The sequence below is a fragment of the Brachyistius frenatus genome, unplaced genomic scaffold (genome assembly GCF_029030835.1).
Source record: "Brachyistius frenatus isolate BFR_SWC_R1_liver_20210118 unplaced genomic scaffold, ASM2903083v1 Contig_64, whole genome shotgun sequence".
NCBI classification, from domain to species: domain Eukaryota; kingdom Metazoa; phylum Chordata; class Actinopteri; family Embiotocidae; genus Brachyistius; species Brachyistius frenatus.
The window spans coordinates 1,510,241-1,617,524 of NW_027210663.1; the positions used below are offsets into that span (position 1 = coordinate 1,510,241).

Sequence of the window (107,284 nt, forward strand, 5' to 3'; positions counted from 1 at the left end):
TTTTTTTTCCAGGGTCTTTTTCCTGCTTGGAAAAAAAGGATTTGTTCTTTAAAAAAAAAAAGAAAGAAAAAAAAGCAACATTTATTCAAAGAAATACTGCATCCTCCAGATTTTGAAAAGAGTGACTTATCAATTCCCAACTCACTGTTCATTCCAGGAACAGAACTGCGTGTCCTAGAACAAAACCAGGGCACGAGTTATAAGAATTCACAGGATTTCAAAGTACTTAAAACGATTTAATGAAAGGAAAAGATGAATTTGTGTATAAAAACAAAACACTTTATTACAATTAGGCTGAAAAATCCAATGAAAACACAACTACTTTACAAGTACAAATGTTTTTTGTTGATATTTACAGTTTTTTTTTCCTTTGACATCAATAAAAAAAGACAATTTATGAGAAAACACAAAATACTAAAGTACATGTTTACAGTGTGTTTGCTGAAATAAAAAAAAAACAAATGACTAAAGGAACGTGCATTTTTCTCCATTCAGTATCTATAGACAAAGAGAATCAGACATAAAAGGGACTAATTATGAATACACTTAGTCTAATGGAGAGCTCATTACCCATAATCCTCGGCCTCAGGTATCTGTTGAGTAATATAATGGTCATGTAGAAAGCATGACTGTTGTGTTTGTCGTATGATGGGTTGGGCAGTTGTTGTGAGGGGGAGGGGGGGATTTAGAGTTGTAATTATAAGAAACATTCCACATCTCATGAGAAATTAAAAGTGAGAAAGTTATGGATCCCACCAGAATTACAGGCCGAGGCGTCACATTATTGATCTGCCAAAACATCTTAAGTGTGAGCACTGAAATGATGAGATTAGAAATGGTGTAAAGTAAAGGTCTGGCGGAGAATGCAGCAGGATGTCAGTCTGCACTCAGCTGCTGAAAGATCCATAAGAACGCACAACCTGGTCACTGTACACGTGTACTGCGGGACAACACTCGGTAAAGTTGAAGTATTGCGTGTCTCCTAGCTGCCGCCCCCGCTGGGCTTGGCAGGCGTTTTGGCCCGGATGCCCCCCTGGCGAGCTTGGACCCTTGGTGGGCTGTTGGGCCTGAGCGGGCTGCTGCACCGGGGTCTCCGCAGCGGACTGCTGGGCGGGGCTGTGCGGAGGAGGCGTCTGGATCTGAGGGGAGGCGGCGGCCGTCACCACCTGCTGCTGGATGATCTTCTGCTGGACCACCTGGGCCGCGGCCGTCCCGGCAGAAATCATCTGCACCTGAGCGGGGGCCGACGTGGCGGCCTGGGTCAGAGTCACGGTCTGGGCCTGGATCTGAGGAGAAACGACGCAAACTAAATATTGACATCCTGTTCCGAGAGGTTCTGCGGGGTCCCCTGGTACTACCACATAAAACTAACAAAATCTCAAATCTTAAAAGTAAATGTTTGTGATAGCAGATTAGAAGCTGTAAAAATAGAAAAGAACTTTGGCCAAAAGCCCGCGGCGACGTGTATTCTGAAGGATGAGGATGTGAAGGCCTACGAGGAGGTTAGTATGCAGCGGGTTCCTCAAACTCTTACCTGCTGGGGAGAAGAGACAATTTGTTGAATATTGGCCACGGTTGGTTGCTGCTGCACTATCTGCGGGAGCTTAGCCACCTGAAATGAGCAGGAAACGCATCGAGCACGTCAACGCGCAAACGCGCGCCGTTCATCTGAAAATGTGCATTTTGCCACGGCGGCCGCCGCAGATGACGTACCTGGATTTGCTGGGCTCCGGTGGGCTTCTGGGCCTGAGTGATGGACGTGAAGAACTGGGTCTTGATTCCCGGTTGGAGTTGGCCGGTGGCAGCGTAGGTCACCTTCTGCTGGGCCTGCTGGGCCGGCTGCGCCGCCTGCACCGTCACCTGCTGCGTGCCGATCGAAGGGAAATAACAAGATCGCTCTGAAGACGGGTGGCTCGAACCTCCTAATTGACTCGGCGTCCCCTCCTGAATCCATACTCATTCACACGCTTCTACTGTAACTACACGAGCATCGAAGAGAGCGCCGCGGCGGTAGATTGTGGACGGAGGCCGACAACGGACCGCTGGATTGCTGTTGTTTACCTTCTGCTGCACGGCGGCCTGTCCTTGCTGCGGCTGTCCCGCTTTCTGCTGCGCCGCGGCCGCCGCCTGAACAGCCGCCGCCTGCTGCTGTTTCTTCATCTGAATCAGCTGCTGGACCTGCATCTGGGGGAAGGGCGGCGTCAGCACTGGGCCGCCTGGCGAGACAGGACAGAGGAAAACACGGAGGAAGTTCAGGGCATGAAAGACAATTGCGATAATGACAACAGTAACACATTTCGGCTCAATAAAAGAACGTGTGTACATCGGCAACAAAAACACCTGTTAAGTTATGCAAGTGCTGTATCACGTATTAAACATATATTAAACAAGAAAAAGTATAACTTCATAACCATGGATTCATAACAACAAGACTTTGGTTGTACCCGTTTTCTGGGCCTGACCGATGGCCATGCTGATGCCCGCCACGGTGACGGGCAGTGTGGTGACGCCAGCGGATGAGACCACGGCTGGCACAGAAACTACGGGAGGCTTGGTGAGCGTCACCTGAGCTGTCTGTCCCGCCTGGGCCTGAATCTGGCCCTGCGTGGGCACTCGAGTCTGTGGAAGGAGAGACGGCATTAAAGCTGGTGAACCTCCGTCACTGATACGAGCGGAGGGAATGTACAGAGGACAATGTTGCTGTCGGACCGTGAAGTCTGGGCGGGTGACAAAAGACGTGCCAGTTACTCGTTTCCTCAGACGTTATTACAACTTCTTGATTTCTTTTGGCGGGTTGTCAGTGATAAAGTCTATTTTACTGTTTGAATCGTACGATTTTCTCCGTTATTTCGACAACTTCTTCTGAGAGTTGCATGTTCCGAATTCATGTGTACTGGAAGGATCTTTTTTTCCTAATCTTACTAGTCTGGCCACTTGCAGGTTGGCCACGGTGGTGCCGGTCAGCACGGCTCCCGGTCTCGGTGCTGCCACGGCCGCCAGCTGCGGATTAGCCTGCGCTGCCTGTGCGGACTGCACCTGAGCGGCCTGCTGGGCTCCTGCAGCCGGTTGGCCCTGAGCCGCTGCGGCCGCCACCGCTGCGGCTACCTGCTGCTGCTGCTGCTGCTGCTGCTGTAGCTGCAACTTATGCTTGTGCAGCTTTAACAACTCCTGCGAAACACACACATCACCGGGTCAAAATAAGTTAACTCTGTACATTTTTGTTTCCCCGACACAATCCAATTTATCCGACAGGGACACGCGCAGAGGAACATTTCTCAAAAGTGACCCGCGCCGTTTCAGTTTGCGCAGCTCTTTTGTGGAGTTGCCGGTGGCGTACCTGGGGTTTGCCTACAGTTTTGATCTGAGGGGAAGTAGCCTGCTGCTGTTGTTGTTGGTGCTGCAGCTGCTGCTGTCGGAGAATCTGCAGCTGGGTGGAGGTGAGTTGCTTTCCTTGTGGCAGCTGCATTCCTGTGGCTGGAAGAAAGACGGCAGAAAGGTCAGAACGGTAAAACAGCGACGGTTGCTTGAGAAAATGGGAAGAAAAGCCGTGGTTAGTTCAGCACCTGGTGTGACCAGCGGGCGGGTCTGCGACTGCACTGGGCTCAGAGTGGTAGAGACGACCGCGGATGCCGTCACCGGGGTAACGGCTCTGACGCCCTGACCTGTAGCTAATGCGACCACTTCGGCGGGGGCGGCGGCAGCTGTGACGGCTCTCTGTTGCGAATGGGCCGCCTGGGCTCCAGCTGTACCTGCAGGCTGGATCAACAACAACAACAACAACAGCAACACGGTGAACAACGGCTCTAGTGCTTGTGCCGATCCTTCTGTCTACGGGGGTTTTGCGCTTCACGCCGATCCGAAGGCTGTTTGCGTCACTGTAAATGAAGTCCTGCGAGTCAGTCGGTGGCCGAGTGAAGCCATCAGCGATAAGCGAACGTGACTCACAGAGAGGGTGCCCGGTATGACTGGAGATGCCAGGCGCTTGTTGGCCTGGAAGGTACTTGGAGAAACTCCAGCTACTGTGTTCACAATCACATTCCCCCCTACAGCGGCTGGAAGACAACAAAGAGACATGAATTAACTGCTGGAACACCACCGGCACTGTAATATGAACCATATGTGTGTCAGCATACCAGCCTGAATGGTTGTGCCCCCAGTGGCATTTTTAATGGCGCCAGCCTATAAAACATGAAACGTGTGTGTTTAAAGCTTTTACTGGGTAAAACGGTTGGCTCTGGATCTCACTGCAGGTTTTTGGTACGCCTTGACTCTCACCAGCACGGCTGCATTAGGCACAGCGGCGGCTCCGGCCACCGCGGCGGCCTGGGGGACCTGAGCCTGTCCAGCAGCGGAAGCCTGGGCCTGTCCGGGTGTCGTCTGGGCCTGAGGAGCTCCGGACTGCTGCTGGGCCAACTGCTGAGCCTTCTGCTGCTCCGCAAGGGCCTGTAAGCACGCATAAACACATATTGTACAGAAGTTTAAATGTCAGTAAAGATGAACAAAAAGGGGACGAAGACCAAGACCTTTGTGAAACTGATTTGTGTTGGTCTGGTTTTGAATTTTTCAATCTTACATTATTTTAATTTTTTTTGTACTTTATAAAGAAGCCTGCCCTGAATTTTTGGGGAGATCCTCCTCTTTTCTTGCAACTACTTCTACCTCAGGCTGACACAAGTACGGGGTTTGTCCTTCCAAGGGAAAACTACAACATTTGATTTCTCCGATTAGCTATAAAAGTAGTCACTCAAATGATCTCTTCATTTGTTGAAATAAAACTACTCCTGGTTTGACCTGAGACCTGGATATATATATATACACAAATGTATAAGCAGCATAACACTGCTGACAATCACCTTTTTCTCTTTGGCAATCCTTTCAGCACGTTGAGATGCCACCTGAATGGGAGGTAGGGGCTTGTCGTAGCTGATCCCACTGAAGAAAAGGAAAACACGTCATATATATATGTATTTTTTTTAAAATTATTTCTAGATTTGTTTAGATATGAATGTTACAAAAACGTCAACATTAAAACTCACCTTTCTGCTAAGACCGAAGCGTGTTTGGGATTCTTCTGGAATGGATTCATGCCGAGCCTGTAAGAAGTAAAAATGAATACTTCGATGGAAATATTCTCTCTAAACTCGATTTCACTATTTTCTTAAGATAGAAAAATAACTGTGGGGTTTTGGGTTTCCAATAATCAGGCTTTGGCCTGTGTCACATGCCATAACACAACAATGATTCATGCACATTTTCAAGGTAAACCAAAGATTATAGCATGTTCAATAACTCAACTGTTGTTATTCAAAACAGGGTTTTTTTTCCGGGTGTCCGTTACACGTCTTTGAGAGCTTCTTTTTTTTTCAAATTTGGTAAATTTGCAGTTTTTAACATTAGCTCCTCCACAAAACAAATACATTAATTGTAAACACATATTGGTCAGTGCTTACAGTGGTTTGATTGGTGGACTTCTCTTGCTGGCGATGATCTTCATGAGTTCGAAGCGGCTGTTGTAGAGCTGGATGTGGGTGGCATTGTCATCCTGTGTGTAGATCTGACAGGTCCTCAGAGGACGGCTGTTCTTTGACTGAATGTGTGCACAAAGTGACATAAAAACAAAAAAAAAAAAACGTGAGGCCAGGAATTCAAAAGGAAAAATGTATTTATCAATTGCAAAGAGCAGGCAGGATGGGGTACCTTGTATATGCTCTTGGTTTTCTTCTTGGGGTTTGCCTCGTACACCAACTGAATAAAGTTAGAAAAAGTGGTTGAGATCAACTATCGCACAGCGACAGAGCTAGCAGCTTCACATCAAAGCAAGGTGAGCCCGTATTCGTTACCTTGCCCTCCTCTCTGGGAATGATGACATTCTCGTAGCGGTTGCGACACTGTTTGGGTGAGCGGTAGATGCGGCTGCAGGAGTTCACAACGTCGCTCACCAGATCCCAGTTAGGTGTGTGGGCAGGAGACACGATCGTCAGGTTCAGAGGTAGCTCCAGCAGCTGCTTTACAGCCTAACAGACACACGGCGATGATAATTTGTTTCATTAAGTGGCGTGCAATTATTAATTTCCACCAACGCAGCGTAGAAAAAGAGATCATCCTGGAAGCCGGTAGTAAAGCCGATACCTGAAGCAGAGCCCAGTCCTCACTGATGAGCCACTCGGGGTTGTCCTGGCCGGCCTCCATGGCAGGTTTAACCAGCGAGGGCAGAGGCTTGGCAAACGGTGCCTGCTGCTTGAGGGAGAAGTTCTTCTTCTGGTCTTTGCCCTCCCGGCGAACTTTGAGCATGCTGGCCTTTTCGAAAAGGGAGCGGGGAGGAATGACCGTCTCCCCGTGGCCCTTCTTCTTCTTTCTGGCTGCTGCTGGAAAAATCCACTCGAGTGAGCACAGAAGTACCGATGCGATGATGCTTCGGCACGCATCTTATTATTATTCTCTTTGTGAACACTTTTTCCCTTAAAAGTCACAATTCCAACAATTTCTCATCTTAAAGCATCAATATTCTTCATACAGTAGATGCACACATATCTAAACATATCATCCCAGGCAGAGCAGAATTAAAACATTGTTATACAAATGGCAAACGAAGGCCTTAATGACAAATGTCTTACCGGAGGGGTCCATCTTGAGTCTCTTATGCTCCTTGCGGACGTAGATAGGAGGTAGCTTGGACTCTGGCATGGGTGTGGTGTCATACATCAGCATCATCACAGAATCAATGTAAATGTCGTTGTCATCCTGCGGTGGTGTCGGCGGAGTCCAAACCTGTGTTGGATAATCACAAGTCAGAACAAAGCTATGACGACAGCTACGTTTGTTCCTCAGTACAAATAAATGTGTCTGTGTAAATATTTACAGATAAAAGTAGTTACCATAGTTACTGATTCTGTTCAAAAAACACTTCTCAAATATCTATGTACAGTATGTGTAATTCTGTTTTCCACCCACAATTACATCAGATCTGGAGTCTTACCGGCATAATTTCTGTGTGACCGTCCTCTGCATCAAAAACATACTCCTGTTGACGCACAGAGAAAAGGTCAGTGTCAAAGACAGCGCAGCGCTATCCACACACCGCTTCTGCTTGCTTTGATTAGCAGAGATCAAAATAACCACCCACCATGTTGTAGGCATCCTCTCTGGTGTAGGTGAAGAGATCTTCATCTCCCTCCATTATCTGCCGCTCCTCCTCCTCCTCCTCCTTCAGCTTCTGCAGCTGCTGCTGCTCCCAGCCTCTCTTAGAGCACTCCAAGCGCTCCTGAGGAATGTAAACGCAAAACACGTCAATGGACAAACAGTCCACTGAAATGCCGACATAGAAGGAGTGATTCCACATCAATCTGTAAACATACACCTCCATTCTATAAGAACAAAATCAAATCTTTGGCTTCATTAGTTTGAGATACCTTGAGGGCAGTTTCATTGTCACTGACGTGGAGGTACTCCAGATAATGCAGGGCATATCTTTCAATAGGTGTAAGCTGTTTGTGGGATAGAGAAGTAAAATATCAAGTTAGCAGGAGAAAACGGCATTTTATTACATTATTTTATTTATTTACATGTAAAAAAGTAAAGCTACCTGTCCCATGACTGCATTCAGCTCCTCTATCTGAGCAGGCTCCTCTTTAGCTTGGCTCTCTGACTCCTGGTCACCCTCTGTTGATCCCTTGCCTGCTAACTCCTCCTCATCCTTCTGCTGCTGCTTTTGCTGCTGCTCTTCCTCCTCTGGCTGGGCATCCAGGTTGATGCTGTGAAGAGCCTGGATGTAAGGTCTAGCTACTCTAGGAGAGATGGCTTCAGAGGCCGAGGGCTCCTGGTGAAGAACCACAAACTCCTCCACCTTCTCCCCTGAGCCCACCTCCACTTCAAATAGATCCTGGATTGTCCGCTAGAAACACACAATATCAGCGAAGTTATAGAATGTCCGAGGTTAACAAAAACATATAGTAATGGGTAACTCCAGATCAAAACACTTTCACAATTTGAATGATTGTAGTTTTAAAAGAGGTGTGCAGAAAAAGGATCTTCCAGGATCAGGGACCTTACCTGTGTGAGGAAAGCCAAGGTGTAGTCAGTACCCTGAGCGGCCACCTCTCTTATGAGGTCCTTGGTGCCGTTCTTCAGAAGTTTCTCTTCAATGGAATTCCCGCTCTCCAACCTGACAATAACCAAAAGTCCTTCAGTATTACCGTTCAGGGGTTAAAGGTTAAATCTAGAGGTTTACAGAAATTAAAGAGGAGATTTCCCAGCATCAATAATATCACCTGTATATGTGTATATCCTTGGAACGTCCTATTTTGTCACACCACTCCTGGGTGCGGGCGTCCATGCTGGGGTTGAGGTCCGTGTCGTAGAAGATGATGGTGTCTGCATCAAACACGGTGCCAACTGCAGAGCAGCAGCGGTTGGTCAGGATGCTGCAGAACACCTGTCTGTTCCTGTTAAACTTCTTCATATTCTCCTGCAGGTTCAAAACACAAAGCACTTGAACAGAGAGGAACAAAGGATGAGAAAAGAACTACAGATGGCACAGTTTTTCTTTCAAATGTCACTTAATTTAAGGATTTTCTGTGCTTATCTCAAGGGTTTGTAATACATTGTTCCTCATACATTAACAGTGTGCTATCATTACATGCAACAGACATTTCATCTTTTCTCCACCATCCATTTCCCGTTACCATTTAATTGCCTGCATCTCTATCGATTTTACATTAACTACAGGTCCGATTAACTGACTGAGAAAGAGTAAGTGGGTTGGACAAAATAAAGACAGGAGCATTTGAATTTCATTTTAAGATAAGTATGCAGCAGAAAAGACAAAATACTTTAAGCCATAAGCCCAGACTGTGATCTTAACTGTTTGCATCTCTTAAGGCCCTGGCAGGAAGGTGAGTGTACTTGTCCATGTTTGAAAACAGTGACAATGTTTGCAAAAGTTGAATCCCAACTGAAGACAAAATGAGCAAACTTAAAGATGACCGAGCCCATTTATACAGCTGGTTTGGTACTGAACTATGGAAAATGTTACTCATTTGTGAGTCTCTTATGGCGACTTTGCTGTCTTATGATTACTTAAAAACACCTAACCTGTGCCTTGTATACACGCAGGTTAAGTTTACTCGGAACTTTGTTGGATCATAAGGGGGAATGGCAGTAAACCTCCATTCACTGTTGCTCTTAGCACATGTTTGTTATGGTCACACCTGGCTGCTTCACTGTCTTACACCATAGTTACAACTCAAACTATATATATTATCATTTCAAGTGTCAGAAAAGTACATATTTGATGTAGGTAATACTGACTTAAGAGGCTCTAGAGGAAGTCTATTTTAAATGAGGCTTGTCAGATCCAGTTTAAATGTTGCTGTGATTTTACCTGTCGTTCATCTAAAGTCAAGCTTTCATCAATGCGCACATAGGTGAGCTGCCTGTAATCTAGGAAGGCCTCCAGGATGTCCAGCATCTTCAACATCTGAGTAAAGATGAGGACACGGCGACTCTCTGACCTCAGCTTCTGCAGCAGAATGGCGAGAGCTTCCAGTTTACCTGTGGAAAAGAAACATATTAAACATTATCATCCTTATTATTATATTCTTCAGCAAAGTTGACCTCAGCTGCAGTGAGGTTTATTTTAGATGTATGGTAACAGTAACTGTGCTTCACAACAGTCATTCTAGATTGAAGGAACATAACGTATGCAGATTAACAGGTGCAATTTTCTCTGCCGTTTTTATAATATTTACACTGACTGAGAATACGAGCGATGAGCATGGACAATACACATTTACCCCTCTTTTGTTGTTTTGTTTTTGTGTCTGAAGAAAGATGTACTAAGCAAATTGTGGGATGAGCCATTTAAACGTAAGCAGCAGGATTACAGACGTTTTTTTTTTCTTACATGCAATACAAAGTTAATGCTTAGTTTTACTTCATTCGTTTTGCAGTCTCAGCTTACTTCCGTTTGCTTTGGAAAAAAATAAGCAAAAACAAAGATGCAACGCTAACCTGAGTCCATCTGCATTAACTGCAGGTCAGGACAATAGAGGAGACGTCTGGAAGCTAAGTGGTGGATGTCTGCACTGTGGGGGGCGGAGACCTCCAGTAGCCGACGGTGATGGGACCTCTGCTCAAGGCTGTAGGGAACTGAAGGATTGGCTGCGTACAGTTGTGGAGGTGGAGCTACAGACGGAGGTACCACACATACCAGTCTGGAAGATAACAGCAACAGTCAACATTAAAGGGTAATATGCGAACATCAGTCATTATTTGGATTAAGAAATGGACCTAAATAGGGATAAAAACCCACATGTTTCCTTTCTTTTTAAAAGTGTTTGGTTTACCCGACCAAATTAGCTCCAACAACGCAGCTACCAAGTGACATAACCAGAGGGAATGGAGTGACACCAACATGAACGATTCAACTCAACTGAGCTCACATACCTCTGTAAGAGGCTGTTGGTTCTCTCCAGGTGGTTCTCCACAGACAGCAGAGAGGACTGCAGTGCAGAGGTCGTAGCCACGCAGGTTCTCTGGGCTCTGAGGCAGCTCTCTCTGCCCACCCACCTCCAGCCTCCAGCCGTCAGGGCGGTGTGACCAGGCTCTGAGCTCAAAGTGCACGCCTGCAGCAGGTCCGACCCGTACAGCACTCTGCGGCGACAGCGCTGCTCATTTGCTTCAAACAGGCGGCTCAAACGCTCCTTCAGCTGTTGACTCTTTTCCTCTGAAGACTCCTGAAGATTACAATGAGACATGGTACATATGATCACAATTATTCTTTCTGTAAAAGGCTCAGACTAAACATTATTAAATAACTTGAAACCTGACATTATAAATGTTGCTTGAAAGTAAAGTACTGACCTGAGAACCACTATGAGCTGCAGTAGTAAGCCTGGGAGGAGCTGATGTGGCATTTGTAGTCACCCCCAAAGCTTAAAATGAAATATACAGTTTCAATAAAATAATACATTTGATCAATTTACAAAGCCAGCTCTATTGCAAGCTTACTGTGGATAAAGTTGCATTTTATGTCACACAAAAATGTCTTAACTTTCAGCCCTATAATGATAAACAATGTTTGCTGCATTATGTTACTAAAATAACTGACTAAGAGACAGAGGTAGTAATATATTCACTGTGAATGAGTCACCTTGCTGAGCTGTTGACAGGGTAGGATGAGGCGTGCCAGGCGTAGCTGAGGCATTAGAGGCAGGAGCAGCTTGAGGCATTGTTTGCATTACCATGGATCCCTGGGGCCTGATGACCTGCTGCCCCGGAGCTGAGACAATCTGCAGGATGTTGCCTAAATCCGTGAAAAATATTGAGCGGCCAATTAAGAGGTGACTTCTCAAAGCCTGACACAGGCTAGAAATGTGAAAAAAACCGGGAAAAAAAACTTGTGCTATCAGAATTAAAATTTTTATGATAAGAATGTAAAAAGGACATTAAAACAAAGAAAATACTGATAATAAACCATATTTACAGGATAACTTCAATAGAGAAAATCACAGAAGCTATCATTTAACTGTATAAGTGTAGAGGAGGATGACATGCAACAAAGATCTCCTACAACCAGACCCAGGAAAGTATCCAGAATTTTATAGGTCTACAAATTGTTAAAACCCGTCTGATCATTTTTCTTAAAAGTGCATTACATGGAAATGTCACAATAACACAAAGGAGAGAATTAAGAAAATGATGTTGAGATAAACTGTGAGGATGGGATGTACATTACCGAGTGTACCTTGAAGCTGCAAGGGCTGTCCAGTGGTGAGCTGGCGGAGCTGACTGGGGGACAAAGTGAACTTGTTGCCCTGAAACTGCAGCGTGACAGGAGTCTCTGGCTGGGAGATACGATTCTGACTGCCTGCTATGTTGGCCAGCTGGGCAATCTTCACCACATCTCCACCTTCAACGGAAAGGAACAGCAGACACTTGATTAAAATGTCCACTGGCATTTTTACAGTTACAAAACAATATACTCATAGTTAGTTGAAGGGTGGAAATAAAGAGCCAAGACATGCAGAACCAGGGTGGATTAATCAGTGTGACGAGCACAGCTCCTCTCCACAACAGAACCATAGCAGCTCCTACTTTTACAGACCCTGAAGGGAGGAGAAAATGGCTATAAGGGCAGTCCTCAAGTGAGACAGAGAGTTTGAAACATGTACATACAATAATCATGGCACTTATTTGCTTTTTCAAGGCAACAAACTGGTCCGCTCAAGTTTCAGGTCCATGGTGAAATGTACCAGTGGTCACGCTGATGCTGATCAAGGACGTAAGTGAGAATACTTATAAATGTTATATCTCCCCCTCTGTCCCGTGCTGCGCTCTATTTGTGCACAACAGGAACAGTCTTGAAACTTTTTGAATTCCCCCCTAATAATCAGATTCTGTATGTTGTTACTGATAAGGTTGCTCTGTTCACATTTGAGGCAGAAAAGGATTTAATCATCTGTGGGATCATTTACACATGCACAGTGATGCTCAAGGTCATAACGATAGCAAAGGAAAAAACCAAACAACCAAAGCTTTGGGATTTCTTCCTGCAGCTGGGCTAGTGCAAGAGAAAAAAAGAATATTAGTAAACTGGGAGAAAAAAATTATTAAAAGGAAGAGGGAGGACATAATAATCAAGTTAAATAGTGTAGTGATGTGAGGCATAACATAAGTGGGTCATTCACAGTGTACATGCAGGTTTCAAGAAAGAAATTGGGGAATGCTGAGGCCGTGGAGATGCTGCTGATATGGCTACAAATTTGATGTTTTCCCACCATATAACCACTGATACGTGATATTACGCCAGAATTGCTGCACCACCAGTGCTACAGACATTGCATGTACAAAGCTATTTCTCTGAAGGAGTAAAGACTGAATACATATCAGCAGTGCCTCAAGTAAAGGCCTCAGTGTAGAGCAGCCTGTGCCGTTGTGCCAGAGGTGGAGGGGAAATGCTGAGACAGAGGGGAAGGCAGGCCACTTACTAGGCAACCGTGCCTGGGCCTGGGATGTAAGAACCAGCCTCTGGGACAATGGATGGATGGCATGGCTGGGGGCTAGAGCGGGCCTGGGGACCTGTGTTAATCCAGGCTGGCTGATGGGAGCCATAGATCCTACAACTGTGCCAGCTAAGGTCTGGCCCATGGCAGCCCCCAACGCATGCATTCCAACCCCACTGTTCCCAGAGGAGGCTACAGTGGAGGCGGCAGTGTTGTTGCTGCTGCTGACAGGAGGGGTAGCCTGGGCTCTCTGAGAAGCTGTTCCAACCACTGTGAAGTACAAGGCAACGGGGTACGGGACTCCATGTTATGGGCAACTCAACATTTAGTCAAGTCAGAACAATCAAACAGTTTTCCCCATCAATTCACTCAGCAGTGGTGGGCCATCACAGCAAGCAGTATTAGGGTGGTTATTGATGTCACTGATACATTAATCACGGCAAACAAATAGAATGATGCAAGATATTGGAGGATGTAGCCTTATGTGTATTTGAACCAAACCATTATGATTTGGGGAACACTGGGAAATTGTAGCTTCTACTGATACGCAAGGCGTTTAGGGGACATCTGTACATTGTAACTACAGAAAATGACTTGGGTTTCATTATTCCCCTCAAACGTGCAAAAAAAGTCAAAATGTATACGTAATGTGTAATTTTCTTTTTTGTTAAAATGGATTATATAATATGGGTACTGAAAAAAGTAGACCTCGGGAATCTGTATCGAAGTCAAGTACTGGTAATGGTATAAAAAAAAAATTGTAAACGATACCCAGCGATATACCTGACAATGAACAAAGCTGATGTGATGGTAAATGTGTATCTGTAGGACATCAGTTCTGTCAAACCCACCACTGCTGCATGGAAGTATACATTTTAACACATGAATGCTCTATGAGCTTTTAAACCTGCAACCACATCTCTTTATAAAGTTGAAGGAGTAAGACCTGACCTTAGACAATTCAAACTAAAATGTGCTGTTAACAGTAATGATCACAATATAGGACTATATGGACACAGTGTTAAGATTTTAAGCATGACACAATAGATCGGATTCATTCAAATTTAAAACAGCATCTCAATAACACAGTATAACACTCTATATGCACAAGCCAAAAGATTAAAACTAGTATAAACACATTAGGTAAAAGCACTAACAAAACAATTATGGGAGGTGAAGTATGTTTTAAAAAGTTTGAGGTGTACACCATCTGGATACCTTTAGCCAATGCAAAAATAAAATAAAAAATGTCCATCCATCCCCTGAAGTGATCTTACCGTGAGAAGTGGCTGTAGTTGCTGCAGCGGTGACAGGGGACTTCCCCCTGGTCTGGACTGACTGGCTGGTGGTGGAAGGAGAGGAGCTTGCAGTTGCAGAGCTTGTTGGAGGACGCTGACCTGCTGCATTAGTGAAGGTGGCCAGGCGACCCTCTGGCTTTGTGCCATACTGTACTGGCTGGAACAATCTAATCATGTAAAAAGGTCATACTGTGTCAGTGCCACAATATACATTTAAATTACATTTGAGAGGAATTAGAAAACTTCCAAGGATCTTCTTATCAGTCAAGTTATTCAGATATATATATGCTGACCTCATGGGTTTTACCGGACATGGCTTGGGTCTCTGTGGTGGATCTGGACCAGTGTAGATCTCCTCTATGAGCTGCTGGGTGATCTTTAGTTTGGGGACCGCCTCTTCAGTCTGATACCGAGTCAGTCTGTTCTCATTATTTATCAGGTCAAATATGGACAGATTTGCAATCTAGGAGGATAAATGTTACAAGAGTGACACATCAGTATGTTTTCCCCCCCTAAAAATCACATTTTAACAACAACAACAAGATTCAACACATGAACAATGTTCAACATAAACAAGGAGGAATAATATAATAATACAAGACAAAACACAAAAACGACAACATAATAAAGAATATAAAACATTAGAAGAGACCCCAGTGTGTTCAACCAGCAATAAATCGACCAATCACAATGCCAATCGGAAGTTGCCGGAGCCCAAAATGATGTCTTCTTTTATCTGTGCAATGATACTCATAAACAAAGGTATCTATTTTGTAATGTCATTAAACCAAGAAAGACATTTTAGCACCCAAATACTGTGACAAATTACAATTATTTATTCATCAGCATGTTCATGGACTAATTTATTGTTAATCGTCTGACTGACTCATCCTGCTCACATTAATATTCAGAGCGTTTGCCAGGGCTACTAAAGCACAAGTGTTTACCTTGCTTGAGTCACTTTGAAGAGCTCCCAGCACCTGTGACGGCACGTTGTATTGCAGAGAGGAACAGAAATAAGAGCTGCTGGTCTCTCTGGGTGCCACCAGCTCAGGGTGGTTACACACTCGCTGTAACTGCATCAAGACCTGAAGCACGCTGACAAAATGACCCGTCTTCAGCGCCTCCTGAGATCTGCAGAACAACCAGAGGATATGATTATTAAAGAAAGTAAAAAAAATAAATAAAGAAACACCTTGACTTTAATCATTTTTCAAAATAGAAAAGACTATAATAAAGGCCTTTCCAGCTAAAACTTATACCTATGAGAAAAAAGGTGAATGTCACGTGGCCACAAAACATATTGAAATTCAGTTTAAAGCAGTGTCCAGAGTCTTATTTCCATATTTCCAAAAGTTTCCTGATTTAAAATACATTTTGGAGATCAAACCTTATTCATCCTCATTCATTACTTTGAAATCCTGTTCCAACTACCCATGTGGGTGAATAATCTCACCCTGGTTGAGTGAGGATATCCTCATAAAGACTCTTCTGTCTGCTGGAGAGACGGCACTTCAGGATGTGCTCGTACTTCTTGGGCAGCTGTTTCTCCACGTCCCTTTTGGAGCGCCTCAGGATGAATGGTTGGATCATCTACGGTTAAGAGTACAACAGGATTTCATATCTAATGTGCATTTAAGGACTACAAATGAATCAAACGTGTGACTCAGTTTAATGGAAAGAAGAATTGGATATACCCACCCTGTGCAGGCGGATGACCAGTTTGTGGCAGTAGTCCTGGTTCTGGTCTGTGCCTGCCTTCACGGGGAAGTCAGAGAAGGGCCTGGTGATTCCTGGTAGAAGGAAGTGGATCATGGTCCACAGCTCCTTCAGAGTGTTCTGTAGAGGAGTGTTGATGAGGAGAACCCTCTGCTCACTGGAAGATGCACAGAAACATCTCCGTTAGTGCACTGAGCCGTGTCACAAACACCCCGATGAATATTAGCTGATTTTATAAAGACAGATAAAAATCTCTAGTCACTCCCTAACGGCTCTTAGCATAGTGCTCATCATAACACAATGTTAACTATGATCCACATTACAGATTACAAATTAATTAACAAGCTGATAAGACAGGGATTAATATCCAAATTATTATGTTTTACTATAATATTTATCCACAATTATCACACCGCTCACCTTCTCAGAGCAAAGACTGTTTTCCAGTGTTTCTCCGTCATGTTTTTTAAGAGTTGCACCTCATCCAGGACCAGATGCCTCCACCTTCTCTTCAGAAAATAGCTCTGGTCTTTCATCAGCAGCTTGTAGGATGTCACACACACATGGAAGCTGTTGGCCTCCCCCCACCACTGTAGATCAATGATCAGAAGACATGTTATTAAACTTACAGCTGCTAATTGGACAAAATGCCTTTTATATTGAGTTGTAAAAGGGTGTTTAAATACTACAAAATTACCAATCTTTTAGATCTGCGCTCCTTCTTGTTGCCAAGGTACAGGAGGATCTTCAGGCCCGGACACCAACGCTTGAACTCCACCTCCCAATTTAGCAATTTGCACGTCCTTACTACAATAAGATGGGGTCCCCAGACGCCTGTGGACAAAAGCAGACCATGTCTTTATGATATTCATTTTTTAAAATAAGAGAAATAAGTTCACTCATAAAAAAAATAATGTACGGTTGAACTGGGACGTACCTTCCTGCCCAGCTAAGTGGGCCATGTAAGCCACTGTCTGTACAGTCTTGCCAAGGCCCGTCTCATCGGCTAAGATGCCATTGAGGTGTTTCTTGTAAAGGTTTACGAGCCAGTCCACACCAATTTGCTGATACTCTCGCAGCGAGCCATGTAACAGAAAAGGAGCTGGACTGCGGGTCTAGTAAAATAAGAGATCCGTTAAAACATGATCAAATGCATCTTTTCTGTTTCCATGTTTGTGAGTTTCTGTATGTGTCTTACTGATGAGGTGGTTCTGAAGGTGCCCTTTGGCAGGATGAGCTCTGTGGCTGCTGCCACTTCAGCGATGTCTCTGCCAGGCTTGCCATCAGAGTCAGAGGAAGTGGCTTTGTCAGCACCACGATACTGGTCCACACTAAGCAGGGAGTCAATCAACACTGCCTCAGGTGGACTGCCAGCAGGACACTCCATTTCTAGAAAATAAAGAGTATAAACGATTTTAGAGTCATATCATACACAACCATTAGCTGAAAAAAATATTAGGTCATTTTTCGATTACAAAAGTACCTTCAATCTCTTCCATTTCATCCTCGTCACCATGAGGACTCGGCTGAGGCCACTGAAAGCCATCAGCGTAGGCGCCAGCATACTGTTTCATCAAAGCATCCAGAGGCCTCTCAGCTAGAAGACCAATACAAAAGCATTTAGGTGAGCAATACGCAAACAAAGACAATTAATTCTGTTCAGCAAAATTATCAAAGCAGCAAAATGTGAAAAAAATATATACTGCAAAACATTATCACAGTATAAATACCTAATGTATTTGATTACTATTATGACCAACAACCGCATGTAGGGATATACACTACTCTTAGTTGTATCTAGTGTCATTACTGGCTGTGCACCAGTGAAATGTCAGGTTTTGAATAAAAATGTATTCCAGTAATAGCAATGGATCATTTGGAGCACCTCAACCTCCACAAATTTATGTTGGTACTCGTAGCCTTGGAACTTTCAATTGCTTGAATGACGACCTATCTCTAAGCCACTTTATATATAAATACATATTTTCAAATATCACAGGAGCTATTGGATAGTTATATCATTCAGTGTCACCACCCACAGTCCAACCCGTCCTTGCTTTACACATTTAAGGACCATCATGTGGTCAAATCAAAACAAATAACACCAGCCAAAAGAATCAACAAATAATCTGATTCTAGTATAATTTCCAAGAAATTGTTAAAATCTAGCTTTTCATTCAGGTCATGTGTCCACAGTATACTTAATTCATGGATCCAAAATGCTTTAAAACAAATAGATCTAAACAACTGTTGACAACAATCTCTCCTGTGTCTTATGTCTGACATCGTGGAGCTCAGAGAACACAATCCACTAATAACAATAGTGGGTTTTTTTACTCCCAGATGTCTGAAAATGTATTGCGCTGGAAAAGTCAGAATATGAAGGAAAGAACAGCAGCGAAGACAAAGGCAGCAATGAGTGACTTCCACCTGTGATGAAGGCGCACACTTAAATTATTGGGCTTTAATTCAGCATTATTCCTATCTGAATAAAGTTGTTTGTGCTTAATTTATTTATGATTTATTTGGGACCGCAAGCAGTCCTCCTCCTTCAGTTAAAGTAGCTGTTACACAACTAGATACCAGCAAAATCCTGATTTACTTGAATTATGTAGCGCACAAGAGAATGTCAAAGAAATACATTTCTCCTTCTTAATCATGCCTCTGCACATGCTTCGACAAAGGGATTAGAGTACCATCTTTGGCGAGGTCAACCAGCTCTGCTTTGTGGTCTGCATCGGCCTCCATGCCCTCCTGCTCCTCTATTGTGCTCTCTTCATCTGTGACTGAAAGAAAAGACAAGTCTTTAAACATCCAAGTCATTTGTTTCTGTCATATGAACCCTGATTGTTTGACACATACCATCTTCATCAACCAAAGACAAATTTGATTTCCTTTTTTTAGCTGAAGTGGCCACCTCCTATAAAGTAAAAAAAAAAAAAAAAAAAAATTATACATATATCCAAGATGCAATACGTGCTTTTGCATTGCTAGTTATTAGTATGTCTGTGCAACACTTACCTCTTTCTCTGCTTTCTCTCCTGATGACTGACCAGATACTGTAAAGCAAGTAAAGTCATTTCAAAATACTGGAAAAAAAATAAAAATCGGCACAGTTCAATTCTGAACCAGATCCAAAGGATACGGAAAGTACAAGATCATTATACACGGCAAACAAATTGTTCTATTTTCAATAGTTGTTAAATGACACACACCTTTGGCCGAGGCTTTTTGTAAGCTCAGTGCTTTGAGCCTCTTCGTATAAATTTCAAACTGCAGTTTAATTTCCACGACCTGGCAAAAAAATTATCTCATTTAGACTCGTAAAAACACTGTTGTTCATAAATCATAATGTTTTCATGACTTGGATAGATCAATAAATGAAAAAGCAAACAAATAAACATACCTGCTCAATGTTTGACCAGAAGAATTCCACCTCTCGGGCGATTGTGCTGGCAATGTGACGAAGATGAATCTCTCTTTCTTTGTTTGATCTCTCTTCACTTTTCTTTTGCTCTTGATGGTGACGGGCACATGTACGAACGAGCTGTAGCGGAGACACGAGACAGTTTGGCTTTCAACAAGACATCAGTTTCTGCACCGGCTCCTCATTTTGTTGTGCTAGTTTGTGATTTCATATTTCTCTCTCTCAGAATGATCACGTGTCTGTCATACCTTCTTAGCAGCCGCCTCCTTCCATCTCCTCTCTTGGGCAAAGTCAGCTGCCATCCACTGCATCTCCTCCAGGAGGTAGTCCCAGTGGGACTTTGGACGTGAGGCTTCCACAAGCTTGGGGAGCCTACTGGCTGACCACTGGCCCTCCTTCCTTAGCTCAGAAATGCGTTGGTGCACTTGACTCTCCTAGGAAACAGACAGAGCATGTCAAATCAAGATAAAAATCGAGAATAGCTTTCTTTTCTGTTGAACCACAAAAATTAAAAGCTTACTCAGGACAATGCATAAAAAGGGAGAATACATAGAGAATAAAAAGCAATAAACATAATTAAGAACTGTTAATAACTTTATGCTTATTGTTCATATGAAGCAGATGTCATTATAAGTAACTATGAGGAAATAAGTAAACTCTTTGCTTTCATTGAGAAAAAACAGCAAAAAAAATAAAGGGTAGACAGTACAGAAGATTTAAGGACAACAAATATGTGTATTGATGCCATTTAAAGGCACTGAATTTATTTACTCAATCTAATCATTTGCTGACATCTGTATGTAAACTAAGCATGCTTAAGGAACTCACCAATTTGGCCTGCTCGACTTGCTTATCTTGAGAACCCTCCTGTGAGGACTGCATGGTCGCACTTTGACCAAAACCACCCATTTTGACTGCAGATACGCCATTAGTTCCAGTCAGTTTGGACTGAGTGCTTGGGTTGATGTTAGAGCCAACAGGACGGAGAGGACATGCAGTATGGGGGGTTGGAACGGAGTTGAGAGCAGAGATGGGAGCAGGAGACACGGATGTGATTGATATTGAGTTGGTCATAATTCTCTGAACCGGCTGGTTTGGCTCTGTACCAGGACGAGCAAGAGCCACCGTCTATGAAGAAAGGACAAAGAAATATTCTTAATAAGAGATCTACAGTATCACCATCTAGTCACTAACAAGCACAAACACTATATGTTTATGGTTTCACAGAGACTGACCGCTTGTCCTGGCTGCAGGATGGCCTGGGACTGTTGCTGCTGGGGCTGCAACTGGAGATGAAGACCCGGCTGCATCTGCTGCTGTAGCTGTGCCTGGAGTTGTGTGTGGGGGTTCACTGTGGCCAGGATAGGCCCTCCTGCCTGCACTTTGACCTGTGCCTGGTGCTGACCACCAGACTGAGCTGTATTGTCCACTAACTGAACCTGCTGAGAGAGTGTCATAGGCAGGCCTGCCATAGGGAGGGCACCTTGTGGCAACCTGCTGGGCAGCTGGGGAGGAGGGGTGTGCAGGCTGGCTGCATTCTGTACTGGGGGTCCTTTGGATGGGTCGTATTGTTGCTGGTTCTGCTTCTGCCCTGCAATCTGGACCGCTTGAGGAGTAGGCGGCATCCCGCCTGTATACACAGTAACCAAAATATAGGACAAAGAGGTGGCACAGAAAGCAATACAGAGAAAAATGGTAAAACATCAAGTTTTTTTTTTATCTCGTCATCTAAAGTGAAGTGCTTAAAAATATCTTTTGTGGTCTTTCTAAAATAAAAAGGTTTTAAATGCAAGTAAGTGTTTGGTAGCGTCCCTTAATATTCATTTGAGAGACCCTGTTAAAGAAGTTATATATTTTAAATTTAATAAGAAGATAATAAATTGCACTTTTAAATGTTAAATGACAATTTGAGCTTCAGCTATTAGAGCTCCTCAGAACCTTCCCGTAATGAATGAAATAATGTACTCTAGTCATCACCAGTAGGATACTACTTCCTGATGATCAGAGCGGAAACTAATGAAACTCATACAGCAAAATGATTACAGAAGAAATGAAATCAATATGAGAATCTACATGTCTCTCAAATAAAATACTACTTTGATTAATGCAAAACCAAAACATTGCATTTCAAACGTTGAGAGAATGTGGTTAAAAACATCAAAAAGTATACATGCAATAAGAGAGGCTTTAGAGAGAAAATAGAAATGTTACGAAGGAAAATGAAAAGAAGAACTTCTGAAAGTAAAGAGACAGGGAGAATAAAGGGGAAATAAAACTACAGAGCGGACACTCACAAAAACACCATATGTTTCGCATGCATGAAGCGATGGCATTCTAGCAGTAACCAAGGCATCTGGATGCCTCACAGCGGCAAAGCACAGAAGTGAGCAAAAGGACACACATGGGGTCTTGCAGACAGCAGGCCTGAGCGGAGCTGTGCACACTAAAGCAGCACCTGCCTTACCTCCCTGTACGTCACACCACCTTTTCTAGACGCCATCAACACCTGGCCCTGACACACCCACACCACCACAATCGCAAAAACCTGTGCCGTGAACACAACTCCTCCAAATGATTCCTCTCCTACTTAGACTGAGGGAAAGAAGCCAAGTCAGAACATAATGTCATGAGATAACATGGACGAAAACCAACTAAATGTGGACATGAGATTAAATAAAGACATTCTTGAAGACTGATGGGTGATGATTTGGAATCCTTGTTGGTGGTGCAAGGGCGAACAATCGAAGAGGGAAAGACTTGAAGGAATGACAATGTGAAACCAAAAGGACGGATGACGTGGATTCGTAAAATGGGAAAGCAAGCAATACCCATTGGAAAGTGAATTCATCCCCACAGGGTTCCCACTTTCAGTGATCCACCTCCAAATTAGATGAAATTCCATCCGCACGGGAAGGTCAGTCCAAATAAAGACGACTAACAGGAACAAACTTCAGAAAAGAAGAGATGGATGACGACGTGTGACCAATAGTCAAAACAGAAAAAGAAAATCATAAGACATGGCATCTTTCCATTGAGTGGCTAATCTTCTTCAGACTTGGATTGTCTTCTTCCCCATTTATCCTGACAGACAGAGCTGGTGCTGGTACAGCTAAGCCTGAATTTCCTGTGGACTGCTGAGAAATCCAGCAGATGGATGAAGCTCTGTTTGTTGATGCTGCTTGGAGTTTGTTTGTAGAAGATGAATGTTGTGATTCACTTTTGTAAATCTCCTTAGTCTGAGGAGGGGCATAGGTCCAGCAGCATCGAACAGAACAAAGAACGGCCTGGTAGTAGCACTCCTACCTTGCGCAGTTGGCATAAGCTGCTGGAGTGGAACGCCAGGTGATCCTAAAGGATGCTGGAAAATGAGGCCATGGCGACCAACGTCAATCCGGGACCTCTTAGCCTGATCTGGGATTTAAAACACACAATACCCTCATAACGCAAAACAAAAGCACTCGGCACAGAGCAATGACCTTCTGAAGACCTTACAGGTCACCTCTCCTTCCTCGGTTTAAGACTTCAACACAGAGCGCTAGTAGAGGATGCCAAATATCTAAAAGCAGAAGCAATTAGAGGGAGAAAAGAAAACAAACAGAAAACAAAGCAAACAGGGAGGAACAAAGCAACATAAGAGAGACAGGAGTCTACGATCCTTGCCCTACCTGCTTGCACCATAGCCTGTTGCCTCTTAAAGGCATCCATGTCTCCAGGGTTTGTAATGTTGCCTGATGCAGCCCCTGGGTGTCCCTGCAGAAACAACCTCTAAATCAATTAGTGAGATATTTCCTGCTGCAAAAGAATTTGAGCATGGAACTACAGATAATTTCTGTGTAATATATGCTTAAAACAAGTGTTGCCTCTATCACCTGAAACTGCTGCTGGGTAGAGAAAGCTGCGGAAACATTGGGAGGAAGCTGCGTTGCTATGGCAACTGGTGTCACTGCTTGGCCATCCTTTCCAGTAACAACCTTTACCTGAAAGAGACACAGTATTCAATGATTAAAATGAACATACTGTTCTCTAATTGTAAAATCACTATTTGATCTCACACCAAGAGCCAAGCCAGTGTAATACCTCATCATTAATGACCTCAGACTGTTCTTCTTCTTCCTCCTCATCTTCAAGGTCCAAGTCATTCTGTCTCAAATAAGTATACAAGGGAACACAAGGCTTCTTCTTAAAAGCAAGGTAGTCCATCATGTTCCCTTGGAGGTGCTGCAGAAAGAAGAGTTCAATCAAATATTCTTTGAACACTTCTTTCAGACTCTCCATCTTCTTGGTGTGGTGCTCCAAGCACTGTTTTCTCAGCTGGGCAATCTCTGGAGTAGAAGGAGCAATTTCCTCTAACTTCTTGGCAACCTGCTTCTTCATAGTGCCCACAGTCATGCTGGTGGGTGCATGGGGATGGTTGGGGATCCCTTGAAGTGGACTGGTGAGGGATGGACTAGAAGGTGGAATGGAGGAGGGGATAGTGAATGATGCTGTGGTTCCTACTCCAGCAACACCACCTTGTGTCGTCTTCTCAAATATCATGGGGCGCGCAAGCTGTCCTTGAATGATACTGCTTATTTGTGGAGGTAGGTTGGACGTGGTGATGTGACCAGGGCTGCCCAGAGTGGGAAGAGTGGTACCAGGACTTTGAGGCCCGAGGTGGTGGATGGTGCCTCCAGTCTGTGAAAGAGGCTGAGAGAGCCTACGTTCCCTCACAGAGCCTGGTGTCCCTGCAGAGGTCAGCTGTACCTGGCCAGATGTTGCTGGGGCAATCTGAAGTCCTGTCCCCTCCTGGTAAACAAAGTGGCCACTACCCGATGGACTGCCCAAACTGATTTGCCGCACTAACATACCAGCTTCAACAAATCGCGTTGGACTCTGTCCACACATGCTCAACGCTGTTGCAGGAGCTCCTGCCCTCGTCACACCTTGCAGAGGGACTGGGCTATGCTGGGTGGGACTTTGGGGTTGGATGGGCTGGGGCACAGGTGAGGTGACCTGGATGTAGGAGGATGGCGCATGCTCAAACCTCCACTGAGGCGTAGCATGCTGAAATCCAGGGGATGCTGGGTTCTGGATGGGAAGTGGGGTTAGCGTGATCTGCTGGTTAGCAGTCACCATCTGTCCCACATTTTGTAATGTGATGTTCATGTTCTGGCCAGTGACCGGGCTCCGACTCATGATTATCTGATAATTGGGCGACTGGGGAGCTGAAGGGCTGGCAGCAGAGGAAAAAGTCGTCACAGGTGATTGAGGGTGGTTAACTGTAGCTTGCTGGTGTGGCGCTGCCATGGTCGGCTGCTGCTGCTCCTCCGCTTCTGATCCACTGGCAGACTTGGATCTCTGGAGCTGTCGTTGCATATTCTGCGATCCACTTCCATGGTGCATTGCGTGACACTGTGGCTATGTCTAAACACAAATATCTGTAAAGAGGGCACAGTAAAGTCCAAATATGAGAGACTTTTAACAACTGAATGTGACATAACAATCATCAGAGCTTCATCTGGTTGGGTCATCCACATATTGAATTCTCTCTGTGTATTTGGTTTTGACTATCTGCAGTGTTTCAACTTAAGCAGCTGCTTCATAGATGGATCTTTTTGGCAATATTGAATTTTCACATATCGTTTTTTTTTTTTTTTTTTACATTAGTGTGATTACTGTTTGTAAATAATGACTATATTGTTCCTAGAATTGTTAGTTTAGGGCTAGACGAATGGACAAAAATAAGATATCATGATATTTTTGACCAAATCCTCGATGTCAATATTGCAACAATATTGAACGGATAACTACAGGTGTTATATTTACATGAGCATTAACTGAAAACAACCCCTATCGTGATAACGTATAAACACCTTGGTATAAAACGATATATAAATTGCGATGGCGAATGTTAATCTGGTATACGCAACGATTATAAAGCCATACAAGCACAAAGGTCCAAATCCATTTACATTAAATCATTTATATCTATCAAAATACATGATAGGTTGCAAATTGCACATGTCAAAAATATAATTACTACTTACAAAGATGGTAATGAAAAAAAAAAAGACTTGTTACCTTATTTACCTAAGGCAAAAAAAACAACAACAACCCCTTTCAGCTATTTTTAACGACTTATCTTTACTGTAATACACCAGTAAAAAAAAACAACCCAAATAATCATATATTTACACGTAGATCTACATATTATCTCGTAGAGAGAGTTTACCACTGAATCGAGATGCATTTTCAAACAAAAGGTGAAACACTTTTAACGCTGCTGATCGTCCCACCGTGGTGCTTTCAAATTACAGCGGAGGAAAACGTCGCAAAATTTTGAGTTCACGCGGAAAACAACGGCGGGCGTCTTCATTTACAACCCGACGTTATGTGCGGCAATAATTTTTCTCGGGGGTAATCGGGCTTTATTTGACATCGCAAGTTACGACGTTTTTTTTTTAACGTCCCGGGGCGTAAACGTTGGGAATGACGCTAGCTTTTGTAGCATCGAGTATAAGCAGATAAGCGGGGTCGGGACGTTAAGATGCTCGTATCGAAAGCCGTATATTAAAGCTGCAAACATTTACGACGACGCTCGATAAGTTTAATCTCAGCTGTTACGACGAACCTCGCTGCAAGACGCGTGCCAGCAGCCCCCCCTTGGTAGTCGTTAGCTTGTTTTCGCTAGCAGGCCTTGGCTTGTCAATGAATAAATACATTTAATCGCTGAAACGGAGTTTACTTACAGGGAATGGGGATTTTTTTTTTAGTTTTTTTTTTGTTTGTAGTAATCTCATAAATCCTAAATCATATTTACAATTACGTTAACATTCTGCAACAAGAGCTAATTCCGCGAAAAATAAAATATTGATATTGCTAGCTGCTGCTCAATGTTTTGGAGCTAGGATAATTTCATTCAGCAACATGGCGTCCGCGGCAACCTTCTGTGTGACCCGGATGTCGTTCTGACTCCAGGAAGCCGTCAACAAAGATGACGTAAGCCAAAATGGGTTCGTCATTACACTACTGTGCCGTCGAGTCTTGTATCCTTGGCTCTGGTCTTCACCCATAGACTATTTTTTTTTTCCCCTCGTGTTTTCGTTTCCCTGTGGCCTGGACTTTGTTGTACCATTTTTTTTAAATTTAAATTTTTTTTTTTTTTTTTTTTTTTTTTTAAGTTTGTAAAGCCTTGAGCTGTGCGTTTGGGTCCTTCCTCCTGCTCAATTGTGACACATTTATTTTCCATATTCTGAAAGTGAGCCTGCAGACAGCTCCTCAGTCATAAACGAACTACAAAGAGAAACTGCCGACACTCGTTTTTGTCTTTGGTAACCGACACAGTATACAACAATACCAGAAAAAAAAAAAAAGGCCTTTTTTTTTTTATTATTTTTTTTTTTTCCCTTTCCCCCACAGCCAGACTAATCTATTGAGCACAGCAAGAAAAAGATCCATTCATTTCAGAACACATGGGCTCATCTTTTGTAGGATTGAAATAAATAATCACTTTATTTCAAGTGCTCTTCTTCCTCCTGACACGCTGAAGTTTACAGAAAGACTCCCTGCACAACCTAGTGTCAACAAAGCAGACCTACAAAGGACAACCGGACTGAAACCTGACATTTCTTAAAATGTTTTAATGTTCATAGGTGTTGACATTTTTTTATTTATTGTGTTTTTCACTTGTTAACTGTGATTTCAGGGGCAGATTAAGTGTCCATTAAGGCTTCAAAAGTGGAGCTCTGTTGACTGCTTTGAAAAATGGCCACTGATAGTGAAGTATGCACATTATTGTTTGATGGTGGGCTAAAACAGGCAGAAACTGGTTCTACTTTTATCATATGTATGTGTTCTTCTCATTCTTTCCTCTTTCTACTTTTTTTTTATTGTTCATGTCTGTGTTATAGGGGCAGTATCTGGCTCTTTCTGTCAGTAATCTTGAAGTAACACACGCATGATTTGGGAATACATAAATTAAATTTAATAATGATTTTGTATTGTTTACAACATATTTTCTGAAGTTTCTTGCGATTATTGAAGCCGGTACAGAGCTGACGGGAAGTGAGAGAGAAAGAGACACAACACAGGTAAATCTATTGCGTCCATATAATTCCATTCAAATAAATAGCTACACTTACTACATATTAAATTCAAATAAATTCAGATGAATAACTACTGTAAATTACACTTATTTCATAAATTTTAATACTATTCAAATGAATACCAACACTCACTACACATTCAATTTAAATAAATTTGGATCAATAACTACTGTGCAATAGTTTTTGATCAATTCAACACAAATATATGTGAAATCTTATTAACTCTACTTTTAACAGCTATTCAAAATGTTCGGTTCAATAAGCTCACCTACATCCATTACTACGACAAACGAGTTAACACTACACATCCTCTTCATCGCTGTCGTGCTGTAATATATAAAATAGTGTCATAGAAAGGATTTCAAGATCTTAGTTGAGGTTGCGCGCCTTCAATGTGTCATTGATTTTGGGTGATGGTTCTTCTGGAGGGGTATGGAAGGAGTGGTCGTCCTGGAGGTCATCGGGGGAACAGCCGACGCCGACAGCATGTGCATGGATCATTGGCAGGTCCACTACAATCTGGTCCTCACTGTGTGACATTTTTACATGACGTTATGATTGTTTGCAATGCTCAATGGCAATGGTAGTCTTAACTGCTCCTATTAACTTTAGCCTAGTGTTATAAGAATAACAAAACAAATAATAATGACACATTGTGGAGAGCTGGGTTAACCAGCTCCATTAACTGGCTCTGTTAGTTATCCTACTGTAGTGATACAGGTCTACTACACAACACACAGATCCTAATTCAGTGCAGTCTTTCTCTATTGAGGGAATGCAAAGATTCTTAAAGCAAAAAGACTGTGAAATTAAAAAAAACAAATTCCCATTGTGACCCTTCAGGGGCTCTGAATCAGATTTACTGGGGTTAAAATGAAAAGAAAAAAAAAACATTTTGAGGTTTACCTTATAATTGCAATGTCTTGATGCATCAGTTCTTTTTTTACCAACTCGTAAACAATTGCCACGCCAAAACAGTCTCCCAAGACATTCACAGCAGTGTTAGTACGGTCTCTGAAAGACACAACAAAATATTCTGCATTGCTTTGCTCTAATTTTGACTTCTGATTTTAAATTGTACCTCCTTCCATCTTTTAAGGAGCCGGCTGAACAAACTCTTCTCAAGTTCAAACTTTGACCAGTTACATCATCAAATATAATGAACATTCTCATCTGCTTGCTTGATGTATATACAATAAAGTCCCACTCATAAAAACACGACTGCAACCAGTGATCAAAAACTCCAGATGGAACGACTCAAACAAAACTGTCTGTTACCTGCTCAGATCGGAGTAATGGAGTTTTGACTCGCTTGCGCAAACGGATCAGGTAGCAGAAAATGCTGCTCTAGCAACTTACTCGTCAGACATTTTGTAGCACTATCGGGCTCTGAAGAATAGGTTAAACTTACAGCATCCATTCGATGACCACCAGCATGGAGACTTCCTTCGCAGGTATACCAACAGCCGTCAGAACAAAAAGAGTGGTCACTGATCCTGTAGCTGGGATCCCCGTTGCTCCGATGCTGGAGACTGCTGCTGATATACTGAAAATCAAGCGCACACACTCTTTGATGAGGCAAATATAAAAACTTACCAACTTGATTTGCGAAAGAATAGGAAGATTGACTCACGCAATGGTGAACAGCTGGCTCGCGTCTAGATCAATGTAGTTGAGCTGGGCAATGAAGATTACTGCAACCACTTCGTACAAGGCCGTTCCGGTCATGCTGATGCTGGTCGCAATGGACAGCATGAAACGACTGACCCTTTTGTCGATCTTTAATTTGTTCTCGCAGCAACTGAAAGTAACTGGTAGTGCGGCGGCGCTGCCAGAGACAATGCATTCTTTATTAGTGAACTATCCACATGAAAAAAAATGTATTGATGTAAATCCACTATAAAACATTACTTGGCTTGGGAATCACTGGTCATGAACACAAAGGTTTCTGTGGTGCTATACTGCGATATCATCTTACCTGGATGAGACGAGCAGTGCAGTCACTATGGCAGCCGAAATACCTCTAAAGATAATTAAGGGGTTACGTCTGGCACACAGGAAATAGATTAAAGGCAGAACCCCGATTGAAAAGATTCCCTGCCTGAAACAAACAAATACACAATCAATACTGATTATGTCAAAAGAAAATACTGACTGACTACAAGACTTCTCCTGAAAGAAGAAATAATGCTCTTTAACATGTTAAATTAATTCAGAAGCAAGAAAGCACACCCTTGTTCAAGTCATTGCACTTTGGTGTTTTTTGCTCCTGCAGGCCTGTTTGTTCTGGCCTGACCAGTAGCTTTTGGTAGCTGTTAGCACACATTTACCATGCAATTTGTTCAACTTATAACCCTGTTTCCAAAAAAGTTGGGACACAATGGTGAGTCACTGTCCAGGCAATCGTGACCTACAGTGTTGGTCAGGTTTAAGCGGGAGAAGTAAGGGTAAGAATATCATGGCAGGTCACAGATTTCAGTGTAACACTGGCTCACCGATTTTCGGCGTTTACATATTCTAAGTTAGCAGTTCTATTTTCTGATGATCATAAAGTGAGGCTGTCTGCATAAATTTAAAAAAATGGTGTGAAACAGTAGCAAGAAAACAGACGCATGTTGTTGCTATTTGGAAGGCATTTCAGTCCGGTTTTTATTGCTATTCTAACCAGTCTAACAGTGAATCATCAAACAGAAAAAAGGCTGGCTCAGACTATACGATGTATTTGTCTTTCAAGATCATAACTTTGTCATATTAGACAATCTAAGTGCCATAGATTCTTGCGGTGTCTTTGTCGGGTATGTAGTCTGACCCGGACCTCTCATCGTTCACGTTCATGCGTGAGCTCCTTTGTTGTTGGGGAGGAGGGTCAATAAGCTGTCAGTCACAGCTACAGAGGTACTGTGTGTTATGCACTCTGTCAGCCTATTTGTTGACGTCAAGGAACATGTAGGAAATTTGAAACATTTTTCATTGGGGTGTTGTCCAGTGTCCACACAACACTTCGCTCGTACGCCTCTGTATAAATTAAGAAGTCAGTAACTTCTGGGCTATGCAAATCAGAAAGGGTAGATATGTGAGTCAATAAATTAAACTATTAAATAAAAATACAAAACAAAACATGAACCACTTGTTGCTTAGATGCTAATAGTTGCTGTTACATGTTGATCCACTGGGCCACTTTGGCAACAGTGTTAAAACAGTAAAGGTGAACATACCCAAGAAGCACCACAGATAAGAGCTTTACGAGTTTTACGGTCGATTCCCAGTCGTGGACCTCAACAACATGGCTCGCAATCATGAAAAGAATTCCAAAGGGCAAGTAGCTGAAATGAAAAAAATGAAGGGAAATATACTCAACTGTTAAGGATGAAAATTGTCTGAAAATACTGATATACAGTGGGTACGGAAAGTATTCAGACCCCTTTAAATTTTTCACTCTTTGTTTCATTGCAGCCATTTTCTAAAATCAAAAAAGTTCATTTTATTTCTCATTAATGTACTCTCAGCACCCCATCTTGACAGAAAAAAACAGAAATGTAGAAATTTGTGCAAATTTATTAAAAAAGAAAAACTGAAATATCACATGGTCATAAGTATTCAGACCCTTTGCTCAGTATTGAGTAGAAGCACCCTTTTGAGCTAGTACAGCCATGAGTCTTCTTGGGAATGATGCAACAAGCTTTTCACACCTGGATTTGGGGATCCTCTGCCATTCTTCCTTGCAGATCCTCTCCAGTTCCGTCAGGTTGGATGGTGAACGTTGGTGGACAGCCATTTTCAGGTCTCTCCAGAGATGCTCAATTGGGTTTAGGTCAGGGCTCTGGCTGAGCCAGTCAAGAATGGTCACAGAGTTGTTCTGAAGCCACTCCTTTGTTATTTTAGCTGTGTGCTTAGGGTCATTGTCTTGTTGGAAGGTGAACCTTCGGCCCAGTCTGAGGTCCAGAGCACTCTGGAAGAGGTTTTCTTCCAGGATATCGCTGTACTTGCTATGGCTTCCGTCGGGCCACTCTGCCATAAAGCCCCGACTGGTGGAGGGCTGCAGTGATAGTTGACTTTGTGGAACTTTCTCCCATCTCCCTACTGCATCTCTGGAGCTCAGCCACAGTGATCTTTGGGTTCTTCTTTACCTCTCTCACCAAGGCTCTTCTCCCACGATTGCTCAGTTTGGCTGGACGGCCAGGTCTAGGAAGAGTTCTGGTCGTCCCAAACTTCTTCCATTTAAGGATTATGGAGGCCACTGTGCTCTTAGGAACCTTGAGTGCTGCAGAAATTATTTTGTAACCTTGGCCAGATCTGTGCCTTACCACAATTCTGTCTCTGAGCTCCTTGGACAGTTCCTTCGACCTCATGATTCTCATTTGCTCTGACATGCACTGTGAGCTGTAAGGTCTTATATAGACAGGTGTGTGCCTTTCCTAATCAAGTCCAATCAGTTTAATTAAACACAGCTGGACTCCAATGAAGGAGTAGAACCATCTCAAGGAGGATCAGAAGAAATGGACAGCATGTGAGTTAAATATGAGTGTCACAGCAAAGGGTCTGAATACTTATAACCATGTGATATTTCAGTTTTTCTTTTTTAATAAATTTACACAAATTTCTACATTTCTGTTTTTTTCTGTCAAGATGGGGTGCTTAGTGTACATTAATGAGAAATAAAATCAACTTTTTTGATTTTAGCAAATGGCTGCAATGAAACAAAGAGTGAAAAATGTAAAGGGGTCTGAATACTTTCCGTACCCACTGTATTAGTCCAAATTAGTCATTTTGTAAAAAGGAAAAACTCAAATTAGATTCTGTGACTCTATTAAAAGACTGACCATTATCATAACGTTGAAAAATATGCGAAAATCATTTTTACCCCAGTATCCAGCTGACCACACATTTTATGACCTCATTGGCAGCGACAATAAGGTCAACAAGTGCTTTCCCTTTTTCTCCGTTCTTGTTGAGGATGAGGCCAACTAAAATGGATGTGAAAATCAGGCCCGGTATGTTGGTCCCTTTGACGTATTTGCCCACCATTTCCTCATCAATATGCTGTAACAAGACCACAAACACGGCTGAAATACGACTGACAACAACTTCATGCGTCAAAGTTTTTCACCACAAATTAAACTTTCACAAAATAACTTGCATACTGTAAAGACAAGGGGGAAATATTCACCGTAGAATTTTGACTTTGGTTCTTAACTTGAACCTGCACAGTCTCAGTCTTGTACTATGAGAAAAAAGTGTGTTTACTTCATAAACATGGTGCGAAAAGTGCGAAAATGAGTAGTGTACCTGAAAAAGCATACCTGCTGGAGGCAAGCCCAAACTAGGTCTGGTGGAAAAATGTTCCTTTGTAAAATAAAGACAAGTCACACTATCAGTAACCGTGTAAATATTTGTGAACTCATCAAGGACGTAATGTGAATTGTGTAAAAATTATATCTGAAAGAAGGCTTTCCTCTCACCTTATTAGATCCATCAATACAATGGCAATGGAGAAGTTCTCTTCTTCTTCTGACTCACCTGTTGCCGTTGTTAGAGTACTTCCTGGCTTGATGAGCATGGCCAGTATTATTCCTGCAACACATAATCCATGGTTGAATGTATGATGCAAGAACAGCTGTATGCTGGAGTGCATTGAATAATGTTTTTATATGAATAATTTCCTCATAAAACCAATGGATGTGTCTTACCGATAATCACAGCGATAAATGTGGAGAGGATCATGTATATTCCGGAATATACAGCAATTCTTTTGGAGGATCTACTACTTAGACCGGAAATACCTGGAAGAAAAAAACACAACATAAGCTACGACCTGCAAACTAAAGGCTGGAGAGACAGAAACATATGAGTGCAAAATTACAGTAATGCAGTGGAAAGTTAAGGTTTCACAACTAATTTCCCTGAATATACATCTGATTTACCAGTAACCACACTGGTTACAATCAGAGGAATAGTAACCGCCTGTAGCATCCACATGAGTAAGTCCCCTGGATAGCCAATGAGGGCCACGATGACTTGAGGGAGTGGACGATACTGCTTGAGAAAAATGCCAAGGGAAACACCTGTAAGACAATAAATAAGAAACTTTAGAAATCAAAATGGAGACAAATAGATTGGAATATATGTGTAATAGAGCTCGAACAAAAATAAATGTCATCTTTTCAGCACTGGCTTTGTACTTAATTATTACTGAAGTGTCAGTGTGTAAGCAGCATGTTACTGTTTTAGCTGCTGCGGAAAATGTCCATCGGCTCTTCATTCAAAAGTACAAATCATATCACGAAATTCATTCAAAGATTCAATTCAGTATGTTTTAATAACAATCCTGCGCGGTCACAAATGTTGTGTAAGAGCTTTTGAGTTCTCTGAATATTTTATCGAATCCACAATGTCACTGATTTCATTCTTAAAACTACAGGGAAGAACGGTCTAGAACCATTGAATTTACATGTGCGGATGTGGTATTTGGCGAGCATAATTACACGTTTTATTATATCAAAAAAAATTCTACATTTTCCCTTTTGCGATCAAACAGAGCAAAGAAAACAATCCTTAAAACAAAAAGAAAAATCAACAATAAAATATGTTTGGTTGAATTAGATGCCTGACCAGAATTTAGCTGTGCAGAGTTACACTGCACCACTGCCTCCATGTCATCCTGCAGTTATTCCAATGATCTGGTCGCCAGGCAACAGATTGTGGTATTTAAAAATGTTTTAAAAATCTGCTTTGTGCTATCTCAATATTCTAACATATTTAATGCCGTTTGAAGGATATTTAAAATGAATGATCAACCTACTTCTGATTTTAACCACAGAGCCTTTCTGCCAATACAATCATATTAAAGTTTCCTCCCAGTTAAAGTTTAATTTTCTGGTCAGGATTAGCCTAATTTAATCAACAACATCTTGGTCCAACCTCAGTAAACTAACGTTAACTCGTAGGTCAGTTCGTTATCACTTACCGTGGAAGACAGCACAAAGACATACAATCAGAAATTTATTTCTCTCCAATGACTTCTTCAATCTCTCCCAAATGTTATCACGGCCCCTGGGGACTGAACCGGTTTCCTCCTCAGTGTTCCCCATGAATGCTGCCTCGTTAACTGAAAATAAACAAGCCGAAATCAGCCTATACACTTATTTATCTTAATAAAACACCTTTAAACGATATTTATCAGTCAAACAAACTTTCAAAAATTATTTTTGACTTACCGGTTTGAATGAAGCGAGCGTCGGCGTGTAATTTTTGCGGTTTAATTGTTTTCTTTCAAAAGCGAACACATGTTTAACAAATTCAAGAATCACGTGACCTACGACGGTAAACAGGTCATTCAGCAGTGGAAGACATCTGATCCTTTAGGTAGGTAGGCAGGTAGGTAGGTATTTACTTTATTAATCCCCGAGGGGAAATTTTTTCGCTACAGCAGCATACAGAAGCAATAAGATAATAATAGAAATAATAGAATAAAATAATAGAATAGAATAGAATAATAGAAAAGCACTAAAATAGCAGTAAATAGCAGTAAAAAATATAAAATATAAAATGCACAGTATATACAGTACATTATATATCTATATATATTATATACAAACAAACCAAGAAACACAGTCAACATATATATATACAGTACAGTATATATCTATATATATTATATACAAACAAACCAAGAAACACTGTCAACAGTGTTATTGTACTGTGATGGATTTTGCCAGAGGTGAGTTATTGTACAGTGTTATTGCAGTGGGCAGAAATGATCTCCTGTATCTGTCCTTGTGACAGCGGAGCTGGAGGAATCTTTTAGATTACAGAAATGTAAAAATGCTCCACTACAAGTAAGAAGTCCTGCCTGGAAAATCACACACAAAAAAACAATAGGTTACATAAGTAGGCTATTAGAGGTAACAGTTCTTAGTATGAAAGTAAAAGTACCCTAGTATTTTTGTCCTTTAGTAAGATATGATTATATATCAAGTCATTATTTATTCAATACTGAAGTATCAGTGTGTAAGCATTTTACTGTTGTAGCTACTGCAGGTGGAGCTAGTTTGAACTATTTTATATCCAGTTTTATAGACAGGGTCCCCAGATAAATGTAAGGTATAGTGCAATCATGATAACAATAATAATAAATAACAGTAACTATTAGCTTTTTTTGTATAGCAACTTTCATATACACACAAAACAGATATAAATTAACATAAAAACATGTTAAAATGCAATTTACTAATAAGTAAGAATTTATAAATTAAAACTGCAAGCGGTGATATGCGGGCCCTGGCACGCTGCACGTCGGGGACCCAGCGGGTCGGGGCCGCTGGCTCCCCGATGTCCCCGATGTCCCCGAGGGTCCGCATATTCCTGCTTGCAGTTTTAATTTTTTTCTCAATCTCGTTCCTTATTCTTCTGAAAAAAAAAATTGCTTTTTTTTTGGCGGCTTTAACATCTTCAAAAACTATTGAAAGTTGGTGCCTGACGCAAGTTTCGTGAAGTTTGGAGCATCGTTTGACCTTAAACATCAACTTCCTGTGTCACGGCGAAACATCAAACGTAGCCCTGGCTATTCTATATACAAAAATGTCTTTTCTTGAATATACAGTCTAACTTTTTGAAGTATGACCTTTTTCTGAACTGACATGCATGCCTTAAGTAGAGATTGAACCCATTTACTTCTCACTGTAAGGCAACTGCTCGAACCACTGGACCACTGTGTATGTCATCCAAATTATGAAAAAAAAAAAAAGTCATACTATAGCATTAAAATGAATTAATGGGATTTTGGGGAAAAGTTTGTGGTGCCCTTTTATTTTTGTTTGAGTTTTGTTGACCTTTGGTATGACTGCATTTATTACGCAACCCCAAAATCCCAAACCAGCAAACCCTTAGGGGGACTCACCCTCATTGAACTGTGTGGATTACCTTGAGCGGGGCTCGACTCCACGTCTTCATGAGGTTGCTTACAGCTCTGAAGCGGCGTTCGTAGACCGCTGGACTCTTCAGCGCTGAAGAATGAGTCGCAGCGGGGAAAGTGTTTCACGGAGATTCTATTTCACTAAGGTTGCTATTAATGGTTCAGATTCCACCATGGCCTGTTGATGGTGATTCAACTTTTAGTGAAGTTGAAACGTTTGGAGAAATTAAAAAAGTTTTGCATACACTATGCATTACAGGAAGATATTTAATATCACTGTAGACCCCTTGAAAACATGTATATCTACACCTAACCCTCTTCCCATTACACAAAGACAAACCAAGAATTAAATACATAGGCTAGTTGAACATATTAAAACAAGTAGCCTATTTGGCTCTAGTCATACACATGATCATACATCCATATATTATTTAATAACTTTTTAAAATGATATAATGTAATAGAACCATTGGTGGAGGAAGAACTCAGATCTAGAAACTATACCTACAAATTTATTGTAGTGGAGTAAAAAGTAAATTTTCCTATGAAATAGTGGAGTGGAAGTAGCATCAAGTAAAGTATTAATACTGCTAAAGCTACATTCCACCGCTGAGTAACACGGTATCATTTTCAGCCAGAGGCCTAATTATTGTATATTTAGTTCTCAGGAAATTACTAATAGACAGAAAAGATTAAGTATTTGGAAATCAGGAGAAGGTAAAATTGTCATGACAAAAGTCAAAACTGTACTTTAAGTCTGGTAACTGAATTTGAATTAGTGTGCAAACTTAAACAGACTTCAAGAAAATCCATAGTTCTAATAATAAAAATATTTTATTTTGATCACACACCATGTAACAACTAATTCTAGCAAATCAGACAGGTGCTCTTAAAATAAAAATACAAAAGGCAACAATATCAATTCCAACAAACTAATTTGTAAAAACTCACACAATATTGAATATGTAATTTTAATAATCTGGTATCCTATCAGCCAGAAATCATGTACAAATTCATTCACAGACTGCCATTTGCATTAATGCAAATATATATCTCTAAAACCAAAATTAGCAGAGGTGAACATTTTACACTTACACACAAACAGCAGATAAACATTAGCAATGTGGCATGGTGTTATTGTCACTTCAAATACCTCATGACTGAGTAAATCCCCACCTGAGGGAGGGCATTGCTGGATCAGCTGTTGTAACCGAAGAATCTCATTAAAATGTCAAAACATACTTATTGCACTTTACGGTGTCAGTCTGTATGACTGTAAGACTGGCAGTCATAAAGCAACTGTTCTGTATGAGGTCAAAGCATACTTTCATTACTTTAAATCCAGTCCTGTGCTATGATTTAAAATGTGCAAAAACCAGGCACAATTTCGCTCGTGTAACTACAAATTGGCGATATTTGGTCATCTCATCCGAAATATTCAGACACCTGTTGGCCGGTGAACATTTACTGCTCTCATAACACACAGGATTCAAACACTGAAAACAACTAAATAATCCTTTTTTTTTTTCAAGTATAACACATTTAAAATCAGTTATTAATTCATCTGATTATTTTATGTGCAAAACACAGAAACACCCTCACACATAAGAGTCTGTAACAAAACAAAACAAATACTAAAAACAAGTTACCTGAAAGAATTATTCAAACAATCATAACACAATCTGTCTTCAAGAAAGGTGTCCAGAAATAGGGCTTCGAGTCTTTTCCATGCGTTTATGTCTGGATTAGAGACTGAGTCGTGGGATAAGAACAGATGCTCCAGTGGTCATTTCCCTTAAGAGAAATCAAAGTGCAAGTGTGATGACAGTCTAGGAGGATCCATCTACACCGAGGGGAGATGGATGAGGCAAGAAAAATGCAGTTGCTATGGATGCAGTCAGAGGTCATGGATACCATTATGTCTGTAGAGCTGAGAGGCGTCGCTCAATACACTGTTTACCTGAAAAGAAAAAAAAAAAAAAAAAAAAAAAATCCAATGATCACATGGGAAACACATTCATGTGTGATCTAATAACATTTGAAGCTACTATTTTGTGGTTTGTTTGTCATAGAGCTTCCACATACATTTATCTATGCTGTCAATGTCCTTTTGCTCCGAGAGGTTTTGGGACAGACCCTCCATCAACAGAAGGGCTTTGTGGTAGCGCTGGACTGATGGCGTGCCGTAGTGGAACATCTCGTCTAAGGCGGCAGACTGTACCTGAATGCAGTGAGAGTACGTACACGCATTTCAAGGGCTAATATATATATATAAAAAAATAAAAAATATATATATATATATGACAGAATCTGATTTGAAGTACAATCTCCACATCCCGTGCTGTGAAGGGAGCTCACCATGTGCACAGTGTGGCTGTAGATGAGCTTCTCTGCTGTGAGCCCATTGAAGTGGTCTATAAGTTTCTGTTTGTCGAGCAAGAAGGTCTGTAGGCGATTGCTGAGGGAGCGACAGTATGTTACACAGTTCTTGTATAGTTCATTCAGCTTCCTGATCACTGAAAAAAAAGAGAGAATACAACAAGCATTTAATTATTATTGAATATAAATTCCAACACATTGCTGCAAGTTTGTTTCTGTTTGTTCAACCGGTGTTTGATAAATTGCCTGTACTGTCTGTCTTATTGATGGATTTGTTGCACCTATGGTTAACGAGCATGGTCTCAACCCAGTTCTATTGTTTGCAGTGTCCTCTACGCTTATGACAGAGATCACAGGGGCAGGAGAGATGAGAGAGACGCAGGAATCACCACTCAGGAACAGGTTTTAAAGGGCAGCCACTAATATATTGTGTATGCCTAGTAACTGCTCCAAGATTAAGAAGGGTACGATCAGCGAGGTCCTTTTAGTTGCACAAGAAATGTTCACAATCCAAAAGCTTGCGCTGTCGCCTTTTTTAAACCCATGTGTCCTCACCAATCAGTGGTCTGCAGTGTTTTCACATCACTTTTTAGTATCAGCTCAGCTCATTTGGAAGCTCAACAGAGGTGATACTAAAAAAAGAGTACCAGGTATCAGATACTAGCCACAACTTTTGCCCAATGGAAACCAAAAAAAGATGAGGAGAGTCGAGTTGAGCGATAACATGCGGTTGAAAAGACGTTTATGTTTCTGTGGCAGCTTCTGTTTGACAACCATAGAGCAAATTCAATTGTCCAACTACAACACCCAACACAACTCTTGTTCTTCCTGAAGGACATAAAACTAGGAACATTTAACATTCAAATCTACACAAGGTGAATGCTTGATATTTAAAAAGCAGAGCTCCCTGGTCTTACCTTGTTTGACTGTAGCAGATGGAAGGAGTTGACCTTGTTTGATATTGTCTTTAGCAGTGTGCAGTGCTGATGACAGAGACTCTTCTGCCTTCATGTACAAAACTAACTGCTCTGCATAGCTAGAATATCACAGAAGACACAAAAGTCATATTAATGAAGATTTGTGAACGAAGGCAGCTACTGTACATGTTGAGAAAACGTAAATACCTTCATGCCTCTCACCTCCATTCTCTGCTCAGAAGGCTGATCTGATCTGTCACAAAGCTCTGCTCCAGGAAGGAAACATCAGCACTGCTGATGGCATCCAACCCTGGCTCCTTAGAAGAAGCCAATTCCATGACACAGTGCACAAAAGCCAAGGTGAAACGCAAGTCACTAAGAGAATCATTGTGCGCCTGCTGTGAACAGAAAAACATAAAATAGTGTGAATACCGAAACTATTTCATGTTCATCTACACATGTACATTATTCTTGTACCTTCAAAACAACCTGAATGATTCACCACAGAGTAGCATCAGTATTTGACTATACCTCCATCAGTGTGTCTTCGGGGAGCTCTGGCGGGTGGAAAATGGGATTGCTGTGTGGAAGGGCATCCATGGCTTCAGTCTCACTGTTTCTACAGCTTCCTCTTTGCAGAAGTCGACTGTTGAGTAGCCAGGCTGAGTTCATGTAGCTGGGGGAGCCTGCATTAAAGAGGAAGGGGAGTAACTGATGACATGTTTAAGGTTCACAGTAATCATAATTTTTTTATTTTTATTTTTTTTTTTTTTAAACAAATATAAACCTTGAACAAGTACAACCATGAAATGGCCTGCACTGGTATTATAGCAGGCTGAAACGTTATTCTTACAAAATCTGTTCTTTTTTATCTGATGGGATTTGAGTTGTTTACCTTAAATTTAACCTGGTTACCAACTTATGAACAACTTATCACTCTGTACTTGTATTTGCTTTTGAGTTTGAAGTTAGAGAATTGCACCTTTTTTCATTTGTGTAAGTGGTCTAAACAAACTTGAAACCGGTAAAAGCAGTACTCTATAAAAATCCATCTTCACTGAATCACTCAAATGTATTCAATTGAGCGACTTCCCACAAACGTCCTACAGCAGGGTTGTTAGAACACCTACCTGAGAAGGTCTTCAATAATAAAGTATCAGGAGGAGTATTTCCATTGGAGGGAGAACCCATGGTGAAGACTGTAGGGGGTGGGCTGTCTGAGTACTGAACAACTCTGTGACAACCAGGAGGTGGAGCTATTGGCACAAATGAAAAGAGCTCAGGCCAAGTGACTAAGGTACACTTAGAACATGCAGTTCAGTTCAGTAAATGCCATCATCATGATCATTGCCTGCCACTGAATGGGAGGATGAACCTTCATCTATCAGACTCCTCTCCAGTGGAACCAGCTCCCACTTTGGGTGCAGCAGGCAGATAACCTCTATGTTTAAGATCAGGCTTCCTTTTTGCCCAGCATGAGTCTGGGTCTGTTGGAGGTTTTTGCTCCGAAAAGGGAGATTTTTTTTCCAAATGCTTGCTCATGTGGGAATTGTAATGTGTTAACCTTACTTTGTAAAGAGCAGTAAGATCACTTATACTGTGACTTGGTGCTATATAAATAAATTAAATTGAAATGTAGAAGATATCTAAAAATAGGCACTTTGTAGCAATACGTCACATCACCCTACAATGTGTAATGATTATATTTTTTCATAGAGGCTTCGCTTGGCGTGACTTTACGGTCGTGTTTCTACAAATTGGCCCATAACTGCAGATATCATGTCTGGAAACTATATCTGGCTATGAAACATCTTTTCAAATCTGTCACAGCAACAACAGCTCCATCAATACTGATAAACAAAATCAAATAGTGTCAGTAGAAATCCTTTGATCAGTCCTACTTGTTGTACTTTGCACTCGTACCTGTTATATCCATACTTTTCTCACAGTTGAGGCTCTCGTCACCTCCTTCTTCAAAAAGTTGAGCTCCGAAGGCCGCCTTCAGGAGCATGTCAGAGAGCCTGTCTGTGCTGAGTAATCTGCACATTCAGTGAAGCAACAGACACCACGGTGACCATTAAATAATGAAACACAGGGCATATCTGTTTTACTGTGACATCTCAAAGTGAGACACGGCAGGTTTTCATATTAATTAAAATTACATGTGGTTTATTATTAGCACATGAATTCCCTTGCCTTTTAATAAAAACATTTTTTTAAATAATATTATCTTATAACAATAATTGGTATATTTATAATTATACAATAGCATTATACTGATCTGACCTTCTGTAAGGACCCTTTTTATTGGCTGCTTTTCGGCTGATGTTGGTCTGGGAAGCAGGAGATGGGTCAAAGGAGAGCAGGTTTGGGACTGCCCTGATCCGGTTTAACATTCTTGGTTTAACCTGCTGTTGAAAAGGAAATGAAAATCCTGAAACCTCTTCTACTATGTGAACCGCCTACATATTTTCTGTTATAATTCCTTCATGTTATAATTATGCTGAAAGGTGAAGAAAAATCACACGAGTTTGTGTACTGTGTGCGTTGTGAAACAAGGTAAAATATCACTAAAATAATGGCATGACAGTGTGTAGATGACAAGATATTCAGTTCTGGATGTATATTGAAGCTGACCTTGGAGCTGGAGGTGGCCTGTATGTCAGGAGAGCCAGTGAGCAGTCCAGTCCTCATGCTGCGTGGGAGATTCTGCTCTGAGGTCTTCGGGGTCATTCCCACTAGAGAGCAGATTGTTACACAAAGTAAAATAGTACATATTGTGTATGAAGTTATCCTTTATTTTTTATTTATTTTTTTGTTTTGCTCTCCACTAACACAGAATGAAACAAGCTCAGGCATGTACTCTGGGTGTTGTCAGAAGTAAAAGTAGATGAGTCAGAGGGCAAAGTGGGCACAGAAAACAAATCAAACACGTCATCACAGAACAAGTCCTGGAATTCACTAATCATGACTTAATATTTGTGTTGTATGTCTGTGTCTGATTTTTGTTGTTAACAAAGTGCTTTTAGCTGCGAAACTGTGACAGAGAGATGCTGTAAAGGGCTGTGCTTGACAAAAGTATCTTTCAAACATGAAAGTTTGGTGTGTCCATCTATGAATAAAAGGGATCTTTTTTTTTTTTTTTTACCTTCTTATAATGATGGTAATCTGACCAATAGTCTCTCCATGTATTTTTAATGTTTATCCTCATCAGCTGAACTTCCCCAAAACAAACAACTTTATAAAGCATGTGCGCAAATAGGAAATAAAAGACAATCTCAACGTCCTCTCATTTAGGCTGCAGATTTCACTGTCAAATAACGTAGCATAGCATAACTGTCTTTTCTCTTTCTGCTCCCACTTGCACACCAGGTGCCACATACTACATGTGCTGTCATGTCTGAATTAAGCATTGAGCAGCATGAACTTAAAAGTCATGTGTGTCAGAATGACACAAAGCTGTCACTTTTACAGCTTGATGAAAACGGCAAACTTAAATATTCCATGTCTGAAAACTCTCATTAGCAATACATTATTAATATAAAAGTAAATTGAGATGGCTACCTAGTGGGGAGGATGGTTGTGGTCGGCCTCCACCAGTTGCCAGCTTTGGGGAGTTAAGGGCAGAGCCTGGACCCAGACCTCGATATTCACTGCTGCTGCCAGCACAGCACAAAGCGACCCTAAATGACACAAGACACAGTTATACAAAGGAAGAAGAGAACGGATTACGGAAAGACACTGAGGTGGGGTGGGTGCAGAGATAAGACGGCTGGACATGCCTGGTGGAGCCATGCAGGCCGACAGACTGCAGGTTCTGTTCCATACGCTGGTAGTTTTGGATCTGAGATGGGACAGGAATGGGCACCGAGCGGCTGCATTTGCGGCCAACAGATCCAACAGGCTTGCTGCGTGGTTACAAAAGGAAACCAAGGAATTAGACACAAAAGGTTTTATATATTGCACATCATCTCAAACAATTTCTCTTATTGTAAACCTGCCTGGCTCTGTCTTACCTAACAGGCATGGAGGGAGGGTGTAGCTGAGGAGAGGGTGGAGGTGTCCTTCCTGTGGCTCCAGTATCTCTCTCGGCCATTATTGAGCTCCTAATGGAACAGCTTTGTTAACTCTTTCTGCACAAATTAACATTTCTAAACATTATTTAACTTTTAAACAAATCCATTCTGCAGACTTTCTACAGCCACCAGATCTTAGGAAGCTTCTTTGTAAAATGATGACTGTCTCTGAGTTTTTAGATATATCTCTAAAGATTTCTGCTCCTCAACAGTTTGTGTCAAAGAAACTAAAACATTGTACACTTCCTCCATAAAGTAAATCTGTGACAAATATCAGGTAGAATTTCATATTAGTCCACATAAGAAAATGACATCTTAATAATTGTGGCCTGATACTGATTAACTGACAGATATTGTGCATCTGAAGCAGGGACTACTCACCCACTGTATATCAGGCAACTTTCAATGGGTGAAGCTTCCACATCACATGAGTACTCACCTACAAAGCAGCAAAACAGACAGTCAGACTTCTTGTGCTGATGTGAAGAAAAACCTGAACAGTGAAAAAAATATGGACAGAGAAATGTTCAGATGTCTTACTAGGAAACTGGGCAGGCACCATGATGTAATCTGTGTAAGATGGGGTGTTTCTATTGTCGTCATTGGCCATTTCTTTCATCAGGAAGTCGGGGGCGTCCTGTGCAGGGGACTCCGGCCCCTTCGGCTGGAGGTGGTGCATCGCTCCATCGGAATGCTGAGAGAGTGAAAGACTAAATTTAACTATGAGAAATTACAGGGGAACAAATACACTTTGAGGATTTCTTTTACATTTCACATCTTTTGCCAAATGATATCTGTACAGTTCAGTTCACTAGAGAACGTACTTGAGGCGAGGCCAGCTGGGATGTGGAGGAGCTGCTGGAGGAGCTGCCTGAGCCAGAGTTGGGGTCGGAAAGCAGGGCAGCTGGTGAGCCTGTCAAAAAACATAAAAACAGGTGTTAGGACCTCAATGGCAGCAACTTCATTGACACTAAGCTGTACTGTCACACACAATAAAACAGCAAATACATTTCTTGGTGGATGAGCTTGTCTCCAGGAAAGGATGGTGGAAGAACTCATCTGCAAATGTAAAGGTTTAGATGTAAGAACAATGTTTTAAAATGAAATTATGAAAAGGGTTTATGAATATTAAAAGGCAGAGGCTTACCAAAGCTGATCCGTTCCTGGTGGTTTCTCTGCAGCAGCCCCAGCAGCAGGTTTCTTAGATTACTAGAAGTCTCCTTTGGGATGCTGAGTGGAAAAAAAGATACACTTTGATGATTTAGAATTTTAATCAAAGAAAAAACTGTTTAAAGTTTGATTACTGGCTCATCTGAAGAATTTTGTACATGTAATAAATCCATGCTTAGGAGAAAAGAGTTGGAAGGCATAATATCTGCGTGCAGCTATAAACAGGGTGTCATATCTGTAATTGATAGAGAATGCTAATATTTGTAACTTGCTGCTTCAGTGTGTTCACTTCCTTTGTATTTAGTTGCTGACAAACGTGCTGTTAAAATATTTAGGTCACTCACATTTCACGAGCACAAAGCGAGCTGTAAAATATTGAGTTTTTTTAATCTAATTTCTGGCTTCAGTACAAAAACCTCCTGCACCATGACACTGAGAGTCAGTCAGTCTGTGTGTGTGTGTGTGTGTTTTCGTCTGTGTGGAGCTATGTGGGTCGTGTGGAAAGTGATAGCCGTACAGGCCACTAGCTGGCACCTTGGAGCAGGTTATATATAGAATGAGAGGAAAACAACATGCTAAGCCTGCTAACACACACAAGCAGGGTCTATCTTATCATCCGGCTTTTGTGACATGGCTGTGAGCCAGCTGGCAAAGTACACCGTGAGAACAGCGGGCAAACAATCCATAAATCCCTTCTGAACGCTTTCCAGGTTTCAAGTTTTTAATATCAAAGATTCGATAATTCAAAATGACTATTAACAGTAAAGAGAACTGATTGTTAGGACATTTGTGATTATTGACAACAAGACAGTGACAAAATCGTATTTAGAGATTTTGCATGTTGCATTTTATGTTTCTGGGATTAAAAATCTATAGTGAATGTCTGATGGAGTGTTCGAGAGGATCCGTACGTCAGGTGTCTGTATCGGTTTCTTCCACATTAGGACTATTTTTAGTGTTGGTATGGGAATTATTTACCGACTGCTAATTTGATATATATCTGTGCGCTCATGTGTGTTTTGTAAAGCATCCAAACGCACAACAAATATCTTTCACGCACACGTAAAGATTAACGTCAGCCGTTCGTCAGACCACACCTAGGGTGGAGATGACAGATTTCCCAGTAATGCCTGTTTACACCCCCACTCCTGTCACCTTTCTCTGTGTATTGGATGAGTGTATAGTATACAGTGGAATGTGTGTGTTGAGGGGTGAGGGGGTACACTAACCTGGGTAACAGGGTCCCGTTGCTTTCATAGAAGAAACGGAGTGCCTGTGGTGTGCTGGCCTACACACACACACACACACACACACACACACACACACACACACACACACACACACACACACACACACACACACACACACACACACACACACACACACACACACACACACACACACACACACACACACACACAACTTATAAACAAACATTAAAAAATATATTTTTGGCCTACATCATAACAAATTTAGAAGCATAGTCGTGCAAACATGCATATAAGCCCAAAATAAACAGTATGTGGGAGTGTGGTATTCCCATTAAAGGCAAAGAGGAATGTTTGCCAGGTAAGGCAGCTAAATAAACATCACCCTCACCGTCAGCTAACCTCACTGACCCCTCCCTGGATTTATCTGAACTCAGTGACCTGTCTGGCAGAAGTAGCAGACAATCATCCTTCTCATTCTCAGAGACGACAACGCATTCAAGGAAACTGCTACATTAATAACCTCAATAAAAACAAAAGCGCAACAACAGAATGCTTCTTTTTCTGAGAAGGGGATTCAGAACTGAAGACTGGGCAAAGAAAGAGGTAAATCATTGGCATGTTCCAAAATTCAAGTCATTGCTGAAGCAGCGTACAAATGACAGCTTCATCTGAGCAGCCACGTGAACAGCAGAAAGTAATAGCTCGGATTGTGAAACACTATTTACTCATGGTCATATTCATAGAATATAGTTCATAGAAGTGGCTCACAGCCATTTCCGCTTCCCCCCCCCCGTCTGTAAACAAGGCTCACTCCTAACAAGTAGTCAAGCTGTTCTTCCATTTTCCAACAAACAACACTGGAGATGAGGAAGAGTATCACCCAGCAGGCAGCTTGTTTTTGTGGCTGTGTTGTGAATCATGTGGTTCTGCTGTGTTATGAAAGGGACTTATCATGTTCACTTATGAAATAATTATTTATCCCTTTCTAAGAACTAAAGCAGAATCATTTGTAAACAGCGATGGCAGGGTTTTTGTATCGGCATGTTCATGTGATCTTTGAGGTGCCACTCACGTGAAAAGGTGCTTTTCCAGTCAGACACTGATACACGATAGTACCTATGCTCCACAGATCAGCCTTGGCATCATAGTTCTGGGACATGATGACCTCTGGAGCCTGTGACCAGACAAACACAGCTTACAACTTAGTGGCACAGTGACATTACTCTGTGCTGGCACAGGACACCAGAGTAAGAGACCTTAATACTTACCATGTACATGGGAGAGCCACACAGCGTGGCTGCCATTGTGTTTGTCTGGAGATGACGTGCAAACCCAAAGTCAGCTGGAGGAGGTTGAAATAAGGTCGGGGAAATACAGTGGAGTTTGTTTGAGTGTTCATTTTCACATCTTGTACAATCAATTCTTCTAATACGCTGCTGGTTGAAGTCGTTACCTATCTTAATGCTGCTGCTGACGGAACTGGACCTGCGCCCCTCTGGATGGCAGAGTAAAATGTTCTGAGGTTTGAGGTCTCTGTGGAGGATGTCTTTGCTCTGCAGGACCTTCATGGCCTGAGCAATCTGCTGCAGGAACACACGGATGGTGTCCTCACTGAGCGTGCCCTTAGCTGTCGGTCAGGGGGATGGAATATATTGGATGATACAGGAAAAAGACAGCATGATAGCATATAGAACATTTACTATATTGCATTATTGTAAAGATACATGAGGAGCTTATTCAAGTGAGATTTGAATGGAAAACACTAGCATGTACAGGAATGCTGCAGGGTTACCAACAGATATCTGAAAAATACCTGGAAACCGAATGATAATTAATCTAATTGTTGTCATGACGATTAAGTTTGTAGCAAGTTGTAGCCCTGGATTCTTCTTAAAATGTTCAACTGACTTTGTTTGTTCTCAGTCTCATCAGACCTTCATATGATGTAAGGTGAAAATGCACAACTCTAATCGCATCAGCGTCACACTTCTAGGAGGACAATTTTGTTTATGAGGCTTCGTTTGGAAATTAAAGTCAAGGCTGCCTGACACGCTACCACCCCCCTCCGCCGATCCCCCCTCTCCCAGTACATCCAGTATTTCTAGCAGCCGTGTTTTTCCATTGGAGGACAGGGGATAAGAGAGTGACAGATGGGTGAGGTCATGTGGGTGCTCTGTGAACATTGTGACTGAATGTTGTGCTGCAAATAGCTGTACATGCCTTCTTTGCAGGGACAGAATGGGCAACAATATGATATAAGAAACGGTAGCTGGAATTAGACCGACTTAAATACACACATCGACACTATCAAGGTACAAGTAGCCTGAGGAAAATCAATTGCATGCCCTCAGACCATGTCATCATATTCTAAATTGTGGTGTGAAACTTGGGGAAATATTCTCGAGTTTAAAAAAAAAAAAAAATTATTCTGAAAAAGTAAATGTAGTGAGACCAAAAGATGCACAGAAAACCTACTGTATAAAAAATAAAAACTGGGATTTTTTTTTTTTTTAGCCCCTCATTTTGTGCTAATTTCTGCACAATTTGTAGGAAAATCATAGAAAAGGAACCTCCGGCTGAAGAGGTTTAATTTGATCTGGGTTAAGTACTTAGTGATAGTTTACCCACTGCTGGAACTTCAAACCTGACTTTTATGGTGGTACTGCTTTGCTAAAACCCTATTATTCCTTCAAAACACTGAAAAAGCTCAGCTTAGAAGCCACACTGACCCACCAAGCTGCTTAAAACCTGTTTACAAGCAACCAACTGTGACACAGACCCTCTCATGCAACACTCAGTACTAGTGTGATATAAATGTCCCCATTTTTGCTTTGACCACAAGTGAAATAGAAAAACTTTAATTTAGTGTGATGTGAGCTATAAGTCTTGTCTTATGCAGCAAACTCACAGTGAAGATAATCTGCCAGGTCGCCTCCATTACAATACTGAAAAGACAAGTAAGACTGGTCTCAGCAGAAGCTTCATTACCACATAAAAACAGAGCAGTAATTACCATTTCTAAAACAACTCACCTCCATGACAAGGTACACACATCCCCCAATTTCCTGGTGAGAAAACAAACAAGCAAACAAAAACAAGCTAATTATCTGCAACTTAACTCAGATTTTTTTTATACGGCACCTTTCACACAAGCATGCAGGCCAAAGTGCGTAACATTAAAACAACAAACAAAATAAAAGCAAAAATAAACAATACATCAATTAATTTAAAAAGATCAAATAAAACGCAGGACCAAAATTACAACAACAAAACAATGTGTTAAAATTTCAATAATAAAAATAAAATAAAAAAACAAGGATCAATTTAAAAGCCAGATTAGAGAGTTTTTAGTTTCCCTTAGAAACTTATTTGATGGTTTAGTGAATAAATGGATAAATATTTGGTAAATACAGAACATTTTATTAATGTAAAGAGATGGGGAATTAAACAAACAATCCATCAGTGCCGTAGCAGCTTTGCTCCAGGTTACACAACAAGTGACACCAGCTCACTTCTCAGGCTGAGTTGACTGTTTTTTGGACGGTCACCAGCAGCTTCTAGAAATTCTGGGGGGCCAACTCGATGACAACTAACTCAGGGGGTTGAAACTGTATCCAGTCAAGGCCCCTGTCCAGCTCTGGGGGCCCTTAAATCCTCCAGGACCCCTTCCAAATTCAGCACCCCACGTCACTGCCTTTGAAAAAAAAGTCCCAGAGCAGCAGTGAGTTGATATGGGGTGAGAGGGTAAAAAGTTAAGGGTGTCAGTCCCACCTGACTTGAATAGAAACTAACGAGTGGGGACGCAAGTTGCCACCAAGTTACAGCTTCTGACACAGAAGTGAAACATGATCACATAAACACCAAAACACCTTCTGGGTATTATGGTGTAATTAGTATTGCTACATCAGATAGCAGCTTCCAGATGCCAGTAAAATTAACACATTGATGTCCACAGAAAGCTTCTGCAGCCTGACCTGGATTCCCTGTGTGTAACTGGGAGTCATTAGCCATGCATGCCGCTGTGTTTCAACTGTGAGATGATACTCAGACTCTGTCTTCTAAGCTATTGTTTGACCAGCTGCACCCTGCCATCTGTCAGAAATAGAGAGATCAGCTCACCCCTGGCTGTGTGTCTGGCGGGTGTCAGGAAGGTGAGAAGAGGAAAGCACACAGACACTCAGGCAAACTCACATCACACCAAATGGTTAATGTCCTGTGCTGTGTGTGACCTGTTAGGCTAAAAGACATTTGGGGGTTTGGCGTTAACCCCAAACAGGAAATCCAAAGTTTTGACTAATACATCAGATTCTAAAACTAGTCATGATTCAGTCAGTCAGTCATGATGAAGGACTTCTAATAAAGGTTCCAGCTCCAGATCATTGAGGGCCGTCACCCTCATGAAAAACTACAACATCCGAGATCCAGATTTGTACCGTTTCAGCAACTGATGTTTGGCAGCATGTCAACATTTGTATCATCTGGCTGCAAAGTCCATAGTAAAGCATGCCTGTGTATTTTGCTGAGAGCGTGTCAAAAGATAAACCATCCTCACCTGATAGTCAAATAGTCGAACGATATTTTCATGTTTGAGCTCCTAAAAGAGGTGAGAAAATGAATTTTGTTAGCCACGTACAGAGACTGATACAGATTGTACTACAGTATTAAATTATATACCTTTAATATTTTGATTTCTTTCCCAAGCAAAGACTGTGATTTGGCAAAGTTTTTCTTGTTAATACACTTCACAGCCACCTCCCAGTCACGTCTCTTGAAAAGAAAAATGCAGGATATAAATGCAGCAGCCTCACAAATATCAACAAAGACCAGACAGATCCAAATTAATCTCAAATATAAAATGTACCTCTTTGTGTCTGCCTTTGAACACAACTGCAAAGGCACCGTGACCAATCAGGTCCTTCCTGCTGAACTCAAACTTCCCAACAGACTCCATGGATATCAAAAACAAACGTCCAGCTGGTTTAACAGGTTGAATTTCCAATGGAAGCAGACGGACACAGCGTGGACATTTCTCTCGTGCCGGTAAATCCGCATTTCAATGATGAAAAGCACCGATTTCACACGTGACAAGCGTTTTAATCGCAGAAAATATCCATGACAGCATTAGGAGGATCGCGTCAAAACAACAATAAAAAAAATAAAAAAGTTAAAACAACGTGCGCCGCAATACACAACAGTATGTAAACAAAATATTGGCGGTCCGCTGTGCTTATTTAACTATTCAAACCAGTTCCAGTCGCTTTTCTAGACGTTAAAAACTCCCATTAGTGCTGTTAAACGCAGTTTGTATTTAGGCTCTGAGCTCAGATATTATTGTATTCCTCACCTTTCTAACCATCCGCAGGAGTTATTCATGTCGCATGGAGAGCATGCGCAAAAAGGCAGGCCGAAGGTTGATGGTGGCGCCTTCAGGGACAGCTCGTAAACGCGTAATTCAGTGTCTTTGTTGGATTTACTGTATTTAAAAAAAAAAAAAAATGCTGTGTCAAGAAGATCCCATTTCAAAAAATGGTGTTGAGGTGGTTGGTGTTTTTACTTCAAAATAACATAGATAGTTTTCTATACCAAACATTTTAACAATATATTTAATCAAATTCCATTTTTGTCTCCACCACTTTAAATGTGAAATACTTTAAATGATGAGTGATGGTTAATTTCTTTAAAAAATTAAAAGTCCATCATCACCACACATTCAAAGAAAGTGTTGGTCCCCTAAGAATTTGTGTGGGCCATTTAGGCCTCATGCTCCATACAATCACACAATGTATTTCAATAATTTATGTTCAGGGATCTGCTGACTCATAATCCATCAATGCCTAAACATCACAGAAACTTGTGGTATTATATACACATTCCTCTTTTGTTGTCAGTTTAAAGGGTAAATTAAAAATTCTGTCTTACACCAGTAGCCACATGCCCAAATGTACAATTAAATAAGTTTTGCGCATTGTAACCATTCTGCTTTTTCATACCATTAAGAAATCGCTTTCTAATGGGCTTTCAATGTGAGTGATGGGGGACAAAATAAAGTTATCATGTGTAAAAACTCCAGAAGTTTATCTGAAATTAAGGTTAGACTTCAGCAGTCTGTAAATAAACAAATCAATAGGGTATCTTCAGTAAAGTAGTCATTTTAGTCAAGAATTTTGTGTTTATCCAGTGTTTTTTTGTTGCGCTTCAGTGGAGGGACAGTCACACAAAGTAGTATTTTGTTATAATAAGACTTTAACTGTGGATGATTAATGGAAAGAAAATAAGATTTTATCATCTTATTTGCATGTGGCTCCGGAATTTTTGTTTTGTTTTACATTCCGCATCTAATTTACGACTCCCCTGTGTTCTTATCTTGTGACCTACACCCGAACTCAGTATTACCATATGAAAGCAGATACAAAGGGAATGGGGGTGACTGTCAATTGTTTGTTACACTGTAGAAAAGCTGCCCTGCGGAGGAGTGACGTTGAGCAATGCTGGGCATCCTTCTTTGAGTGTGCATGTATTTGCTCCTTCTTGCAAGAATAAATGTCCGATATGTTTGATTTTGAATCCAGCGTCCGAGTAATTTTTCTAACAATGATACCCATTTGTTTTGTTTAATTAGGACAGTTGAAGCCTCATATTTCCTTTAGATAAATCACTTACATTGGGAGCACATCAGTAAAGGATCTTTTAAAAGCCAGCATGAAGAGGAGGAATGATTACAGCAAGCACAACCATTGTTTTAAGACAGACTTAAAAAAAATAAAAAAAATAAAAATTGCAACATCCATTAACACTTTTAAGAATTCATTGATGGTTAGCTTTCACCGCTTGGTTTTTGTGTAATGCAGGATATCAGTCAATCTGACAGAAACTTTTGGGTGTTTTATGGTATGTTATTCATCCTGGCCAAAAAGGGATTCATAATGTAGTAAATCATAATCACACACAAACAAGTAACTAACCGCCTATACATTGCACTGGTCTGCCAACCAAAATGAGAACATGATGGTAAAAATCACGTAATAAAGAAAACAACGATTTCTTGTCATAGTTTTTAATAAAGATAATTGGAATCACAAACCATAGTACCGTAGGACAACAATTATACAGGCCATATACAAGCTGAGGAATACTGAAATATTCCACTTTAAATCTGACATGAAAAGTGAGTGCAGAGTGACTTACAGTAAATCCTGTTTTAAGAAACTTCGTGTTGGTACAGTGTAAGATTCATGACGGTTTAAACAATGTCAGTTCCCTCCATTCTCACAGTATATTAAGAAAAAAAAAAAAAAAAAGTAACAACCTTATCCAGTCCCTCTGCTGTAGAACACATTTCATATTTTATTGTACACATTTTTTTTTTTTGAAAGAAAACCTACAAGAATTTAGCAACAGAAATAGCTAAAGGCATCATAAAACTTCACAGAACTGTATTCGATACACAGCCGGTTTCACTATTCCTCAAAAAGCATAATATATGGCAGCTTACTAAGATGTGAGGTACTGCAACTATGCCAGTCAATTCATTTCAATGGAGAAAACACACATAAACATAGAATATAACATGAGAACATACTGACTGTTGAGCTGTGACATTTTGCAGAAGACATGACGAAGAACTCACAAAATAAATAAATACATTATATCAGAGTGTATTCACCGTTACATCATCCATGGTTACTATTGTGTTGTGCTGTCCCCGGATTTGGATTAAAGCTGTGTAAGGCAGGTGAATATTGGAGAAGTTCATCTGGATAAAAATTTATAATTTTTCTGTGGTGATAATGAAGCTGTTGAAACAACTTTGTCATCATTTTCAAAGCTAAATTTAACACTGTATTTAAGGAAAATATACTGTTTTCCTTTGTCTTTTTCTATCCAAGGATATGCATTTGTAACCAACCACACCCTGAAAATACTTACTGCCATCGCAAATTCTTGTGTTTCATTTTCTGGACGTAAATCGTAGCAGATGTAATTGCACAAAATGTTTTGTTTGAGACAAATGAAACTGGTATAAACACATCACATTTTGGAAGATAAGCTTATTTGCCATCTTGCCAAGAGTTAGATTAAAAAAAAACCGCTATGACTTTCATGTCTGTACGCTAAACTGCAGCAATGTAGTTTAGCTGAGTACAAATTCTGCAAAAAGGGGGAAACACCTAGCTCGCTTGGCTGACTAGTTCTTTACATGACTCTAAACCACAATTCATCATTTATATAATTCTGTTTTTGTACATATCCAATATTGGTGCTAAGTCATGCGATCCAGCTGCTAACGGTAGCTGCTTTCAGTAGTGAAAAAAAAACAGCCTTACATACATCACATGAAATTTGTTGGCTTTTTGTGATATACAGGCAAGCAATTATCTTTGATACAATTCCTACAGATAAAGGTGGTGTACTTTAATTACCGACACCACAAGGAAAAATTGCTTTTTCAAACATTTCTTAAACACAAACATCAATAGATGTCATTTTCTTCAGCAGAAAAAGTAAGGACACCTTTGGCCTCGAGGTGCTCTCACGTTTTCACATGACTTATCTTTTCACAGTATTTACTTTGCGGACATGAAAGTTGTATCAATCTTCTTTTTTTTTTTTTTATCTAACCCTCATCAAGAAGTCAAATAGGTCTATAGTATTCAGATGGAGCGTGAAACATTCAAATTGAAACGCTCCAGTACACAGAGTGTCATCACCGGGCCCTGAACTGTCACTTCAATGACCTTCTCCTCACAAAACATTGGTTTTTGGGACACAAGTTGTTTTTATGGGAGGATACTGCAGTAAGGCACAGTCCTCACAGTCTGTCTGTCTTTAAAGGTGAAGCTATCATTCAGCAACAAAAACGTCTCCGTTGGTATCATTTTCTTCGTGGTGTCCGATTCATTTTATAACATAGTGGGAGGATAGTCTGGCCAGTGTTTGCCATTCCGCTCGAGTGAGCTTCAGATTGCTCTCCTGTCACCAACAGAAGTGGTAATCTGGTGCTCTACACGGCAGACAGGTCGATACGGTTGGCTGAGTTGGTGCTTTTGTCCCATGTGTTCATCTTGGTGGGAGTTACGCCCTCCTTGTTTCCATTCATCTATGTTAGAGGATGGGAAGAGGGAGAGTTAGATTTGGGGAGTCAAGAGCTGAACAGCTGATTTCTGTTTTTGTAAATCTTTTAACATCTGCACTCACAATATCAGAGTTGAAGGGCTTCACGTTGATGTTTCGGATGGAGCTGCTTGTAAGTGACCACACCTTGGTTTTGTGTTTGAAAGCAGCTCTGACCTACAGAAAGAAGCAGAACCACGACAGACAATGGTTATAAATGTCAGGGTAATTACACATTCAGCTAAATCATAGATCCGAGAGAATATTTTCCCTTCCTTGCTATTTAAAATACATGTCTTCATTAAGACCCTGACATGCTGGTTATTTTTTGTGTGTGGACAGATTAGTACCACAAGACCTGCTAAGTCACAACATTATTTAATATTAAGGTAGGCAGATACTTTTTAAATCTTCAGGCGGAAATTTCCTAGTAACAGCATTGGTGGCCATAACATATTTACAAAACAAGATAAAAAAAAATTATATGTTAGAGTAAAAATAATTATAATAAGTAATATTATAAAACATTTTAACACTGATTTTAGCACCATACCTCTGAGTTGAGAAGGCAGTGAAACAAGAAGACGAAGAACCCCTAAAGTACCAAAAAAATACTTTAGCAAAAAATTTCACTATTGGCTACAAATATTTTGTACAAGACCGTGTTGTGAAGAACTTACTTGTAATGAGTTGAATACAGCAAAAATATACAGGAATGGCAAAGACTGCGTATTGACAGCGAGGACACCAAAGATCCAGGAAATGCCGAGTATCGGCAGGAGCACAGCCACCGCCTTTGCAGTCAGCCTTAAATCAAGACATAACCACGCTTATTTCATTAGCTTTAAATAAAATAGCATTATTTAATAATTAAAAGAGCATTAGTCTGATTATGAAACTAAATAAACTCACTTGACTGCATTGGAGTCTCCATGAACTTTGTAATTCTCTCCGCTGATTCGAGATATGATTCGGGTCACAGATATCAGGATGCCTATGTTCACCTGGAAATCAGACAGGAGGGTAAATACATTTAACACACTGGCATTAGAGGTGTGATTGTGTTTCTTTCCTCCCTAAATAGAATACAAGCTGACATTGAACACACATCACATATTAAATCAGGCGTCAAATCGAAACTGTAAAAAGTGACAAAAGCAAATTTTTGCTAATTCCTCACCACAATAACAAACAGGGCCGGTGCCACAAAGGCCCAAATGGCTCCGTTCTTCAGAGACAGCCAACAGCTGAAAGAGAAACAGAAAAGAAAATAGAAGTTACTTTGTATTCCTCCTCAAAGTAAAAAGACACTGTGATGTTGTAATGCAAATATGGACTAACCTGCTGTTCGCCTGAAAGCTTTCAAATAACAATAAACACAGTTGTTTCTAATTTCTTCCACTGCTGTTGTCATTCTTATGCAATGGCCGAGAGCTTAAATTAAATTAAGTGAATTCCAATGCGCTATATACTGTAAATAAATCTTAATGCACAGCTCATACTTACTTGTCGGCTTCACCGTAGCTGTTGAGAGCTGATGTCACAGACACCACACAGATGACCAACGGAGAACCTGGTACAAAGAAACAAAACACATATTTACTATTGCAATAGCAGTCATGATTGGATTCTAGTGGCTCTAACAGTGCCTGGTATTGTTTAAGATGCACACCCTACAAGTTCCAACTTTTGCATAAAGAGCCAAAAGAAAACGTTTTGAAGTGTGCATTATTTAAATCCATGGTTGCTTGCTAGTAGACCCTTTCTTCTTTGCTATTTCCTTTCCTTGCCTTGTGGTCAAAACTCCACAGGATACCTTTAATCAAAGTAAGGCACTCTAAACCTGCGGGCTACTTGCAGGCACCCAGTTGTGGTTTTATTTATCTGCTGTGCTGCTAATTGCTCATTTCCCTGGAAATCACTCTTTATACTCCGCTGCTTTGGTTTCTAGCATGCTACACTAGAAGGAAGCTTTTACTTTGAGGGAGGAAATGAAAGATAAAATATTCAACAGCCTTTATCACAGCCAATAGCAGCAGCGATTAATTACAAAACCACTATTTATATACTTTTTTTTTATGCATAACAGCTATACTTCTAGCTGTCAAACAGTCTCCAGCACATAATTTTGCAGTTGGCCACACCACATGAAGAATGACTCTGGCCAGAAGAAAGGAAGTCATAAAAAAAGGATCGTTTTTCAACTAATGGGTTCAACATGTAAAAGAGAGACTATGCATTCCCCAGCAGGCAAAGACAGTATACGTATGTTCAACATTTGTTTTATCTGTCCGTCAAACTCCAGTTCAATGAGATCAAGAGAGGCAAATGTTAGACTGGAATGCACTGTAACTCAAAGCATATTTATTTAACCTTGTCATGTCATACTTACTTAGTTTTTTAATATATAATATTTGCTCAGAAAGGTGAACTTAAAAAAGCACAGAAACCAGAACATTGGATTAAATTAGAGACGATAAAATAAGATGACATAGCAACAAAAATCAGGAAAACATTACAGAAGAAATACATGCATCTTTGAGGACTGCAGAGAACACCTACCCCAGCCAATGCCGTAGTAGTAGAAGTGTTTGCTGCCCTCAGAGCCGAACACCTTGACCACCATACTGTAGAGGTGGAGGCCCTCCACCAGCATCCAGGCGAAGGCGCTCAGAAAGAAGAAGTGAAGCAGGACGGCCATGACCTTACAAGGCAGCTGGGACAGAGGACACAAATCAGGCTTTTACCATCACAACGTTCTCTTTTAATTTCCATTTTTTTCCTGAGGTTTTTTTTATGCTTCACCATTTAAAATTCTACTTTTCCTTTTTCTCACGGTATTAACTCTGGCTTGTCTTACACATGGCAACATTTAGCATTTTTACACTTTTTAACATCATCTTGGTGTTTTACAAATCTGGTGTATTTCTTATTATCTATCCTATAATCTCCCTGAGGTATCCTCATCATCCTCACTATCGTTGGTTTAATCATCTATATTATCACAATCAAAATTTGTTATCCTCTTCATCATGTTAACAACAGTAAAACCACCATCACTTGTGTCATCATTATGCTGCTAATCATTGTCTCCATCTTCATCATCATCAATAATAAGTAAGACGCTCTCCTGTGTACCTACCGTGCCCGGGTCAAATCGAGCGCTGATGAGCAGTAAGATCTCAGCCACCAGGATGGCGAAGGACAGGTTGGCGTGGATGTGGTAGCGTTGGTTCCGAATGGTACTCACTGACCTGCATAGCAGCAAAATGACAACATTACATTAACTTCCTATTAGTGCTTTGGTAATAAGATTGTAGATATAAAATAAAAAACGCATGTTTTGTATACAGATGCACAGCAGGCCACATGTTTACAATCACGTATTCATTAAATTAAAAAATGTACAGTATATATTAAGTAGAGCTCACAGAGTTCATTTCTAAATATATTCATTGATAAACAGTGCGATAATAAAGCACAACTGATTGATAATACTCACGACAGGACTGCAAAAGTGACCAGAGTGATGGCAAGACAGAAGATGGAAATGGAGCAGCCAACATAACCAATGGTTGATAGTGCCACCCTGTGGCCGGTGGTGAGCTGTGTATAGAGACACATCACCATCAGAAACGGACAAGACAACTTGTAAAATCATTTTGGCCTACACATTGAGTCAGTACTTGTGCCACAACGTATATGACCCACAGCTGATGAACCCAGGTTTCATTCAGCCTGTTTTACCAGCCGGGAAATTAGGGTTTATGAGGAAGAACACACGACTAACTCTTATTAGTATTTCTCAGGCAGGCTGCTGTCCAAGACTGGACATCGCACCATAAACTCATCTAAACCGTATGCATATATCCTCCTGTGTTTCTAAATGGCAATATGTTCTTTTTTTTTTTTTTTGGACATGTTTTAATTATTTTTGATGTAAAGCTGTATTTGTATGGGGTCTCTGTAAAAGTACAGTCACATACCTTTCTTTTATAATTTTAGCACAAGTAAAATGCACATTGTCCAAAAGCTAAAGAGTGAGAGTGATAATTGTGTTTTCTATAGGCACACATCCATGGCACACGGCCGAGTGCATTGATGTTGTTTTGGAGTTCAGGCTATTTTGAGGGTTTGGGTTTGATTCTCCATTAACTGTCTACACATGTGCCTTGTCATTACGAGGGCAGAGGAGTCACAGCCTTCCAGAAAAGGAATACGTGGGATGTTCCCTCGCAGCCCACTAATTAGAGACTTGCTGAGGGAAAGTATAGCATCAAATAAACTTGTTTGCCTTAAATACAGCATTGGCCCACTTAGCTGCAATACAAAGTCCTCTTTTCTATTTAGAGAGGCCATTGTAGATGCTAACTGTAGTCCCATGGTGCATATTCTTGGATAACAAAGAGTGAGACTGTGATGACATTATATACAGGTTTGGTATTCTAAAATGCTCTACATGCAGATGATGTAGATGTAAAGTACTGTGTAGAACAGTGGTCAGAGGACAATTTAAAATGACAGTTTTTGGTCCCCTGAGAGACCAAAAAGTGTCCTTAAGGAATGCACCACTGACCTGAGCAGTGACCCAAAAGAACCACATTTAAGCATGGCTGTCCAAAGTACTTCTATATAAAACCTCCAGTGAAAAGTGATATTGTACTGTAAGTCTGCTTACAATTGACCCACAGGGAGGGACGATAAACTGTCCAAAGGCTGCAGTAGGGGCCTCTGGTTGGTTGGTGGGTTGCTGTGTGGTAAACCACTGCTTCCTGTCCAATTATGTTCCTACAAATCTACTTTATGACAAAGATACAGAGGGAGAGGTACTCTTTTTAATATAACTGAATAGCGTTTATAGAGGAATAAGCCTGTGTCTAACGGATTAAATGCACTGTGGTGAGATTCTACCAAAGTCCTTTTTCTCAACAAACATCTTGACTTGCTATACAGTGTTTGGAAGATTTAGGTGCACCTATTTGGTTAAGTTTTCAGAGGTCATCTCCCAAGGACATTTTTACACTTTTCAAATAAATATATGAAATTTCACAAACTTTTTGACCATTATTATTAATACATTTGAGTAAAGTTTTCCCAAACATGTAAAAAATGCGAGCAGATAATAAAGAGCACCCAAAAAGCCTAAAGATAAATACAAAACATTTAATGTGGGAGAAGTCATTAATTCACTTTTGATGCTCTCTAAAGTGATTCAGCTTAGTTGGTTTTTGGGCACCAACTAAGAGAACCAAAAGGTTTTTGGGCACTCTAGCTAAGCCTTATAATAGTAGGAAAACCCTGCATAGCAGTACAGGTGTTACTAATAAAATCAGTGGTTGCTTCGGTCTATTCAAATGTTCCAGTAAGCTATTACAATTTGACAGTGAGCCAGCCAGCATTTTGCGCTCCTATAGATGTATAGTAAGAACTGGATACTGGCACATTCACTTAAACTCAAATGTTTTGCGGAGCACATTAACCAAACACGTTTTCTGGCCTCTGGATGTAATTCTCAATTGTGTGGCCCACTAACCATGCAGATCTGAGTTTCTCCCACTGACCCCTACTGCACTTTATGAATATAAAACCTCTATTTTCAATTATTTTTCTTCTGTGAAACAGCAGTATTTGACCTTATTTTCACTTCAAGGCATCCTGTTAACAGTTCTACTAAGTCTCTTTTATAATGGTGGCCGATTCAAAAGTGCGAAACCTTTTTTTGGTGTTGGAGTACCGTGACTGATCACTGGTACAAATTAGCAGCAATGCTAAGTGGCGTTGCCATGTATAACTACCTTAAGAGGCCCCTTAAGTAGCTAAATAGAGTACAACCATCTTGTACCTGTCATACTATTAGATAATAAAATATCTTTTGTAAAAAAGGCCTATGCGAAACCTACAATAATTGACCAACTAACAACTAACAAATGTTAGCTGATGGGTTAGAAAACGGTTGCCTTTTACACACACAAGCATTTATTTGTTGCACTGTTTCTGGAAACTAAATAATTAAGTCTAATATTTACTCTGATTTATTTTCCACCAACCTGTGGGAATATGTGATCTTAAAACTTGGTGCTGGCAGGTAGCATAAAGTCGATTTATCTGAGATTTTCACTGAACTGATTAATCAATTAGATTAATTATTAAATAATTAGAAAATGTAGAGCTGCTTTAAAGAGCAGCCGAAACATCCTACCTTCAGGGGCACGACTTGCATGAGGATGGCAAAGTTGGTGAGGTGGTTGCACAAACACACCGAGTACGTCATGTTTCCATCTGAGCGTACACAGCCTTCGTTGGACCATACTCCCTCATTAGAGCTGAGAAGGACAATAATCAGGTACATAAAAATCAAAACATAAAGAACAAATTTAAATAAAAAATACACAAGGTATTCATCAGAGTGCTGCTGGCAGGAATCACTCAACGTAATCCATAATGTAATCCACTGTGGGAAGCACACAGGGAATTTTATTTTACCAGGGCAATCTGACAGGGCAATAATAATAATTCACTTTTTTTTTTTTTTTTTTTTTTAGCTTCAGGGCAAAGGGGAATAAGACAGGGAAGCCTCTGATTCCAAATAAAACACACTCCCTTTTAAAATGGTTTATGCTTTTTAACTGGTGTTTTGGCTCCATTTATCAAATCACAGTATTGTTACAGAGGGCTGTTGCTCAACACGCAACAAACTGAAACAGCAACATGTGTAACGCTGGATGTTTTTGATTTGAAGAGGAAATCTACTTTTTTCCAAATCACTGGTCATTTCTTCTGATGTAAAACCTTAAAGTCTTATCAGCATTCAAGATAAAAATCTCTTTGGCTCTACATCTGACCCACCTGTAGTCCAAGAAGGCACAATAGAGGAAGACTTTATTGCTCTGATTCAGTACTTGGTCCTGCTGTTCTTTAGTCTGAAAGAGAATAGCAAAATAAAATTTAGATCGTGCCCATTAGATTACCCAAAATATCCCCAAATTCAGAGCTTGGAAAATGTTCTTTGACCCACAAAATTGCATGTCATATTTTAAACGGCAGTAAGAAGCCTTCTTTCTTCAATGTTGCCTGGCTTTTCTTACTTCATGTCCATATGTTCAACAGAGGCATCATGTCTTAATATTAAAACAATTAAAAAAAAGATACTGTACTGTGTACAGCTTCATTATTTTTACTTGTGATACAAAATACATAATGCTTCATTGATGCTTAAATGCCGGTGAAAGAAGTCTCCAGCTAAAGAGATCTGAGATCATACTCAAGGAAAGACAAGACGCAGATGGACACTCAGCAAAGGTGATTAATACAGCGAGTGAAAATCCCTTCTGTCGTCAAGAATCTTATTTGATTATAAATCACTTTTTCCATGTCATTCCTCAATATGAGATTTGGAGTCCCTAGAGACAGTGAGCTAATGGCTACAGTGCAAGAATGCAGTAATTGGGGTTTGGCCCTGGTTTCAGGTCAAACCACTACCCTCCTCAATCTGTCATCTGAAGAAAACAACACTTCCATTGGCTGCTTGGGTATACACTGAGAGACTGCACACCTCTTCTCATTCCCCAAGCCTTGACTCTCAGACTGAATAAGTATATGATTAGATGGACTGCGTCTGCACCATTTCCTTCTGGAAAAAGTGAGAGTCGGAGTGAAGCTGACAGTCAGGCTGTCTGTTTCCTGGCCCATAGGCTCAGTGATTCATATTACAAAGCATAGCACAATACCTTGACTTCATTGTGTAATCAAATCGCTGCTCTCATTCTGTCTGTTTTGCACATGCGGCTCTTTAGTCATCCTGTATTGAGATAAATGCAACGGATTGATATTCATCGTGGCCCATTAGAGCCAGCAGGACAATGGATCCAAGAGGCATGAGAGGGCAATAAATGCAGCCCGTCATCGCCAGCCACCAGCCAACTTTGCAACCAACCTTGTGGGTGAATTTACTGGTCTCCTGTGGGCTTTAATAACTCACATTTCTTGTTGGGTGTAAATGAAAGCAGATGGCAGAGAGACAAACCAGCACACTGTAAGTCTTGCATTACAGTGTCATATTTTGCCGTTACTGAGCCTTTAATGATCATGTGCAATGAAGGAATACTAATTAGCCTTGTTAAACTCTAAATGTAAACCCTCCCTCATGGGAAACAATCCATCATTATCAAACCCTGATATGTACCAGATACAAGCTGAAATATACATTGACTAACAGACCATTACTCATACAGTATAAGGAGCACTGTTTGGCCCTGTTTCCTCTCTAGCAACTGTCTGTTTGTCGTATATGCAGCTTGGATTTTTCCAGTTGATATCTCAGAAGAGGTGCAGGAACCTGAAAGTCACTGTGTTTAAATGCACTTGGAGATCTAGCCGAGCTTTGAGCGCACGCTGTTGTTCCCCCGGTGCCTCGAGGCCTCAGCATCTACCAGCCAAGACTGCAGCTGGCGCTCCAACTCTTTATTAACAACAGAAGGCCAGCAAACACCGCCCTGGAAATCGCTTTGAGCCTCGCAAAGACAGCATAACAGAGAGGAAGACGAGAGAGTGAGAGCTGGTGACGGGAGAGTGATGCAGAGTGACAGGATGATAAAAGGAGAAGTCTGACAGAGAGAGGCTGATAAATCATAGATAGTCAAGGTGTCTGTGGTGCTTCTATGTTAAAGTGTCCTACTTGGTGCAGCTATCAACCACAACTTCATCTAAAGTCCTTATCTGGGACTGGCCACTGGATTTTACAGCATTGGAGTTCAACAATGGCAAACGTATTTTTCTATTTTCCAAACAACTATCAGGTATCAGTATTCGGGTCCAAGTGGGAGCAGGACAAAACATGTAATATATTCCATTACAAGAAAATGTCCTGCATTCACAATACTTATGTAGAAGCACAATAGATTCATTAGCTGAACGTATAAAAGAAAACAGTTCTTATTTTTGATACAATAATATTTTTGATTTAATAATATTATTACATTATTTGATGCATTTTACTGATATCCAGTATCTCCCAAATCTGCAGCTCTCATAAATGATTAATGATGTATATATACATATACAGTATATACATATATATAATTACATACATATAATTGAATATATATTATATATATACATTTTCACCTCTTTGGAAGTGTCAAACAGTTTAAATGACAGCAACTGAGAATTCAAGAGAAGAAATCTGAAACGTAGCTCAAGTCTCAAATCAGTATATTTATCTTTAACAGTATATTGTTTATTGTAAGTGTTATTTTTGTAGTGTAAAATCTTAATATGAATGTTAACAATGGCTCTAAATTCAATGTATAAAAAGTATAGGAATGAAAAGCAGAAGTAGCCTTGAAAATATGAATCTACTGGCAGCTAATACATAAAGTGAGGTTGAAACAGCTGCAGAGGGATAAAAGTACTGTAAATCATGATGCAACCCTTTTGAAGTCGTCATCCAAACATGCCTGAAACACTGGTGGCCAGTCTTTTGTTTTTTATTTTTTTTTGCCTGGGTTGGGCTACAGGCACTGAGGAACACGGGCCATGCTTTTGTCAGGCTTCGTGCACTTGCTTTGGCTCCAACGATAGAGGACTGTTACAGTTCCTCAACAATTGAATCAGAAAAGAAAACACTTCATCCAACAGCTCAGCTTAGCCACGGAGTCTGTCTCTTTACTTACCAAGCAAAAGGAGAAACCAAACAAATCTCGGATTTCAAAGAGTTTTTTCTTTTTAAGTTTAAACGTTTAAATTCAATTGAAATGAATCTGTCCAGTTCATCCTAAATATAATAAAAATTTGTCTCGACTTGGCCCGTATTCTGCTTTTCTGCTTAATAATTATACAGCTAGAAATAGCTGAGCGTGGTTATGTATGTCTGTAAGATCAATAAAATTGGAGCTCTGATAACTTTTTCATGTCCACCCTGGCCAATCTACTGATGGCAAAAATAAATAAAGTTGGAGTTCAAAGTACCACAATGTGTCCCTCTCATCTCATTAATGCAAATATTAGCTCTGATTTGATGCATTTTTTTCTTGTGAGGTTTGCATCTCATGAATCCCGTTATTTTATTTAGTTTCAGGCTTCTGTGTCACTGTGCTCATTTAACACGCATTTACTTGTATTAGATGGAGGCAGGATGAGGAAAAGCCGGTGTTGTATTAGTGTTTATTGCTCGGATGGCATCTCAATTTACAGTTAATTTCATGCTCAATGTTAATTACTAGTAAAATGCTTGATAAGTAAAAACAAATTAATTTCCTCATTTGAAGCAATGTTTCATTGAGTTTGCTGACTGAATTAAGTATCGAGTTTGTGGCTTTTTGGTGTAAGGTCACTGCTTGTAAAATCCATCCATCCATATACTGTACTCAATTATTGTTTAGAGGGTAGAGGGGTGGGTGGAGCCTCTCCCAGCGTGTAACCAGTCAATCAAAGGGCTTTAATGTAAAAGTTTTTTGTTTATTAGGAAAATGTAATGTTGGAATTCAGAGGGCTGAGTGGTGTATCCTGATGGCTTCCTAATGGGAACACAACTCTACGAAACATTCACACCACATTCATGAGAACCACTGGCTGCTGTCTGATGCATACATCCCCCTGTAACTCAAAGCAGGCCTTGTTCTCTTGCTTTTTAAAGACTGTGTTGAGCGTTTTGGGTAAAAGATGACAAGGGATGAAAATAAAAACTCTCATGCATTACAAAAGCATATAAGTCTTAGATGACACACACACACACACACACACACACACACACACACACACACACACACACACACACACACACACACACACACACACACACACACACACACACACACACACACACACACACGCATACGCACAGCCCAGCAATTTGTGTAAATGCAAGCCTCTTCGTCCTCTGTGGTGTCTCTCAGGCCGTCTATGAGTGGCAGAGCTGGAAGCCGAAGCCTCGCTGTGGTTGAGCTAGCTGCAGCAAACACCAACAGCATATGTCTCAAGAAATCGGGCAACTTCAGGCCAATTTAAATCTTAGCATCTGACAGCTGGTTCTCAAGCAAGGCACAAATAAAGACAGAATGGAGAAAAGCTACACGGCAGACGTCATTCTGGTTTCAACAGCCAATTCAAAACAGAAACGCCAGAGCCGGTAGAAATACAACCCAAAGACTTGAAGTGTATACATGCACACGCACACGTACTTCTGTCTGAAATAATTTATTGTCTATTGAGTTAAAACTTTCAAATTGATTCACTTGCAGCTTTGTATTCACCAGCAGCAGTTGTGTACAGTAAAACTAAGCTGCACAGAAACCAGCTCAGCAGCAGTAAGAGAAAATCTTTCAGCAACAGTGGACACTAAAATCTATCTGGTCTGAGTTCTAACTTTACTCTTGACCCTTTTTTGAAAAGAAAACCATATAATATCTAAATCCTATCATATTCAATAATACAGCCACTCGTTCCACCAGTACAACAATATGATGCCACAAGCAGGCATATTACAGGAGCAGAGAAGTAAAAAAAACAAAAAACTTTTATTTAAAAAAAGACTAAATTTAAAAAGCAGTGAGGAATTACACAACAGTGTCAGTGGAGCAGCGAAAAGGAGCAATCTTCTCCTTTTCCCTCAAATGTTCCAAATATTTCAGAGCACAGGGAGCCAGGGTATAATTTGGACTGCACTTTCTACATTTGGTATAGATATCACTTTTGTAACTGCCAACGGGCTCCATAAAACCACTGAAATTCATCAATCACACTTAACACAACTACAAGACTTAAAGCTACTATCACTTGTTTTTTTTTGTGAGTGCTCAGTAGGTGAGTATGTTTGTTAAAGTATGAGTCATGAAAAAGGCAGATGCAGCCAGGGGTGGACAATGGCTAAATTGTTCTGCAGAACAACAGAGACCATACATGCATGGCTACAAAAGCTACATTGACTAAATTTAGTAAGGGAAGGAAACACTTTATTGCAATATGTCTGGGAACGGCACACAGAGGTATAGTGTAACATTACTCAGTCCAGCATACTGAAAAAAAAAACCAACAACCACAGTTCAAAACTTGACCCGCAGTGTGAGATGAAAAAAAAAATATCAAAAATTAAAGCCGCCTTAAGGTCAATATGAACTATAGTATTACACAAGCTGTGGTGACTCTGACGGAGCACAGATCTTATCGTTGTTGTTACAGGGCTTTTCAATCAGAGGCCGGCCTCATCCACAGTCAGCATGTGGAGTAAGAATCTGAATCCATGCAGCAAAAACACAACTGGCCTTGAGTGAGATCATGGTGTCAGGAGACATGTAAAAGACATGCAGCTGCGGTCTCCGCTCGGTCTCCGAGGTCCACACAGAAAACAGCGAGACGTGTTGATATTCACGCAAGGTGTGAGGAAAGCTGGGGACATTTAAACAACCCCAGAAGTTACAGAGTTCTTTTTGATAAGGTGAGTGGTGGCTGTTCACAGAAGTACCGTAGATGTCACTTTGGTGATTTTTTTTTTCTTTTCGATCTGACCTCACATGACAAAGGGAGATGTTCTCCATGCATGAAGTCACGTGTTTGATTCCCACAGGCTTCCATATGGCCCACTGCAAATTTTTTGTTTCCTGGTATATTTCTGAAGAATAACAGGTTTGCATTTCAAAGGCTGCATTTTGAGCCTTTGCAGTATAATTCAACTGAGGGGAATACATTGGATCAAATAAAGTTAAATAGAGTTACAAATTTTATCGCTGTTTTTTCACAGTTAAAACCAGAACCAAGGTTTCACAGAACAGCGATTCTGCAGGATTCAACAAATAAAATTTTGAACTTTTAAAGACTTTTTTAATACAGCATAAAATGCAATTTAATACATTTTTCACAATCGTACTGGACAAAGTATGAAAGCATGCCAGAAAACTATTAGGGACTATCCATTTGTTCGTATTAAGGCTGTAATGACTATTTTCATTTTAAGTTAATTTGTTGATTATTTTTATTATCAGTGGTAGATTGTTTGATCTGTAAAATATGAAAACTGTAAAGAATCACAACTTTAGCGTGAAGTCTTCAAATCACTTATTCTGTTTGACCAACAGGTCAAAACTCAAAAACATTCTGTAAACCAACTGATTGATTTAATAAGTTGATCAACAAAAAAGTGACTAATTGTTCTCGCCATAATAATAACATATAACAATATTTCCTTATTGTATAATTATTTAAATCATTGCAACCTGGATCAGGAGAAAATGGGTGCATTAATCCAGTGAAAATATTCATTCCTTTAAGTTAAGTTTTTGTTAAAATAAGCATCATTATTGTTAGATGATGATTCCCAGCTACTTTAGCTCCCATAACACATACTCCACAAAGACGATCCAGCCTTTTGCACATGAAAACCACAGTGACAACTAATCCAAATTTATCTTCAAGATGTAAAAGGTCTCCCGACATTGTGCTACTGATATTACTACAGGAGGCAAGAGAAAATATTTCAGCCATTTGTAAACATAATTTCAAGACTTTTTTATTTAATTTTATGGCCTTTTTAAGGACTCTAAATTAAAGTTAGATTTTTTTTTGAAGACACTGTCATATAAGAGATATTTGACATTTTGTTTACTATAACTACAAATCTATTCAATGCAAACTTCCCTTTCTCAAGTAGAGTTTTGTCACACAGGTTCACAAAGGCTGATACACAACTGGAGGGTTTGAAATTCATTGTGAGTGTCATTTCACAAGTGCTAAATCTTTTTTTACCCACACAGAAAACTCCCTGTCTCTGTGGGGGCAGATTGGGGGCCCCGACTGCGTTCGTGCATCACATAGCTAGAGGTGGTGGTTACAGTGTTGGGACGCTAAATGGGAGGAGCTGTACAGAGTCTTTTGGCAAGTGAGGAATAGCAATAGCCAGACCTCCATCTGTGATTGATCACTGTGCTGGCTCACACAGCTTGTGTTTGTATGTGTACGTTGGTGTGGGGATGGGTGTGGGTGGAGGAGAGAGAGAGAGACAGAGAGAGAGAGAGAGAGAGAGAGAGAGAGAGAGAGAGAGAGAGAGAGAGAGAGAGAGAGAGGGAGAGCGAGAGAGGAGAATCTTTGCCCACAAGGTTTAAGCTGGGCGTGTGCTGAAAGTTATAAAAAGACTGGCAATAAAGCATGGATACTGTTATGTCAGAAAGGACTGATACCAGCATCGGCTCACATGTTTAAATGATTAAGTGTGGCTATCACAATGCGTTAAATAACCTTTGTGTGTTTACTTTCAAAGTCAGTGAACAATCAGTCCATTATTTTCCACACGTAAAAGGAAGCTCTAACAAGTCTAGACGTCTTTGTCTACACAAGCCTTTCTGTCGCTGACCTTTTTGCTCACTTCCCACCAAACTTTCTTTCATGTCTTTTATTTTGGGGGGAAAGCGATGGATTGAATTAAATGGAAAACTTAGTCACTAACAGTTGATGATAGCATAACTGTACAGTCACTTGGTGAATATTTGACAAAAAATTTCCCCTCGGGGATTAATAAAGTATATACCTACCTACCTTGAACTGATTAAGAGCAACAATGATTTCACCTGAGTCATATCAGTTTGGTATTTTCATCATTTTGAAAGTAGGCTACAGCAAGAGATAAAGTTAACATTGCTTAAACACAAGTTTAGAGGGGGTGGTTCTCAACTGGTTTATTTTTATTTATTTTTTTAACCTCAGGACCAACATTTTTCCTTATTCATTGAGTTGCAAAACAATTTTTTATTTTTTTATTTTGAGCCACTCAAATTTATCTCAGAAAAATAGTAATGCACAACACCCTTGTGCACTATTAAAAACACTTCAATAGTAACCCTGTTTACAAATGCTCAAATAAGAGCAAACTACTGATGTGACGTAGGCAGCAAACGGCAACTGCATGTGTGCTGCATCTTGGGGAATGTATGTTCTTCAAAAATAAAAGCAAAGCATCAAAAATTCTGTATATATATATATATATATATTTACAATAAAAGGTTGTTGTTTTTTCAGCACAAATCTACAACCTGCTAAAAATGACCTCGCAACCCACTTTAGGGTCGTGACCCACCACTTAAGAACCTTTAGAGGGGCTAGTGGGAGGATGTTGTTTTGGTCTGCTTTGTTCAGAGCCAGCTGTTCCCCTCTGTTGCAGTCTTCAAGCTTAAACTAAGATAAGTCAACCGGCTGCAACCTCATATCTGTCGTACAGATATAGCAGTTGTTGCGCTAGTCTCTGCCAGACAAAGATTTAAGTTATTTAAAGTAATTTATAGTGAAATAGGAATGAACTAAGAGACAGATAGGGACCACCAGCACAGTACTGCCACTTTGTTCCCCCTCTCACCTTCTTATGGAGCCGCCAGACTAACACACCACTTTATAAGACTGTAAAGTCAGGCCCCCTAGTCAAAATCTGTTTTTCAAATTCTCCCAGTTTTGACCATATAAATTGACTTCGCTCATGAAATCAATCTTTCCATTCATTCACTTCATACCATCAGTGTGATGCTTTGATGGAAGAAGAGGATAGAGAGGAGGTGTAGGCCTCTTTATGTATGTATTAATGTTTAACTACAGACCCAGAGGCCTCCCAGCCTCTTTTTTCTCTCTCTTCTTCTCTCCTTCAGCAATCGCAAACTAAACCGGAGTTAGACAGCGGTAATAAATCACTGATGGAGCCAGGGTCCAATCAACACCACAGTCGAATGGCGTGAGAAAGCATGCAGGCCTCCAGCAGCCTTGATAACACCTTGTCAGGGTATCAAACCTGCGCCATGCCACATAAAGTGTGATGGCGGCACCTCGACTCTGACTGAGTCAGCTGGGAATGGCATGACCTCACCAGGCTGTTTCACTGAGCTCAGAGGGCATCAATCAAGGGTGCAAGGTCACTCCGACACCGACCACATGGCTGCGGCCTCGGCTTGAGCGAGCGGTACCTGCCACGACACAAGGTTTTTTTTTTACAGGTGAGTGACTCCATCAATCCATGGTATGTTTTATCATGAAAGGTGTCCGATAGAGAAAATGAATGAGATCTGGGTGTGAGCCATGACTGTTTGTACAGTATAGAGGTGGCACAGAGGACTTGTTGTAGCCATGACAGCATGAAAAGACAGATGAGGGAGCGGACACATTTCTGCTTCAGACACATTCGGCTCCCCCACCAGGTTTTAATGAAGTCACTGGGTGCTTGTCTATTCTCAGGAGATAAACAGTTGCAAATCACTTACTCTCACTGAGTGAACTGATGCCATGAGAGGAGGACATCTTTGAGGATTAACTGGTGCAGACAGTGAAGACCAACATTAACAATGACGGGTAGCGTCTGCCACATATTGAGTGAGCCGCTCTTGCTGCCTCCAAGCTCGGGAGGTGATAAGTTTCCACCCACTACCAAAGACATTAAAACTCCAAAAATAGACACTTTTTGACTAAATCCAACTAAAGGTCTGTGCAGCCAACCACTTATAGCAAAATAACCCAATTTCTGGACACGATCACAGCCAAAAGCGCTGCGTGCCAAATTACAATGCAGCTCCTCAATATAAATCATCGCCTGAGCTATGTTAGGTTGAAATGTGCTGGCATGCTGTGTTCCAATCAGCATGCGCTAGTAACAGCAGCTTATTTGTAATAGGGGAGAGAGGAAAGAATGCAAGAGACCTGATTTATCCTTACATCAGAGGTAATGACCATCCAACTAAAATGGAAACACCTTGACTCAAAAGACAGCAGAACTGCTGAGCATCTCCAGCACTCCCATAACAAAGGAGATTGTAAACCCTCTCCCATGGTGTCCGCTAAAACAAACAGAGTAATCATTGTCACAGGAACCAGGCCAGATAATTACAGCATAAACATTTATTTCACCAGGGAAAAGCAAGGCAAACAAAGCAATATTACCATGGTTTCACAAAGCTGCATGAGTTTCTTTTGTGCTTTTATGAGTGAGGAGAGAAAACATGTTTTGGTAAATCAAAGTGAGTTATTCTTGAAGGACTTGTAAATTAAACAGAACTATATTTGGGGGAATTTAGTACACTGGTTTTAATTGCCTTATTAATGGCATGAGGGTTTAATCGGCTATTAATACAATTCATTTAGATGAAAAAATTGCTGCAAAATTAATGTGCACAAACATTTTGAAAAGAAAAACATGGTTGGGAAGCACAACGCTGCATGTCTGTCTTTATAGGGAAGCAAGCTAATGCAATACACATTTTAAAGTTAATTTCCATTATGAGTTTCAATTGCATTTCCCATGGAAAACTGGCACAGTCCATGCCATAAAGCACCAAAGGAAAAATATGTTGTTCATAAAAGAAAGTTATTGTTCCTTTCAAAGCGCCCTGAGCTTACAGTTCAAGTGTCCATAATCAGCATGCTTTCTGGAAGCCACATGCTCCGCGCGAGGGAAAACTTAGCCAGGCTAATGAAAACCAAAATAGGCTTTGCTCTTTGTGCTGGTGAATGCCCAGCTGCACAGACCTCAGTCAGCGATAGACACTGGTCTTCTTACATAAGCCAACACCAAGAATGGAGTTGATAGATTTCATATGGAGGGATCCGGCTCCTGACCGAAGCCCTCTTTCCTCTGATAAGGTGGGTGCCCCACACCCTATAAGTATGCCGCCAACTGAGTATGTAAATGACTGATGAGGACATGAGTCAAAGGAGAAAGAACTGGGATATTGTAAGGGTCGGTGCTTACCAAGACATGGGTGAGGACAATCTTGATGAGCGGCGCTCCGGAGAGGTTGACTGACAAGGCTGGTAGAGGCTCCACTTTCAGAGAGATGAGACAGCTCGCTACCTGGATCGTGCAATCCCTGAAATCAGCTGCTTCATTTATCCTAAGAGACAAAAAGGGAGATCAGACACAGAAAATATAAAACAAAAAAGTCAGCGTGACAGGAAGAAACAAGAGCAGAAATACAGACACGAGTACAAAAGGAAGAGATAGAAAAAATAAGTCAAAGAGAAGACATAAAGCGTCCAGTTAATAGCCTATGAAAATATCAATATAATAACATTAATTAGCGCTGTTATCTGGCACTCACATCCACACATAAGTGTTAGACACAGCACCAGAGCTGTAGCATTCAGTCGGCACTTTGACCATCTGTCCTTATAATGAATCACACTGACAACCAGCAGCAGTGCATCGGTAGTTTTTCAAGATCATCTGATATGTGACATTGGGATCATACAAGCATCACCTCTCTATCATGACACAAAGGGACCTTCTCACCCAAAGTGAAGTCACGAGAATCTCCATCACGTGTTTTACCTCTTTAAAAACCAAAATGTTCATGATGTATAAAGTGGGAAAAACAGGTTGCTTAACTACTGTTATGTCACTTTTGGTTAACATAAACACTGCAGCACGACTGGAACAAGCTGGCCCAGTGATGAGACAATAACTGAGCGGGGGTGGGTACATAGAGCTAATAGCAGGGTGTATCAGTCAGTGGAGGTTGAGTGGTGAGATGAGAGATAGGCGAGAAGGACAGATAAGGTCTTGGCCCCAGGCCTCAGTGGTTCAGTGGTTGAGGAAGTGGGGGTGCCTTTGTGCCAGTGGATCTGATTCCCCACACAGGAAGTACAAAGAGAGAGGCCTATTTTTTTTAAGTAGCTGGAAAAAAAAAAGTACTTTGACCATTGGGTGCTGCCATGTTCTCTTACCTTGTCCTGACAGGACTGATCTCTTTGTAATAGTTGTGCATGTTGTGGTAGAAGAGGCCAACGATGGTGGTTTGAGCTGAGGAAAAGAAGACGACACACAGAGGCTGGATGTGAGAGGAGTTGACAGGGGCTGGGAATGTAAAGCAGCGCTGCTAAAATGCTCACAAAGAGGGGAAGTTAATTAACGCTGCCTTGCCACCGCACGCTGGCACCGGCCAGCTAATAGGACAGCTGTACACTCGCACAGGGGTGAAAGGGAGAGCAAACCACGTGGATGTTGGGAAAGCTTATGAAACGTCTTCATGACTTCACCAGGAGAGCGGGAGGTCTGCCCCACCCCCTCCCCCTTCCAGCCTTCTACCCAGATCTGATCTATCACTCATTTCAGTCCCACCTCAATACTGGAAGATAAACAATGAAATTGGAGGAAATCCTTAATGGTCTTGTTCCTCCTTTCAAAGGCCTTCCACCCCGGGACCCGTTGACTACAGCATCAAAAGCTTGCAGATGTCAAACAAATGTGTGGTGCACTGTAGAGTTTTAAACCTCAGAAAAAACATAATTTCAACAGAATGCCTCCCAGCAAGAGATTATGAGGTGATCAGTTTGCTTGTACAACTCTCTAAGAAAAGAGAAGAAGAACAAAATATACCAATGAGCAGCCTTCTCTGGTCTAAACTAGGATATAAAACCAGCCCTCGGAGCATTTCATCCAGCCAGGTATTCAGCGCTCTGAGTTAATGTGGACCTGTCTCTAATGTGTCAAGCAATAACATTCCATCTCTGATAATAGTCCTTAAATGAATTATTAAAACGGTTTATTCTGGTGTTTGTATGGTAACACGGTGCACGCAGCAGCCAGGTGGAGCCACGGGAATCTGACCTGAACACAAAGTCAAACAAACAGAGTTTTAATGCCCGCTGTAATTACTGCGCTCCCTCCCTCCGCTATGTGGGTCCACTCTTTTTAATGACGGAGGAAAGTGGAGAAAAAGTGCTCTCTCTCTCATTCTTTCTCTTTTGAATAAAAGGGTAACTGCCAACATTAAAGTCATAGCTGGACTTCTACAGTGCACCATAAAGCCACACAAAAGCTCTCATGGCACTCCTGTCTTACACTGTATGCTATGTGAGGAGCCTTAAATCTTAGCATAATAAATTACTGGCCAATAACAAGAGCCGCCCAGCTGGACAATTTTCTCTTGGCAGAATCATTGCGCGACTAATGTGCAGTATTCACACTCAACCTAGCTACTGTTTTCTTTACGGAGATCCTCAAGACGTGTCGCTGTGTGGGTTGTAATATCTGCACTCACACTGCATGGTGAACGCCTCTCCGGGCACAGAGATGTAGTTCTTTCCCTGTGTGGGGAAGCGGTAATGCGGCAGGTTGAAGTTCTGTGGGAATTTCATCAGAGAGTAATCTGTGGGGGTCAGAGGTTAGAAAAAGTGAAGAGATGTTGGGGAAAAACAAACTGAGAGGCGAGCAACAAAACTAATCTGTTTTGTCAGGGGTGGATCAAATATACGCAGCGACCCCTGGGAGAAAGAAAGAAACAAGCTTTGCAAAATATTATGCAAAAAAAACATCCATGCGAGGAAGAGTGGAGAGGGTTGACCTCTGCTTATCTGACCCGCGCATTTGTCCTCTGAATTGGAAAACCAGTGATGTCAGCTTGACTCACTGTGTCCGTACAAACCACACACATTTTGGGGCGATGACACCATACTGACCTGCAACAAAAGATGTTCCACCCAGGGAGATGAGCGAGTTCGGGCTGGGCTCCAGGTTAGTCACCATGTGTTCCATCACTCTGTCCACTGTCTCGATCATGCCGCTGACCACAGAGGTGGACTGCTGCTCAACAAAGACCCAAAAGGAAAAATGCTCAACAGTTAATTCACAATTACTTCCTTTCAAGGTGCAGCATTGATTCACACTGACCTCTTACTGCACAGCACTTTTTCAGAATGAGATTTTTCCTGCCAGGTTACCAGGTTTGTTTCAGAAATAAAACATATTTTAATTTAAAGGGGCGTTTCACTTCCCTCCAATTTACTGGTCACGAGGAGACCTCCTTGGCATGTTAAAAATGTCTCCTGGGTAATCTAGGTGAAAGCTTTTAGACTAGAAATGCGTACTAGTAAGCCTGGTCATAAATGAGGGAGTTTGAAAAACGTGAGCATTTTAGCACGAGGGCCACATTAAGGGGGAAAAAAAGGAACTATAATACGAGGGAGATATTTTTCACTTTGCATTATAAGTATAAACTTGATATTTCAACATTAAAGTCAAACTACCAGCAACAAAGTTGCATATGCTTTGTGTTGGAAGAAATGTGAAATTATAATTTAGTAACAAGGACATTAGTTAAAATTGCAGAGAAATAATAAGTTATGTAACAGTAGTATGTCAGGTAGAGCTGTAACAAAATCTCTGAGTGTACTAAATTGTGCAGTTATGCATTTTGTTTCATATATAACTCAACTTTTCATTTGTAAGGAGAATAATCCCTCAAAACAGTCTTGCTTTGACATTTGTTACAAATATGTAAAATGTGAGGGAAAAGGGTAATAATTAATAAAATAGAAAAAACATAACTAAATTGAATCCGATTAAGTACAAAAACCAGAAAACAACGAACTAACCATGTAGTGTTGTGTTATAAAACATGCAAAAACTTGATTGGCTTTTACACACTTGACTCTGAACACTGTATTTACTGTCCAAGTGTGACGCCAACATCTGTTTCAGCTTGCTGCTACAAAAACAAGCAGGCTTGATCTGAGCACCCAATGTACTGAAAGCACACACTTGTGTTTGTATATGAGCGCACGGAGATCGGGCCAGGGCGAGTTTACAGTACAGCACAGGAAGATGCAAATTTACATTCAAGGTGTTGTGGTTTAGAGCACTTTACAGTTACCAGCATTGTCCTACACCATTTGCAACTCTATATTTATCTACATACTGGAGTCCTGAGTGGGTACACTGCCAGGTACTCTTATTGTTGCTGGCAAAAATATGCAGCATTAGAATCTCAAACTCATGGATGGCTAAAGCGCCTTGGATTAAGTAATCACCAAATTGCATATGTCATGTTTGGACATTGCACAACAACAGCTCATTTACCTCCGGCAGTCCTGGAGAGGACAGCACTTCTTCCACACTTTTCAGAAAAGCCTGGGAGAGAGAAAACGGACATCACGGAACTGTTGCATCATAAGCACATGGGTGAGCATCGTGTCCTTGTGCGCGTGAATTCGTTTTGCAACTGCAACATGTGTGTTGGAGGGAGCTCCAAAGAACCTGTGTGAGGTTGTTGGCAGTGTTGTGAGGAATGGTCCGATTGGGCAGCGCCTTCAGGAAGCCCAGCACTGGCATGGAGTCAGGGACCCGGGGGAGCTGGATGTCCTCTCCGTGACTGCTGATGACAGGAGGACTCTCCTCCGTGGCTCTCTGGGGAGACAGCACATCAGGCATTGAATGAAGTTTACTATCAGTGGGCAATTTCCAAAGGAGCACTGAGTTCCAACATAGACAGGATGTTTAGTGGCTGATAACCTGAATTCAGGGAATACTCTTCGGACAAGTGAGTCAGTGTTGCTCTCATTCAGTTCGGTGCCCTACAGGGAGCCATTTTATGTGTCGTGTAAAGCAGCTGCCTTCACTATCTTCACTCTTTCTTTATTAGTTTTCTACCTCCAAAGCCCTTTAATAAACAAGCTGAGTTGGTTCACATGTGTTCTTAATATAATTTTTTTCCCATCTACAGTGTCTCAATAAGAAACTTTAGTGTTGATCCAAGCAAAAGGCTTTCAACTCAATTCTGTGATGCCCAAAACATTTCTGTTTATCCCTCATGCCATTTCCGTGTTCACATAATTCACACATGAATACTGTAACTATATTTAATTTATCAGATTTGTTGTTGACCAAGGAACCCTGTAAATTCAGAAGTGACACACTTACGACTGTCGGTGCGGTTGAAGTGTCTTCTTTAGAGACTCTGGGCGTTGTGGCAGAAACCATGGCCTGACCTAGAAATGACAACACATAGAGCTCTAATAAAACAGGATAGGAACCACACTGATGACCTGTATAAATAGTTGTACTTCACTCCTTATCGACAGTAAATTATTCAGTTAGCCTTTTGCTGTTTTATTGCTAGGTCCATTGTTGAATCGGATCAGGGAAGGCAGCTTTATGGGTAGGTTGGATTTTATCACTCTAATGCTTACAGTTTGACTTCTAATGCCAACTTATGAAAGGAGATATATTACAACCTAGACAAAGCCGGGATAATCAACGACATAATGCTCTGCTCCTAGCTTCTGTCAATGGCTTAGATACATTTAATGTCTTTGCTGTCATTTAATAAAAACAACACTAACTGGCTACCAGACAGTGTCCATATATGGACATAAATTAGAGGTATCCGTCTGAACCATTCCTGCTCTTCTTTGGTTTAATGTAAAAATTTTATATGCAGGCTTTGGAGAAGTAAAAATATTTTTCTGTAACCATAACAGTCGGCCTCTTCATGTCTCGGTAATAGTCTGTAAAGTATATTGCTTTTGGTTATAATCAAGGCTGTGTGCACTTTATGCCTCAGACATTGTGACCACTTGAAGCTCCATCAGCACAGTCAGCATGCTTTATACACAACAAAAGGGGTTTCAACCTACTAGCTAAAAACATTTCCTCATGCTGTGAACATTTTTCTGACCACAGTGATATTTGCTCATATGAATTATCACACAGCAGACCCCTAATATTTCTAAATCCTCATAAATGCCAGCTTTTTGTCTATCTATGGCACTTCTCGGACCAAAGGAGGTAAACAGAACAAAAACAGACAAGAGACTGGGGGTTTTGTCCTTGCGTGTTGCTACCTGTCACATTAAATCAAAATGATCTGCCCCCTGCAACTCCACTGCTCTCTTATAAATACTTATAAGGCAGAACTATGTGAGCCATGGCACTTATATGGCAGAGGGTCATGAAAATGTTTTGTGCAACAGGAGCTATTTGACGAGGAGGTGGGGTATATTTGTATAGTTTAATATCTTGTTGTTATGCATGAATGCTGTGGGTGGAATGTGGCGAGGATGAGGACGGAAATTGCTTTTTAACCCCTGTTTCCTCAGAGCAGAGTTGAAAGGAAGGAGGCATTTCAATAGACATGTCGTTTCCTATAATGACAGGAAATACTGTTCAAATGGAGCATGATGTCCTACCTATGGCTGCGTTGTAATAGAGCCTGATCTGGTTAGGTGAAAGGGCTCTTTCCCAGATGACAAATTCATCGAAGGCCCCTGTTACGTAGTGACCATACGCCCTGTTGTTGCCTGTTCCAATGACGAGGTCAGGGTAGGGGTCACCATAGTTGTCTGAGACGCTGCCCGCTGTATCACCAGCAGTGAAGGTCCCATTAATGTAGACCATTAGACCATCATTTTTAGTCCAAGTGAAGAGGATGTGAGTCCAGTACGGTCCTGAGAGAGAAAACAGAGAACGACAAAATAAAATAATAATATATATTGTTCGTGTTGAACTGTGAAAAATACATTCTTTCAATTAACTAATGGATTAATCAAAGATTTCAGTCCAGTATTAAGCCAAAGCATGTGATACACCCATCTGTCTGATAGAGGATACCGTGTCGGTGTCATGTTTTTTCTTGACTCGGCGTGAAAAATACACGCAGACATGTACAGGGTCGAGGAAGAAGGTCATAGGTGACGGAGGTCACAAATCACATAGAACTTTCACCTGGATAACTGTGAGAAACTGTAGAGTCTATGAGAAAGCAAAAGTCAACATGGACTTCTTTTAAGTAATGAAAGTAAGTTATGTATAATGTAGCATGTTCAAGTTGTGTAACGTACATTAAGTAACCCATGTGACGTATGTAACGTTACTTCTTTAACTTTACATATCATAATCTAAAACATGATTTTTTCCGAACTCACCAAGAAGGTTTGGTGTCTCAACCTAACCAATTTGTAACTGTGCCAAATCAAGAGCTTTTCCTAAACCAAACCACAGTTTTTGGTGCCTAAATTACTTTTCACACCAATGTGAGGCAAAAACGTGACACTGACACGGTATCGTCTGGTGGACTGATGAGTGTACTGCACGCTTTGCTGTAATATCAGCTCAATATGCTTTATTCAATTCTAATATTTTATAATATACATCTATATCCTGGATGTTCACAAAGGAGTGCAACATAATCTTTCCAGCTGATTTCATTATACAAAGAACAAAGAAGTGAATACATTCGCAGCCTGAAAACACATCTGCTAGAAGAACAGAACACATCTCCTTGGCAGTTACAATATACTGTAATCAGTATGTGCCAAAACTCAGTCACTTTACAAGTCGCTCATTCACTTATCTGTGTAGAGAGATATCTATATGTATAAAGTAATATTCTACAACACAGTCGGTCACAATGGCACCTCAAGGTTTACTCTATCGCCCTCGAAACTTTACGTCACTCTTAACAAACGGAGGATCGAGAACAGACAGATTTTGACATTATGTCATAAAGGTTCAACATGTCACACTGTATGAGAACCAGATGACGCCTGATCCTCTGTAACAGAACACTCAAATCAAAATTGAGTTATAACGCCTATGAACACAACCTTGAGTAAGTGCAGCAAAAACAAAGATGACAGAAGTCATTTGAGAACAAAATAGTCACTGGTGAAAGTTTCACATAATGTTGAGTCTCGCATGGTTTGTTCCATTTTGTCCAAACAGTTTACCAAATCATTTGATCTCATTAAAAAAGTCATTTTGTTTTCAGAAAAGAATTCAACATACTGGTCACACTTTTTACTTTTATAATGTCACATCTCATTTTACTTGACCTTTAATAATCAACAAACATTACTTTATCTATGAGAAACGATCAGATCGCAAACAAACTGTATGTTGTGTTCTACAGTATAGCAAAAGATCTATGAAATGTATCCTTGACTTGCCAAATCAACTGTCTGTAGTTACGCCTGTTTCCAGTTAACTAATCCATGAATGAAATATTTAACAATTTACGGTATTTTCAAGAAATACTTAACATTCCTCGTGGGAGTGTATGGGAAATGTAAAAAAGAAGAATTCTATGTAATACAAAATGAAATTCATTCACAGTACCTGGAACTCTGATGTTTGCTTTCCATCTGTGGTTGTTGCCGCGAGTGTAAAACTCCACATATCCACCATAGGGGTTGGTGAAGACTGAGAAGCCATTGGAGATAACTTTCCCTCCAGAGGCAACAGCAAAACGGGACTCTGCCTCGTGGTTTTTCCAAAAAAAGGAGAAGGTAACGCCTGGAGAATGATAGAAATATGTAGCTATCAATACAAGTGACTGAAAGGATTTAAGAATCATTTTAGTTTTTCCTAATTATTCAGAAAGTAGTCCAGTGTACTCACCCTCTGGACCGCACAAAGTAGGGTCACTAATGCAAGAGTTCTGATAGTTTCCAAAGTGAAGAAAGGTGCCACCATTATCTCCATTCAGAAAGATGCCCTTGTTGACCATTCCTTCAACAATGTCTGACAAAGCACAAATCACAGTCATCATTTTGCTTGAAATTGGGAAGCAGTATCTTTAAGCTAAACCGCCTGTTAATCATAAATTGTTTAACCACTGATGAACATGAATTCTTTACAGCTTTCTTTTAACTCGTAAAACCACTTAAAAGGCAATAAACACGTGTTTTGTCATATTTCTGGTTTGACTAGAGTGAAAGAACAAGAATATATAATTAAAATACCAAGAATTCCTCATCTTGTGCTGCAAAGGCAACAGACTGAACAGGGGGAAAAGTGTGAAAAGCTCAGCTGAATCGTGTGGAGACACAGAGGGGACAACAGAGAGCAGTGGGTGATGCACAAATGAATTTCAGGTGGAAGAAAGTGATGGATGCTCACCTACTGTTGCAGAAATGTTAGTGTAGGCAGAGTCATTGGTATACACATAGGAAGAGTTATGGGAAGAAGGGAGCACAGTGTGGTTGTGGATTCTGAGAGCTGGACAGAGACAACAGAGAAAAAACACAATGATTCACACCAATACAGACACATAAGAGACGACGGGAGAACAATGAGAGGAAGGCAATGAGAGGGACGTGCTGCACAGGTATGAGACAGAGTGATGCTGAGCTGCGTGCACGACGGCAGCACTCAAAGAGAACTCAGAGTGACTCCACACATCATGCTCAAGTCTATACCCGATCCCTCTATAACTTCACTAAATAAGTATAAAAAACATTGCTGCAAATTTCATTAAAAAAAAGGCAGAATAGTGATCAGTCCTTCATATTTTCTTAATACTTTTACCAACGCCAAACTACAGGATACTGTATGTCATAATTGCTATCATAAATGAGCTTACATGCCAGATATTTTTGTTATATAATTTCAGTCATAAATATGGCAAAAAAAATATAAATGCTCTGAACACAGTGGTACATTTTAAAAGGCATGATGCCTGTGGGGGGGTGAAAAGACATTTAGGTGGCATATTCCCATGGGTATACACAGTGTGCTTTACGTATGCACATACTTATGTTACTCCCGTTAACATAACCTGGTCTGTTTCCAATCTGGTCCCACAGTTCATGGATCCCGTCCACAGCATCGAGCGGCCAATAATGTGAGGCTGTGGCCAACACCTGCAGGCCTGGACGGAGAGTTCACGGGTAAACAAGCATCCAGAGAGGGCTTTTCCTCCAATCAAGCTCTGGCTCATTACTCAAAATCTATTTTCCTGGCATTCCATTTTGGATTTGGGGTGGATTAAAAGATTGATAACAATAAACCAAACAGCTGTAAAAGTTGTTTATGCAGCGGATTGTTCTGATTAATGAGCAATAAACAAATCAATAACATCCTCTGGTCTGGAAGTTAGCAGATGATAAAACAAATTAGTTTATTTCTCATCCAATATATGCTGGAGAAGTATATTGTCAGCACAGGAAACTAAAACTAACACATAATCTATCCAAAAAATTAATTACTACCTGGATGCTTCACAGATTGCACCGCTTGAGCATAAACCTGGGAAAAAAAAAATCAAATGTATTTGTAAAGACTGCCATGCAGACTATTACAGCAGATATGGGACTATAATTTTCAAAACCGTTTTTCGTGACCTTACCTTAATGCAGGAGACAAAAGCTGTAAAGAAGTGAATTCGCAAACAAAATTCCATGGCTTTTGGGAAATGTACCATATGCATTATTTTGAAAAACAATTTAATTCCCCCCAAAAAGATAAATCCAGGAAAAGTCACTCATTGTTCCAAGACGATGAAGAAGAAACTTCTGAGTAGTCCATGTGCCCAACTGAAGAAATATGAATAAATAATAATAATAACAGCTCTAAATACTGAAGGATTCAATTTAAAGTTCTGAAGTGAGGCAGAAAAACTTCAGAAGTTTTCCTGTCATAATAAAATCTAAAACCCAACTTCCAATTTCACGCAGAAAATTAGAATCCAGTACCTGCACTCCTACATTGAACTAGTTGTTTCTTTCAGTTTCTGTGCCCGCATCTGGAATTTGCATGGAGTAGAAAAGCTCCGAGGAGGCGTACTGAGTTGTTGGACTGAACGTGGGAATTGCAAAACGTGATGTCATTTTTGGATCTTCTGAGGAGGGGCGTTAAAGTTGTGCGTAAATGGCATTATTTGTGAGTAATTGGAGATTGCGCGGGGAATGAATGAGATCAGGATTTGCACTCTTCGATCCAAATACACACATGTTAGTGGGCCCCGTGTCCAAAAGATACCTACTAACCTGTAGTCTTATGATTAGTTCGGATATTGGGTTAAACTGTAGAACAACACTCTGGACTCTCTGGGAGGAACAGGGATGCTGCTGAGGGGAGGCTTTGTTAAGGTTTGTTGAACAGGCAGTCCGACTCAGAAATATCTGGAGTCCCACAGACAGACCAGCAGTATCAGAAATACCGGTGACAACCTTTTCTAGGTTATATTTTAAAGATGAAAAATAAAAAAAATAAAATTAGGATCAAATAAGAATGTACCACATAAGCTACTGTAAATCCAAGTATAAACATAAAAAAAATAAAAAAATAATGGGATGATGTGTCAAATGAGTGACTTTTCAAATTTTCTTTAGTAAATTTCAGTTTGTGAAATAATTGGACGATATACCCGCAGTTGGGGGGGGGGGGGGGGGGGGCATCAGGAACACGACCCGTCGTCACACGGATCACCCAGTGAACTTGCAACCATAGCACAGTAAACAGCGCCACTGTGTGGCCAGGTGAACAATAATTTGGTGGCCACCCATGCGTGCTTCTCTATTATTTATCAAACCTTCTCAAATGACTTTCGAGTGGTGTGTTTGCTGTGGAACTAAAATAGAAAAAAAAGAAGAAAAAAAAAAAGATCGTTATCTTGATATTTAAAAAAAAAATATATATATAAGAGAAATCATTGTGATTTTCATATAATGAGCCAGAAATGACTCGTCATGGTTGTTATGGGAGTATTTTAAAAGAGGTGAAGTTTCTTTCCTTCTTTGTTCTACCGTTCCAGAAATAAAATAGGATTAGGTTAATTTAGTTTATTTGTTATTTAATGCTGCGATCAAATTTAATTGAGGGTGGACTAGTTTCTCCGCCCTGAAGCTGTGTGCCTGTCTCTCTGTGTGTGTGTGTGTGTGTGTGTGTGTGTGTGTGTGTGTGTGTGTGTGTGTGTGTGTGTGTGTGTGAGTGTGAAAGAGAGACAGGGAGATGGGAGAAGAGGCGTATCCCGGAGAAAGAGGTATTGTGGATCTGTTGCGTATCCTAGCCGCCTTTGCAGTGAGAAATATCGACTAGAAACAACCACTTTATGGTTTAATTTTGTAGAGCTGATACTTTTTAGAGCTTTTGATAGAATTACAACTTTTAGACCTGACGCCCTCTCTTCCTATTGTCGTGACTGTCGCCTCAGAACCGTGTTAATGTGGGCCCGTATCTCGAGGATCATCTGATCATTTTTATCAGCCATCTGGACCTCACTCCTCGACACGGTGGCTCGATGTTAATCTACTCATGGAGACTTACGGGATGACCCAGCGGATGTTTTGCTAGAATTACCTGTTCAGGATACGAGTTTATCGGTGTGATGAAGGATCGACTGGCTGAGCTGACTCCTGTAAGTGACTTCTCTTGCTTTTCCTGGATGGGCCTTAACAGGTAAATGACCCATAACAGCAGAACAAGTCACTTAAACATGTTTCATTTGGCACAGAGTAACACTCAAGCAGAGGAAGATGTGGCAGTTACAGTGGACAGAGATGGCTTCATGGAGAGCTTTTTCAGAAGGGTGGGTATGACTGTGACTTCCAGGACATGCACTGTCAGGGGACTGGGATAACTCAAGATGCTGATGAGTCATTGGCGTATTTATTGTCTGATTTAGGTGGAGGAAGTTAGAGGACTCATTGATAAAATCTCCTACGAAGTGGAAGAGGTGAGGAAGATGCACAGCATGATCCTGTCTGCACCCAAACCAGATGACAGTAAGTTTATGTCTGTATGAAACATTCAGGATGAAGGTCAGACCATGACTTATATGAATTTCAATGTTTACATCTCTTGCATTGTTTTGGGAAGTGCGTGGCCAGTTTTGGGGGCACGGAGTGAACATGCAACAAATGTCTCACTTCCTTTGCTGCATTTTTCCTCCTTGTTGTCAATGAATAGCTGGCTGGCCGGAAACCTGTGAAGGAAACTGCTCACCCATTTTGGTCCAAAACCTCACAAACTATTGTAGTCTCAGCACCAACTTGTCCTGTTTGGAATCAGGGACTTAAACATGATGTTATTTGATCATTTTAACTCTCGCTAACAAAAAAAAAAGAAGTTTATATTTCAAATGAACTTATAATGCAGAATGTTTATAGAAGTGTAAAAGCAGCACAGTGAAATCCAAGAATCAGGCCGTCCACAGTGTGTGAGCTGAGACCTGCAAGGCAAAGACACCACAGTTAACAGTTCCCCATCATCGATGATAATGTTTAATATAACACAATTATAGCATTTTAAGATCCATGATGTGGAAATGGTCACCGGTAAAGAACCTTGTACTATGTTGCTAAGTGACAAAATGAATCAGAGTAAATCTAATATTTACAGGAAACTGACTTAGTGATTAGCTGCATGATGAGATTGCTACCTCATGAATAAACTCAGACTGATGTTTCCTATTTGTGTGTGAAGGAACAAAGGACCAACTCGGTGAACTGACCAACGGCATCAAAGGGAACGCCAACGCGGTGCGAACTAAACTAAAATGTGAGTCGAACCGTATCGTGATTGTCACACTTTACTGACTAAACTTTACAAACACTGTCTTAATGCTGTCATCATAACTCTCTCCCTCTGAAGCCATTGAGCAAATTATGCCCAAAGACGACGCTGCTAACAGATCATCTGTTGACTTCAGGATCCAGAAATCACAGGTCAGGAAACAAAATTAAGATCATTAACTCCTCTCACACACACGCACGCACGCACGCACGCACGCACACACACACACACACACACACACACACACACACACACACACACACACACACACACACACACACACACACACACACACACACACACACACACACACACACACACACACACACACACACACACACACACACACACATTACATATCCTATCCATACAAGGTCATCAACTCCCATCTGTCAGCTGTACACAAACATCATGAGGGAAATAGTACGACATGGTAATAAGGCCAATTTAAGTAAAAAAAAAAATTAAAAAAAATTAAGAGGAAAATTGTTTTTTGTTTTTTATTCTGCGATGTCAAGAATAAAATATAAATACCATAAAGTTGAAATGTTAGTGTATATTTTGGACATTTTAACTTTCTTGATTTTTATTTAAAATGTATATCCTCTTAAAATCCTAACACTGTCATAAAGTAGCAATCACATATCATATCAATTTATCCATGCCATAGACACACAACGACCATAATAATTATTTACTATTTCCAAACTTTACATGCCATATTCACTATTTTAGAAGACTTGTTTGTAGATTTAAATTCCATTTCTTCCATTTGAGTGTAATATGTGTAAAAACCCATTAAAATATAACTTTAATTCCAACAATGTTCGCATCCGAACTGCTTTCTGGGTTATTGGGTCGTAAGCAGCCTGAAATGTCTACAATATATATACTCACCCTCTGTCCTTGTGTTTTCACTTGTCCTCAGCACACTGTGCTGTCCAGGAAGTTTGTGGAGGTCATGACTCAATACAATGAGACTCAAGTGTCCTTTCGGGAAAGAAGCAAAGGAAGGATCCAGAGACAACTGGAGATAAGTAAGTGACAAAATAATGGACCCCCTGTGCCTGCACGAGGCCTGGAACTATGGGCTGCATTTAGAAAGTCTTTGAGGCTTTAAAATAATAATTATTCATCTATATACAGACATGAAATACGCCTCTTTTGTCATTGATTGCACGTTCAAGATTTGTGAGTACAAATCTAGAGATAAAAGAGCGATAGATAAAACACCAAAGCCGTGTTACGACGGGGTCCAGGAAACAGACCTCACCAGCTTCCTCTCTGCTTCTCTGGATACTTAATTAACTGTTGAGACACAGAAATAGCAGGGCAGGATTATTTTTGGTTTTTCTTCAATATGATAGGCTTCTCATTTGCAGAAAAGTCACATAACGACCACATTCAGACACTTGATTTTCAGTGTTTTAAGACTTTGGATTGAACCCTAAATGAGTACAGGTTGAAAGTTGATTAAAATAGAGCACCAACTGGTTATATAAAGAGACATAACTGGCAAGATTCAAATACTAACAAACCAGGAGGAATAAAAATGTGCTGAAAACATGTCCAGCATTAACACAGTGTGTAAAATTGAATCTACATTTTGTCACTAAAAATTTGCTTAATAATAAACGCAATATACAAAAGAAATTAGTATAGAGGAATCAAACCATTCACACTAGCTAATTATTTTTGAACTTATGTTGAATATTTTTTATCTTGGCAACCAGACAGCTTTATATTCTCCACCATTTTTTTTGCTCCTCTGTTCAAAATCACAGTCACAAAAATTCAGGTGCATTGTATCATATACATATGAGACAATAGTGAAAAGAAAAAAAATAGGACTTTCTCCCACAGTCCCTGCGGCCGGCGTTAATGAAAGGCTCTAGTTCGCCACGCTGCAGACAGAAGAGCCTGATACTGGAGACGCTTCGCTGTGTTTGCGTTGCCTGGGAAACGGGCAGAGGGCTCAGCGACCTGCGTAGCAGTGGTTCACCTGTCTTTGACACGAGCACGCGAGCCTCGGTTTGTTTTGTCGCAGACTCACACTGTTAATTTACATCAATCGAAAGTGATACCTTTTGTGATCGATGTCTATTGATTTGCTGGTGGTGTGTTTAACTGTGTCTGTCTCTCTGAGGAGCAGCTGTTTCCAAAGGTGTGCAAAACACAGTAAGCACCTGCACAGAGATCCGTCTCTCCAGGGAGAGGTGTGTGCAACAGGAGGCAACGTTCAGGAAACGAAAGCTGTGTGTTTATAGAGCTTCAGCAGCTCTTTCCATGTGAGGAGTGCCGAGTTCCTTTGTACCGCTGACACTTCTAATCTTAGTCACAATTACAATTCAATGACTAAACTGATAACTGCAGCAGGAAGTTATTATTATTAAACATGAAACCATCTAAATTAACAGTCCTCTGGAAAATGCATTTTTAACAACTGTTGCGCTCCGATTTGGAGATTTTTCTGAGAATTTCTTTCAAAACCTCAAATCATTTGGTTCTTAAAACATGTTTCGGTCATGACATTCAGTGTGCCTTATTATCACCGTCAGAAACATGATGTTTTTTTTTTAACTTTTAGACTGATGTCCTAATTTGCTGTTTCTGCCATCTCTCACTACTCGGGGGGAAGTTAGCCTTGTGTTGGTAGCTGTGTCTCCTGGGTGGACAACAGAGACATTATTTTATCTGTCAGCTCAATCTACTGAGCTACAAAGAGGCTTCTTTCCTTTAAAGAGTTGTTTTTTTATGCAGAGCAGCTCCACAGCACTACAAGACAAATCTAGTACCCTGGGATTAAATCCATAACAGTAAACAGTACATATTGTACTGGGGCTAAACTCACACTTGTTATTCACATCATTACTATTCACAATCACGTTACACATTTTTGCAAGATTACAAATCCTCACAACACAGGGAATAGCGAAAAATAAATCCTTAAGCCATATAGGAAGTTGTTAAAGCAATAACGGAAAAGCATAGTTTGCATTTTTGGAGGTGGGGTATTATCCATAGTTAAAGTAGCCTACTAAACTGCAGTAGATGTGGGTCAGGACTTCCCCAGTTGGGAAACGTAGGCAGCTGTACCGGCGCTGAAACTAAGCAGTGTTCTACTGTCGATGCGCTTTACCTCAACGTTAGACAATACACTGTGCGGCATAGGTACGTCTATACGCTGAAATACCAAAGTGCTCCTGTGTATGCATTTTAGTGCCATGGGAAAAGGCTGTCTGATGGCAAGGTAGGGTCGTAAATATACATTTTGTTGCTGACCCCGCCTACAGCAGCACATAATGTAACTTCCGCGCTGGTACAGCTTCTTGCCGACCCCCATTTACACTGGCTATAGATAAATACTTCATACAACCCTACTCCGAAACATCCAAACTATCCTTCCAACTTGTTCAGTCCGCTGCCTTTTTAAACCAGCTATTAAATCAGTTTCCTGAGCAGAGCAGGAGGGCACGAGAAGCAGTGGTGTCATATTAAACAAATCTCAGGGCTTTGTGTTCTCCAAATCAGTCGGTGCTAATTTTTAGGATAAAAGCTTCACTTCAGATCAGTAAATTTATTCTTCTTTTACTCAAATGACAGAAACTGCATCAAAGCATCTGAGACTCTCAGTGTTTGGGGACTACAGCTTGTTCGTTTTTAAAGTACGGCCTGACGTGCAATCAGTAGCATCTTTTTGATCTGGGATCCAATTTTAGTTATGAACAAAATTGTTCAACAGCCCTCCTCCAAAACACTTAGGAGATTCACACCCTGATAGAGGGGTTGAATGTTCTCTGTCCCCAGAATAAAAATAAATGTAAATATGTTTATGGAGAAAGGCCTACATCTACTGTTGTATGACAAAAAAAAACCTATATTTACCATACACTAAAATGTAGTCACTCCCTTATTTATTCATTCAACATGTAACATGCACTCAACAATTGACTCTAAAATGAGCATTAAATCATGATTTCAGTTATCACTGTAAAAAGCTGCTTCTGTAAACTGCCCTGCATTGCATTGCATTGTGGTATTGTCAGCAAAAAATAGTGCATATGCCCTGACATTACAGCAATCCATTGAGTAAATAAACGCGATTTGGACGCAGCAAAGGCCTTTTCACTGAAGACATTTTTAACATATCACAGTAATAAAACGAGTAATGGCTGAATACCATGTAGCTGCTTCAGTTTCAGTGTCCTGGTAATGTGGCTCGCGAGTACACAGGTGATGTCATCAGTAACACATCTGCTATTTTGACTACGTCCTCAAATCTGTTGTCAAAAATTTAACAGTGCATACCGTATTTTTATGATAACATTCCTCCATATTTACCATTACCATTACATTTAAAGTATTTGAAGTACTAACAGTACTAACTTTCTGCATCCCAATAAATTGTCCAAAAAAACTCACTTTTGCTTGGGATACAAAAACACAATGAATCAACTACAATTACTAATCATTTAATAAAATAATCATTCTTTTCATTTGCATTATTCTAGCTGGAAGAGTGACCACCAACGAGGAACTAGAGGACATGTTAGAAAGTGGAAATCCATCCATCTTCACATCTGATGTAGGTTCCCTTATGCATTACTGTGCTGTTTTGTTTATGCAAGGTTTTATTACCGCCATCTAGTGGCGGATGAGTAAATCTTTTGAGGTGGGGTCATGTTCGACTGCATCCCTTACACACAGCTGGAAAACATGCCACCGGTGTTTTTGGATGGGTTATCTGACATTGTCTATCTTTCTCCCTCAGATCATTTCTGATTCCCAGATCACGCGCCAGGCCCTAAATGAGATCGAGTCACGGCACCAGGACATCATGCGTTTGGAGTCGAGCATCAGAGAGCTCCACGCCATGTTCATGGACATGGCAATGCTGGTAGAAACTCAGGTAGCAGCTTAATCTAACTGGTAACTTTCATTGGTAAAAAAAAAAAATACTCCTGATCTATTACAAGGAAAATTATCCTTATCAGTGTTTATTTTGTATCTCACACCTCACCAGTGTATTAATATGGAGCAAATGGGAAAAATCCCAATATTAGCTGCAATAAATAAAAGCATTTGGATTCAATCATTTCCAGGGGGATATGGTCAACAACATTGAGAAGAATGTCTTGAATGCAGCTGAATACATTTGTAGTGCAAAGGAGGAGACCAAAAAAGCTGTGCGATACCAGAAGAAATCCCGAAGGGTATGTGCTCCTTTCTTAACATATGTAGCTTAACTAATACAAACATGAATGTAAACTGTACAAGCTATTAAGGTTTGAGGGACAACTTTCTGAAATGTGTCATGACTCAAAACTACCATATGAATTTGTTAATGTGATGGCACTTTCAGTTGAAGTTCAAATAACAACTTGTTGTTCATTCTGCAGAAATACATTATCCTTGCCTTTGCTCTGTTGATCCTGATTGCTGTCATTGCACTAATTGTTGGCCTGTCTGTCGGACTAACCAAACCACCTGTATGAGACCTACTGTGGTTACTGCGTGAGGTAACAACACTCCCACATGCGCAGCTTCCATTTCTTGAACCAAACATTCATCCTATCCATCCTTTATTCATTAATAATCCATTCATTTCTTTATCTGTTAAATTGTTTTATGGATTTGTGAACTGTACTTTTCACTGTACAGCCACTTACTCCTCCTATGTCCTGTTTTTGACAGAAACTTCTCTGCCTTGCCATGTGTGGAGGTTTCCTTCTTTTGCTCATCATAATAGTCGGAGTCTTTGAGTAATGGATGTCATGGTTCACAACCTCACAACAATCAGCTGCACCTGCAGTGATGAAGCTTTGACCAGCTTCACTACCGGACTGTCATTCTCTATCCAACAGCATTACAGAGAGGAGGATCTGACCACGATGAAGTAAGTATAGCGTTGTGTGTGGGATGCACTTTGCACCAGTAACACCAGACCTCATGGTACACTGTTGTTTACAGCTAGAACGTAGAGGCCTGATTGACGGCACATCAGATTTATACACTGGTGTACATTCTGTATTGCTGCCATGTTTTTCATTTTGGACATTGTTTTCTTGTGCTAATGACTTAAAAAAAAAAATCTGTTGACATTTTGGAAAATTATTTAACATTTTATTGAGTTAGAGGAAAAGATTGATACCACTCTCATGTCTGCAGTGGTGTACATACCATGGACACTTATTTGAGAATATGTCACACTTCCAGTATAAGAAAACAAACAAACATTTGCCCTAAAAAGTTGAACTATAGCTTTAGTAGTCAAAAGATGTAACAATTGTAATTATCCTTATAAATTGATTGTATAGTTTGTGTTTATATGTTCAAGTGTATGTTACTTATGTCTTCTTCACCTTTTGTATATTTACTGCAATTCATGTGAACTGAATGTAAAACTACTACAATCTCAGGAGTCATCTATATATCTGATATATCTATATCTATCTATCTATCTCTATATAGATATATATGTATATTCAGCTCAATCAAAAGGGAATTTACCACTTCAATCAATGACTCTAATTCAGCAATCTTGCAGAAGTGCCTTCCTGAAACCTTAACTTATTGAATTTATCGCAATCACTGTGTGTGATGACTGAAATATTAGTCGTGAAAAAAGTCATACGGTAATGTAGGACTTTTGGATGATTAATTCAAGAGTACACATTTTCATTTTGATGTTGTTAACCTTTTTTGTTTATAAGTTATATCCTGTATTTTATATTGAAGCAGAACAATTAAGTCATGTAAGTATAAAATAAAGAGTTAAAAGCCTCTGCAGAATGTGTGCTTGATTATTTTCCTTTTGTTTTGCCATTTTGAAAGTGATGTAAGTTGAACTTAATGGTCAAAAACTGCATGATCACTCAAGACATTTTAAATTAAAAGTTTTCTGTTCTTCGAACTCTCCAAATATTTGGGAGGTTCAGATTGTTTACAGGAAAACAGAAAGAAACGGAGATTGCTGTTTACTTCAGGCCTAATGAGCACTTTGCACCAGCCGCTTGACTTCTGTGTAATCAACCAAACAAGATTAGCGAAGAAAGTGGAAACAGTTTCCTCGAGGGCAAGTTCTTTTCTACCTTTGAATTAGATCAAAGGAAACTTCAGAGGTGCACTTACGAGTGAAATGCCAGTGAATGCCCCTAAAAATTGAAAATTGGTACATAGGGCTGTTTTCACCGAGTAAGACTATCCTGGATGTCAAATCAAGGGACCATGCTACCACAGTCTGTTTGGATGAGTAATTTCAGTGGCAGTCTGTAGATGTTGAAGCTTGATGAAGGAGAACACGTGTAGAAAGGTTATTGAGAAAGATACGGATGGTTTAAAAAAAAATGTAATTAGTGTACTTTTATTTTGAATCATACTGTCATGATGTTAGTCAATCGTATCCACTATGTTCCTTACTATTGTCCGATAGGCTAAATGCCAACAACTGGTAAAATTAAGACGATTTATGAATTATTCACAAACTAGAGTATTTGGAGCAGCACTTATTAAAAGTGTAAATATGTCTTTCTTGATTATTTTAGTGAGTCAAAAGTGTCTTTTGAAGCACAATTCAAATACAGTGCAGGCAACACGCCAATAAAATAGCCAACTTAAAGTTCCCTGTAGAGTTTTCTTTCACAGTCAGTGTTAACCAAAAAAACAAAATGTATGTGTCCTTTGGGTCTAACAAAATTCTTAAATGCATGAAATACTTAAAATACCTGCACTTGTTACGCCCCCGAAAACGGAGAAATAATCACGAGAGTGATGCGGCGCTGGTTCCTCAGTGAACGCATTTACTGGAACCAGGAAAACACACGCTTCCAGGGGAAGACAAAAGCAATTGATCTCAGGATAACTGATCAGGCTACTTAGGGGAACGTCTTCTCATCAGACAAATTTAAAAACTCCACTGACATCGACTTTGCAGTGATGGGTCTAATCAGCAATTGAACTGATCTGGCAAAGGCATGAGTCTAACGAATGCCCACTTATCTGTAAAAGTCCTGCACTACAGGTTTAAGTACTCACTTTAGTAGTTTTTAAAATGCACTTTTACTTCATTAAAAAGGCTGGAGGTCTGTTGATCCCAGGTTTTCTGTCGTCCTGTCATCCTATGGCGGGCTGCAGCCACTTTTCTCATTACTCTGTTCATAGCTGAAGCTACAAGTGGAGATTCAGATGAGACAAAAGCGTCCCTGGCTTCACCTTTTTCTTTTTTTCCATTGTCAGAGCAGTCAATATTAGGAGAGCACAACACAGAGTTCAGAAAAACTGGTTGTAAACGCTGGTCTGACGTCAGTACATCAGCGAATTGACGGCACACAAGTAGCCTATGTCTGTTGTAACAGAAAACTACTGACAAAACAGTGCGTGTCTTTGTGACTGCGTCTTCTTCAGGTAAAAGTGACAATGGTGAAACAATTCATGATGAAATGTCAAATTATTATCTCCCGGTGAACTTAAATGATTTAAACTGATATTAGACATTTCCATTAAGGTTAGAGATTGATTACTGATTACTTCTGAGGTCGTATTGTCTTCATGTGATTGGAAAGACTGGGAGGTAGGCTCGCATCCAATATGTGGGTGTCAGTGATGGGAACTGGGACACTCTTTCTGTGATTATCAAAATTTAGGGACACTGTAAGATGCTGACATTTTTTGGTCCATTGTTTAACACCCCAACTCAGAAACAGAAGGTGAGGTTGTGACCATATTTTACATTTGGTCAAATATTGAATTGCTGACACTAATCTTGGGTGTCCACTTTGAAACTGTAGTGATTAGATCTTCTCTGCTGTCGGATTGAAGATGTCTGTGAATCATCCACGTTTTAGAATTTGCAGCTTCTTCGCAGCAACATTAATATTTGAAGCGTTCCCTACTCTCAATCAGCTTTATTGGCCAAGCATGTGAGAACATATAAAGATTCCTTCACAGTGTTCACTACATATATTATATGAGAGTGGATAGATATGGCTGTAAATTGCAACTTGAATGGTTGGCGGAGGCGGACAAATGCAGGGCAGTAATTTGAGTTTTTAATTCTTTTAGTTATTAAGTTATTCACTTCTGAAGTCATCTTATCAGTAGATACTTTTGTACTCTAACTCAAGCAGTTATTTTAATATATACTTTTAACTCTAGGTGACGGTGCTGCAGAATAATTTTTTTGTTCGACCGTGCCTGAGATATGTGTCTGATCTTAAAATGATAAGACTGAATTGCATAGTACAACACTCTGCGCAATGTCACTGGAATGGGAGCTGACAGGAAAGGAAAATTCACCAGCTAAAAGTATATTCTGCAGTGGGTTTGGAACACGCCGGCCTAGATGACCCAGTGGTAACTGTATTATAACCGGATCATTTGATTTTGTAGGGTGTTATGAGTCTTTCGTCGCATTGGAGGCCACAGCTACTGTGAATCATAATTATAGGAGCAATAGAAGCTTTAATTTATCAACTTCAGTCCAATTAAGCAGACATTGCAAATACACCATGGTTTTTGATTTGACGAAGGCAAAATAAACCTACATTTTTTATGATTTCTACCGTTGCACTGTTTAAAGCTGTTGACTTTTCCACATGCATGGAGTACAACAATCTTGATGACAAAATCAGATGCTTTCAGAGGAAGTAAACTTAACCTGTATACGAAGTGATTTTACATGCAGCTCTTACCTATTTTTAATTACTAAAATGTATTTTGTTGATGGGTTTATAGTTTTATGTACTTCCTGTGGCAGCTGTGCTGTCTTTTCTGTCTGTGTACTGACAATAATCCAACATCTCTTATTATGTAACTCTACTGAATACAGATATTTATAATCTGAACACGCTGGAGTTATGACATCATGCTGCACTGCTGACGATGAGAAGCGTTTGGGGAAGCATGCAAACTGTTCTGTCATGGTAGGCTATTTGCTTGTAACAAACAGGAAATGCATGATTTAGATGTAATGTGACTGATGCATGGCTTAACTTGATGTCTGTTTCTATGTGCCAGGGGACAATGGGCTGTCAGAAGGCTTGCAAGGTGGAGAAACTCCTGAGACAGTCTCAAAGGGAAGTAGCGTGGAGCCAGAGACAAAGGTCAGCCACAGCAAAGAAGAACAGCTGGACGAGAGGCACAGATAAGGTGAGCGTGACGTGTTGTTTCTTAAGCTTTCAATGAATAAGCTTTGATTTGTCCGTGCCTGAACACGGGCAGGATTAGCACTTGTTGATGCCTGCAGCCATAATCTCACTTCACTGTGCACTCCTCAACCACGGCTCTTCACTGTCACCGAGGCTCATCATTAACTAACTCCACCATATGTATCACTCAGCGATTATACTTTTATCTCTTATGTACACGATTTACAGTTTCTACTGTACAAACAAGATATTGAAAAACTGTATTGACTGTTAGTGTCATTTGGTTGTTAATAAAGAGATTACCCAACATGACATTACATAATATGCATTTAGGTAAATAAAGCATAAAATACACAACGTCAAATAATGAATTGCATTTGGGCAGTCTTTTTTTGTTTTGTTTTTTCAGTTTTGTATAATCACAAATACCCTCGCCTAAACCTGTATTTATTATATTTGTAAAAATACTACTCACTCATTTAGCAATTTAGTTAGTTTTGAACAAACATTTTAAGCAACATAGACCAACGAAGACCAGGTTAAAAGGATGCCAATGTAAGGGATTCATAGAAACTAAACAAAATACACCACAAGCACAGGTAAGAAGCTGAAAAACTCTTCAAGTCTATAAATAGTGACTTTTCTCAATAGTAATGATTGAGACTTTGAACTACTGGAGGTGCTTTACTAGTGACAATAGTCTCACAATTAAGAGTCAGTTTATGAGAATAAAATGAAAATTGCTGTTTAAGTATCAGCAGTGCAGAAATTATATAATACAAAATACTAATTCAAGTTATTTTTTAGATGTGCAAAATACAGCTTAGTTGATAAATAACCTGAGTATTCACAACCATGTCTACGAGCAGGCTTAGAGTCTGTCATTACATGTTCGTGTGTGTTGTTGTTTTGTATGTGTGTGTATAAGACCATGAGGATGTGGGAATGGGTGAAGAACATGGCAGCCTGAAGGAAACTGTTGCGGGTAGTTATTTGATGGAAAGTAACTGATTATCTTCATTGTTAGAAGATGCCAAGTAGAATTGTACAATCTGATTAAAATTATGTTGTAACACAGGTGCAAGTGGCTCACCATCTGAGTGGGTTATATCACTATTGTTCATAAAATTGGAGTGCTTGCTTGATTAAATGATCATTGCTGATGCAGTCATTTGCTCATAGGGATAATGAGAGAGGAGAATCATTCTGTCCTGAACCTGCAAAGAAGAAAGCAGCAAAGGTTTGGTCTCACATACAGCCTTTGCCTCTTACCCTCTGAAGAAAATCTACAATCCACTGAAAAAAAACACGTGTATAATGTCATTAGATTCGCCTTGCTCATGTACGGTTATTGTGACAGTCTGTAAAAGAGGTGTGCAAGTGCTCAGCGGTATAGAAAGGGAATTAGAATAGCTCACTCTGCAAGCAAACAGCAGGAGGCAGGGCAGGACCTACTTTATAAGGAACTTCAATATCACTGAAGTCAGGGCCACTAGTCTGCACCAGCTGAGACAAGTATTTATGTTCCCCTTTGAAATGGGGAAGAAGAAACTATTTGACCTCTACCACTCTGGTCATCATATTCAAATTATTTTTTTCTTATGCAAATATTGTCTGACTGCATCTATATTCATGCACAAAACATTCGGTGCCTCTTGATATATAAGCTGAGCTCCATTTTTTTTTTTTTTTTTTACACCTCACAGTTTTTTTGTTAATATGCAGAACCCCTTCACAAAAGGGAATGTCAAAACAGTTGTTCACACCTCCGAATGTGTCTCAGTCAGCTGGGTTAAGGCAGGCCTCGAGGTCCTGTTCTGCCTTCTGACATCCTGTGACAGCTGTCTGCACAGGTTTGGTTCCTCTTAACATCCCGAGGTAGACAGGGATGCACTGAATCATTATTTAAAATAAATCGACACAGGACCAGCCGCAGTAGCAAGTGGTTGCTTCACCCTGTAGAGCTCTGACCCCCTCGGTGAAGAGAGATCCCAGATAGCGTAGATATATTTTGCAGCTGGTCATTAATCAGTTAACAGTTTTATTAAAATGCTCCATCAGTCTTCTATCTTCCTCACTTGACTTTAGAAGTACAGTATTTGACCTGCGCAGCTTTGATGTGATGGGAGGAAAAGCACAATAGATCTGGAAATAAAGGACTATTATTCTCCCTCATGGAGACACTTAAATCAGTCATTTGAAGGGCACTGATTTACATTTATGAATAACAGAATAAAATCACACGGTATCCTTGTCAAAATGATTTGAAGAAGTGTCGTGCTTGCAGTGCTTCTGTTACTTGTACTGTCTTTTACTAATGGCCCTCGAGGAGATCTACAGTGAAGTTGCCCATAGCAGCTGATGTTACAGTGAAAACATCAGGTGTGCTTCCTGCTCTTTGTCAGAGCTCAGCACCTCCCCGTTTAGTGTTTACACAGCAGAGAGAGGACATGGGCGGGAATGTTTGACATCAATCGTGCGTGATGTCACGATGCCTTGAGTCTTTAAAAGATGCCTTGCAATATATGCTCTCAATTGGGATTGCAGGGAGGGTCCCACCTGAGGGGGAGGGAAAAGGCTCTAAACAGAAGTAAGGAGCTGTTGTGGTTGCTATGCGTCCATGCTGAGAAAAGCATACTGTATCTGTTTTGGGCCCTGCTCCTCCTCTCTCCCTTTTCCCACAACAGAGTGCAGCACCACTGTCAGCCACAGAGGGCAGCCACGCTGCACAGGCTCCTACATATCTCCCTACAGTGAAAAAAACCAGGATGCCCCAAATAATCCCCTTTAATACCCTTCTGCACTTGATTTCCTGATCTGTGATTGGATGGCAAGGGTGCTGCTGCTGTTTGTGATAGCTGATTGGTCTGGCCCACCGTTCATTGAGTGAGGGTTTGTCAAGCTGAGCCTCCGGGGAGCCTGAGGCATAATGACCCATGACAAGGCAAGACAGGGTCCCTGTGTCAGCTCGCAAAAAAACAACAAAAAAAGAATTGCTGAGAGGTACTGCAACAAAACTGGGAGCATGGACCAAAGGGAACGCCAGAGAACCTCACATGACCTTGCCAGCTTCAATCATGGCTCCTCATCGGTGGTGGTTAGGTGAGCAGGCAGTACGATGGATAACGTTGCTGGAAGCGTTTATTGACAGGATTGTCTGTGACTGCTGAGAATAAGAGAGAATGACCAATTCTGATTAAAGAAGACCAAAGACATCCTGGAGAGGGAGCAATGCTCTGCTGCTGCGCACTGCACTGCCTCTGCACCCCTGCGTACTTGTGTCTGTGACTAAGCGCGCGCGCGTGTATTTGAGAGAGAGAGAGAGAGAGAGAGAGAGAGAGAGAGAGAGAGGGGGGGGGAAGGGGGCGTGTTGATGTGTGTGCTCTGCTGCACAGCCACGGTAGTGTGAGCTGAATGATGCTCGCTGGCCGTCCCTCTCTCTCTCCCCCTGCGCTGCCTGGCTGTGCCTCTTTCTGCAGAGCATTGATGAACCATTTTATGCTACATAGCTGCCATAGTCATCGTCCCGGTCCTGCTGCTGGCTGCTTTTCTGTCCTTCCAGTACAGTAGGAAACACCTGCCATTTCATCGGTCCTCTCTGCTAAGGTAGTGTACAATCTACTGTCTGCTGTCAAGCCGTGTATTTTTTTCTGAATCAGGGATTGTTGTACAGACTCTGCTGCAGGTTCCCCATGCTGCTGCTGGTGGAGGGATAAGGATGCTCACAACATGTCTTAGTGTCTTCGTCTCTCAGTAGCAAAGATCATTGAAATGCACCCTGCTGCTTGTTTCACACTCACAGCCCTCTGCCCTTGTGTGCATTTCTTGAGAGATGGATCAGCCTGTTTTGAGCTGTTCTGCACAGGAGTGCAGGTTTGACAGCGCAGAGAGGAGCCAGAGGACATAAGACATCATTTGCATGCAGTAAGGATTCCTTGACATATTTTTGTGTTGTTTCAGCTTCTTGACCTGATGGAAAACATCCTGCAGCATGTTCAAAGGACACTTCAGTTACAACAGAAGAAGCTGTAGGTTTAATGACTGTGTGTGATATTTGTAAGGGTTGATGTTGGCTCTGGTTGTCACTGCTATGTCTGTCAGATGTTTTCTCGAGATTCTACATGCAGAGGAGAGGGGTTAGTTTTAAGGCACTAGGGTTACTAAAGTTATGCCAATGAACTCATGATATGAACACTAATTGGAGAACAGCTGTCATCTGAAATTGATCAATTTGCTTGAATAGGTTTTTTTTTCAGATTATCCATCAACGTTGTCTGTCAGTAGACTATTATCAATACCAGGCTGATAACGTATGATTGGCTTGTTTTATTTGAACAAACTAATGGCTGTGTGTGTGTAAAGTATGAATTCATACCGTGCTTTGATATGTAAAAGGTGTAAGTGTTTTTTGTATTTTGTGCCAATGGCTTCAGAACTCAGTTTGCATTGCCACAAAAACCTATAGGTGGCAGTCATGAGAGCAGAAAGCTGCACAGACAGTCAAGGCTGAGCTGTGATTTTCACTGTGGGAAAACATGTTGTCTGTGTGTCTGCGTGTGTGCGTGTGTACGCACAGGTATGGCTGTTTCCGCTGCCTCACAAGGTCACTCATTTGAAGCGCTTCCATAATTAGGGCTGTCAGTCTCACACCTCGGGTATGAGAGAGTACTCTGACGCCAAACTCCCATTCATACCGTAGCTCCTCCTGCCTACCTTGACAAGCAGGCATGGCCATTCATCATTTTGCTGGTTATCCCTGAGCTGCCGGCAGGTGACTTTTATCTTCACTATGCACAGGAGACAAGTATTCATATTTCTAACTCAAATGTGTTTGCTCTCCAATGAGTTGATAGCGTGAGAGGATGTGGTGGGGTGGTGTAGTGGTGGTGGGTGTGCTAGGAGGGAGTAAGACAGCTTCTGAAAAAAAAAATTGAATCCAGCCCTGGGCCAAGTAACATTTGCATATGCACCAAATGGGAGGGTTTACCGCATTAGGAGTTCAAGTTTGCCTTAGGTTTCTGGGGGGCTTAGGTGCTCAGTGGTCGCAGTGATTTGTGGGTATGTGGGTGGGAGAGGTGGTTGTTGAAAACTATGCATTTTCACATCATTTTGGACTATTATCATTACATTATTTAGCAGAAAACATTGTATGCCATGAAAAAATAATAATCACAAAAACACTGGTTAAACAAGGCTTATAATGAATGGCTCTGAACTGCAGATTTCTAATTCTCCTAGTCCACACTCAAAATAGTTTCTTTCATTTGGCTGTGAAAAAACACTTGGGTACGGTGCCCAAGTATAATAATGTTAAGGAAAACCCTTTATACATACATACACATGGCTCAGAAAAGTACTGTTTGTAAATTCACAGCTAACTGACTTTATACCATATGGATGCCATTTGGTATTTGCACAAGAGACAAAAATACTAGATTTTATGAGTCTGATAACTGATGTAATTTTTGTCTTTTTTTTTTTTAATAGAAAACTGTTCCTGTATTCTTCATAAATCTAAATATGCAATAAAAAAAATTGTGACCGATATTTTCCCGAGCAAGACATTTATTTTGCTCTACTAATTTTTTTGGTTTTCGTTTTTGCTTGGAGTAACACAAGCAAAGTCCAATATTTACTTTATTTTTTCTCCTGTTTTTGGTCTCCAGCAACTCTTAATGGAAATATCTGTCTGTGGAATTTCTAAATGCTCCACAGTCTTCACGAGCTAGCCGCTAACTTTGTCTGTCTGCTGTTGTGCTGGGCAGGTGGTGTTTATTTATTAAGTTTTTGAAAACAGCGACCAGCATTGTAAATACAGAAATAAGATTGATGAGACCACCGAGAAAGAACCAAAACAGTAAAGTTGTGGGTCGTACGACCCAAACATTTAGTTTAAGATGCTAAAATGGTCAGTAGAGGTGAGAGGAACTGTGGAGTTGGATGATAAGTCTCAGTTGTTTTGTCACTGCAAGTTGCTCCTTTTGCGTACAAGTGCACATTTGTTCTGCAAATGTAACATGATTAGTTGGAGCACCTCAAAATTAGAAAAATAAACTTGTCAGTACTCTTCAGGGGATAATTCTTGTGAGGGAGAAAGTACTTATAAATGATCTCAAGCACATGTTTGGCATTTCTGTTGACATGTGTTGGACTTTGTGCACTACAGACATAAATCCTCACGTGCTAACACAATAGGCTACCTTTTAGGGGACACAACTAAATTCATATTTTTCCTCATGGTGTTGTGTGTAACTTGGTTGTCCAGTTAAATTGACAAAAGAATGCAGCAGTGTCTCATGTATGTGTAGTGTGTGCGGTGTTTGGTGGATTTGTTGAATAGTAAAAGTAATATGAAGAATTGTGTCAGAGGAGCACATTAAAGAGAAATAGGCTGAGGTGCTGAACATGGCTGCTCAGTGGAGGATGTAGTAGTGTGCGAAGAGCATGGCTCAGCATGGTCCTGAGTGACTGAGGCTAGGGTGTAGTAACAGCTGGAACTGTGCTGCTGCTGGCGCCTAGATGTGGCCTGGATAAGGCACGTGACCCTGCCTCAGTGTGAGGCATTAGTGATATGAACAGCAGGGTCCACGGCCGCTGTTACATAACACCATCTTCATAGGGAAATCTCTGTAAAGATGGCTCCGGGAGACTCTGTGACAGCAGAGTGAAAGTGCATTATCATCGTCGGCAACCCCATCACTTGCTCTAATTGTTGCACTGTCCCGTGCATGAAAAGCAGGCGTATGCCTCTTGTTTGTTCTCGGGGTATTTTCATGTGATGACAGATTTATATCGATGTTTTGTACTCTATAAGCCTCGACACTAGATCCGCTCTAAACACAGTCAGTGTTTTTGTGCACATGTTCTTTTGTGTATCTCTGTGTTGCATATGTCTTTACACGTGTGCAAGTGTTACAGTCTGTTTCTTGACATATGTGCATTTGTATGTTTACATACAGCACATGATTGTGTTACACCATAGATCCCGCAACTCAAATGTAATGTAAGTAGATATGTTGTGCCAGCTGTCGTCATCTTGGCAGATTGACTGACTGCTGTGGTGTGGACTGGCTGCTGACACCGCTGGAGGTCAGAGGAGGGTAGCCTGTAATCACGTCAGGAATCTGACTACATTCATAATTGATTGTTCCTGTAGTTGATCAGGATTGTACGCTCAGTTGGATGGACAACGCTGCTCTGGTGCGAATGGCACGTTATCAGATCCCCTAGAAGTTAGCTGTGGTTTGTTGTTTGAGTGCTGCAGCTTCAGTTTATAAATGTGTCCTAATGCTCATTATTACGGTGACATTTTCACAGTCAAGGCTGAAGGCCCTACTCTGGTGGTGCAAAGCTTATGCCAAAAAAAAAAAATCAGTGTTACTATGGATATTGACTGTCTTTATAGCAATTACTACAAAGAGTAATGATATTTGCTTCAGAAAGTATTCACTTCCTCACTTTTTGCACCTTATAGTGTTTTTAATTTAATTTTAAATGAATAATATTAGCCCTTTTACCCATTGATCCACATTCAATTACCCAAAATAGTTTTAGAAATCTTTAGAAATGACAATAATTTCCATAAATATTTAGAACCTAAATTTATTACTTTGTGGAAACCCCTTTGGCTGCTGTTACAACTTTGAGTCTTCTTGGGTAAGTCGCTATAAGAATACCTGGATTTGGGTAGATTATCCCACTCTTCCTGACAGATCCCGTCAAGCTTCATCAGATCGGATGAAAAGCGCCTATGAACTCCCATCTTCACCGATGTTCTGTGTGGTTTACGTCACTGGGCTTTCACTGGGGCACTCGAAGACTGGCACAGACTTTTCCCGAATCCAATCCACTCTTATCTTGGCTGTATGGTGTCACGCAGAGGTGAACCGTCGCCCCAGTCTCTGCTCGCTACACCCTCTGTATTTGGCTGTATTCACCTTTCAATTCAGCACTCCTGTCCTAGTGCTTGCCCCTGAGAAGCACCTCCATATCATGATGTTACCACCGCCTTGTTTTTAGCTGGGTGATGAGCAGTGCCTGGTGTTTCCCAGACATAGTGCCTTGGACTTCCTACCAAATTCAGTTTTAACTCATCAGATTAGACAATCTTTTTCCTCGTGTTCTCAGAGTACCTCAAATGCTGTTAGGCAAACTCCAACCAGCCTATCATGTGCCTTTTACATGTCTAAAAACTTTTTTTTTTTTTTTTTTAATTACCAGAAAACCAAAGGAAAAAGAAATACAACTGATATGTTAAATAATGCAATAATCCAAATAAAGGTCCAGTTTAGCAGTTAAGCTCAGGAAAAGAAGCACTCAGAAGAAAAACACCTTTCTTTCACTCTAGCAGGATTTTAGTTAGCACTAGTCTTGGCTAACAAAACTACAAAGCATATAAATGAAACACATGTGAAAGATTGCCGTGTGTCTGTGTGTGCTGTCACTTAGTCTGTGTTTGTGGTCAGCTGAGGTGGAGGGCTGTTTGGATCCGTTTTGAAAGGTAGACAATCATGACTAAGGGCGGGGATGCCGGGGATGATTATGTGGATCTTGCCAAAATCCACAGGGAGTGATGATTATTTGTCAGGATTTGCTTTGTAATAAAAAAGCTTATCTCTAAAGGTTCAATCTCAGTCTCTGTCTGTCTCTGCCTTTCTGTTCATAGGTTTTGCTTGCTGTGTGTGCTGTCCATGCTGTGCTGAGACTTTCTTTAAAAATCAAGATTGTGTTCAGTTTCATGTTAAAGGATAATTTAACCTAAAGTTTCTGAATTATTACCTTTGGATATAGATCCAAAGAGCCCTGCTCTTTCTGGTTTATTTAGCATGTAGCTGAAAACAGCAGGCTACAAAAGCAGGATATTGTGATGTCTGAAGTGGTTGTTGAACAACATGTCCAATGTCCACGCCCTTTACACAGACACACTCCACTCTGTGTATTGTCCATTGTGTTGGAGGTTAATTGCTCACTCTTTGATAACATATTATTGGCAGGCAGTGCTACAGACACACTGTGCCAATCAGTTCAAGGCACACTTGCTGTTTCTCCACCACTTTTAACACTGATAATGATTAATTGGATGCTAATGTGCTCCGGAGGTAATGCTTTGTTTTTATGTGGGTATGTAATTGATTCTAATGTCCCGATCAAGTGGAATTTCACAGCAGATTACTAAAAGAAAAGAAGCTTGGCTGTGCAGTAGCTTCCACAATACAGTGATTCCCTTTTTGCTGTGATTCATTTTTGTTAACTTTATGATAGGGTACGCTACATTATTCTGTATTATAGATCTCTGTGGGGTCGGTAAGCTTGCTGTCCAATCCACTGCCTCCATGCTGGCCCATCAATGAACAGGGGCACAGGATAATTGCATGAAGAAGCTGTAATAAGGTGGATTGAATTAGCTCTGCCCTGACTAAAATGAATTAAAGAGGTCGTCATGACATGCAGACTCCTAAACTGACTCATTATACCTGCTCAGCCAAATATATCATATTATACTTTATTATCTTAGATAATGTTGAAAGTCTGGGTCTGGGACTAACACACAACATGAGTATGTGCAAATGGCTGCATGCTGGAATAATAGTCAGGGTTGTATTCTGCTTAATTAGAAATGTCTGAATGTAATATTCATAACGTAAATGAAAACAGAGAGCTCACTCTCAGAATGACAATTAACAGTAATAAACAAATGTTGATTACGCTGATGCTTTGTACATGATTGAAGAGTCATTTACACCGTGATGATGAAATGTTCTTGAACGTTACCAATCAAAAAATTGTGGCCATAAATTTGGGACTGCTCGATTAATCTGTTCGATGATTTAATGTGAATTAATCTACAGCTATTTTGAAAATCACTCCTTTTTTTTTAAAGGAGTTCCAGCTTCTTACTAGTGAAAATTTATATCATGTTAAGTTGATTTTTTTTTTTTACAGTGTTGGACTGAACAAAACAAACAACTTGTTACCATCGTTTTAGAAAGTAGTTGATAATTACAGCTGTAATTTTTTTCTAAACGCATTCTGAAAAACACTGGGATTGATACAGTTCGTGGCCCATTTGACAAACAAGTGTTTGTTTGAAAGTGTCTGCTGCTCAGATTTAAACACATTATGTTTTGGTTTTTTTCTGGCAATTGCTATGGTTTGAGGAAGTTTATACATCAGTGTGTGAATGGCAGCAGATCAGAGAGAGGAGTGTCCGAGCACCTATGAAAGTTGAGATGAATGGAGGGACTACGTGGCTCTAAGTGCCGTGCCCCCTGGCAGAGGTCCGGGGCAGGACAGAGACAGCCTCTGTCCAGATGTCTGTTTGTGTTATGGAGGTTCTAGCACTGCCTCCTGCCATGAGAAACAAACACTAATTGCCCATTGGCCCCGGGTTGGAGATGTGCAGCTGGGGACATGTGGCTAAAAATAGCCCTGCTTGTTCCCATGAGTGGCGAGCACACGGCACCATAGCATTAGTATTCATCACTAAAGCATGGCATGGACAAAAAAGGTCATCTCCTGGCCATGGCCACAAATGTCAGGGTGGGGTACAAAGCGGCACCGACGCAGGGTGGTGAACTGTGAGCGGCACCTCAGCCTTCAACCCCATATGGACCAACCTACTGAACCATTGCCCTCTGTCTGAGGACTTGCAGGAAAATGGCACATGGTGAGTGTCATGGCATCCTGTGTTTTGTTCGTAGGTCAGCAGCATCCATGTTTGTTCCATGAAGTCTTTAGCTCCATGCGGTGATGGCCTTCCATGCTTGAGTCGAGTTACAGCTCTCCCTCTATGACACAAAAGCAGCATCTGG

At 40.7% G+C, this 107,284-nt stretch overlaps 5 protein-coding genes across 16 annotated transcripts; 1 reads left to right on the plus strand and 4 right to left on the minus strand.

Moving 5' to 3' along the window:
• Positions 1–223: 223 nt before the first annotated feature.
• On the minus strand, positions 224–26,390 carry ep400 (E1A binding protein p400). 10 transcript variants are annotated; one of them, XM_069706709.1, is made up of 54 exons: positions 26,174–26,390; positions 23,523–24,862; positions 23,315–23,422; positions 23,111–23,195; positions 22,749–22,856; positions 20,681–21,075; positions 20,274–20,573; positions 19,694–19,879; positions 19,425–19,565; positions 19,234–19,312; positions 19,040–19,077; positions 18,881–18,938; positions 18,715–18,804; positions 17,502–17,615; positions 17,217–17,407; positions 16,956–17,133; positions 16,716–16,852; positions 16,439–16,608; positions 16,001–16,175; positions 15,756–15,892; positions 15,247–15,433; positions 14,593–14,762; positions 14,279–14,466; positions 12,987–13,271; positions 11,735–11,908; positions 11,150–11,302; positions 10,861–10,931; positions 10,444–10,733; positions 10,009–10,211; positions 9,380–9,549; positions 8,268–8,464; positions 8,050–8,161; positions 7,583–7,891; positions 7,410–7,484; positions 7,124–7,261; positions 6,977–7,021; positions 6,615–6,768; positions 6,130–6,362; positions 5,841–6,014; positions 5,698–5,745; positions 5,451–5,587; positions 5,037–5,093; positions 4,854–4,932; positions 4,276–4,443; positions 4,134–4,179; positions 3,946–4,052; positions 3,564–3,756; positions 3,338–3,474; positions 2,923–3,168; positions 2,445–2,619; positions 2,062–2,216; positions 1,714–1,863; positions 1,535–1,612; positions 224–1,286 (listed from the first exon to the last, which is right to left on the minus strand). In XM_069706709.1, exons 2-54 carry the CDS (start codon positions 24,825–24,827, stop codon positions 888–890), a joined length of 9,498 nt encoding a protein of 3,165 aa, XP_069562810.1. In that variant the 5' UTR covers positions 24,828–24,862; positions 26,174–26,390; the 3' UTR covers positions 224–887. The 10 variants fall into 10 exon arrangements, with proteins under 10 accessions (XP_069562810.1, XP_069562809.1, XP_069562808.1 ...); XM_069706708.1 differs by having other exon boundaries at positions 6,130–6,365; XM_069706707.1 differs by having other exon boundaries at positions 6,130–6,365; positions 11,744–11,908; positions 23,111–23,210.
• A 1,508-nt stretch (positions 26,391–27,898) lies between these two features.
• LOC138625678 (excitatory amino acid transporter 3-like) lies at positions 27,899–35,886 on the minus strand. Its single transcript, XM_069706769.1, has 12 exons — positions 35,814–35,886; positions 33,451–33,591; positions 33,217–33,309; positions 32,989–33,100; positions 32,816–32,855; positions 32,391–32,569; positions 30,745–30,852; positions 29,508–29,630; positions 29,163–29,357; positions 28,941–29,075; positions 28,436–28,543; positions 27,899–28,058 (listed from the first exon to the last, which is right to left on the minus strand). Exons 1-12 carry the CDS (start codon positions 35,884–35,886, stop codon positions 27,899–27,901), a joined length of 1,467 nt encoding a protein of 488 aa, XP_069562870.1.
• Positions 35,887–37,255: 1,369 nt separating this feature from the next.
• Positions 37,256–51,544, minus strand: ulk1a (unc-51 like autophagy activating kinase 1a). 2 transcript variants are annotated; one of them, XM_069706725.1, is made up of 27 exons: positions 51,055–51,544; positions 50,868–50,960; positions 50,746–50,787; positions 49,226–49,258; positions 49,102–49,138; positions 47,647–47,820; positions 47,462–47,535; positions 47,266–47,367; positions 46,212–46,270; positions 44,960–45,042; positions 44,821–44,871; positions 44,637–44,725; positions 44,353–44,506; positions 44,194–44,251; positions 43,753–43,842; positions 43,519–43,644; positions 43,301–43,419; positions 42,374–42,474; positions 42,023–42,144; positions 41,660–41,775; positions 40,867–40,992; positions 40,268–40,422; positions 39,959–40,134; positions 39,737–39,855; positions 38,799–38,956; positions 38,526–38,661; positions 37,256–38,400 (listed from the first exon to the last, which is right to left on the minus strand). In XM_069706725.1, exons 1-27 carry the CDS (start codon positions 51,142–51,144, stop codon positions 38,357–38,359), a joined length of 2,727 nt encoding a protein of 908 aa, XP_069562826.1. In that variant the 5' UTR covers positions 51,145–51,544; the 3' UTR covers positions 37,256–38,356. The 2 variants fall into 2 exon arrangements, with proteins under 2 accessions (XP_069562826.1, XP_069562825.1); XM_069706724.1 differs by having other exon boundaries at positions 42,023–42,147.
• A 1,884-nt stretch (positions 51,545–53,428) lies between these two features.
• On the minus strand, positions 53,429–83,239 carry adgrd1 (adhesion G protein-coupled receptor D1). Its single transcript, XM_069706776.1, has 26 exons — positions 83,162–83,239; positions 83,025–83,061; positions 82,568–82,684; positions 81,934–82,032; positions 81,433–81,555; positions 81,151–81,327; positions 79,224–79,481; positions 77,956–78,023; positions 77,293–77,442; positions 77,116–77,166; positions 75,717–75,840; positions 75,299–75,406; positions 73,983–74,058; positions 73,009–73,150; positions 62,151–62,224; positions 61,504–61,627; positions 58,807–58,910; positions 58,447–58,558; positions 57,867–58,020; positions 56,811–56,877; positions 56,485–56,551; positions 56,217–56,308; positions 55,985–56,111; positions 55,858–55,899; positions 55,389–55,481; positions 53,429–55,290 (listed from the first exon to the last, which is right to left on the minus strand). Exons 1-26 carry the CDS (start codon positions 83,234–83,236, stop codon positions 55,195–55,197), a joined length of 2,757 nt encoding a protein of 918 aa, XP_069562877.1. The 5' UTR covers positions 83,237–83,239; the 3' UTR covers positions 53,429–55,194.
• A 1,606-nt stretch (positions 83,240–84,845) lies between these two features.
• stx2b (syntaxin 2b) lies at positions 84,846–93,092 on the plus strand. Of its 2 annotated transcripts, none has more exons than XM_069706778.1 (10): positions 84,846–85,171; positions 85,268–85,342; positions 85,439–85,538; positions 86,239–86,313; positions 86,407–86,480; positions 87,257–87,365; positions 90,840–90,913; positions 91,100–91,237; positions 91,431–91,541; positions 92,023–93,092. In XM_069706778.1, exons 1-10 carry the CDS (start codon positions 85,142–85,144, stop codon positions 92,092–92,094), a joined length of 858 nt encoding a protein of 285 aa, XP_069562879.1. In that variant the 5' UTR covers positions 84,846–85,141; the 3' UTR covers positions 92,095–93,092. The 2 variants fall into 2 exon arrangements, with proteins under 2 accessions (XP_069562879.1, XP_069562878.1); XM_069706777.1 differs by lacking the exon at positions 92,023–93,092 and adding an exon at positions 91,728–91,892.
• The last annotated feature ends 14,192 nt before the right edge of the window (positions 93,093–107,284 follow it).

What these genes read in the sequence shown, in the direction of transcription:
- ep400 (XM_069706702.1), bottom strand. Translation starts at nt 24,827, where the DNA reads ATGCACCATGGAAGTGGATCGCAGAATATGCAACGACAGCTCCAGAGA. An exon ending in AAGGATATACACATATACAG is followed by an intron (nt 8,162 to 8,267) that starts GTGATATTATTG and finishes GGTTATTGTCAG; the next exon opens with GTTGGAGAGCGGGAATTCCA. An exon ending in TTCCCAGAGAGGAGGGCAAG is followed by an intron (nt 5,746 to 5,840) that starts GTAACGAATACG and finishes AACTTTATTCAG; the next exon opens with TTGGTGTACGAGGCAAACCC.
- LOC138625678 (XM_069706769.1), bottom strand. Translation starts at nt 35,886, where the DNA reads ATGCGGACCCTCGGGGACATCGGGGACATCGGGGAGCCAGCGGCCCCG. An exon ending in ATTTATCGCTGTGATTATCG is followed by an intron (nt 33,101 to 33,216) that starts GTAAGACACATC and finishes TATGTGTTGCAG; the next exon opens with GAATAATACTGGCCATGCTC. An exon ending in GTGGTCATCGAATGGATGCT is followed by an intron (nt 28,544 to 28,940) that starts GTAAGTTTAACC and finishes TGTGTCTTTCAG; the next exon opens with AGACCGTACTAACACTGCTG.
- ulk1a (XM_069706724.1), bottom strand. Translation starts at nt 51,144, where the DNA reads ATGGAGTCTGTTGGGAAGTTTGAGTTCAGCAGGAAGGACCTGATTGGT. An exon ending in AAGCTCATCCACCAAGAAAT is followed by an intron (nt 44,726 to 44,820) that starts GTATTTGCTGTT and finishes GTTTTTTGACAG; the next exon opens with GCTCACCAGCTGCCCTGCTT. An exon ending in GAAAAGTATGGATATAACAG is followed by an intron (nt 40,993 to 41,659) that starts GTACGAGTGCAA and finishes TTGTGCCAATAG; the next exon opens with CTCCACCTCCTGGTTGTCAC.
- adgrd1 (XM_069706776.1), bottom strand. Translation starts at nt 83,236, where the DNA reads ATGGTACATTTCCCAAAAGCCATGGAATTTTGTTTGCGAATTCACTTC. An exon ending in CTTCAACCGCACCGACAGTC is followed by an intron (nt 77,443 to 77,955) that starts GTAAGTGTGTCA and finishes CTGTCTCCCCAG; the next exon opens with AGAGCCACGGAGGAGAGTCC. An exon ending in CTCGATTTGACCCGGGCACG is followed by an intron (nt 58,021 to 58,446) that starts GTAGGTACACAG and finishes CCTCTGTCCCAG; the next exon opens with CTGCCTTGTAAGGTCATGGC.
- stx2b (XM_069706777.1), top strand. Translation starts at nt 85,142, where the DNA reads ATGAAGGATCGACTGGCTGAGCTGACTCCT. An exon ending in GACTGGCTGAGCTGACTCCT is followed by an intron (nt 85,172 to 85,267) that starts GTAAGTGACTTC and finishes CATTTGGCACAG; the next exon opens with AGTAACACTCAAGCAGAGGA. An exon ending in ACCAGAAGAAATCCCGAAGG is followed by an intron (nt 91,542 to 91,727) that starts GTATGTGCTCCT and finishes TTCATTCTGCAG; the next exon opens with AAATACATTATCCTTGCCTT.